The 144,179-nt window shown below is 42.9% G+C and overlaps 1 protein-coding gene across 34 annotated transcripts; it reads right to left on the reverse strand.

Moving 5' to 3' along the window:
- Window positions 1-226: 226 nt before the first annotated feature.
- On the reverse strand, window positions 227-74,183 carry LOC129019705 (paternally-expressed gene 3 protein). Of its 34 annotated transcripts, XM_054462811.2 has the most exons (15): window positions 73,957-74,138; window positions 69,398-69,484; window positions 68,716-68,954; window positions 68,200-68,319; window positions 67,798-67,839; window positions 67,021-67,141; window positions 66,668-66,798; window positions 59,783-59,858; window positions 57,672-57,837; window positions 57,003-57,089; window positions 56,166-56,249; window positions 55,055-55,158; window positions 51,932-52,034; window positions 51,078-51,170; window positions 43,467-50,910 (listed from the first exon to the last, which is right to left on the reverse strand). In XM_054462811.2, exons 9-15 carry the CDS (start codon window positions 57,685-57,687, stop codon window positions 47,003-47,005), a joined length of 4,395 nt encoding a protein of 1,464 aa, XP_054318786.2. In that variant the 5' UTR covers window positions 57,688-57,837; window positions 59,783-59,858; window positions 66,668-66,798; window positions 67,021-67,141; window positions 67,798-67,839; window positions 68,200-68,319; window positions 68,716-68,954; window positions 69,398-69,484; window positions 73,957-74,138; the 3' UTR covers window positions 43,467-47,002. The 34 variants fall into 34 exon arrangements, 33 of the variants coding, with proteins under 33 accessions (XP_054318812.1, XP_054318813.1, XP_054318810.1 ...); XR_008495710.2 differs by lacking the exons at window positions 43,467-50,910; window positions 51,078-51,170; window positions 59,783-59,858; window positions 69,398-69,484; window positions 73,957-74,138 and adding exons at window positions 232-655; window positions 1,814-2,841; window positions 6,727-6,822; ... (1 more) ...; window positions 23,271-23,350; window positions 67,329-67,363 and having other exon boundaries at window positions 67,798-69,387; XM_054462820.2 differs by lacking the exons at window positions 68,200-68,319; window positions 68,716-68,954 and adding an exon at window positions 67,329-67,363 and having other exon boundaries at window positions 73,952-74,080.
- Window positions 74,184-144,179: the final 69,996 nt, after the last annotated feature.

The following is a 144,179-nucleotide window of genomic DNA, read 5'->3' on the forward strand; positions in this document are numbered from 1 at the left end:
GGGTGCCTGTAGTCTCAGATACTCGGGAGGCTGAGGCAGGAGAATGGTGTGAACCCGGGAGGTGGAGCTTGCAGTGAGCCAAGATTGCGCTACTGCACTCCAGCCTGGGTGACGTAGTGAGACTCCATCTGAAAAAAAAAAAAAAAAAAGAAAAAGAAAAAAGAGAAATTATAAGCAACCCCAGTTTCCAACCATGAAAGGCCAGATGAAATAAATTAGGACACATCCATGCAACCAAGTACTAAAAGGAAACTTAGGCATGTATTTCTGTATATGGAAAGATGTTCATAATATATGATAATGAAAATGATAGCCCTCAAAACAATGTTTATGGTAGTATATTTCATTTCATAAAAATATAACTTTTTTTTTTGAGATGGAGTCTCATTCTGTTGTCCAGGCTGGAGTGCAATGGTGCAATCTCAGCTCAGTGTAACCTCTGCCTCCTAGGTTCCAGCGATTCTTGTGCTTCAGCCTCCCAAGTAGCTGGGACTATAGGTGAGCGCCACCATGCCCGGCTATTTTTTCATATTTTTAGTAGAGACAGGATTTCATCATTTTGGCCAGGCTGGTCTCAAACTCCTGACCTCAGGTGATCTGCCTGCCTCGGACTCCCAAAGTGCCAGGATTACAGGCATGAGCCACCATACCCAGCCTAAAAATATAATTTTTAAAAGCTATACAGATTTATGCATAAGAAAAAATGGGCACAAACTTTTAGCAGCAAGTATATTTGGGAGGGGGAAATACAAATATTCAAAGAAAAAACAAACATATTTTCTAGTTTTCTTCAGGGAATGTATATTACTTGCATCACCACTAAAAAACTTAAAACATGAGTGTTTCTAAATTTATAGGCGCGAGCCACCATGCTCGGCCTACAATGTGAATATACTTAACATTACTGAACTGTATGCTTAAAAACGGTTAGGACACTAAGCTTTATGTGGCTTTTACCACAATGAAATATAAGAATTTTTAAATGAGTTCTAAATTTAAAAATGTAAACATGAAGAGGAGTGTCTAAACTGTTAGACATATCACGAACTGGGTAGGAACAGGAGGGAAGTTCTATATTAACCTCAGGGTTGCACAGGCCTTAAAAACGTGAGAGGGGATTGCTTTAGATTAAGAGACTTAAGAGATCAAACAACCAAATGCAATCTGTGGATCACATTTAGATCCAGATTGAAACAAGCCAACTGTCAAAGGACATCTTGGAGATAATCAGGGAAGTCTGGTTATGGTGTGAGTAAAACCCTTTGTCTGAGGTGATTTAAAAATTTCCTTTTTAAGTAGAGGTACTGAAGTTTAAAAAACATAAATGAGTCCATTAAAAATATGTTAAGTAAGTAACAACAGTTCAAGCAGAATACAGATTTAGCAAAAACTGCAACGGGAGAAGTGAAATAAAAGACTGATCAGGCTATGAGCCTTCTTACCATGAGGAAAGAAGCAGATTTCATGAGAGAGTGAATGAGGTAGAAACTACCTTAAAGACATGACAGGGTTTTCCTGGAGGTGAAGGGAGAAAAATTATGGAAGATGTAGAAAGGAAGTGGTTCCTGAAAAGGATGGGAGCTTGTTGAAAAGGCACAGGAGCTGACTGAAAGAGCTCCCAATGGCCAAAGCTGTAGCCATTTGAACAACAAAATAAATGACAGTACTGAATTACAGCCCATAGAATACATACCCACGAATCCAATCTGATATAAAGGAGGGCAATCCTCCCTCACGATGAGTATCACTGAAAAAGGCAAAATCTATTAGCTACTTTCCTATGCAACAAAAATATTCTTTGTAAGCTTTTCACCTGTGTGACACGTGAGGAATCCCCTTTTCGAAAAATTGCACCTTTTTTTTTTTTTTACCACACTTTGATGAATTTTCAAGTTGTTAACAAGGTGTGGGGGCTAGTGAAAGGCCTTCTCACATTCAGAACACTCTTTCTAGGATGAAGCCAAAAATGTTGAGAACAGTGTGTGCTGTGACTGAAGGTTTCTCAACAGTGATTGCACTCAACAGTTTTCTCTTGAGAATGGAGCTGATAATGTTGAGTGAGGTATGAGGGTCGGCCGAAACATTTCCCACATAGCTGACACTGGTAAGGCCTCTCTTGAGTGTGAGTTCTATAATGCTGAATGAGATATGAATTCCGACTGAAGACTTTGCCACAGTCACAACACTGGCAGGCTCTCTCTCCAATGTAGTCATGTTTCCGCTGATAACGAATTAAGTATGTCTTGCTGTGGGACAACCCAGGAGGAAGGACTCTTGCTGCCTCATGGGCTTTGAGATGTTGAAGAAGATGCACATTCTGGAGAAAAGCTCTGCCGCACTGAAAACATTCACAGTAGTCCTGACTATGAATTCTTACACGTTCACAGAGATTCGCACACTGGATGGAAGGCTTTCTACCTTCATTGCAGCCAGAAGGCTTCCTACCAGAATGGGTCTTCTGATGTCTGTTGAGGTGTGGCATGAGATAGAAGGCTTCACCACACTGTTTACATTCATAGGGTTTCTTCCCAGTATGGATCCGTTGGTGTCTCCCAAGGGCTACTTGAGTACTAAAGGTTCGTTTGCAAAATTCACATCTGTTGTGTTTGTTCTCTTGGGATGCTGACTGGGGACTCGTACATATTCCAGGAGCAGTGCCTTCCTGGGGATCCTTTCCTAGAGGATCCTCTGATTGTTCACTAAGATTAGAGCTTCTTTCAAATTCATCACTGCCATAGCTTCTTTCTGGAGTGAGGGTCTTGGGGTCATTCATTGTTATAGGACTCAAAAGTTTCTCTTGGTTGCCCTGGTGTGGTTCCAATGGATCATCATGAGACTCTCCTGCAGAGACATGCCAGAAGTTACCTACTGCCAAATTATCCAATCCTGCCCCCCAATAATGATATTTCTATAGGCAGGCTTTGCCCTGGAGTTAGTGCTTTGGTTTCAGGTCTCTTTTCCTAATCTAAAAAAAAAAAAGTAAAAATTCCTCTATTCTTTTTACTCAGAGAGACATACAATATAATAGAAATAAAGAGACCAAGGATAACAAACAGATCTTACGGAGGTTGAGAGAGTTTTCTGAAAACCTAAAGAGAAAATGGAAAAACGATAGAAAGGACAGTAAGTGGCCGGGCACAGTGGCTCACACCTGTAATCCCAGCACCTTGGGAGGCCAAGGCGGGCGGATAACAAGGTCAAGAGATTGAGATCATCCTGGCCAACATGGTGAAACCCTGTCTCTACTAAAAATACAAAAAATTAGCTGGGCATGGTGGCGTGTGCCTGTAGTCCCAGCTACTCAGGAGGCTGAGGCAGGAGAATTGCTTGAACCTGGGAGGTGGAGGTTGCAGTCAGTAAGCAGAGATCGCACCACTGCACAGCAGCCTGGATGACAGAGTAAGACTCTGTCTCAAAGAAAAAAAGAAAGAAAAAGAAAAGACAGTAAGCAAAGAAGAGTGAGGAAGAAGCAGAAAAAATATCATCCAGGAGGATGGCGTGTCAAAAAGATGCCACAAATGTACAGAGTAGAATGAGCAGAAATCAGAGAAAGAGCTGCGGTTGGGGTTTGTCAGCATTTTCCAAACCATGTTTGGCAGATTGCTAATATTCTGAAAAACAAATAGCTGTTACCATGAAGGGGGTTCCATTGTCAAGTTAATTTGGGAAATGTTGTATGACACAAATCAAGCAGGTTTCATTCCTGTAGGATTCAGAACTTTTAATATGCACCTTGAACCCTGAAGAGGGAAGGCACAGAATGTGGCATTTCTTAAAGTGATCTTGCCATGAAACATTTTTTTTTAGAACATCTATTACTGTGGTTCTTCAGGACTACTGAGGAAACACTGGAGTAAACAGGTCAACAACCTCTTGTTCAGAATTAAACAAAGATTCTCCTTTCTTAGGTCTGAATCTCTTGTTTTACCCCAATCTACACTGCCAACCAATCCCCTTTAATTCAATATTTATTAAATGCCTGTTTTGTGCAAGGCATTATCTAACCAGATGAGTCAGAGGTCTGTAAAAGGGACTCTAATCAGACTGTAAGTGATGACAGGAGCAGAGATGGGGGAACTGACTCCACTTAGGAAGAGGAAATGATTAGTGGAGGGGACAGCATTTGGCGTCAGTAAACGGGGAAGGGGGGCGAGTTTATATGAAATAGCCTGAGTTAAGCTATAGAACTGTGGAAGTATACAGTCCTGGGGAGCTAGAAACACAGGATCTTAGTTGCAAGATCTGTAGAAGATGAGGCTGGGATGTAAATTTCAGGCCAGACTGGGAGGAACTTCAGTGTTTTGTTAAAAGTTTGAATTTTATCTTGACGGAGGTAAGAAGCTGATAAAAAGTCCGTGCTTTATAAAGGCAACTCTCTGGTAGGAAAAATACTGAAGTCAAGGAAGTCAAGTATAAGACTGTGGTTTGGAAGAGAGGTGATGAACACAGTGGTTGCATCCTGGCAGACACTCGAAGTATGTCAACAGAGTACAGGTAAAACAGCAGAGCCAGAACATGGCTTAGGAAGTCATCAGGAAAAGAGGGATAGCTGGGCCCATCACAATGGATTGACTCTTTTAGGAAGTGGTCTTTGAAGAGAACACTCAAGAATGGAAGAGTAAGAGAACACCTAGTCCTCACTGGCTCTTCCGTTTTCCTCACCCTGCTGTACATCCAATATTTCAGCATGTTCTGCCAGTTCTCCTTTCAGGGAATACCTCCAACCTGACCCCTCTACAACCACAGCCTCAGCCTCCATCATCTTTAGCCTGGTGGACTTCAATGGCCTCTTGACCTGGTTTCTCTGGCTTTTCCTCTTAAAGCCCACTCTCCATAGGACAGCCAGATGGATCTTTCTAGAATAGCACTGCCCAGTAGAACTCCCAGTGATGATGGAAATGGTCTACATTTTTGCCGTCCAGCACAGTAGCCATTAGCCACATTTTGCTATCAAATACTTGCAATGTGGCTTGTGTGACTGAGGAACTAAATTTTAAATTTTATGTAATTCTTACTCGTGTAAATGTAAGTAGCCACATGTGCCTACTGTCTAGCATATTGGACAGCAAAGTCCTAAAATATCAATAACACTACTTCATGCCCCTGCTCAAAACTTCCCACCATCTTTGCATCTCACTTATAATAAAATTCTTTAACATATTCCTAAGCGGGCTGGCCCTTGACTATCTCTGTGATCTCATCTTCTATCTTCCACTTAACTCAGACCATATTGCCCTTCTTCCTGTTTTTGGAACACCCAAGCTCATTCCAATCTCAGGGCCCTTGCACTTGCTGTTCGCTCTGCCTGTAACACTCTTCCTCAAGATTTCTACATGGGTCAGCCCCTCATCTCATTCAAGTCTTCCACAGTGAGTCCTTCTCTGACTATTCCATCTTAAGCAACCTCCCATATCTCATTCTCTATCTGCTTTACACTCAGTTATTATTTGTCTATTTTTTAAAACTACTGCCCCCATTAGAATGCAAGCTCTATGAAGGAAGAGATTTGTCTGTCTTATTCATTACTGTATGCTCAGATACTAGCACAGTACCTGGCCCATCACAGAAGCCTGATAAATATCTATGGGATGACTGAATGAATGAAGAAACCAGAGTAGGGAAAGAAAAGAAGACAATGATAGAAACAGAGAGGAGTCTTCCTGGTAACTTCTTGAATTTTGTTTGGACATCCACTTTTCCACTCACACAGACAAACGTGGAGGAAGGCTGTGTCAATCAGCACTGTACTGGACACAGCTGCTAGTTCAGGAAAGGGATATAACCCGATATGGAACAATGAAAAATCAGGAGAGCTGGAAAAGATGCTTCCTCTCTCTTGAGAATGCTTCTTGGACACACCAGCTCTTTCTTGCTCCTTCTTTGTACAGGAACAAAAAAATGCATCTAGGATTTATTGTCAGAGTTGAAGGCAGAGTAGAAGGAGAAAATGAAACTAGGTCTTCGATGACTTCACTGGGTCCCTGAATACAGCCCAGGTGATCAGTATTATAGGCTAATAATCCCTCTATGACTTTAGCCAGTTTGGGTGTGGGTTTTGTTAACTACAACTGAAGGACAACAGTGATCCCAGCTGATGCACATGGTGACCCAATTCAAAGAAGGGGATTTCATGAAGATGGTTGGCGTTGTTAGACTGTAGCCATGAGTTTGGAGGAGGTGAAGTCTATGTTTCCAGAACCATAAGGATGCTAGTGGAAACCTTTTGTGGAAGTTTCAGAAAAGAGCGTATACGTGCGTCTGAGTTGGCAGAAGTAGGGGGATGGAAACCAGAGGGTGGGGGTTAAGAAGAAAAGGGAAGGGAGCGTCTGGGTGTCAACAAGTCTGAGGAGCTGATGTGAGGGAAAGTGGGAGGGCAGTGAGAAAGACAAGTGGTGGATCATCAGGCCAGGGTTTTTTGTTCGTCTCAGTTAAAGAGGAGAGATCTATGATTTCTAGCTGCAAGGAGAAAGGCATGAGTGAATGGAAGGGCTGGAACACAAGGGTAAGAGGACACTGGCCTCCCTGGAGCTAAGCAGGAGAGGAACTCGTGTTGCATGAAGAGATGGGCTTCAGAAAGGAGATGAAGGGGAGTACTGAGGAGAAAGAGCCCCTGAGGCGAGAGCACCTACCAGACTTCTCCTGGCCCAGGGGGCTTTGAGGAAAGCTCCCTGACTAGCATTTACTGGTCCCCCCTCTTACACCCCAGGCTTCCCCCTCACTACTCACTTTGACAAATCACTGTATGTCTGCTGTCTGTCTCCATTGCACGTGATTCCTCCTCTTCCAGGCGTGAGATAATGTCAGGTTTAGAGAACTGGTACCCTGTTGGAGAGGAAGACTCAGAACTCAGGGTTTCAGTAACTCCCAACCTTGGGTCCCAAAGACTCTGGAATAATAAGGAAGGAACAAACTCTCGCAGGAGTAAAATGAAGCTGTTTCCAGCCTATAGAGATTTTACCCCCTAAGGGACATCTAAAATGTATGGAGATATCTTTGGTTGTCATAACTGTGGGAGCAGAGGGAGGGGTTCCTAGTGTCTAGTATGGCTGGAGGCACGGACACTGCTCAACATTCTGCAAGACAGCCCCACAACCCTGGACGATCTGGCTCCATGTCAAAGAGTGCCAAGGTTGAACAACCCTGTTATGAAGACTAAAAAGGGGGCATGAGGGCAGTGTGCTGAGCTCTACACTTCAGCACCAAGAATCTGACATAGCTGCTCAAAGTCAACATTATGGTTCTTTTCCCTCCTGTGATAACGTCCACTGCCCCTTTGTCTTGAAGTGCTGCTCCTCCCCCTCCCTTAGTTCCTTGTTTCCCAAACTTCTATCATTTGCATACCAAATTGTTATCTATTTCTTTACTGTCTGACTCTCTCCACTCAAATGTAACATCCATGAGAAGGGGAAATGTCATCTATTTTGTAACCCCAATGCCTATACCAGGCCTTGTACATCTGAATTCACTGACAAGTTAATGAATGACCCTTGCTTTTTGGCATTTCTATGTGCCATTTATAGTCGTATTCAGTATTTATTTTATGTTTTTCTTTAGATCACATTTCTTTTTAACTTAGATATGCTTATTTTCTTTTTTCTTTTTTTTTGAGACAGAGTCTCACTCTGTCACACAGGCTAGAGTGCAGTGGCACGATCTCGGCTTACTGCAGCCTCTGCCTCCCAGATTCAAGTGATTCTTCTGCCTCAGCCTCCTGAGTAGCTGGGACTACAGGCACCCGCCATCATACCCAGCTAATTTTTCGTATTTTTAGTAGAGACGGGGTTTCACCATGTTGGCCAGGCTGGTCTTAAACTCCTGACCTCAAATGAACCACCTGCCTCAGCCTCCCAAAGTGCTGGGATTACAGGCGTGAGCCACTGCGCCTGGCCAATATGCTTATTTTCAATGGAAGCTTTACATCAACCCTATAAATGGAAACCAATGTCACTCACACACACACACAAAAATGGAAGGTAACATGATAAATATAACAGAAACTAAGGTTATTGAGTGCTAGCTAGCTTCTGTTGCCTATCTAACACTCAGGGTTTGAAGTCTGCTCTCTCTTTGGTAAAATGGAAGAATAACAAGATAGACATGCTAACACCAAACTGATATTCTCTACTTGATACAATCAGAAGGCTTAAAGGAAAATTGAAGAACTTCTTTCTCACCAACAGACTGAAGGATTATGTCATGCTGTCCATGTACTGCCTAAAATAATCTTCTATTTAGCCCACTGTACTCATTCCACACTTAGGAAGACAATGTCCCAGGTGATATATAAGAGCTCTATTAACACAAAACCTTCAGTGTTAAAGAAGCCAAGGGCTCAAAAGATAGAAATGCCTCCAGGTCACTGCATAAGAGCTGGAAAGATAAAATTAATTTATTTCCTCTATTTTGATACTATTCCTTCTATTTTAAGTCATAAAATGTGGTAAGCTAGAGTAGAGTGTAAAATATGCTGAAAAATGTACTTCCTTGTAACCGATAAGAACCAGAGTTAAACATATGCATCCCTGTGCTAGGTTTGGGGTAGGATGTGTTTGTTTTCCCCCTAGGTCTCTGACATCACCAGGTAATTACCAGTGGAACAGTGTTTGTTTTGGATTCTGTTTTTCAGGAGACCTCAAGCCCCCAAAAAAGCCACTGAAAAAGGAGCTTGGCACTGGCAACATAAACTTTTCACTTTTCACTTTCAACTTTACCTGTGAGAACAGGTAAAACAATTTTGCCTCCGCATGTAAAGAGAGATTGGCAATCTCTGATTCTTAAAACTCAAGCCAGTAGAAGTCTTTGGAGCTCCTGGAATTTTTAGCAATTCCTTCGCTCATTCAATAAACATCATTTTGAGCCTTCTATTGTGCTGAGAACTGGTGGAGCAAACCCCTGTCAGGTAGCACATCAGAGTTTAAAAGAGAAGATTCTGGAGTCTGCTTGGGGTTAAATCCCAGCTTTTGACAAGTAATTTAACCTTTCAATGACTCAGTTTCCTCAACGTTAAAAATGTCAATAATAACAACAATAAGTATACCTCCCCCTCATAGGCCTAGTGTGAGGATGAAAAGGAGTTGAAATATGTTAAACACTTACACAAGTGCCTGACACATATGTTGTGCTCAAGAAATGTTAGCTATATTATAATTAACAGTGAATCTGATGTTCAAATATTAAAATATTGCCTCTGACCTGGGTTGAGACTCACTGACATGGTGAACCGCCATTACTGATGAGAGGACACAAAGGAGTTGAGAGCCACTGCCCTAGTAGGAAGAAACCAAGTCCTGTGGAGAAGGCATACTTACCCAGGGAGACCAGGTTCCGGTAATTCTCCAGCATCACCTCCCTGTAGAGGTTTCTCTGAGCAGCACTAAGGGAGCTCAGTTCCTCTGGGCTGAAGTCCACAAACACATCCTCGAAGGTCACCAGCTCCTCAAACACCAGAAATGTTCCTAAGTGTTTGAAGTCCAGGAACTATCCCAGAGAGAGGAGAAAGAACGTGATTAGAGAGGACTGAACATGATGCAGGCATTCAGACCAGCAGAGAGCTTCCACGTGCTCTAATCCAGAGCCACAGACACCTGGCATTGCATCTTTCTTTGTCTTAGAGTCTGAGAGAAGTGGGAACATTACTGAAACAGTTCCTGTTGCTAATTACTACAGATTTGGGTTGAGGGGGAAATATCCTTTTAAGCCACTTTATAAAGACAGAATGCAAGCATGCAAATACTTAAAAGCTCAGCAGTAATACCTCAGCCTCAGGAATCAGAGTCCTGGCTCTGGTTCTTTGTGAGTTTGGGTAGGTTAAGCCTCAGGGTCCCACCTGTAAAACAAAGTGCTCATAACATGAAGAAACATTCAATCTTGTTAATAAACAAGGAGATGAAAATCAAAATGACAAAATACCATTTTATACCCATTCAATTAAGTATTGGGTAAAAATTAAGTAACTGAGTAAAAATTAAGAAGTGGGACAATACCAAGTATCATATAAAACATGGATCCACTGGAGATGCTAAGGGAAATGTAAATTAGAAAACACTTTTGATCCAGAAATTCTTTTTCTAATTTTTAAAAATTTTTGTGGGTACATAGTACTTGTATATACTTACGGGGTACATGAGATGCTTTGATACAGGCAAGCAATGTGGAATAAGCACATCATGGGGAATGGGGTATCCATCCCCTTAGGCATTTATCCTTTGAGTTACAAACAATCCAATTACACTCTTTATTTTAAAATGTACAATTAAGTTATTATTGACTATAGACTCTCTATTGTGCTATCAATAGTAGGCCTTATTCATTCTTTCTACTTTTTTTTGTACTCGTTAACCATCTCCACCTCCCTCCAGCCCCTCAACTACCCTTCCCAGCCTCTGAGAACCACCCTTCTAATCTCTATTTGACCCCAAAATTCTATTCCTAGGTATATTTGCTCATGTGTACTTAAAGACATGGATGGGCATGTTTATAATAGCATGTTTGGAACATCCAAAATCTGGAAATAACCCAAACATTCATTAACAGTAGAAGAGATAAATATAGTACAGCCATACAATGAAATAGTATTCTAGCAATAGAAATCAATTAACTACAGTTATATACAACAATCTTGGTAGCCTAAGGTTGAATTTAAAAGGCAGATACCAAATACCCAAAGAAAAATAAGCCGTCCTACCAAAAAGACACATACACTTATATGTTCATCACAGCACTGTTCACAGAAGCAAAGACATGGAATCAACCCAAGTGCCCATCTACAGTGGACTGGATAAAGAAAATGAGGTGTGTATACACCATTGAATACTATGCAGCCAAAAAAAGAACAAAATTGTGTCCTCTGCAGCAACACAGATGCAACCAGAAACCATTATCCTAAGCGAACTAACACAGAAACAGAAAACCAAATACCACGTGTTCTCACTTATTAGTGGGAGCTAAACACTGGGTATACACGGTCATTAAAATGGGACAACAGAGGGAGGAGGAGCCAAGATGGCCCTATAGGAACAGCTCCGGTCTACAGCTCCCAGCGCGAGCGACGCAGAAGACGGGTGATTTCTGCATTTCCATCTGAGGTACCGTGTTCATCTCACTAGGGAGTGCCAGACAGTGGGCGCAGGTCAGTGGGTGAGTGCACCGTGCGCCAGCCGAAGCAGGGGCGAGGCATTGCCCCACTCGGGAAGCGCAAGGGGTCAGGGAGTTCCCTTTCCAGGGGTGACAGACGGCACCTGGAAAATCGGGCCACTCCCACCCGAATACTGTGCTTTTCCGACGGGCTTAGGAAACGGTGCCCCAGGAGAGTATAGCCCGAACCTGGCTCAGAGGGTCCTACGCCCACGGAGTCTTCGCTGATTGCTAGCACAGCAGTCTGAGATCAAACAGCAAGTCGGCAGCGAGGCTGGGGGAGGGGCGCCCGCCATTGCCCAGGCTCGCTTAGGTAAACAAAGCAGCCGGGAAGCTTGAACTGGGTGGAGCCCACCACAGCTCAAGGAGGCCTGCCTGCCTCTGTAGGCTCCACCTCTGGGGGCAGGGCACAGACAAACAAAAAGACAGCAGTAACCTCTGCAGACTTAAATGTCCCTGTCTGACAGCTTTGAGGAGAGCAGTGGTTCTCCCAGCAAGCAACTGGAGATCTGAGAACGGGCTGACTGCCTCCTCAAGTGGGTCCCTGACCCCTGACCCCCGAGCAGCCTAACGGGGAGGCACCCCCCAGCAGGGGCAGACTGACACCTCACACGGCCGGCCAGGTACTCCAACAGACCTGCAGCTGAGGGTCCTGTCTGTTAGAAGGAAAACTAACAGAAAGGACATCCACACCAAAAACCCATCTGTACATCACCATCATCAAAGACCAAAAGTAGGTAAAACCACAAAGATGGGGAAAAAACAGAGCAGAAAAACTGGAAACTCTAAAAAGCAGAGTACCTCTCCTCCTCCAAAGGAACGCAGTTCCTCACCAGCAACGGAACAAAGCTGGATGGAGAATGACTTTGACGAGCTGAGAGAAGGCTTCAGACAATCAAATTACTCTGAGCTACGGGAGGATATTCAAACCAAAGGCAAAGAAGTTGAAACCTTTGAAAAAAATTTAGAAGAATGTATAACTAGAATAACCAATACAGAGAAGTGCTTAAAGGAGCTGATGGAGCTGAAAACCAAGGCTCGAGAACTACGTGAAGAATGCAGAAGCCTCAGGAGCCGATGCGATCAAATGGAAGAAAGGGTATCAGCCCTGGAAGATGAAATGAATGAAATGAAGCGAGAAGGGAAGTTTAGAGAAAAAAGAATAAAAAGAAACGAGCAAAGCCTCCAAGAAATGTGGGACTATGTGAAAAGACCAAATCTACGTCTGATTGGTGTACCTGAAAGTGACGGGGAGAATGGAAACAAGTTGGAAAACACTCTGCAGGATATTATCCAGGAGAACTTCCCCAATCTAGCAAGGCAGGCCAACATTCAGATTCAGGAAATACAGAGAACACCACAAAGATACTCCTCGAGAAGAGCAACTCCAAGACACATAATTGTCAGATTCACCAAAGTTGAAATGAAGGAAAAAATGTTAAGGGCAGCCAGAGAGAAAGGTCGGGTTACCATCAAAGGGAAGCCCATCAGACTAACAGCGGATCTCTCTGCAGAAACCCTATAAGCCAGAAGAGAGTGGGGGCCAATATTCAACATTCTTAAAGAAAAGAATTTTCAACCCAGAATTTCATAACCTGCCAAACTAAGCTTCATAAGTGAAGGAGAAATAAAATACTTTGCAGACAAGCAAATGCTGAGAGATTTTGTCACCACCAGGCCTGCCCTAAAAGAGCTCCTGAAGGAAGCGCTAAACATGGAAAGGCACAACCGGTACCAGCCACTGCAAAATCATACCGAAATGTAAAGACCATCGAGACTAGGAAGAGACTGCATCAACTAACGAGCAAAATAACCAGCTAACATCATAATGACAGGATCAGATTCACACATAACAATATTAACTTTAAATGTAAATGGACTAAATGCTCCAATTAAAAGACACAGACTGGCAAATTGGATAAAGACTCAAGATCCATCAGTGTGCTGTATTCAGGAAACCCATCTCACGTGCAGAGACACACATAGGCTCAAAATAAAAGGATGGAGGAAGATCTACCAAGCAAATGGAAAACAAAAAAAGGCAGGGGTTGCAATCCTAGTCTCTGATAAAACAGATTTTAAACCAACAAAGATCAAAAGAGACAAAGAAGGCCATTACATAATGGTAAAGGGATTAATTCAACAAGAAGAGCTAACTATCCTAAATATATATGCACCCAATACAGGAGCACCCAGATTCATAAAGCAAGTCCTGAGTGACCTACAAAGAGACTTAGACTCCCACACATTAATAATGGGAGACTTTAACACCCCACTGTCAACATTAGACAGATCAACGAAACAGAAAATCAACAAGGATACCCAGGAATTGAACTCAGCTCTGCACCAAGCAGACCTAATAGACATCTACAGAACTCTCCACCGCAAATCAACAGAATATACATTTTTTTCAGCACCACACCACACCTATTCCAAAATTGACCATATACTTGGAAGTAAAGCTCTCCTCAATAAATGTAAAAGAACAGAAATTATAACAAACTATCTCTCAGATCACAGTGCAATCAAGCTAGAACTCAGGATTAAGAATCTCACTCAAAACCGCTCAACTACATGGAAACTGAACAACCTGCTCCTGAATGACTACTGGGTACATAACGAAATGAAGGCAGAAATAAAGATGTTCTTTGAAACCAACGAGAACCAAGACACAACATACCAGAATCTCTGGGATGCATTCAAAGCAGTGTGTAGAGGGAAATTTATAGCACTAAATGCCCACAAGAGAAAGCAGGAAAGATCCAAAATTGACACCCTAACATCACAATTAAAAGAACTAGAAAAGCAAGAGCAAACACATTCAAAAGCTAGCAGAAGGCAAGAAATAACTAAAATCAGAGCAGAACTGAAGGAAATAGAGACACAAAAAACCCTTCAAAAAATTAATGAATCCAGGAGCTGGTTTTTTGAAAGGATCAACAAAATTGATAGACCGCTAGCAAGATTAATAAAGAAAAAAAGAGAGAAGAATCAAATAGATGCAATAAAAAATGATAAAGGGGATATCACCACCGATCCCACAGAAATACAAACTACCATCACAGAATATTACAAACACCTCTACACAAATAAACTAGAAAATCTAGAAGAAATGGATAAATTCCTCAACACATACACCCTCCCAAGACTAAACCAGGAAGAAGTTGAATCTCTGAATAGACCAATAACAGGAGCTGAAATTGTGGCAATAATCAATAGCTTACCAACCAAAAAAAGTACAGGACCAGATGGGTTCACAGCCGAATTCTACCAGAGGTACAAGGAGGAGCTGGTACCATTCCTTCTGAAACTATTCCAATCAATAGAAAAGAGGGAATCCTCCCTAACTCATTTTATGAGGCCAGCATCATCCTGATACCAAAGCCTGGCAGAGACACAACAAAAAAAGAGAATTTTAGACCAATATCCTTGATGAACATTGATGCAAAAATCCTCAATAAAATACTGGCAAACAGAATCCAGCAGCACATCAAAAAGCTTATCCACCATGATCAAGTGGGCTTCATCCCTGGGATGCAAGGCTGGTTCAATATACGCAAATCAATAAATGTAATCCAGCATATAAACAGAACCAAAGTCAAAAACCACATGATTATCTCAATAGATGCAGAAAAGGCCTTTGACAAAATTCAACAACCCTTCATGCTAAAAACTCTCAATAAATTAGGTATTGATGGGTCGTATCTCAAAATAATAAGAGCTATTTATGACAAACCTACAGCCAATATCATACTGAATGGGCAAAAACTGGAAGCATTCCCTTTGAAAATTGGCACAAGACAGGGATGCCCTCTCTCACCACTTCTATTCAACATAGTGTTGGAAGTTCTGGCCAGGGCAATTAGGCAAGAGAAGGAAATCAAGGGTATTCAATTAGGAAAAGAGGAAGTCAAATTGTCCTTGTTTGCAGATGACATGATAGTATATCTAGAAAACCCCATTGTCTCAGCCCAAAATGTCCTTAAGCTGATAAGCAACTTCAGCAAAGTCTCAGGATACAAAATCAATGTACAAAAATCACAAGCATTCTTATACATCAATAACAGTCAAACAGAGAGCCAAATCATGAGTGAACTCCCATTCACAATTGCTTCAAAGAGAATAAAATACCTAGGAATCCAACTTACAAGGGATGTGAAGGACCTCTTCAAGGAGAACTACAAACCACTGCTCAAGGAAATAAAAGAGGATACAAACAAATGGAAGAACATTCCATGCTCATGGGTAGGAAGAATAAATATCATGAAAATGGCCATCCTTCCCAAGGTAATTTACAGATTCAATGCCATCCCCATCAAGTTACCAATGACTTTCTTCATAGAATTGGAAAAAACTACTTTAAAGTTCATACGGCACCAAAAAAGAGCCCGCATCACCAAGTCAATCCTAAGCCAAAAGAACAAAGCTGGAGGCATCACGCTACCTGACTTCAAACTATACTACAAGGCTACAGTAACCAAAACAGCATGGTACTGGTACCAAAACAGAGATATAGATCAATGGAACAGAACAGAGCCGTCAGAAATAATGCCACATATCTACAACCATCTGATCTTTGACAAACCTGACAAAAACAAGAAATGGGGAAAGGATTCCCTATTTAATAAATGGTGCTGGGAAAACTGGCTAGCCGTATGTAGAAAGCTGAAACTGGATCCCTTCCTTACACCTTATACAAAAATCAGTTCAAGATGGATTAAAGACTTAAATGTTAGACCTAAAACCATAAAAACCCTAGAAGAAAACCTAGGCAATACCATTCAGGACATAGGCATGGGCAAGGACTTCATGTCTAAAACACCAAAAGCAATGGCAACAAAAGCCAAAATTGACAAATGGGATCTAATTAAACTAAAGAGCTTCTGCACAGCAAAGGAAACTACCATCAGAGTGAACAGGCAACCTACAAAATGGGAGAAAATTTTCGCAACCTACTCATCTGACAAAGGGCTAACATCCAGAATCTACAATGAACTCCAACAAATTTACAAGAAAAAAACAAACAACCCCATCAAAAAGTGGGCGAAGGACATGAACAGACACTTCTCAAAAGAAGACATTTATGCAGCCAAAAAACACATGAAAAAATGCTCACCATCACTGGCCATCAGAGAAATGCAAATCAAAACCACAGTGAATACCATCTCACACCAGTTAGAATGGCAATCATTAAAAAGTCAGGAAACAACAGGTGCTGGAGAGGATGTGGAGAAATAGGAACACTTTTACACTGTTGGTGGGACTGTAAACTAGTTCAACCCTTGTGGAAGTCAGTGTGGCGATTCCTCAGGGATCTAGAACTAGAAATTCCATTTGACCCAGCCATCCCATTACTGGGTATATACCCAAAGGACTATAAATCATGCTGCTACAAAGACACATGCACACGTATGTTTATTGCGGCATTATTCACAATAGTAAAGACTTGGAACCAACCCAAATGTCCAACAATGATAGACTGGATTAAGAAAATGTGGCACATATACACCATGGAATACTATGCAGCCATAAAAAATGACGAGTTCACATCCTTTGTAGGGACATGGATGAAATTGGAAATCATCACTCTCAGTAAACTACTGCAAGAACAAAAAACCAAACACCGCATATTCTCACTCACAGGTGGTAATTGAACAATGAGAACACATGGACACAGGAAGGGGAACATCACACTTCGGGGACTGTTGTGGGGTGGCGGGAGGGGGGAGGGATAGCATTGGGAGATATACCTAATGCTAGATGACGAGTTGGTGGGTGCAGCGCACCAGCATGGCACATGTATACATATGTAACTAACCTGCACGTTGCGCCCATGTACCATAGAGTCTAAAGTATAATAAGAAGAAGAAGAAGAAAAAGAAAAAAATAATAAAATAAATTATTTTGATTAAAAAAAAAAATGGGACAAGAGACACTAGGGAATACAAGAGGAGGCAGGGAGGGAGGGGAGTAAGGGTTGGAAAAAGCCATTTATTGGGTACTATGCTTACTACCTGAGGTGACATATTCATTCATGCTCCAAATCTCAGCATTGTGCAATACACCTTTGTAACAAACCTGCACATGTGTGCCCTGATTCTAAAATAAAAGTGAAGAAAAAAAAAAAGATAGACTGATCTCTTCAAATCTAACATTATCCTGAGGCAATAGGATACTTACCTTCCTTAGCAAATCTGAATATCTACCAACTAGAAAATTGTAACATGTATGAGAAAATGCGTAGGATCTCCCCACTCAAATATGCTAATCCAATACGTCTTTATAAACAGTTAACAACAAAAACTGAAAATTAAAACTTACTAGCCATTTTGCTCAAAATGTTATAGCAGTTAATGATTTTTCTGCTTGTTTCCAGTCATACTTTGGCAATGAAAAAAATGATTCAAAACCAAAGGTACATTGTTAGGCTGAGGTCTTAACCTGGCAATCATGGATTCTTAAGGCTGAGCTTTGTAGTGCATGTGCACCTTTCTGGAAGATAAAAATTCCAAGTTTCTCAAAGGAGTCTGTGACTCAAAATATTTAGCATAGAGAGCAATCTCAGTTTTTCATAACCATTTTTTCTTGTGCTTTATTTTACTTAATACAGTTAATATGCTACAATACCTTGAATATAATGGATAATCAATATTATTATATTAAAAAAAGATTGTTAAAAGAGAAATGTTACCTGATTCAGTATAAGAAAATTGAATTTAGTTGTAGAAAAGATATCTATTTCAAGTAAGAATCACTGTATGGTAGGTCATGATTCTCAGTCACAGTGTCATATTTAAACGATGGTGGTCATGTGGTAGTCAGAGCATTTTTAAGACTGCTCTCTTACTGTTCCCAAATGTTTTCCTACTATAAACTGTCCATTGACCCTCCTTTGTTTTTTCCATCTCATCCTCTGTAACTATTAGAGAAAATCATGGGAACAAACCTATACCGGAATAAAGAATTTTGAGTTCTGCTATTAGCTAGTTGTGAGGTATGGGTTAATTAATCTTTGATTCTCATTGTCTCATCTTTAAAATAAAGAGATCCATTACATTATCTCTAAAGTCATTTACACTCTAAAATTTTATAATAAAACACATAAAATCCCTTGATACTATAAAAATAAAAAGGCAGATATCAGAAGATTACATAAAACTATGATACCCATCTTATTAATATACATCTTTTGTGTTTTAAGTGAAACTTTCTAAAACTTTTTATGCAAATCAACAAACATTGGGTTAAATTACGGATCATATACTGGCTGCCCAGCTCCTTTAGATGGGTTTATTTGGCTCGCGTAGTCCTTCTATTCGTTTTTAAAAATTTGTATTAGCTGCCAACACCAAAAAAAATTAGGAAATGTCATTAACTGGTTTTGTGGCTTCTGATTAAAAGCATTAGAAAATCTGGGTACCTGGGTCCACATTCTAACATGGCACCATCAGCAAAAGCTGAGTCACAGCTGCCCCTATATATGGGACAGGCACTCCCTTGTTTGTCATAATCCACCCAGACCAATTCCTTATTTATATTCCTTTGGTAGTCCCTCGGGGGCGTCTTCGCTTGGAATCCCTGGCACAGACAACGTAAGTACAGAGGGCTACTCTCAGGAGCAGATATTCTAGAACAGTGTTTCTCAACCTTTTTTCCTTATCTCGCTCCCCCCACCCCAGTAATCTTTATAGATCATTTTTTCTAATCACAACTCCCATGAATTTTTTTCTGGTTCTAAAGAAAGTAGAGTATATTAATTTCATTATTGTCTTTTAGGTTTCTAAAACGCGACTTAACAAGAACACTGGAGAACATTTTTGAAACAGAAAATCAGAAAACCTCATAACAGTATCATGTCCCTATAAGAGCTGCCATTTGTTAAAGGCCTACAGTAAGCCACACCCTTTGTGTGGGTAGAAGGGGTTGTCTTCATTTACACTATGTTCATTTTTGCAAAGTACATTCCAGCCCTTGACATGGATATACTTTTTCAAACAATTATAAGTTAGCATTGATTCCCATACACAGCTATTGGATGCTTCCAATTTTAATGTGCACACAAATCACCTGGGGATCCTGTTAAACACAGATTCTAATTCAGTTGGTAGAAGTGGGGCCATAGGTGCTGTATGTCTGTTTTTTTAAATAACAGCTTTATTGAGATTTAATTTACGTATTATAAAAGGCACCTATTTAAAGTATACAATTTAATGGGTTTTTAAGCATATTCACAGAGTTGTGCAACCATCACCCCAATAAATTTCAGAACATTTCATCACCCCAAAAGAAACCCTGCACCTTCTAGCAGTCACTCTCCATTTCCCTCCAACATCTTCCCACACCCCACCCCAAGCCCCAGGCAACCACTAACATACTTTATGTCTCCATGGATTTGCTGATTCTGGATATTTCATAAAAATGGAATCACACGGTACCCCATACATTTTAATATTGCAAATATACTGTGTATCTGTGTATGTACTGTATGTATGTCTGTGCTGTACGCATAAGAATAGTAAGTGTTCACCCCCAAGAACCAATTTTCTTCCCCTTGAAGGCAATATCATCCTCCTTAAGAATGCGTGTTCTAGGACATGATTTTCAAGGAAAAGGCCCTTTTCATGGCTCTGTGACTTTTTGGCACCCGCATATGGTTCTAAGAACACTCTTTTTTCCCTCAAACAGAGCCTGACACCGGTAGACATTGGTGAATAAACAAACAGATGACACTACCAGAATCATTTGTAAAATCTTGTACAACGTGAAAAAAGTTTTATGTTTGATGATTTCATTAAACTATTATTCGTTATTTTGGAGGAAATACATGGTAGGACATAACTACCTTTCCTTTTTTTAAAATTCTGGACTATTCTAGCCTATCCATGCTTCCCAGTGGACCCCATTGTCTCAAATTCCCAAATCCAAAAATTTAGTTGAAATAGGATGGCCAGATAAAATTCAGCATGCCCAGTTAAATTTGAATTTCAGTAAGTTTTAAAGGGCTGAGTTTTTTGAAATCTTTGACAATTTCATGGATAGTGTGTTGGGTGGGAAGAGCACTGGGCTGGCAGTTCAGAGACCTGCTGGGTTCCAGTACTGTACTGTTTTTTTGTTTTTGTTTTTGTTTTTCTTGTTTGTTTTTTGAGATAGAGTCTCACTCTGTCACCCAGGCTGGAGAGCAGTGGTGCAATCTCAGCTCGCTGCAACCTCCACCTCCTGGGTTCAAGCAATTCTTGTGCCTCAGCCTCCCAAGTAGCTCGGATTACAGGTGTGTGTCACCACGCCCAGCTAATTTTTGTATTTTTAGTAGAGATGGGGTTTCGCCATGTTGGCCAGGCTGGTCTTCAACTCCTGACCGAAGGTGATCCGCCTGCCTTGACCTCCCAAAGTGCTGGGGTTACAGGTATGAGCCACTGGACCCGGTCTGTACTGTTATTTAATTTCACTGGACAAGACAGGTAACATCTCTGATCTGGACCTTGATCTAAATGGTCATTGTACTTTTTGTATCATAGGGTTTTGTGAAGAACAAATTTTGTTACGTGTCTATTAAAAATCTTTTTTGTTTTTGTTTTTGTTTTTTGAGACGGAGTCTCACTCTCACTCATGCTGGAGTGCAGTGACGTGATCTTGGCTCACTGCAACCTCTGCCTCCCAGGTTCAAGTGAGTCTCCCACCTCAGCCTCCTGAGTAGCTGGGATTACAGGCATGTGCCACCACGCCCAGCTAATTTTTGTAATTTTAGTAGAGATGGGGTTTCACCATGTTGGCCAGGCTGGTCTCGAACTCCTGACCTCAGGTGATCCTCCCACCTCGGGAGGGATATTGGCCTGAAATTTTCTTTTTTTGTTGTCTCTGCCAGGTTTTGCTATCAGGATGATACTGGCCTCATAAAATGAGCCTCTTTTTTTATTGTTTGGAATAGTTTCAAAAGGAATGGTACAAGCTCCTCTTTGTACCTCTGGTAGAATTCGGCTGTCAATCTGTCTGGTCCTGGGTTTTTTGTTTTTTTTTTTTTGGTTAGTAGGCTATTAATTACTGCCTCAATTTCAGAACTTGTTATTGGTCTATTCAGAGATTCGACTTCTTCCTGGTTTAGTCTTGGGAGGGTGTATGTGTCCAGGAATTTATCCATTTCTTCTAGATTTTCTAGTTTATTTGTGTAGAGGTGTTTATAGTATTCTCTCATGGTAGTTTGTATTTCTGTGGGATCAGTGGTGATATCCCTTTATCATTTTTTATTGTGTCTATTTGATTCTTCTCTCTTTTCTTCATTAGTCTGGTGAGCAGTCTATCTATTTTGATGATCTTTTCAAAAAACCAGCTCCTGGAGTCACTGATTTTTTTGAAGGATTTTTTTTTTTTGTCTCTATCTCCTTCAGTTCTGCTCTGATCTTAGTTATTTCTTGTCTTCTGTTAGCTTTTGAATTTGTTCGCTCTTGCTTCTCTAGTTATTTTAATTGTGATGTTAGGGTGTCAATTTTAGATCTTTCCTGCTTTCTCCTGTGGGCATTTAGTGCTATAAATTTCCCTCTAAACACTGCTTTAGCTGTGTCCCAGAGATTCTGGTACGTTGTGTCTTTGTTCTCATTGGTTTCAAAGAACTTATTTATTTCTGCCTTAATTTCGTTATTTACTGAGTCATTCAGGAGCAGGTTGTTCAGTTTCCATGTAATCGTGCGGTTTTGAGTGAGTTTCTTAATCCTGAGTTCTAAATTCTTTTCCTTAAGAATGTTGAATATTGACCTCCACTCTCTTCTGGCTTGTAGGGTTTCTGCAGAGACATCTGCTGTTAGTCTGATGGGCTTCCCTTTGTGGGTAACCTGACCTTTCTCTCTGGCTGCACTTAACATTTTTTCCTTCATTTTAACCTTGGTGAATCTGATAATTATATGTGTCTTGGAGTTGCTCTTCTCGAGGAGTATCTTTGTGGTGTTCTCTGTATTTCCTGAATTTGCATGTTGGCCTGTCTTGCTAGGTTGGGGAAGTTCTCCTGGATAATATCTTGAAGAGTGTTTTCCAACTTGGTTTATTCTCCCTGTCACTTTCAGGTACGCCAATCAAACGTAGGTTTTGGTCTTTTCACATAGTCCTATATTTCTTGGAGGCTTTGTTCATTTCTTTTCATTCTTTTCTCTCTAATCTTGTTTTCATGCTTTATTTCATTAAATTGATCTCTAGTCTCTGATATCGTTTCTTCTGCTTGATCGATTTGCTATTGATACTTATGTATGCTTCATGAAGTTCTCATGCTGTGTTTTTCAGCTCCATCAGGTCATTTATGTTCGTCTCTAAACTGGTTATTCTAGTTAGCAATTCCTCTAACCTTTTTTCAAGGTTCTTAGCTTCCTTGCATTGGGTTAGAAGATGCTCCTTTGGCTTGGAGGAGTTTGGATAAACAACAGTTTTTTACATAAGTATGTCTTAAATATTAAACATTGCATACTTATGCAAAAAATTGTCTATCTGAAATTCAAACTTCATACTTATGCTAAAAATTTATTTATACTTATGCTAAAAATTTATTTGTAGTTTATCTAAAATTCAAATTTAATTTGGATGTTGTGTATATTCACTTGCTAAATCTGGCCAGCCTAAGTTGGAGTAACTGCACTACCTTAGGCAGCAATAACTAAGTGGTTATGAATGTGGACTCTAAAGCCAGACTGGCTGGGTTCATATCTCAATCGTATTATTTAACAGCTGTGTTACCTTCAGCATATTATTTAGTCTTTCTGCCTCCACTCCCTATCAAAAGGGGTACAATAATAATGCAAACCACATAAGGGTTTTTCTGAATAAAATAGAATACTAAAAAAATAAGTAAACAATTAATTCAAAAGACAGGAAAAGAGGAAAAATATTAAATATATAGTATGTGGGATGGTGATAAGTACAACAGAGAAAAGTAAAGCACGGAAGGAGGATAAAAGTCAGAAAGATTTTTCTTGGAGAAATAAGAAAAAAAACAATCATAAGCAAATGTTAGATTAGTCAGAAAAATGGCTCAGTAAAGTGATATTTATATAAAAACTTAATGGAAATGAGGATGTGGTTTAATTAAATAAGGAAGTCCACAAATTAGGAAGATAAGATCCCCATATTTGATAACCATGTCAGAGGAAAGTCTGACTCACCTGGGATGCAGCAGATGGCAGATTGTCTAACATCTCTGTGTTCCTCTTTTCTGCAGGGACAGAGTCCTGAGCAAGGAAACCTAGAAGGGAGAGAGGAATAACCATGGAATTGAGTCCTGTCTGGCAGCACTGACAGACACAGTGGCCAGCCACCCTCATGCCACCCTGTCCTGCCATGGGAAGGAACAGCAGCTCTACAGTTCCGATGGTGAGAAAGTCAGATATCATTTCTCAACTCAAAATAACAAGTTCCAAAAGAGAGCTCTGGTTATTTCCCAGGTCTAAATGCTTCAATGGCTCCCACTGCCTTCCAAATAAAGTGAAAGTTCCCTCTGTATCAGTCATTTCAGGCCTCACCATCCTATCAAGATCACCACAGAACCTCTGTTTCTCAACTGTAAAGCAGAAATAATGACAATACCTATACAGTAGTCCCTACTTATCTGAGGTTTTGTTTTCTGCAGTTTCAGTTACCCATGGTCAACTGGGGGTCAAAAATATTTACTGGAAAATTCCAGAAATAAATAATTCGTATGTTATAAATTGTGTGCCATTCTGGTGATGAAATCTCACACTTTCCTGCTCTGTCCCACTTGGGACATGAATCATCCCTTTGTCCAGTGTATCCACTCTGTATACACTACCCCTTAGTCACTTATTAGCTGTCTTGGTCATCAGATCAACTGTCATGGTATCACAGTGCTTATGTTCATGTAGCCCTTATTTTACTTAATAATGCCCCCAAAGCACACGAGTAGTGATGCTAACCTACTGTTATAATTGTTCCATTTTATAACTAGTTGTTGTTAATAACGTACTGTGCCTAATTAATAAACTTCATCACAGGTATGTATGTAGAGGAAAAGACATAGTATATATAGGGTTTGATACTATCCACACTTTCAAGTGTGTTAGAATGTATGCCCCTCAGATAAGGGGAGTATACTATACCTCTAAGGGCTCTTGTGAGAATTAAACATTACATATGTAAGGCACACAGTAGGTATTTTTTTGGTAAATAGCAGCTGTTATGATTAAGGCTTTCCTACATATTTTTCACTCATTGATCTAAAAGACAACCACCCCTTTCCCTCCAGGAGCCTTAACCTTGATGGCCTTCCTTGCCTATATATTCTCTTTTCTGGGTAAACCCTTCATTAATCTGTTGTTTCTTTCTGGTACCCTAGGGAACTCTCTTTCCTTCTCACTGAACTCTAGCTTCATCAATAACTCAGTGCCTCTGGGACAACATCCACTATATCCATATGAGGCACTCATGTAACACCATGATTAAGAGTACAGATGCTGCAGCAGCAGCCTAAGTCTGAATCCTGACTGCCAATTATTAATATAAGTTGTGGAACCATGGTCAAGTTACTCAACCTCTTTATGCCTCTGTCTCCTGGTCTATGAAATGAAGGTAATACCTATTTCACAGAGCTATTAATAGAAGAAAATGAATTAACATGAAAGAACACCTATGATAATACATTAAAACATTCTAAGTGCTCAAGAGTTCACTATTAGCATTTTAAAAATTCTTTTAAGTAATGTGGGAGCACAGAATGGGATTAATCATAATCCTTAGTTCATGATATGCTATCTTTATTGAGCCATGCATGGCCCTCATGGTTATTTTAAATCCATTTGTTTATATTTTTAAGTATAATTAAGGCCTGTGAATGTACTATCCAACCCAAAACTAGAACATTCCCAATAACTTACATCTGCCTGTGTGCTTCTTTCATGTCCATACTCCAGCCTTCCCTCTAGAGATAAGTATGCCCTGAGGTCTGGTGTTGGTATTCATTGTTCCCTTGCTATATATATGCCCCAAACAATACTTTGCTTTTAGTTAGTATTATTTGTTTCAAAGTACTATAAGGACCCAGTGGCTTTCTTCTCTCATTCTTGAAATGCCTCCTTAGCTCTAATCTACTAACTTGAGTTTCTAAGATACCAGTCAAATTTTGGCAGAAGTTGAACTTCCAGTCTTTGTATCTCCCACATTTTATGCCCCCTTGCATCTAAAATTTAGCTACTCATTCTTGTTCTTGAATAGAAAGACTAAATAATGTAAAGACCAATTTTCCCAAATTTACACTTAATATATTAATGCCACAAGCAATCCCAGGAGATTTTTTTTTTTGTAGTGTGTGTATCTTGTTTTGTGTTGAAACTAAGGTTTACACTGGATAAGAAATGTGAGGCAAGGTGAACAAAGCTGGTACACTCAGAGAAACAGTAAATGTTAAAAGCAAAAGCCAAACCCACATAGGCATAAAAAGGAATGAAATCATGTCCTCTGCAGCAACCTGGGTGAAGCTGAAGCCATTATCCTAAGGAAATTAACACAGAATCTGCAGTGGCTCTTGCCTATAATTCCAGCATTTTGGGAGGCCGAGGTGGGTGGATCACAAGGTCAGGAGTTCGAGACCAGCCCTACCAACATGGTAAAACCCTGTCTTTACTAAAAATACAAAAATTAGCTAGGCGTGGTGGCGGGCCCCTGTAATTCTAGCTACTCGGGAGGCTGAGGCAGAAGAATTGCTTGAACCCGGGAGGTGGAGGTTGCAGTGAGCCGAGATCATGCCACTGCACTCTACCCTGGGCGACAGAGCAAGACTCCGTCTCAAAAAAAAAAAAAAAGAAAATCAGATACTACATGTTTCCACTTTTAAGTGGGAGCTAAACATTGGGTATACATGGACACTAAGATGGGAACAATAAACACGGAGAATTCCAAAAGGGGGTAATGAGGAAGGAGGGCACAGGTTGAAAAACTGCCTTTCCAGTACTATGTTCACTACTTGGGTGACAGAATCATTAGAAGCCCAGACTTCAGCAGCATCCAATATAACCATGTAATAAACTTGCAAATGCACCCCTGAACTTAAAATAAAAATTTTAAAATAACCCAAACCCCAAATTTCTTTCCTCTCACATGAGATTAGGCAGATCAGACTGAATGTATAAAATGCATTCTTTCATTCATTCACTCAACAAAATTTCTATTCAGCTCCTACTATGTGCCAGGCATACAGCAGATATTCAATAAACAGAAGCAGCCAGTTACTTCCTCCTTCTCACCTTCCTTCTCACATGCCTGAATAAAGTTTGCCACCATGGTTCCTGCCTCTTTGCTATTCTTGGGCTGTTTTGACCTCACCCACGTCTGAATCTCCTCTGGCAGGGTGCTCAGAAACTGTGTCAGCACTAGTTGCTCTATCATCTGCTCCTTGGTGAGGATCTCCAGCTGTAGCCATTGCGAACAGAGCTCCTGGATTTGGCTCACAGCTTGATGAGGCCCATTCACTGACAGGTACTGAAAATCCCCAAAATTTTGATGAGAAAATTTCAGTGTCTCTGTTTCTAGTTTCTTCTCTTGACTACGCACACAAAAGATGTAGGGATTCCTCAAGATATCTGAAACCCCTGTCACATCCGGCATCTCTACACCTTGGCCCTTTACAGGACAGAGCTACTCTTAAAGGCAGGCTGCTCCAGTACACAATGCTGTGGAAGATGGTAGGCAGGGCTGTATCAGCTGAAAGGATACAGAAACCTCAGGACCTGCAGAAATTACGTACAGACTTAACAACTAGCCTGCATAGCTATGATTGGACAGTGGGGTGGAGGTGATCTGTACAAGTATTACACAAAAGATGACAGCTATAAATAGCCAATCAACATAAAACAAGGCTAAACTTCATTAGTTATCAGAGATATAGGAATTAAAACCCCAATAGGATAACACTATGCACTCTCCAAAATGAAAAAGTCAAACAATACCAAGTGTTGGCAAGGAGACAGAGCCACAGTAGGATGATATATTTGTATATTGGAATGCTAAACAGAAAATATGAATGTAAGTTGCTGCTGAATGAAAGAAACCAGGCTCAAAAAAAAGGTCCATATTATATGATTCAATTTATATAAAGGTCAAAAACAGGCAAAATAAACCTAAAGTGTTAGAAGTCAGAATAGTGGCTGCTGTTGGGGGTAAGGGTGGTAATGACTGGAACCAGGCATGAGGGCTTCTGGAAAGCTAGGAATGATGTGGACACAGTGTATTCACTTTCTGAAAACTGAGCTACACATTTGTGGTTTGTGCCCTTTTCCATATGTATATTTTGCTAAACATTTTTTAGCTGTATTATAGTTGTAGGAAAACATCTAGGTCATAATATCAAGTGGAAAAAGGAAACCTGTACATAACAATATATGCTTACACATATAAAGCACAGAAAAGGTGGTAAACCAAAATACTGTGCCTGTGGGTTAAGTACGAACGGTAATATTATAAGTGATTTTTATAGGTGATTTTGTACTTTCTCTCTCAAAACTATTTTCTAGCTTCAAGATGTTCTACAACAAACCTTCATTTCTTCTGTAATCACAGAAATAAAACATACCTTCCATAAAGGCTACACTCACTCTAAGAAACCATGAACAAAGATGCCACTTGGGGGAAACATTTTTTTCTTTTCTTATCCCTACTAAAACTTACGCCTTTTATTTCTATAATTTAACAGTTTTTCCATTTGAAAGCATTTATTTTTGTTTTCCATTATTAGAAATCATAATGTAATGAACATCACTGAAACTATTTGTTCCCAAATTACATAGACAAAAGGATCAACTGTTTTTAAAAGTTCTTGACACAATCTGCCAAATTTTCCTTTCAACGGCTTCTACCAACTTCTTGCAAACTCAATGTATAAGATTACATGTCTCACTCAGTCCACCTTACAACCCAATAGTGCCATCTTCATGGGGTTGTAATCAGGGCAGTCACAAGGGCCCTATTCTCATAAAGCCCACAGGCCTAGTTTAACGCTTTACTGTCACTCTCGAAATTCTTCACAATTTTTTGGACAAGGAGCCCCACATTTTCATTTTGCCCTAGGCCCTGCAAATTATGTAACTGGTTCTGCCAATCAAGAGCATTATCATCCCTCAAAATCTGTTAATTAGACAGATTTAAAAATATATCATTTTATTCTTTAATTTTACATTTCTTTTGATTAATAATACGGCTTTCTCTTTGTTTCAGATTTACAAGCCAATTATAAATTGTTCACGCCCTTTGTGCTTCTTTCCTTTGGGGTGTTTCTTTTTTTTTCTTTTTCTTTTTTTTTTTTTTTTTTTGAGGCAGAGTCTCGCTCAGTCGCCCAGGCTGGAGTGCAGTGGCGCAATCTTGGCTCACTGCAAACCCTGCCTCCTGAGCTCAAGTGATTCTCCAGCCTCAGCCTCCGGCCTTGGGGTGGGCTCCAGGCCCACCAACGCAGAGCCGTCCTGGGTCCCTCCCTGCAGGGGCACCGATTTTAGGGCAGTCAGACGCAGCCCTCGCCTGAGGGGTGGGCTTTTCTATCCCAGTAGGGCCCGCCGCGGAGTCTTCCTCACGAAGCCGCGCGCTGCCCCGCGCTGGATGCCTCGTGCGCCCTCAAGTCCACTGCGGCCCCAGCCCCGCCCAGGCCCCTCGCTGGGCTACCCGCGCGCCGGCCGCTATCCTACCCCGGGCCCAGCGAACTCACCTCGCATGCCTCACGCCCTGGCCTGACCGAACGTCTCCACGCCCTGACCAAAACCAGCAGCGCATGCGCCGTGGCTGGCTAGCGCGTGCGCTCTGCGATGGACGGGCTGAGGAACCGCAGCGGCTCCTGGCCAAGTACACTGTGAAACACGAGGATAGGGTTGGGACGGCGAGGAGAAGGGCGGCGACGTAGGAGGGCGCTCCTGTGACCTTCCTCCTTAAAACTAACGCCTTCTGTTGATGGTGGCCACCTGTAACCCCAGCTACTCGAGAGGCTGAGGCAGGAGAATTGCTTGAACCTGTGAAACGAGATCGCGCCACTGCACTCCAGCCTGGGCGACAGAGCGAGACTCCATCTCAAAAAAACAAAAACAAAACAAAACAACAAAAAAACTAACGCCTTATGTAAGTTTTGGAGAGTTAATATATTACTTAGAACTTGAGGATAAGTGGTAAAAATAAAAAATAACAAACTAGATAATTTCAAAAATTTGAAAATAAGCGGTAGTCAGTGAAAACCCTTCCTCACACCACGTGTGCACCATTCACCAAAATTTTACCCCCAAAACATAGGTAACCACTGTAACTGATCTGAAGTGTCCCACCAATGTTTCTTTATACTTGTAGAAGGAATGTATATGTATATGTGTGTAAGGCTTCCCTCAGTATTTCTGGGGGATTTGTTTTAGGACCCCCAGGGTATCAAATTTTGTGGACGCTGAAGCCTCATGTAAAATGGCATAGTATTTGCATATAATCTATGCACATGCTTAGGCATACTTTACATCATCTCTAGATTACTTACATTACCTAGTACAGTACCTACACATCATTCTTGTGGATTTGACAGTACGCAGCACACATGGCAAATTTAAGTTGTGGTTTTCGGAACTTGGTGGAATTTTCTTCCAAATTTTTCTTTTTCTTTTTTTTAACTTTTTTAGAGATGATGTCTCGCTCTGTCACCCAGGCTAGAGTGACAGAACAGTGGCATCCCCAAAGCTGGATGCCACTTCTGCAGGTTGGCTCCACTCATGCCCGAACCTCAAAGCTGGAGGCTGATCCCCACTGGACAGCGGGTCTGTCCTCTAGGCCCAGGAATGACCAAGCAAAGCTTACCCTCTGGCTGCTCACCCATGGACAAGTGGGGTGAGCTTGCTCAGTGAGTCCACTAAAGGTCCCCCAGGCAGTGGGGGACGGGGAAGCATATGCCCAGGATGAGTGGGACAAAGAGCAGGCAAATGAAAGTGTTGCCAGAAAAGGGTCTTGATCCAAACCCCAAAAGACGGTTCTTGGATCTCGCACAGGAAGGAATTCAAGGCAAGTCACAGAGCACGGTGAAAAAGGCAAGTTTATTAGAAGCTATTCCATTACAGAGTAGGGCATCGTCAGAAAGCAAGCAGATGAACACACCATCTTTGTTTTAAGTTTTTAGGGGTCTTGTCTACGTAAAGACTAAACTAAGCTGTGACTACGTGAGGGTGAGCTGAAAGCATGACAAAATTTATTATTCTATTGATTTAAAGAGGCCAGGCATGGTGGCTCACACCTGTAATCCCAGCACTTTGGGAGGCTGAGGCAGGCAGATGACCTGAGGTCAAGAGTTTGAGACCAGCCTAATCAACATGGTGAAACCCCCTCTCTACTAAAAATATTAAAAAAAAAAACTAGCTGGGTGTGGTGGTGCACACTTGTAGTGCTAGCTACTCAGGAGGCTGAGGCATGAGAATGGCTTGAACTCGTGAAGTGCAGTGAGTTGCCCACCGCACTCCAGCCTGGGCAACAGAGTGAGACTATGTCTCAAATAAATAAATAAATAAATAAATAAATAAATAAATAAATATGCTGTGACTATGTGAGGGTGAGCTGAAAGCATGACAAAATTTATTATTATATTGATTTAAAGAAAACTGTCCTTAGAAAGGTGAGAGAGGAATTGAAGGGTTGACAGTGTAGACTACAGAACCAGGAAATGACCTACCAGCAAGTCTTTTATGTGTGTGTGTGTTCTTTTCTATTTCTTTCTGTTTATTCCTGTTAGTATTTGTTCTCTTTTGCCTGTGAAAACCTCCTAAATGCCAATTTCCATGCACTGGAGGAACTTGGATTTCTCCCCTTCTTAAAAGTACCTCTTTCTTCTTCTCCTCCTTCTTCCCCTCCTCCTCCTCCTCTTCCTCCTCCCTGAGGCCCTAAAGACAAGGTGGCCTTGGCTGCTCTACCGAAAGGAGGATGATTCAGAGACTGTGAGTTTAAGGGACCATTTTGGGGGGATTGGAAGAAATCTCCATTATGAGGATAAGGTACGTATGGGAGACTACCTGAGATAGGGTGCCAGTGATGCCCACTAGCCTCAATAAGACACCAGTGATGCCCGAGTGCAATGGTCAATATTGGTTTTGTGCACAGTAAGGAAAATTTAGAGCTTAAATGTTTTATCTGCTGCTACAGAGTTAAGTAGAGTCCTCTAAAGCTCCATATCTTCCTTTCTTTTCTTCTCTGCCAGCTTTGAATCTGCTGTTATTAAGTTGCTGGTGCCGAAATAACACTTATTATTTATGGTCTAACTGAAATGGAAACACTGGAAACTTGTTTGAAACTGAAGAAAAAAATGAAAAAGAAGTTTTTACAATCAAAACTGCCATGAAGACTGCTTTACCCAAAATTTTGGTCCACAGCTTTCATTGAATTACTTATCAGGGCAAACAAAGTTTAGCCATGTGAACAGGTTCCAATTTTGTTAGAAATAATTTGGATCCAGCTATCTTTATACAATGGTGAGTTTGTATTGCACCTCATGGCTAAAATTCTGAGGTAAAGGCTTTTGGATCTTTGTGTCTGTGTGTGTGTGCATGTGACAAAAACAAGCAATGGGGAATCCGGAGTCCCTATTTAATAAATGGTGTTGGGAGAACTGGCTAGCCATATGCAGAAAGTTGAAACTGTAGCCCCTCCTTATACCATATACAAAAATCAACTCAAGATGAATTAAAGACTTAAATGTAAAAACCCAAACTATAAAAACCCTAGAATAAAATCTAGGTAATAACATTCAGGACATGGGCACAGGCAAATATTTTATGACAAAGATGACAAAAGCAGTAGCAACAAAAGCAAAAATTGACAAATGGAATCTAATTAAACTAAAGAGCTTCTGTACAGCAAAGAAACTATCATCAGAGTGAACAGACAACCTACAGCATGGGAGAAAATTTTTGCAATATATCCATCTGACAAAGGTCTAATATCCAGCATCTACAAGGAACTTAAACAAATTTACAAGAAAAAAAAACAATGCCATTAAAAAATGGGCAAAGGACATGGACAAACACTTCTCAAAAGAAGACATTTATGTGGGCAATGAACATTTTTTAAAAAAAGCTCAACACCACTGATCATTAGAGAAATGCACATGAAAACCACAATGAGATACCATCTCACACCAGTCAGAATGGCTATTACTTAAAGGTCAAAAAACAACAGATGATAGCAAGGTTGTGAAGAAAAATGAACGCTTTTATACTGTTGGTTGGAGTATAAATTAGTTCTACCCTTGTCGAAGACAGTGTGGTGATTCCTCAAAGACCTAGGGGAAGAAATATCATTTGACCTAGCAATCTCATTACTGGGTATATACCCAGAGGAATATAAATCATTCTATTATAAAGATACATGTGCATGTTCATTGCAAAATAGCAAAAACATGGAATCAACCTAAATGCCCATCAATGACAGACTTGATAAAGGAAATATGGTATGTATACACCAAGGAATACCACGCAGCCATAAAAAGGAACAAGATCATGTCTTTTGCAGGGACCTGGATGGAACCAGAAGCCATTATCCTCAGCAAATTAATGCAGAAACAGAAAAGCAAATACCACATGTTCTCACTTATAAGTGGAAGCTGAATGATAAGAACACATGGACACATGGTGGGGAACAATACACACTGGGGCCTGTTGCAGGGTGCAGAGTGGGAGGGAGAGCATCGGGAAGAATAGCTAATGCATGCTGGGTTTAATACCTAGGGGATGGAATGATCTGTGCAGCAAACCACTATGGCACACATTTACCTATGTAACAAACCTACACATCCTGCACATGTACCCCTGACCTTAAAATAAAAGTTGGAAATAAAAAAAACCCCGAAACATATACCTACTACCTGATCCAGTGATTTCATTTTTAGGTATTTACCCAAGAGAAACAAAAACATATGGTCACACATGCAAAAAAAATACTTGTACATGAATGTTCTTAGCAGCTATATTCATAATAGCCAAAAATCTGGAAATAGCCCAAGTATCAATCAATAGTAGAATAAATAACCAAAGTATGCTAGGTTCATGCAATGGAATACTACTTAGCAAAAAAGGAACAAACTGCCTATACATGCAGTAAAATGGATGAATATAGAAAAACATGCTGAGTGAAAGAAGAGTTACACAAAGAATGCATGCTGTGTCATTCCATTCATGCTAATTCTACAACAAGCAAAACTAATGTGTGGTGAAAATAAATTGGTGGTTGCCTCTAGAAGGAGACAGAGTTGGAGACTGATTGATGAGGAGCAAGAGGGAATTTTGGGATTGACAATATTGTTTTGTATATTAATAGAGATTTGAGTTACACAGGTGTACATATTTTCCAAAACTCATTGAATAATATCCTTAAGATTTGTATGTTTTGATGTATGTAAATTTGACCTCACAATAGAAAAAAAAATCCTTAAAAAAATGAAAGAACTAAGTACATATAAATTGGAAAAATGCTTGTAGACAAACTTTTCATGTAATTTAAAATCTTATAATTATCTTGAGTAATAAATACTCATTAGATGTTGGGTTTTTTCCAATTAAAAATGGGTTATAATATGAAAAAAACATGTTTCTAAAAATTATAGAATGGTTTCAGCTATAAAATGCTAACATCTGATAAACAGTTCAAGATTTATTGCTTCCTGAGTTTTCACTAAAATTTAAGGTTACTAAAAGTAAGAATTGCAATAATATATAACTCTGTAAGTTGTATTCTTATTGAGAAAACAATAATTTTATGTAGTTTAGAGGTTATTTAAAAGTATTTAAAAAGGTAGAAAGGAACCAGTAAGTAAGAGAGAGAAAGAGAGAGAGAGATAAAAGATTTGTAGACATAAAGATGTATTTTCGGTAAGAAAAGAAAATAATTTTATATAAGAAAAGGATTTCATGTGGTAAAGTTTTGTCCTAAAATAAAATGACCGATTATTTTAAAAGAGGTATTATAGAACAAATCAAAAGGTCCAGGCATGTCATAGATGGTCTGTGTAAGTTCATGATCAAGTCTGTGGAAGAAAATTTATAAAAGGAATTTTGTATATGATTAAGTTGGCTATAATTAATAAGAAATTATTCTTAATAGTCTTTCTGAGATTGGTCCCCTATGTTAAAACAAGGTTTCTTGATGGTATTACTTTTTTTTTTTTTTTTGAGACAGAGTCTTGCTCAGTCACCCAGGCTGGAGCGCAGTGGCGCGATCTCGGCTCACTGCAACCTCCGCCTCCCGGGTTCAAGCAATTCTCTGCCTCAGCCTCCCGAGTAGCTGGGATTACAGGCACCCACCACCATGCCCGGCTAATTTTTTTGTGTTTTTAGTAGAGACAGGGCATTCATCATGTTGGCCAGGCTGGTCTTGAACTCCTGACCTTGTGATCCACCTGCCTCGCCCTCCCAAAGTGCTGGGATTACAGGTGTGAGCCACCTCTCCCGGCCTCTTTATGGTATTAATTTACTATTAATGAGATTGTAAGAAGTTTTTATTTTTAATTCTATAATCTTCGACCTATAGCTCCCTTATCCCTGCAGAGTGGCCTCTGCAGGCGACACACTCCCTCCTTACCAATCACCTTCAGACTCCGCTCAGGGACTCAGCCCAGCCACTACCTGGAGCAGGACATTTACCAGCCTTACTCTATGATGCCCCTTCCAGCAGGTCCCTAGTGGGGAAAGAGAGATGTTTGCTGTACATTTTCCCTTCACAACTTCAGAGCTTTATAATGGAAAGTCTCATTCTAAAGGACTAAGGGAAGATCCTGAGGGGTTTCAAAACCTCATTCAGAATAGTTTCAGACCCATGACCTCAACTGGGCAGATGTCCAGTCCCTTTCAATATTCTCCTCAGTGAAACAGAAAAATACCTCTGCTCTCAAAAGGGCAAGAGAGGAAGTGGACCAATCCCATAGAGAAGAGACAAACAATCCTATTTTAGCTCTTAGAGCACAGCAGACATTAGACATAAACTCCAAAAAGTAAAATTAGAGCTCGATGCTCTCATCTCAAGACTAGTAGACCTGGCCAATAAGGTGTCCAACAACCGGGATAGGGATGAAGAACATAAAGAAGACAGAGAGGACAAATGGCAAGCCCACCTACTGGCTGTTACCCTCAAGTGCCAGCTGGATAACTCACAGGATACCTATCCATAAAGTACCACAGCTGAAGTGAGTGATCCCTGGTCCCCTAACTAACAGAAAGGATCCTAAAGACCTCAGGGACTAGGACCAAACCAACATGCCCTCTATAAGGGGGAGGATCACTGGAAAAGGGACTGTCTCCTTCATGTCTGAAGGGAGGGGGAAGAGGGTAGGTCCCACCAGGTGCCTCACAGAGGCAGATGGTCCAAGTAGAAAAAATGACAGGTCCTGGGGACTCCTCAATAGGCCCTCTGGGTGTCCATCCCCCAGGAGCCCAGGCTGACACTGGGCATGAGGAACAAGCCTGTTGACTTCTTGGTCAACACAGGGGGCCACCTACTTGGTTTTGAATACCCCCAAGGATAAAGTTACCCACCAAAATTGACTATGGAAATGTGAGGGAAGGCAAAAGATAGTCCCTTTATTGAGCTCCTAAAATATAAACTAGATCAAACGAGATGCACTAAAAGGGATGGCCCCAATGATTAAAAAGCTTAGAAAACAGGGACTTCTGAGGGCCTGTCAATCCCCTTGCAGTACTCCTATTCTCCGTGTTAACAAATCAAATGGAAAATACCAATTAGTGTTAAGACTTAAGGACAGTTAATGAGGTCACAGAAAACATAAACCCAGTGTATCTAATCCTTATATTCTATGGTCCACTCTGCTTCCAAGTTGGACATGGTACTCAGTCCTGGATCTAAAATATGACTTTTTCTGCATTCCGCTGGCCACAGACTCTCAGCCTCTTTCACTTTCAAATGGCAGGATCCTCAGACAGGCAGGAAACAGCAACTAACATTTACTGTGTTGACCCAGGTGTTCAAAAACTTCCCCAGAATATCTGGAGAGGCCCTAGCCATGAAGCTGGAGGATCTGACCATTTCGAATGGATGGGAGAATGTGACTAAGCATTCCAAAAGCTGAAAACCCAGCTCACAAGGGACCCAGAATTAGCCCTACCTGATTTAAGCAAACCTTTCCATGTTTATGTTCATGAGAGGGGAAGAATTGCCCTAGGAATTATACATACTCAAAGGTTGGACCCACTGACCTGGGTAATGATCTACTTTTCCAAGCAGCTGGACTCAGTTGCTAAAGGATGGCCACCTTGCCTTTGGTTGGGGATGGCCATGGCCACCCTTTCAAAAGAGACAAAAAAGTTAACTGTCTGGACTCCCCACCATACCCAGACCCTCATAAAAGAAAGGGGGCAGAAGGGCTGTCCCCAGGCAAAGCTCTCCAGTTACAGGTAATGGTTATTGATGACCCCCACATCATCTTCTTTGAAAGTGTGTAACAGCTTGAACCCTGCCACCCTCCTTCCATCTGAAGATGGTTACCTATCTCACAACTGCTTAGAGGTGATGGTGAAGTGTACTCCAGTAGCCCAGACCTTAAAAGTGAACCTACTGAAAATGTGGAAGTCAAATGGTTCACCGGTAGGAGCAGCTATCTGCAAGAGGAACAGAGGAGGGCATATGTGCTATGTTCTCTCCCACTGAAGTTATACAAGCCAGCACTCTCTTGCCAGGATGCTCTTCACAGAAAGCAGAGCTTGTTGCTGTAACCCAGGCATTAGAGTTGGGGGAAGGGAAGGTCCTCACCGTATACACTGATTCCAGGCATGTGTATTCCATCTTACACCCACGTGGGGCTATTTGGAAGGAAAGGGGCAGGTTAAACTCTTATAATAAACAGGTAGTGCCATAATTTCAAGATTATTGGAAGCTGGAAGAAAATCAGCCCACATGGCAATAGTCCATTGCTGCAGCCACCAGAAGTGGGACATTGAGGTAATTAAAGAAAATAATAAAGCCAACCTAGGGTCAAAACAGGCAGCTTTAGGGAAGGTCACATTCCAAATGCCACTTTTGCCTTTCCTCCTGGGTCTTGCTCTTTTAACCCCAATCTTCTCTCAAAAGGAATGGAAAAAGGCCACCAAATGGGGTTATACCAAAAATCCTGACCATCCAGGATGGCTAATAAACCCTCGTGGACAATTTCTTTTCTTAAAAACAGTTGCACTGCAGGCCATTAAAAAGGCTCATTCTAACACCCACTTTGGTGAAGAAATCCTTTATGACTGGTTTTGTGAAAGCATGACTGTCCCAAACTTCAGGAAGTCAATCAAAAAGGTGGTTGGGACTCTTCCCACCTGCTATGTTAATAACCCCTGACACCCACCCCACATGGGGATAGCAGGGGGTGAGAGGAACTCAGAGAGAGCTCCTCAGCTGGCCCAGTTCCAAGGTAGATGTCCAGGGGAAGATGAGAAAGTTGATTTCATAGTTATGCCCAGAGGCTTGGGAAACTTTAAATACCTCCTGATCTTCACTGACACCTTTTCAGGGTGGGTAGAAGCCTTTGCCACCTGCACTGACACTGCACATCAGGTGGCAAAGGTGCTATTAAAAAAAGTTGTCCCAAGAATTTGGGCTGCCTCAGTCAATCCAACTGAGGGACCAGCATTCATATCTTCCATTACTGAAGCTACTTCTCAAAGCCTAGAAACAAGATAGCACCCACATGCTACCTGGAGACCACAGTCTTCAGGTAAGCAATGAGTAGGTGTAGCGATTTCTGTCAAGACTATTATTCCTACCTAATTGTTGAGTATTTCCTCTTCTACATGCTTGACGTACTATGATCTCATGTAACCCTCACAAGGTAGCCTCTGTTGTTATTTCTCCATTTTACAGAAGAGGAAACTGAGACAGGAAAGCTTCAGTAACTTGTCCCACTCAGTATGATTAGAATGGGACAGGCAGAGGGTTAGGATTAGAAGTGTGCATCTAACCTTCTTCAAGGGTGGAAATTTCCAATCAGTTGTTACAAACGTTTATAAAATAGGCATGTTCCAAGAATGGTACAAGTAACGCACTCACTTAAACCTCATAGTAACCCCATAACGGGGGTACTAACACCAACCCCATTTTACAGATGAGGAAACTGAGGCACAGAATAGTTGAGGAAACTGAGGCACAGAACAGTTAAGGAAATAACCCGATTGACAGCTGTTAGTGGCAGAGGCAATATTTGTGACCAGGCAGTTAGACCCCAGAGTCTGGGCTTTCAGCTTCACCAGCCTGGCATTTTCAGCTGTGAGGCATCAGAGTGGACAGGAGGGTTGGGTCTCTGCTCTGTCTTTGGGTCTCTCCCTTCCTTTGCAGAACCATCCTTCCTCTGCTCCAGGGTTTTTCAGCCTTGGCTCTACTGACATTTTGGGTCGGTTCATTCTGTGTCCTGGGGGTTGGGACACTGTTGTGTGCATTATAGGGTATTGAGCAGCTTCCACCCATGAGATGCTGGTAGCATCACCCCTTCAGTTGTGACAACCAGAAACGTTTCCAGACATTGCCACATGTTCCCTGGAGGGCAAATCGTTCAATCCCATTTGAGAACCACAGACTTACTCCACAATTTCATTGTTTCATTTTAGGGAGAGTCTGGGACCTTCCACTGGGAAGGGCCAGGCATGCAACTCAGGCTGGGCCAATAAGAGTCCTACATCTCCCAGTTGTGGATTGGTTCTGCAGTAGACATGTGACCCATCATGGACCAATCGAAATATTCCACAATCCCTCCTTATTTGCTTTATCTAAGTGTTTCCCACTGATTGTTTATTAGTTGCAAGGAGGGAAACCAGAAAGTATTCAGTGGGTAGATCAGGCAACCACCTTGACTGGGTGGATCAAAACTAGCATCACCAGTGATGGCATATGAATCTCTTGTAGGTTAAAACATGAGGTCCTGAGAGGACACAGAATCACTTATGTGGTATTCCAGGAACGACTGCATAAACTGAATCTAATTCATAGGAAAATGGCACCCCAAACCCCAAAGTGTGTCAGAGTGTGACTTAGAAGCCAAAGAAAGACTAAGGAGGTTTTCCAGATTAAAGGAGGCTACTTTACAACTGCTAAACACAGGCCTGGTCCTAGCCCTAGAAAGGATACTGTACTGGAGAAAAAAAGAATGTTTAAATGGAGGGTATTTAGCAAGTTGATAAAATTGGAATATTGACAGATTTGATAAAAGCGTCAATATTAAATGTGCAAAGGTTATAATAGTACCTCAGTTATGTAAGAGAAAATTCTTATTCTTAGGTGACACAGACTGAAGTATTTAGAGGTGAGCTTTGTGATGTGTGAAATCTATGCCCAGTGGTTATAAAAATAATGTATTAGGCATATATATAATAGAGTGTGCAAATGACAAAACAAATAGGAGAAATGTTACCAATTAGTGAAGATGGGTGATCTTTGTACTATTCTTGCAACTTTCCCATGAGCTTTAAGTTATTTCCCAATATTTGTTTGTTTCATTCCTGTAATGAAGAGCCCCCAATTAATAGATGCTTAAATATGACAGATGTTTATTTCTCATGTAAAAGCCTGGATAGGTAGTCAAGAATCATCAGACATAAGCTCTTATCTCATTACTCTGACATCTTCAATACATGGCTTCCCTTTTTTGATCCAAGATGGTTGCTCCAGTTCCTGCCATCACTTCCACATTCCAGCCTGTGGGGAAGGGGGAGGAGAGAGTAGAAGGCTGGTTGTGACCTGGAAATCACACATACCTTTACTGTGCTCATCTCATGGACCAGACATTAGTCACATGCCTACTTCTAGCTGCAAGGGAAGCTGAGAAAATATTTACTTCTTCTAAATAGCCACATAACCAATCAACATTTGGTAAGAACAAGAGAATGTATATTGGGAGATATATCGTTACTGCCTTCCTCCCCGTACATACTGCTGTGGTCTGAATGTTTGTGTACCCACAAAACTCATATGTTGATGTTCAAACCCCAATCCAACAGTATTAAGAGGTGGGGCCTTTAGGAGGTGATTAGGTCATGAGGGCTAAGCCCTCATGAATGGGATTAGTACCCTCATAAAAGATGTGCAAGGGAGCTACCTAGCCTCTTTTGCCATGTGAGGATGCAGCAAGAAGTCATCATCTTTGAAGCAGAAAGCAAGCCCTCATCAGACTCCATATTTGCTGGCACCTTGATCTTGGACTTCCCAGCCTCCAGAACTGTGAGCAATAAGTTTCTGTTGTTTATAAATTCCCCAGTCTAAGATATTTTGTTATGGCAGCCCAAATATACACATACTCTTGGTTCCATGAGGGCAGGGACCATGTCTGATTTGTCCCCCACAGAATGCCAAATGCCTCAAACAGTACCTGACACTTACAAATGGCCCATCAATTATTAAATGAATTAAGGTGGCTTGGGAGTTCAGAGTCAGAGAAATTTTAAGAAGACCCTGCATGGAGATGAGACCTCATGGTTCTTGAATAAAAGGCAAAATGTGGTTATAAACCAAAATGAAAGTTGACTTCTCTCCCAGTGATCCCTGAAGACTAATTCAAGATGACAGGCAAATGACCAACATATCCCTTTATGTGCTTCCTCATGATGGGATGAGGGAAAAAACAGAATAAAGAACTTAAATCAGAATTTTTTGAGAAAGTGAGTTCCCATTTGTATCATGTTATGATTATACAGACAGAAACTTTCCATATGTTCAGCTGTGATAGGATAGATTCCCTTGAAAATAAATCATCTTGAGTTTGGAATGGTCATCAATATCTCTGATAGGGCAACAACAACAAAAAAACATGTCTAGGCCAGGCACAGTGGCTCACGCCTGTAATCCCAGGATTTTGGGAGGCCAAGGCAAGAGGGTCACTTGAGCCCTGGGCACCATATTGAGATCCTGTCTCTACAAAAAATTTAAAAATTGGTTGGGTGTGGTGGCACCTGCCTGTGATCCCAGCTACACAAGAAGGTGAGGCCAGAGGATCACTCGAGCCCAGGAGGTTGAGGCTGCAGTGAGCTGTGTTTGTGCCACTGCACTTCAGGCTGGGCAACAGAGTGGGACACTGTCTCAAAAAAAAAAAAAAAAAAAAAGAAAATTAAAAAGAAAACACATTTGTGGTAGAATTCTCTGCTTGCAAGTAACATAAATTCATTCAGGTTAATTTAAGGGGGAAACTGGATCTTATTGGAATAATATTGTATAGCTTAAAAAAGTGAGTAAAGAGTTAACAATCAGTCCTTCTAGTAGGACAGCAATCAGAGAAGACTTGTTAATCTCATTAGGGGGAAATAATAGACTGTCTTTTCTCAGTGTGGCCATAAGAATGACTGGGCTTTGAACACCTTCAATCCATGTATTGCTCCGCTGAAAATTCAAATTCTTGGGTGAGGAAGTCTGACTGGTCTACCCCAAACCACATAATTATTCCTTTGCTGGCATGAGGGAGGGGCAGAGATGGTGATCAGAAGGAATGGGGTCAGGATAGTCCACCAAATCCATGCAGTGTGCTGTTATTTAACGGATGCTGGGCATACAGAAGAGCTATCCTAGACAATTCACCCTTTGGCTTTGTGGAAGAAACCATGCAATTATCCTGGGGAACCTTCTTGAACTACTTTGGTTTCAGAGTAGTCTCCCCAGATTTTTTCTGTACTCCTTGCTGCTGCATATGGTATATAAGTGGTACGAGGCATGTAGTAAGTCAGCAGACATTCCTGAGAGGCTGGTGGGCAGGAAAAGAAAAGTCTAAGCCCAGAATCAATCTCTATTCCATGAGGCTACAAAACTGCCCTCTCTGTGGTTAAAAGGGCTTGGTATGATCAATCAATCTGCTGTCTGGCTGGTGGGGAGACATAGTACCAGTCCTGGCTTCTTTATCACTCCTGCCTTTCTAGGGGAGGAGTGACTTAAACTCGAGAGCTGGCTAGCCTGCAGACAGCATATGTTCATTGCTCTTCACCCTGCAATGTTCTGATCCCCAACAATTAGTGTTTAGATTCAACATCCACTAATCCTTGAGAGGTTTGTCAAAAAATGGATTAACCATATAAAAGAAACCCAAGGGCAGGCAGTTCAGCCAGACTCCACAAGGCACTGGGGTGGGTGAGGCACCAGGAACCAGGATTCCCTCTGGCTTTATGGCCTATTTCCTTCTAGGTCTGTTTGTTCACAAGTATACCCAGCCCCAACCCATATGACCACTTAGGTAGCCCTCACTCTCTTGAGTCTGACTGGACACGGGGAACCTATGGGCATCAATCAACTGACACCAGGGAGAGGTCAAGTCTAACAGAATAAGCATAGCAGTAGGGAAGTTAGTTACCCCTTCAACTGGGTTGTGGGGTGGAGGACGGAATTGCCCAAGAGTATAAGGATTGGTCAAACAACCCCTAATGACACCCACTTCATTCCCTTCCTTTACAGCCTTTTGTAACACATTATTTAGGAAATCCATCCTTAGAAAGTCCCGACCCTCCCACCCTGACCTATTCTGATGCCCCTTGTCACAGAATGACCGTGGAAGCTGTGACCAAAATAGTCAGATGCCACAAGATATAAAGTTCTAAGAACATGAAAGAATGCAGGACTCTGTCAAAGCCTAGTTAGAATTAGTGGCAAGTACACTTTTATATCTTAAGAACAAAATCCAATCATGTGACATGAAGGATATTAGAAGGGCATGAAGTACACAATCATCTCCTCCTCCGACTTATGGAATCAGGGACACAGCAGCCGCAAATTGGGTATGGTGCTACCCATTGTGGTCGCCAACAGGGTTCCAGTTAGCAAGCTGGTTGAAAAGCTCTGATCATTATGGAATCACAGGCATGTTTAAAAATTACTCTCAGGGATGACAACCTACTGAATTGCATGGGATGTTTCTGGTGGGAAAGTCAGGTTAAAGTATGGTTAATGAACTTGGGGGAAAAACAGTACAGAGATGACCCACTCAGGATAATTACCTTTTAACCTCAGGCAAGAGTCAGGAATAAACACCTGAGATTCTATAACATAGTATTAACACTTTTATGTTAAGGGTTTATTATTGTCTGTGATTATGTTTGAGAGAATCTCACATTTCCAATTAAAAATGCCCACTCAAGTAACTAAGATGTACTTGTGGTCATTATCAACTTTAAAAAAATTGTTGGAACATATGTTTTAGTTTCATAAGGGCAGTTACAAATGTGAAATCAAACAGTATTTAAAAATCCCTTAGAAGTAATTGTTGAAATAGATAATACTTAAAAATTGAGTAAGATTTGCAAACCAAACTTTTTAGGCTTAAGGAGGGACTAAGCTTCTGGATTTATAACTCTAACAAAATAACATATTTAACAGCCCCAAAAACAAAACAGACAAAAGAGACTGAGAAATATTTATTTTTAACTTTATTTTTATTGTTGACACTATTACAGATAGATAGAATGACCACAACCATATTAACAAACCAAAAACCTGTGCACAGAAACAAGATGAAGGAAATGTATCAAGATGTTAACCACACTCTTTGGATGGTGAAAACATGGGTGAGTTTCTCTTCTACATTTCTGTAACTTCAAAGTTTCTATAATGAACACATTTCATATATAATGGAAATATATGTAGTAAAGGTGGACTACCAAAACACTAGAATGATGACCTTTCAAGGAAACCGAAACAAAATAACCATAATCCCACAACAACCACACAACTATTTCTTGTTTTCCATCTTTCTTCCCATCTTTGACATTTATGCATACTTATCATTAACACCCTAATAATCACAGACTAGTGCACAGATCAAGATGTTAACAGTTAATTGTTGTTGGGTGTTGGGAATATGAGTGAATTTTCTTTACTGAATTTCCAAAGTTTTCTATGAGTATGTATTATATTTGTAATGGAAAATACATACATAAAATTTATTACCAAAACACCAAAGATTATATAAGGAATTTGAGACAAAATAGTTAACCAAATTCCCACAACGACAACACTGTTTTAGTTATTTTCCACATCTTTTCATTTTAGACTTTATGCACACATATTTAACACTGTTATCACAAGCTTGTGCACTGAAACAAGATGGAGGAAATAGATCAAGATGTTAGCAGTAGTTGTTGGGTGTTGGGAATATAGGTAATTTTTTAAAATAATTTACTTTATTTTCTAATTTTTCCTCTGGGTATGTATTATGCACACAATGGAGACATACATAATACACTGTTATCAGGACATTATTATAGGGAACATTTGAAAAAATTAAGGTGAAAGTATTTAACCATAATTCCACAAAGGTAACGTAACAGCTATTTTGAATATACATTTTGACACATTTATAATCATAAACCTGTGCACAGAAACAAGAATAAACAAGATAGAGGAGAGTATATGTCTTTGGATGGTGGGGATATGATTTTTTTTCCTCCACTTTTCTGTATTTTCCAAGTGTGTGATAATGAGTTCAAATTATGTTCACAATGAAAATGTGATCATAAACTTTTTAGTAACACTACCATAAAGAACATTCAAGAAATACAAGAAAATAATGCTCAACTATAAGCCTACAACAACACCACAACAGCTTTTGACTATAAGCATATATATTTTTTAAACAGTTATAACTGTAGTATAAATATACTTTTGTGTCCTGCTTTCTCCACTTAATGTTCTGTAAATATATTTCCACGTTGCTACATAACTCGTGATTATCATTTTTAAACAGCTGCATTAAGTGTCCACAGATAGGTTTAAACAATCATTCTCTTGTTTACCATTTGTTACTACCTTTTCACTAACTGAAGGTTGGAACGGATACCCTGACTCACGGCAAGTTGCTTTCTGAAAAGGGGCTACCACTGCCAACAATGGTAACACCAAGTAATGAACCCACAAAGTTCACCCCGACATCAACACTGATTCTCATTTCAAGAGTCCTCTTCCCATGTAGTACACCTCACTGCCCCTCAGCTTTCCTGATGTCCGTTCCAACCTCAGGTCTTCCTATGCAGCCAGCCCTCACCTACACCATATCATCAAAAGCTCCTTTTCCAAACTGCTCAGGACACCCCACTCAATTCATTCTCAGAAACCTGGCCTTCTACAGTTCTTGCCTCTGGTGTTTTCTTCTGTCTGTCTCCTCTCCCCTCCTAGATCTGGTGATATATTAGGACTCCCTTCTTTGACTCACTCATTTCTGCTTCTTGCTCTCGGCTCTACAATCTTCCTAAACTTTGACACTCCCTGCATCTTTGACATACTTCCAAGCCCTAATCCTGCAGATCCAGAAGAGTAAGATTCAGACACATTTCCCCCAGTGGGTACTTTAATTTTGCTTGTTCAAATGATCTACACTTACATTTTGCAAATCTTTTTTTTTTTTAATTTTTTGAATTTTATATTTTTTTTCCAGCCAACTCAAGGCCAAAAAAAATTTCTTAATGTAGTTATTATGCGAGGGGGTGGGGGGAAGCAAAGGAGCACAGGTAGTCCACAGAATAGGACACAAGAAACCTCAAGCTGTGAGGTCAATTTGTAATTAAAAGGAATACTAAGATTAGATGAACACAACACTCAGAAATACTCTAGGAGAGCTGAAAAAGAAGGAACAGATGTTAACGAAACAAATTAAGGCTGCTGGGGAACCTGAGTCCATGTTAAGCTTGGGTTGACTGTAAATAATTTTTTTTTAATGCAAGTTAGACATGGAGTTAGAGGGTCAGATAAATAACGAAGAGAATTAAGTTAGCGATAGAAAGATCTAAGGATACTAGCTCCTGGGCATCTAGGGTGCAAACTGACTTGTGGCAGCATAGGCTGATGCTGCACAGGGGACCCAAGCCATGTTGCTACTTGTCACTTAAGGCAGGAAGCGCACAAAGGAAATGATGAAAGGTCATTAGCCTGCAACATTATTTACAGCATGAGAGCCTCTCCTACGGTTCTCAACCTTCATTAGGCACTACTGTGATCTAGTGATGGTTGTAACCCATTCTTTAAAGGCAAAGATGTAAGATTTACAGGGAAAAGCTTCAGGTTTTATCAATTCACTATCGTCAAACACATATTGAGTTGGTTTAAAAAAAAAAAAAACCCAGAACACAAACGTGTAATATTTTTGCATGAGAACCACTTCAACAAACATAACATGTGGCAACCAATCAATTTGGGTCACAAAAAGCCAATCCGTATATTGTAAAGCCTTACACAGTATTAGGTTCCAAAGTGTTGGTGCAGATGAAATGGCTGCAGAAAGAAGCTAAAGTACTTCTCTTTTCAAACAGTAAAGAGTAAAAGACATGTTATCTATCATGCCTACAGCTTCACAAGACTATTTAAGGGTAAGAAACAAAACGATTACTCAAAAAGATACTGACAGGGTTCAAGTAATACACAATAAATCTTTCTCAGGATCTAAGACACTTAAAAATATAATCAAATTTGTTGCTCTCTTCCTCCTCCAAAAAAAAAAAAAATTCAAAGAGTACCACGTAAGGTACCTCTGCAGAGTAAACCGTAACTGTATATCATGTTAAATCCAAATATATGTGATCACTGTTCTGCCATAATTTGCTATTTTATATACACCTCAGGAAACACTATATATACGTTACACAAGTTTCATTTACAGTTGATTTGGGCAACCTTTGTAGTCTGGAATACTCATAGGGTTTTCTCAATCTGATTACTTGGAAAGGTAAGATGTGTGCTATGGCTTTCTCACATGCAGACACTGACATCTGAAGGGGAAAGCTTAAGACTGTGGAATCTCCACATTCCGTCTCTTTTCAATCTGAGTTTAGAGATGTTAAGTCAGGTATGTAACACACTAAGGTTAAGTCTCCTACTGACATTATCATTTGAATTCTCTGTGGTTTGGTAAGGGTCAAGTCCTAGGTGAAGGTTTTCTAACCTTTACCCCATGCCCTCAGCCAGTGTGGGTATTCTGGTGTCTGGCGAGGGACAGGCGGTCATTGAAGAGCTGCCCACAGACGTCACATTTGAAGTACTTCTCATCAGCTTGATTGGCACCACCTGTGCTGGTGCTGGCACGTTCGATGTAGCCTGAGCACTCCCCAAAGGCATTTGCAGGCTCAAATATGATCATGCTGGCATGAGTTTTCAGGTGCTCACCGAATGCTGTGCTAGAAGTGAAGGTTTCTGTGCATTCATGGCAGTCATAGTATGGTTCTTCTACCTGAATCTCTTGATCTTCACCTTCTTCTGGGTCTTCAATTCCCACACCGTCAGGCTCGTCGGCATCTCCCTCTGGCTCTTCAGCTTTTCCCTCTGGCTCTTCAGCTCTTTCTTCTGGGTCTTCAATCCCTGCACCATCTGGCTCATCGGCATCCCCATTTGGCTGCTCGGCCTCTCCATTTGGCTGTTCAGCCTCTCCAATGGGCTCTGCAGCCTCTCCATCTGGCCCTTCAGCCTCTCCGTTTGGCTCAGCAGCCTCCACCTCTGGCTCAGCAGCCTCCACTTCTGGTTCGGCAGCCTCCACTTCTGGCTCGGCAGCCTCTACGTTTGAGCCCTGAATCCTCAGAACTACTTGTGGAACATGGACATTGGCTTCAACTTCCTGGGCTGCTGCTGCTGCAGCTGCTGCTGCTGCGGCTGCTGCTGCTTCATCTTCTTCTTCTTCTTCCAGATGAAGCTCCTTATGTTTAGTGAGGACTGTGCTATGAATAAAGGACTTACCACAATCCTTGCATTCATAGAATGGTATAGCTCCTTTGAGGGGCTCAGTAAGAAATGAGGTGTGAGTATAGGAGGACCCGTACTCATAGGGCTCATTCTTATGAATAGTTACGTGATCTGCAAGTTCTGCTGGGTTGACGAAAGATTCTCCACAGACCACACATTCAAAGAGTCTCTCTTCGGTTTGACTTCTCTGAAACTCAGTGAGGGCTAAGCCTGGAATGACAGCTTCCTCAGCCATCTGGCTCTGCTCCAGTAAATCATCTTCCCTATGAAGTCTCATATGCTCATTAAGGGCAGAGCTATGAATGAAGCCTTGTCCACACAAAAGGCATCGAATGGCCGACCCAGCAAGAGCAGGATTCCTCTCTGCGGCACGATTCCTCCGTGGCTTCATGGGCAAGAGGGCAATAAAACCATCATCACACCCCTTCATGGAATACAACTGGTCTTGTTCATGGATTCTCTGATGCTCGAAAAGGAATGAGCTATGAATAAAAGATTCCCCACACTTTGGACATTCATACAGCTGCTCTCCAGTGTAATCTCTCTGATACTCGCTGATGGAATGGGTGTGAATTACAGAATGTGTGTACTCCCGACTGTCAACCAGGCACTTCCTGCTGTGGACTTTCTGATGGTCTGTGAGGTCTGTGAGATCTACAAAGCCCAGGCCACAGTCCTCACATTCATAGATTTTGTTATCAGGGTCATTCTTCTGAGGGTCTTCCATGTCTGAGCCTTGAATGACAGGGTCTTCAATTGTCTCCTGACCATGGGTCTCCTCGCCATGGGTCTCCTCGCTATGGGTCTCCTCCCCATGGGTCTTCTCGCCTTGAGACTCCTCTTGGTCATAGATTTTCTGGTTTGTGTTGAGGTCTTTCCTGGTAGCAAAAAATTGTCTGAACTCCTTACATTTGTTCCGTGCTTGCTCTTTAGCATACTGCTCTTGGGCGTAACTTGTTTGAGGGTCAGTAGGGGCCAAGCTGCGAATGACAGACCATTCGTAGTTTCTGCTTCCAGAGGGCTTCTCTCTATCATGAATCTTCTGGTGCTCAGTGAGGTCAGAGCTATGAGTAAAGCACTCCCCACACTCCTGACATTCATAGAGCATCCCTCGAGGGCGAAATGTTTGTTCACCAAAAGGCAGAGAGTGAATTACAGAGGTCTCGTTGCTCCTGTGCTCAATGTATTTCTTTTTAGCACGAGCCTTCTGGTATTCACGGACATTTGAGCTGGGAACAGAGAATTCGCCATCCTTCTTAAATTCACCAGATCCCTCTCCGGGAACACTTTCCTGAGGTTTGGCACGGGATACACTCTGTATGACAGAGTCTTCATAGTTGTGATTCTTACTGCCCCCTTCACAAGGGTTCTCTCTGGCAGGAAGCTTCTGTCGCTTATCATTAAGGTCTGAGATATAAATGGAGGATTCTCCCTTCTCATTAGATTCCACCAATTCATTTCCACTGTGACTTCTTGGAGGTTTGGAAGCCACTAAGCTATGGATAACAGACCTACTGTATTCCCTTCCTCCAGAGGTGCTCCCTCCAGCACGAACTCTCTGATGGTTGATAGCATCGAAGCTCTGAATGGTAGACTCTGCCATTACTTTTGGTTTACTGGGCCCTGCTACACTGTGACTTTTCTGAGCTTCCACGGAGGCTAAGCTATGAATAACAGACCTCTCATATGATTTTGCCTCATAGACATTTTCCTTAGTGGGAATCTTCTGGTTTTCATAGGGGTTAGAGCTAATGGTGAATGCCTTCTCGTCCTCATCACTTTCAAGAGGTCTTGTTATAGTGTGACTCTTCTGAGATTCAGTGAATGGCCCACTATGAATGACAGATTTCTCATACCCTCTGCCTTCAAAGAGGTTCTTTCGAGAATGAATTTTCTGATGCTCACTGAGCTCTGAGCTTTGCATGAAGGCATCCCGGCCATCTGTAAAGTCATAGAGCTTCTCTTTATTGTAAGTTTTCTGACGCCTTTTAAGGGACTGACCAGGAATAAAGGTTTCCTCACACACTTTACCCTTATTTTCAAATGGGTTCCCTCTAGTATGGATCTTCTGATGTTCTTTCAGGGATGAGCTATGAAGGAAAGTCTCCCCACACACCTTACATTCGTACATTTTCTCTTTACCATACATTTTCTGAAACTCATTAAGGGTTGGGCTGGGCCTAAAGGTTTCCCCGCGCTCACGTTCACGTTCACGCTCATTATCTTTGTCATCCCCAAAGTGGATTTTCTGGTGCTCAATCAGGGCAGAACTATGAAGGAAGGTTTCCTTACACACCCTGCACTCATAGAATTTGTCTTTGCCATATATTTTCTGAAGCTCACTAAAGGTGGGGCTAGGCATGAAGGCCTCCTCGCACTCCTGATTCTTACATTCCACAAGATACCCTCTAGCATGAATCTTCCGATGTTCAGCCAAGGCGGCACTCTTATTGAAGGTCTCTCCACAGTCCTTACATTCAAAACGTTTCCCTCCAACCTGACTTTTCTGAACTTCGCTGACAGCCACACTGTGAATAAAGGACTCACCATACTCATAGAGGTTCTCTCTAGTATGCATGATCTGGTGCTCAACAAATTCTGAGATGACACTGAACGACCTCCCACACTCATCACATACATATGGCATTGCCCCAAAATCAACTGGCTGTGACTCGGTAAAGGAAGGGGAGCTGAGGCTGCTCAGGCTGCTCATGCTCATGGCTTTTCTCATCTCACTACCACATTCAAAGGGCTTCTTCCTGGGACAGCCTTTTTGATCGTGAATCGAGCCCTTCCCATCTGTGTCAAAATGATAGCGCCTCTTTCTTTCAAGAACTCTCTTTCTGGAAACAAGGGTTGAATTAAACCTAAAGCCTCCCCTAAATGCATTCCCTTCATAAACCCGCTGCTGGATCACTGACTCCCTCTTGTTCAATGAAATGTCCTTCCAGTTATCATCTGACATTCTGGGGAATCTCTGTGACCGGTCGCTTGACTCCCTTGCTCTTCCCGATTTGGAACTGCGTGACACATCCTTGATGAATTTTTCCATTATCACTCCATGGGAAGATTCATCTTCACAAATCCCCCGCCGGTGGGTTGATTTTTTGGCTTCAGGCATAGTTTTTAGACCTGGAAAGAAACCCCAAATGTAAATACTCCCTAGTCCCCATAAGAAGGACAGTGGGACTTGGAGGGGTGCACCCTTCTCTGATGTTTAGGAATGCAAAGTGTAGAAGGTTCCTTGATAGCATCTCACTGGTTGTGTGGCTCCTCTGTGGGATGTGCCTCCTGCTTACCTCGACTGGTGCTTGGGTAGGCACTTCTCTTGGATCTTGATGAGTGGCCCTGCGTCATGTGGGAGTGGCCATCGTCTTCAGCAAGCTGCACTCCTGGTCACAAGGACAATATGATGCCTCAAATTCAAGTTGAGGACCAAGACTCATCACCATAAATTGATCTTCATCTTTCACTGAGCCACTAAATATGAGGTGGCCCACATCTGATTCCTTGGATGTCAGAAGACATTTGCTGTCTCATTTCCCTACTATCTATTCCCTAATCCATTCTAATCTACATGTAATTCTTCTGACTCCACTCAGAAATGTGTACAAAGACCCCACATATCCCTGAAATCAGTGCATTGTCTTTTAGTCTTCACCTTCTTGTAACCATTTTTTAAGTCCTCTTTTTCACTGGCCTTCTTCCTCTTACCTCGCGACTGCTCTTCCTCCACCCACTCCCTTGAGGCCCCATGGCCTTATAGACCTGCAGCACAGCCAACTGCCCACTACCAACTTGGGCTAGATGTCTTCCAGGAAAGTCCACATGGGAACTCAGGATCCCATCCTGAATGTCTACTTAAAAACCTCCAGTGCTATCACTCTGGAAAAAAGTATCAACTCTTGTGGCAAGAAGCATCTCCCTGCTTGTCCCCACCCTGTACAATGTATCTTTACCCAAAGCCAGAGGCATTTCTTAAAAACAGAAATTTTATCATTTACTCCCTCGTTTGAAATCTTTCAAAGATTTCTTATTACCCTTGACGTCCAAATATATTAATGTGGACTCTAACATCCAGCTTAAAAAGGAGCAAGATGACAAAATGCTCCAATGACTGGACTGGGAGTGACTGAGAGAAGCAGCTGCTTACCGAGGGAGAGCAGCTTCCTGTAGTTTTCCATGTTGTCCTGGATTGTGTTGTGAGGTTTCCTGTCCTCAGCGAGGTCCACCACATTTTGGTAAGATTCAGCATCCTAAAACAGTAAACACAGACCTCTCAATGGAGTCTGTCCCCACTGATGTTCAAAGACAGAATAATGTTGGCGACATGGGAGTTACATATATGAAGTTATATAGGAAGTGCTCACGGTATTGGGGTTCTGAGTGATCCAAGTCAAGTGTTACTAGGGGCCTACGTCGTACCTACCTTGGTGCTACACTCTGAGGCAGATCCCAAAGACGCATGACACATATTCCTTGCCCTCATGCAGCTTATAATTTGGTTGGAGAGAAAAGACTCATGAAACAATTAGAGAACAATAAACAATAAATTGGGGTACAGATAATAAGTGCTAAATGGGTTTTGTAGAGGGACAGTTCAGGGTGGGCCTGAACAGTGTGCAAAGGTTTGTGGAGGGCAGGTGGGGCCTTAAGTGGTGGATGAGATTATGATACATATAGAAAGGGATTGGTGGGAAAACTTAAAACAGACTAAATATCAAACAGGCATGGAGTACTCAGGGAACAGAAAGAAGACACACACATTCAGGCAGACATCTGGTCAAGATGTGACTTAAACCTCCCTCCCGGTTTCTCCATGGCATAGCATGGCTACATTGAGGGAGTCTCCAGTTTGCACAATTTCCAAATAACCCAGGAATAACTGTAAGCCCTGAGGACATTTTTATAATTGCCTTTTCTGTTTTAAAGGATATTTACCTAAAAAGGAATTTCAAAATTCCTCACATTACTGAGGAGAACCTTCTACCAGGATTCTAAAGGACCTTTGCTTATTGCCAGAGGGCTGACTAGAACTGGTTTCAGGGAGTCATGGTCCCAGGAAGAATGGCACTGAGGCTGGAGAGAGACCGGAGGAGGGAGCTGGTGCTGTGGGAAGCCCACAGGCTTTGGAGCTGGACAGAGATCAGGGTCAAAGGAGGATTGCACCAATTATGAGCTGTACAACCTTGGGAACGGAAATCTTTTTGAACCTTTCTTTCATGTTCTTCACCTGTAAAATGGGGAGAAGAGCATCTATCTGCTTTGCAATATTGTGGGTGAGGATTTTCTGCAGTGTGATGTCTTGCTTAAATATTAAGAAAAATTATGTAAAGGAAATACAAATGTTTTGATATTAAATCTGCCATAGTTCTATTGCTGGGAAGAGGCATGGAGCAACATGAAAAATGTAGCAAAAAAAAGAGGGCTTGCTGAATAAGCAAAGACAAAGAGGTACGGGTATCTGGGTTTAAGAGGGAAGCCTTATCCATGCACTGCCTGTGTCCTGTCACAAAAAAGCAGAAACAACAACAAAAACTAAGTAGGGCAAGGAAACACAGCAGAGCTTCACAGATAAAATTCTTTTTTCACATGAAAGAAAAAGCACACTTTGATTTAAAATTAAAATCTAGGCCAATGGGCAGCCCTAAATTGGTTGTTCGCTTTGTGTTTGTAATCAACAATGACATCTTAATGCATAAAAACTGCAATCAAGTTCAATGGAAGAGATGCTGTTCTGAAAACAATGCTACTATGGCACAATGTAGTTTTCACAACATGATCTATACATGTGAACAATTAAGAGATTTACACATGAAGCTAAAAGATGAGAGAATTTTCTGTTGTGTACACCTTCAAAATGTAATTTATGTCATTTGCTGCTGGTGTTACCACCATACTGCGTCAGTAGGAATCAATAGCTTCCAGACTTTTAATTATGCAGACATGGGGCTCGGATGCCAATTCTTCACACATTGTCAAGGAAGGGCATTTAAAAAGCAAAACAAAACAAAGCCTAACTACCAGGATACCAGTGGCCAGGCCCACACATGCCTCCAGCCTTCTTCCTATATCCCAGCCACCTGGCCCTTGGTTTAGTTCCTATCCCACAACTTTAGCTGAGCTCTCCCTAATGCCTGGGGTCCCCTCCCCCAACACCTGACCCAGCGTGCTCCTGGCTCTAAATGGCAACTGTTAATGCCTCCAAGACATTTCCCTTCAATCCAAATTAAGGCCCTTGTTACAATTTCTTGTTAACTCTCTATTTTTCTTTGAGGGCACTGAGAATGATGAGCAGTTATATACAACATTTGTGTCACTACTTATTTCTGCAACTGTCAAAAGCTTCTCAGGGCAGGGCCCCTCTCTGTGTTGCTCACTGCTGTGCCCCCCCAGGGCCTAGGCCTGCTATCTGACACGGGGTGGGTACTGATATGTGAAGGAAAAGAAGGCTCAGCCCAGTGACTCCTCCCTTCTTTGAGTCCAGTCAGTGCTGGGGTCCTCCTCCACTCCACCATGTATAAGTGACCCCTCTCCTCCTTCCTAAAAAACAAGCTCAAGTCCCACATTTTTTTCCCTTCATGAATCTCCCCGGCACATGCTGCCTCTTAAACCACAACTGCCATAATTGTTAACATTTAACGGTGTGCCTACCATGTGCCACGTGCTTTATGTATGTGTGTGAGTGACTTTTCACAGCAGCCTTGGGGTGTGCCTACCATGTGCCACGTACTTTATGTATGTGTGTGAGTGACTTTTCACGGCAGCCTTGAGAGCAATCACCATATTCATTTTACAGATGAGGAAACTTAAATTCAGCTTAGTTGAGTAAATGGCCCAAGGCCACACAGCTAGCAAGTGGCAGAGCCAGGCTTTAAACCCAGCTCCTGTCAGCTCCAGAGCCTTTGTTATCCCTGGCCAGTCTACTCTGCAGACCCACAGCTTTCCTGGCTCCCTCCTGAGGACCAGAAACATCTCCAGAGTCACTCTGCTTCCCTGGCCCTGTAGGGAACAGCCAACGTGACCAACCTACCAAGTGACACACATGCTGAGGGGGCAGGAGCTCCTCTGACCACATGAACGACACAGAAACAGCCAGCAGCAACCTGGGCTACTTGTCACCTAAGGGATGGGCCTGGGCTCCTCCTGGAGTGCTGGGGCTCTCACCCCAGGTGGGACTCTAGGGGGCAGATAAACACACCATCTGGGGAAAGAAAGGCGTCTCTGCCATGAAATGAAGATGGCCTTTCTAGAAAGAGAGGAAACCTGAGCATACCTGAGATCGGGACTCATAAGCCCTGGAGTCCCTGTCGTCATCTCTGTCCATTTCAAAGCTTGTTTTCGCCATCACAGGAAGGGAAAGATCCCGCTGAGGCATCCCTGGGAAGAGAAAAGGCATCAACAAGAAGCAGGGCCCAGTCCATCCTGCAGGTCCCAGGTCTGTCCCACTCAACTGTGAAGCCAGCTGGGGTGTGAGTGTATGAGAGCAAGTGCCTTTCTCTTCTCTGCATTCTGTGACAGCCTCTGAGGAGTCCCATAAAACCAGTGGCCCTACAACAACCCAGACCCAGGGCAGGGCCAGGGGCCCTGCCTCATCCTTCTGCTCCCAGTCTCGGAGGTGGTTCAGATTGTGCCCAAGCTGTGTGGGTCCAGGTGCAGTGCCCACTAGCCTCATCCTTCAGGCACAACCTCTGGGTCTCCCCAGCTGCAATGTGTGACAGGCAGATGGCATCAGAGACCGTCCCACAGGGTCATGGCTCTGAACAATGCCTAATGTGTTATGAACCGTCACTAAATGTCCCTCACTCCTGATATCCTTTTCTTGATCAATTTTAGGGTGCCCTGCTGCCCACAGCAGTGTTCTCCAAGTCCAGGAAGAAGAGGAAATGATTTCCAGCAGTATGGACACCAACAATACACTGGTGTGATGATTGATTCCCTTCCAAATCTCAGGCCTGGTGCTCAGATGTGGCACTTCCCTAACCCTGCAGGAACTCATGGCAGACATTCCTAGTTAACAATATTGTTACAATGTGTTTTTCATTCTCACCTTCTGCCTATGGCACTTCATACTGGTTTTCAATTTCTGCAGTGGCATAGTCTTTCATATAGAAACTTCCAGTTTTTTGTTTTTTTTTTAATGCACCAGCTTAAGAACACTGAGCAAATAGTTTATTTAGGTGGCCAACAGGTCTATGTGGTGAAACCTGTGCTGGTGGTACCAAGCGGAACTTCAAAAATACGAGCCTTGGACTAAACTTTTGGGGAAGCGGAATATACTCCAAATGGAGCAGCAGAAACTTCGAGGCCCTGACACTTTCCCCTTGAACCTGTGCACAGCACATGCTCTATATCTCCTACTGGGAAAGAAAGTGGTTAAGACTCACTGCTTCTTGGGTTCCTGGTGTGGGACCAGCGGTCTCGTGGCTCCATGTCTCTGCTTCTGCCCCTCCGGTCCCAGTCCCGGTCACCTGAGCAGGTGAGACATTCCAGTGGTTAACAAAGCACTTCGACACACCTGTTTTCCCTGCATGTGCACAAACACCCCTCTGGAAAGAGATGCTACCCTCTTCCCACAAGGAGATGGATCCAAAACAGAGAGCTCCAGATTCCCAGGCTCATCTGGTCCCTTCTTTATCATATACCCACAACATGGTTTCTTCAGGCTTTGCCCAAGTGGGGCTTGCTTCCAAGCAAGTTCCAAAGCTCAGTCCCGTAGCTAATCCCCACTTCAGACTCTTTGCTGGCTTCCCAGTTCCTAAGGGGCTGAGTCCACATTCAGGAGAATGGACTGCAGACCCTCTATTGTCTGGCAGTCGATCTTAAAGTACATGTTATTCTACTACAAAAAAAACAAAACCCAAGAAAACAACACACACGCCCTCCCTGAAAGCAGTGCTCCCTATAAAAGCTCACTGAGGCATCTTTAATGAACCTTCCTGGGGAGGCTGGGGGTACAGCTGGAAGCAGCCTGTTGCAAATTCCAAATAGCTTTATATACTTTATCGTTGAATAAAACGATATTAAGCATTTAAGATGTCTGTTTAGATATAAAAATGTCTCATTATGACATCAATTAATTTACCCTCTCCTCAGATCTCTGAGTGAAGCTGACCACTCGGGGATGGCGGGTCATCTTCATGGAGGCCCCAACCCACCGTGTCTCCATCTGGAAGCATCTGGCAGCGCCTGCCCATGGGTGACCAGTGGGGATGGGTACTCACCACTGAAAGAATGGACTGAGTGAGGTGGTGAGGACTCTCTTCTGTTCCGGGTCATGTCGTCGTCGCTGGTCACGTCACTGTTGTCGTCTAAGAGGACACCGGTCGCCAAGTTACTATCTCTGGCCCACATTCCCACAATAGTTCCCCCCAATCCCTGAGCCGCATCTCCCTGTCACACACACACATGGTTGGAGTGACCTGATCCTGACATTTCTGACCTCAAAACCCTTCAGTGGCTTCCAACCACTCCTGACATACTAAAAACTGGGTGGGGGAAGCATGGTGGCTGTGACCACCCCGACCTCACCCCCAGACACAAACAGCCAGAAGGCAACCTCCTAGCACACCACATCAAAAAGGCAGGAGCCATAGGAGGTTTTCTCCCTTCCACATAAGTGTCTCCTTTCCCTCTCCTGACTCAGGATGGTGGTTCTGCACTAGGGCGGTTTTGGCAACCAGGGGATACCTGGGCATGTGTGGAGACACTTTTGGTGGTCACATCCAGAAAATCATGATGCGGCTCAATATCCCACAGTACACAGGATACCCCCACCGCTGCCCAGGACAGAGAGTGATCCAGTCCAGACCATGTCGGAAGCGTGGAGGCTGAGAGCCCCAGGGCACACCTGAGGCCTGCACTGACCACCATCACCCCGTGGAGACTCTCACCTTCCGGGTGGTACATCTCCTTGTAATTCTCCAGCAGAGTGACGAGCTTCTCACAGTTCTCCGGCTTTTTTGCTCGCACCCAAGGCTTGAGCTTTTCAGGGATGATGGTCAGGTACTGCTCAAGGACCAAGAGCTCGATGATCTCCTCCTTGGTGCGACTCTCCGGCTGCAACCAATTGAGGCAGAGGTTTCGGAGTTTGATCAGGGTCTTCCGAGGCCCAACAAATTCCACATAGATTAGGTTCCGAAACCTCTGATGAAAAAACTCAGAGTCAGTTGGACCTTCTCCTATGATGACATCCGGCTCCTTAGTCAAGTCACTGTCTAGCTCATACAGATTTGGGGCCCAGGACTTCTTAGGTTTGGTGGCAGACAAGTGCTTTGGAGGCAGCATTTCTCTAAGTAAAATTTTCACTGGAGAAACCAAACATGAGTCAACAGGAAAGATGCGGCAGCCTGTGACCGTCAGTACTCAGGGACCTGTAGATCGTAAGGAGATATACTCATGTCCCAGAAGTTGAGGACCAGGCAGCAGTGGAGGCCACCTTACCAGAGGCATTGAGAATGCTTTTGGGATACAGGAGTCCCCAGTAAATAGGCAAACCACCGCACAAAGTTGGCCTCAGCACAGCAGTTACAAGCATGACCCCTGGGCTTCACAGAGACCTACTCGAGGAGTTAGCTCGGCTACTAACTTGTTATGTGACTGTGGGCAACTTGTCTAATGCCCTAGAAGTCTCTCTGTAATCTGAGAAATGAGAATAACAGCACCTCCATCCCTTTCAGAATTGTGAAGCTTAAATAAACTAAGATACCTAAAAAGACTTAACTGCCCAATGCAAGGCACAACAGAAATGTTCAAGGCCCTAGCCAGTACTAAAATCAGACGTCAGCATGTTTATTAGCAAAAATGAAAAGGGGAAGTAGGGGTTGGGGCAAATCCTCCCCTAACACTTCTTCCCTTAACACAATTATTAAAACATAGTATACAACATGTAAAAAATGGAAGACCACTCAAAAATATTAAAAGTACTCAACTCTAGGTAATATGACATTATTCCCTCAGACAGTGAGAAGTGACCATTGAGCCTCTTGATGCTACTGCACGTTCTTTTGCCTTCATCAATCTTGACAAAGATCTGTCTAAAAGAACTAGCTTTCTGTTTTGACATTCCTTTCTTACTGTTTCTTTACCTAGTTCATTTATTTCCTTGTCTTTATTTTATTATCTGCCCCCTTCCATTTTTTAAACTTTTGAGTTGGACATAAACGTAAAGATTTTCAATCTCTCCTCTTTTTTATGTAACCAAGTAAAGCTATACATTTCCTTAAAGCATTTTTGCTATCATTTACGTTTTATTGCATATTTTTATGACTGGTCAGCACATCTGGTGCAACTAAGTAAGGCAATATGGGAAAGAAATCTAGGTCTGGGAGCATAAACTACCTACTGGCTTTACTTCCAGAGAAGAAAAAAAAACCATATGCAACAAAAATTTTCTCCCTTTGTTTTAAAAGGAAAGCAAGTTTAAATTTTTTAATTTGGAAAAAGTCTAAAGGAAAACTGAAGGTGTTTCCATTATTCAGAGTCTCTCATTAGACATTATCACTTGGAAATCAATGTGGTAATCACGGTAAACTCATGTTTACTCATCTCAGTGATGGGCTCCCACTTCCCTCCCTATGCAAACTGCCCTCCCACACTCTCTCCTGCATGTTATCATCCCATGGAGTTTGGGCACCATCCAATGCAAATGCCTCGATCCTGAAGACCTTAGCGACTGGACTATTTCCTTGCTGCCTTCCTTCATAGGACTGAGAAACCACAGAGAGCACAACATAGATAACGCTCTGCTGGGCAGAAGAATCCCAAAGCAAGGGAAGGCAACAGACCAGAGAGTCCAGGCTCCAGATGATTGGTGTGACATTTCAGACATGGTCACTCTAACCCAGGACAGGGCAAGAGCAGAGGTCTGTGCCTGTGAGGGAGACAGGCAAGGGCAGACGGCCCAACTCTGCTATGTGGCAGAGACTCAGGAGAACACTTTGGTACCTGAGATGATACTAGCCCTCATCTTCAGGCAACAAGATACCCTCAGATATGTAATCACCTGTCTGGGAACAGGATCCTTTCTGGAACTTCAGACCAAGCAGCTATCCACAGGAACAGAGTCAAAACACAGGTACCTGCAGACGTTTTAAAGGAAGAAATACATACACTAAGAATATGAAAGACATGTAGAAGAAGTGTCAGAGAATTAACTCCCCAAACAACTGGGGACTCAAGTAGCACTGGGGTGATGCCTTCTATACCTTCAGGGAAAGGCCATTCCCATGCTATATAAACCATGCCAGACAGGAGAAATAAAAAGCTTTCAAACTGTCTTTATGAAACCTGAACAAGTCAAAAACGCAAGATAAAGATATCACTAAGAAACCACGAACCAAAACTCATGAAAGCAGAAATAAAAGTCTTAATGCTGCTATTATTGAACATTATTCTATGCAGTTCTACCCAATTACAATAAGACAAGAAAAACACATCTTAGGCACAAAGAGATAAAACTAACATTCCCTTATGTAAGATCTATATACATATATATGCTTCTATTCTGTGAATTTCTCTCCCTAACAGACATGAATTGAAGCATAAAGTACCCTAGCTATATATCAGGATGGTAGGCTTATAGAGTTCAATAGGAACCCAATAATTTTTTTTAAAGAAAATACTAATAGCCCAACCTGACTCAAGAAGCAGAGAAAAATATGACCACTAGGGAAGAAATCTAAAAAGCTGAAATAATGTAAAGAGCAACTTCCCAAATAAACTTTCTGTGAATAAAATATTTGCCGTGTTATAAAAACCATTCCAGAGCACAGAAAAGAGATGAAGGACTTCCTACAATTAATTATGTGACCACTTGAATGCCCATATATATCTTGTCACAAGGTGGATGCCAACTTCTGTGCCAAAAAAAATAAAACACATTGCTTTTCCTCAAGAAATTCAGGATTAGAGTAAACATACACAATCTTCCTTTAACATGCTCAAGATTTTCTGACCAGGCCAATAGAACTTGGCCCTTGGTCAATAGAAGCCATTGAAAAAGGGAAGTTATTTTTTTTAACAGAAAAACCTTAAAAAAAAAAAAAAAATCAGACCTGAGCTACTTCCCACCATGGCAGAGGAAACTCATTTGGGAGTAAAGAAAGGGCTATGGAAACAAAACAATCAATCATAAAGCCGGGCAACATATGTTTGTATGCACGGGAAGAAACAAGCACACTCATATACTGCCTGTGGCAATGCAAATTTTATCAAAATTAAAAGTGCCCATATCCTCCTCCCCTACAAATTCTACTTCTGTGAATTTACCTCAGAGATCTGTAATGACCTATGTGCAAGAATATATTCATTGAAGTGTTGTTACTAGACAAGATACGTTATGTTCGTATAATGAATTACTACGAAACCCTTTAAAATAAGGCAACTCTACATAAACGACTATGAGATGATCTCCAAGATAGTTAAGTGCAAAACCGGACACAGCACTATATATAGCATTCTAAGAAACTAAAAACAGATGTGCTTACACAGACGATTTCTAGAAGGATATATAAGAGACTATTAATGATGACTAACAGCAATTGCCTCTGGGGAAGGGGACTAGGGACCAGGAAAGGGAGGGCAACTTACTTTTTCATTGTATATTCTCCTTTTGTTTTTTGTTTTTATTTTTATTTTACCATAAGCATGTATTACCTAGTCAAAAAAATAAATTAAAAGTTAAAACAAACAAAACTACTAGTAGCGGCCTTTAAAGGTTGTGCTACCCACGGAGCGGGTGCAGGCAGCCGTAACATCTTTACACTGATGCCAAGCCCAGGCTCTCCCCACTCCCCTCCCTATCACCATCCACAGCTTGAATCCGTGGTCATACCCTAACCTGGCCATTTGCAGGTACATGAAAGTCAATTTAGAAAACCCTAAAGAATCAACTTTGAAACCTGTTAGACCCAATAAATACTTATGATATTGCAGTTGCAATCTGCATATACCCCTCAATTACACCCAACAACTGTCAGTACATAAATACAATGCCATCCCCTATCTTGGCAATTCCACTTCTGAAATCTAACTCACAGACCCATCTGCCCATGTGCACAAAGATATATAGTTCAAAAGTGTTGCTGTTCCCAACAGCAGAGAACAGGGACAGTCAGGCAAATGCTTGAGCGTGATTCCAATGGCAGAGACCACTGAAAAGGCCACCACGTGGAAGACAGGAAAATAAAGATGGGCCCAACTTTTCCACACTATAAAAACCAACCAAAATAAAAACAAAGCAAAAGGGGAGGGGGAAAAGTATTTTATAACACAGATGACAGTTAATATTTGAAATGTAAAAGGCTTTTGGCATTAGGAAAAATAGCCCAATATGAAAATAAACAACACTAATACACAGAGTTCATAAAATTAGTGATAATAAAGGCTGGTTACTTAACATCAAAAATCAAAGAAATGTAAAATATTACAATAAACATTTTTTTTGACCTGTCGAATGGGCAAATGTTTAAAAGATGAAAATTGATGCTAGTGAGGGTGTAGAGAAGCTGGCTGGTGCAGGCATGACCCACATTTCTGGATCCCATTTTGGCCACTGTTTAAAGATACTAAAAAAAACACCTACTTCTTTTGAACCAGCAATTCTCCATTTAAGAACAAATATAGCCAAGTAGATAAAATGATAATAAGAAAAAAAAGCTAAAAAGTCAGCTGCAGCTGGGCGCAGTGGCTCACGCCTGTAATCCCAGCACTTTGGGAGGCTGAGGCAGGTGGATTACCTGAAGTCAGGAGTTCGAGAGCAGCCTGGCCAACATGGTGAAACTCCATCTCTACTAAAAATACAAAAATTAGCTGGGCGTGGTGGCAGTAATCCCAGCTACTTGGGAGGCTGAGGCAGAATCACTTGGACCCAGGAGGCAGAGGTTGCAGTGAGCCAAAATTGCACCACTGCACTCCAGCCTGGGCAACAGAGCAAGACTCCATCTCAAAAAAAAAAAAAAAAAAAAAAGTCAGCTGCACACTACGGTTTAACCTTTGTATGTACAGCTAATTTCTGGTTTGTAAAAGGTAAAACCTTGAGCACAAAATAATGGCAGGTAACACATTTTACACACGGAATGATGGGAAGGGACGAGCACCACTGACAGGGAAACGTGTTCTGTTCTGTTATTGCTATGTAACCACAGTCCTAACACAAGTCACATTAGAGCAACCCAGAGCCAAAGGCAGGAAGAGAAAGTGCTGATCAACCTTCTCCTGCAGGGCTACCTGACACAAGGTGGGCCATATGCAATGAGGTTAGCTGCCTTCCTGGCCGAGTGACCCAACCCTTAGCCTCGGATTCACCCCATCCTCTACTTGCTGCCCAAAGGGCAACTAGCAGTGGGGCCAGATGCTGAATTTGCACCTGCCAGGGCCACATACTTACCTCACCCTGACTGGGGAAGACCAGATCCCAGGTGACCTTCTGTGACAGCGAGTCTGGCCAATCAAAAGCATAACTGCTCTACCCACTTGGCCCCCACTTCCCCAGGCCAGCTTTTCCATGGCAACAGCCACGCCTACCACTGAAGAAAACAGAAGATAGGTGTTTGCAGGTGCTGAGAGGAAGAAAGGTCTAAAGACTTGCCTGATACCATCAAATGAAATATTAAAGCTGAGGAGTTAGTCTGCCTGAAGATGGCCTAAACGGGCCATCAATAAAAACGCAGCCTATTAATCAGAGCTGTGCTTGAAGATGTATGAATCCAACAGAACAACAGAGCACCTGTATTTATACCTTACTGCAAGGCCCCATGGGCAAAGACTCTGTTACCTTTTTCATCTCTGTATTTTTATAGATGTTCAATAAACATTATTTGCACATAGATGCAAAAACATTTAATAAACCCAATCTAACAAAGTCCAAATAATAGCCCATGATCTTGAAAGGCTATTCCAGGAATACAAGGAGGATGTCTCATCAGGGTAAACTGTTACATAAAGGATGAAAGGGGAAGGGGAGCCCATGAGCAGTATTTCAAGTTAAAAAACATTTGCAAACTTCAACAGCCTTTCCTCATAAATTCTTAGCAGAGTAAAAGCAGGAGACCATCTAAGCATAATAAAGATTTATCTCAAATAAATGCAAACAAGCATATTATTAAACACTAAAGGTGTTCCTCTGGAAGTGGGGACAAGGAAGGCACAGCTATACCACAACTACAATTTAACATGACCCTGGAAGTCCTAGCTAGTGCAACTGAAGAAAAAGAAAAGTATAAATATGGGGAAAGCATTATTTTGAACTACAAAACCTTATGAGTAAATACAGCAAGAGAAATAATTCCCATTAATAGCAAAACAAATAAATAAATCTCCATAAATAAATTTAACAAAGTTACCTGCAACTTCAAACAAAATTTCAAAAATTTACAGAAGGAACACAAAAATTACCCGGGTGTGGTGGCATGCGCTTGTAATCCAAACTACTCAAGAGGCTGATGCAGGGGGGCCCTGGGAGGTGGAGGGTACAGTGGGCTAAGATCATGCCCCTGCATTCCAGCCTGGGTGACAGAACTAGACTGAATCACCAAAAAAATAAAAAATAAAATAAAATAAAAAAATTACAGAAGGGCAGTAAGTCTGAAATAAATATATAAAGACATGTGTATCACATTTAAAAAGCTCCTTTTTATTTTGAGGTGGGGAGTTTTGACAAACTGATAATCCAGTTCTTCTGGAAGAATAAATGTACAAGAATATCAAGACAACCCTGCATAAGGTCTATTTGGAGTGGGAGGTGGTTTGTCTGTAAAATGACTCCAACACACAAAAATAAAGTGTTTTTTCCAATGTAAGGATATAAGCACTAGGACAAATATACCACTGGGACATAACAGAGTCCAGAATTCAACTGTGTAAAAGTTTATAGACACATGGGGACTTAATTTATAATAAAGGACTGGAAAAGGATTCCTTATTTAAATACAAACTAGGAACTTTCTTACAGCTAAATGGCAAAGGATAACTTTAACAAAAAGGCCATGACAGGACTGCTAATACCTCAGTGTTTGGTTACTCAAGCATGCATTTCTAGAATTAGGGTTGGCCTTTGACGTTAGGAAAGGCCAATATAACCACTGCTGGCATGGAGCCTCCCCTAAGAAATTAGGTATTTCAACTACACATCTCTGGAAGGCTAAGGCCACTAGGGCCAATGACAAACATACTTTGTTCTAAGTAAGTTACTGCATCCAAAAATCAGCATCCCTCCTGAGTTTTCATTAAACAAGGAATGAAAACAAAGTATTCGGCAAAATGTTACACAACCATTAAGTCGTGTTGTCAAGAAATGTTACAGCTTTATTTTCTGATTATAAAAATAAAACACAGCACTACACGCAGGTATTGCAAAACATTCACCATAGAAACTGCAAGCCACACCCACTGGTTAAGTTTGTTGCTATTAATAAATCTTAAAATCTACACATATGTTGTTCTTACTACAAATATTCCCATTTACGTGTACATAGAGAATGAGAATGTCCACACAATGGAATATAATGCAGTTTTCAGAAAGCAAAGCTATAGATGGAGACCTTGAGTGCGAACTGTTTAATAAATGGCATGATCTCATGTATGTAAAAAATAATTAAACATATGGCAGTACATACAAACTAAACTGGAAGAAAACTCACATAAACTTGTATTAAGACTATTCATAAAATAGGGGAAATCTATCAGAATAAATGATTAATAATAACAAGTCTCTGTTTCTTTTTCCATCTCTATTTAAAATGTTATTTTAACTTCGTAATCAGGAAAAAAAACTGAATATAAAATGTAAGTAAATGCAATTACTGTTTCCTAGGGTGTTTGTTTTCCTTCCTGCCCAGCTTGTTACAGCACATCAGGCCCTGCCCTTTCTCTGCTGGGGTCCCCATAATACAATCTCCCTCTGACCCTTAAGCACGCCCACCGATGGTACCCTGTGGTCACCATCTGTACCTCCCCACTCCACTGACTGTACCACAGAGGGGGCTAACACACATCAAGCTCCACACCCAAATCCTCACTTCATTGACAGCTGTCTAGCCGTCATATGGCTCAAGACTGAACTCTGGCCCACAGGGCAAACCCATATCCTTCCTGGCTTGAAGGTGGGCTCCCACACACTCCTCATTACTAAAGCTTCCACATCTCCCTCTGCTCTCTCTTCAGAGCAGGACTCAGTGTTAAGTAGTGACCAACAGCCCCTTGTTAAGGGGCACACAAGGGCTAGCTGACTCTGGGCCAGGGGACAAAGAAAGGTCACCAACTTCAAGGGGAGGGAGGAGAGGCGCCAAGTGATGGGGCCACTAATAAAGGATCCCTTTACACAGCCAGGCAGGAAGGGTGCTTCTGGGAGTCTGGCGTTCTTTGATCTCCAAAGGATGTTTTCTTTACACTAAATGTCTAAACATGAAACCTCTCTGTATACAGAACAAGCCTGGCGCTGCCTGCTGCATGACAGCATTGCCATTGAAGTCTGGATGGTGGTACTGATGCCATTCTTTGGATATTTTATGACACTTTACCTCTATTCCATTAAAATGAGTAGAAAATAAAAGCATGGATCTCACAATTAATATAATACATAATAAAGATGAAACTCATCAGGCATCCTTGCCATAAGTCAGGGAAGATCCATGGCTTTAATCAGAGACATGATGGGTCAGTGTTCAACTGAGCAGGGAAGAACTTAATTAAAGAAGACATCATGCACTAGAAAGCGTCTGGGACCACGTGTGAGAAGAAATCCTGTGACTCCGGTTTGGCCTCAGGCTCCCACATCCCATCTGATGCAGGAGAAAATCCACCGAGTCTCCTTCAGTCCCATTTCTATTTACTTACTTTGGTCCCTCACCATGGTGCACCTAGATTCAGCCCCCTAACTTGTTCTACCTACCTCATTAAAAGGGGGCTGGAATTGAGAACTTTAAAGTCAGGAACCGAGGAGGTTACTCTCTTCGTCTCTCAGGGACAGCGTGGTGTGTGGTCTCGTCTCTCTTCTTGTTTGCTCCATTCTCCTGCCTCTCTCTGCAGACCGACATTCTCTACTTCAGCACGCACATGGAGTAAGATGCTGTCCCAGCCCAGGCCTACGTCACCTCCCAGTTTAAATGCCCGACACTCAGTGTCCCTGCATCCAAATTCTCAGTATGAAAGTGCATGCTACAGCCTGATTCCTTCTAGGGCAGTGGTTCTCAAACTCAGACGTGCAGAAGAGTTGCCTAGGATGCTTATGAAATACGAAGCTACCTTTCCAGATGGGATGACTCAGGAGGTCTGTGGTTCCCCAGGAAAGAAGCATTCCTACAACCACTCCAGGAGCTGTTCTTTGAGAACCACTGCTCTAACGTATCCAGTCTGGTCCAATCACCTATGAATAAGGTACATATGGGACACAGGGACTTTAGAGGGAACAATTTTATATAGCAGCAAGGAGTAAATGACCACCAACTCCATCTCACAGGCCACAACCTCCACCCTCTGGTCTGTTGGCTGGCTTCTCTCAGATAATCTCAACATCCTGGGCTTATTTCTACCACATTAAGCTTAGCACTTACCACACTGCAGCAAAATCTCCTTGTTGTTGTCCATCCTTGAGAGATTTCCCCAAAAGTTTAGAAAGAGAGGAAATAATATCTAAGAGTTCAGTCTTAGGACCAGCACAAAATGATTCAAGACAAATAAAGCTACTTTAAAGAGACAAAATGTCTTCCAGAACAGTATGAGTTATTTGACTATATTCTAGTAACAATAATTGGCTCACCTGATTTTTTTAAGGGGAGGGAGTACTAAAAAGTAGGCCACAAAGCATGGTCCATCCAACCATCTACAGGATAGTGAACAACTCTCATCAGACATAACTTGAATGGAGTTTGGGGAGGACAAGGGTGTTAGATAAGGGGCTTCCGGTATCTTGGTAACCCTAAGCAAGGGTTTCACTGTGACTACATGGCTGTACCAGGCTATGTTACAAACCAGCGCTATTAAAGCTCACCCACATCCTCTTGGTTCTGATTCCATACTCACCAAGCAACTTTCTCATTATGGTTGTTTCCCATGTAGGTCTGCCTACAGGGAGAGAATTTGCTGATCATACACACTGCCGAGTACTTGGGTCCCTGCTATTGATCTCTACCATGAATTAATAAACCAGAATTGTGAGAACAGGAACATCCTATTTCAAGTCAGATGTCAGTACAGTTTTAAGTCTCCTGAGCTTAGTTAAATGTGGATCTACCAACATAAGCCCTTGGGCAAAGGAAGTTTCCAAGTCTCCACAGGGTTAAGCACCATAATGCATATTTTGAGCATTCACTGAGGCCAGGAATACGCCAACCCATCCCAAGGGCCCACCTGGTCATGTTAGCTTCTCCCTAAGCAGTATTCCACCACCACCATAGCCACCTATCTTGGTAAACACATTCTTACTCTTCTTGTGATGGGAGTTTCCATCCAGTAGACACTGAGGCCAGGGATTATGTCATTCACTTCTGGAGACTCCAAGCCTGGCATGATCCTGTCCTGGATCAGGCCCAGTATCAATGCTTGCTAACAAATGAACAAACAGACAACCTCTAGCTATGTGCTTGCTTCCCCACATCATGTGACTCACTGTGCCTCCTCTGAATCAGTTCGCAGGCCATGAAGAGAGAAAGTGAGGAGTCTCCCTCCTCAACACCTCTCAAATAATCTATCCACTTCACTCCTCCCTGTGATATGACCACAAACCAAGCCACCATCTCTCACCCAGGCCCAAGGTGGTCTCCCCACACCCACTGCGTCCACCCTCCCCTTCTGCACCCTGAAACCAGATGATCTGTTTAAAACCACAGATCTGATTATCATGATACTCCCATGGTTAAAAGCGCTTCCCGCTGCACTTCAGGTCAAGCCCAGTTACTTACCACAGATTACAAGTCTTTTCACAATGAAACCGCAACTTACCTTCTTCCTACCTCAATCAGATGCCACTCAACGATTCCCTTGCTCTAGGAATCCTGGATTTTCAGCTCCTCTCTCTGCATCTCTCAAGAACTACCCCGTCCCCTCTGCTGAGACTACTCTCCCCATGACACACACCATTCACACTCCTTCAGGGCTCAGCTTTAATGTTCTTGACCTTCTCAGGGAGGCCCCTGTGTGGCCTCTCCAAGATTAAGTCGGCTGTTGCTAGCAGATGTTCTCTTGCAAAAGTATAAATCAAACAATTATGTTTTCCACAGCTTTAATTCCCAAATAGACTAAAAACTCTTTGAAAACACTTCCTTTCCCCCATTGGGGCTATGTCCCAGTACCTGGCACAAAGTACACACTTGATAAATATTCACAAATGAGTGGATGAATCTCTCATGCTTCTTTAATCACCAGGTAAGAGAAAAAGAGTAGCCCTGAAGGAGTAGCTGAGTATGAGAAAAAGAGGGAGGATACTGAAATGGATGGTGTGAGGCCAAGGAGAATTTCTAGAGAATACACAATCCACCAGCAGAGTCTGGGTGTTCTCAGAAGGCACAAATGGTGCTGGGGTGGCTATGTGGAACACGCGTGCAGTAAGAAAGTGTCAGAGTAAGGAAGTGCGGTGGTCACTCCAAAGATGAATGTGGCACTGTGAAGAGGAAATTCAACTCACCTGGACCCAGCCACCTAGCGTTTGGACCTAGTCCCTCTTCCTCTCGCCAGTCGTCTCCAAGAAGGACAAAAGATCAAGAAGGCAAAGCTGTAGAGGAAAAGAAAGTGTGAGACACCAAGTTTATTTTGCAGTTACTGGGTTCCTCAGGGGGGAACAATACCACAACAGTTCCACATTTATCTTCTATGATGGCACAGGTCAAATGAGACCATGAAGAGCATCCCATCCAGGATGAATGGCCATGGGTATAGCTCCCTTAGGCCATGTCACACCCTGGGATGTACTCATAAACTTTCTCCAACAAGGTTACATCAAAGGCATTCAAGTCCATTTCTGGGGTGTCTTACAACCTTCTCTGGGGCTCTAGATTAAGGAATCAATTCAAGAACCCCATTTATGGCGCTGGCCATCCCTATGTTAGGATCGCTATCCTATCATTATTATTAGGTAATGGTACCCTTTATCACGTGAAATATTTTAGGTTTATGAACATGCTCTCAGTGGACTAATAGGACATAGTCCAAGTCCCACTGCACCTCAGAGTATGTGTTCAATCAATTAGAGGTCCCTGGGGGAAGGACCTTCATGATTATGAGACTGGTTTATATTCCAAGAGTCAGGTGGGTATATTTTGGTGAGGTTAAAGAGCTTATTAAAAACTATTCAAAGGATGGGCGCAGTGACTCACGCCTGTAATCCCAGCACTTTGGGAGGACAAGGCGGGCAGATCACCTGAGGTCAGGAGTTCGAGACCACCCTGGCCAAAATGGCGAAACCCCTGCTCTACTAAAAATATAAAATTAGATGGGCGTGGTGGCGCGCGCCTGTATTCCCAGCTACTCTGAAGAGGCTGAGGTGGGAGAATCACTTGAACCCGGAAGGCAGAGGCTGCAGTGAGCCGAGATCACGCCACCTCACTCCAGCCTGAGTGAGAGGGCGAGACTCTGTCTCAAAAAAAAAAAAAAAAAATTATGACAGGCTAGGAAGGAAGCGTCATATGTGTCACTTTCCCCTACCTCAAACAAAACAAAAGGGCTGACTTAAGATCTCCTTGGGTGGAGCCAGGGCTAGGTAAGTGAGCTCTAGGACTCCGTAGGAGAGCTAGGGCTGGGAGGGCCACACCCAAACAAACTAAGCGTTGGAAGCTGGGCAGCCCTCTAGCGGCTCTGCTCATGAACAGTTTCTCCAGAGGCCCCATCCTACCTATGGGGCAGCCCCTTTAAACACACCCCCACCTGCCCAGGGCAGCCTCCTAGTTCCCATGCACTGCCCCTCTCAGGACCACCCGCAGCCCTGAATTTTTCCACCCCCAGCTGTAGGATTTTGAGTGAAAATCCTTCACCAACAGAGTCTCCAAATCACCTAGACCCCAAATCTTACACCCACAGCCTACTTCCTCCATTTTCTCACTTAAAATCCTACTCTTCCCCAAATCTCTTAAAACGTCTGAGTTTGGCCTTGGATTCCACTTTTCTGCTCACTGACCCAAGGCTGCACAGCTGAACCCGCCCGCTTCCCGAGGCCAGGCTTTGGCGCCCCCTGGAGGAAGTAAGGCGCCACCGGCCATGAAGCCCCGCTGCCCAAGATGGCGGGGGTAGGGCTCAGCTGGCATGCCAGTGCAGCCCGCGGTCACTCAGGAAGGCTCCAATGCAGGCCCCACCCATGAGCCGGCAAAGATGGCACAGAATGAATGAACACGGCTCTACGGCCCCGCCTACCTTGAAATCCCCTCAGCCCCCTCCAACAGCCCTGCTGTCACTCAAGATGGCGCCTGCGCAGTACACCTCCGCTGTCCTGCCACCGGCCAACACACGTGGTACTAGGATGGGCGGGGCTCACGCCCACTCCTACATCGCAGCTGTCATTCAGTAATGGTGCCTCCGCAATGCACCCGCCACATTGAATGCCGGCTGCTCTATCAGAAAAGACACACACGCTATGGCCCCCCTCAGTCACTCAAGACAAGGCAGCCCCTCCCTCAGAACCGCACCTGCAGCCAGCCCAGCTGTCATTCAGGATGGCACCTGCACAGTACACCTTGGCTGCCACCTAATGGCCAGCAAAGATGATGCCACAGGGTGGGCGGGGCCATGCAGCCCCCGTCAGTCACAGTCCTCTACACCCGGCCCTACAGCCAACCCAGCAGTCATTCAAACCAGTGCCTGTGTAACTGCCCGCATGTGCCCCATTACAGCCAAAGATTGCGCCAGAGTGAACCAGGCTCGGCGCCCCTAGTCACTGAGACAGCCCTGCCTCATGCCCGCCCCTGGGGCCGACTCAGGTGTCACTCAAGATGGCGCCTGCGCAATCAACCTCGGGCGCCCCCCTGTGGCTAGCACAGACAGTACCGTGGAGGCGGCGGGGGGCAGTGGAGATGAGGGTGCTCTCAGCCCTATCAGTCCCGAGGAACGGTCCCGGGACCCCGCCAGCAGGGCGCCTGCACAACCCACCTCGCAGCTCCCCCGCCAAGCCGCCCCCAGACACAAGATGGAACCACACACATCCTGTGGAGAACAAATTCTTGGTCAGGCAACAACAGGGGAAGGGGTGAGCCTCTGCCACCGTTAGCCAAAAACACAGCGAGTGCGCTGATAACACGTCGCCCTGTCCTTGAGGACAAATGGCTCCGCGGCCGTTACGGCAAACTCTTTAGGCACGTCTCCCGGCTCCCCCAGATGCGGGGACTGAGCCAGTCCTACTGGCAAAACAGCCTGGCGACCAGCACACATAGCCCAAGGAGAGCGGCACTCCACAGCTTTCCATCACCGCAAGGCAGGCAGGCACAGCAGCCATGGCCCCGCCCCTCCCTGTGGACAACCCCACACCTATGCGGCAAACCGCAGCCGCCCCGATCAAAGATGGCACCCAGGTGGGCGGGGCTTGAACAGACCGTCCCGCCCATGCCACCCGCAGCCACTTCAGCCTTGCCACGCCACATCTGCCGCCAACCAATCCGGGCAACGCCTGCGCAGCAAACCTCAGCTGCCCCCATCAAAGATGGCGCCCAGGCGGGCGGGCCCTGTCTCGCCCAACCAACTAGGACAGCGCCTGCGCAGCAAATCTCAGGCACTTTCATTAAAGATGGTGCCCAGGTGGGTGGGGCTTGAACAAACCACTAGGTCCAATGCCACCCTGTCACTTCAGCCTTGCCCCGCCCCATCTGCCACCAACCAACCAGGACAGCGCCTGCGCAGCAAACTTCAGCAGATGCCATATCTGGGTGGGCGGGGCCTGAGCAGATGGTCACATCCAATGATACCCAGTCACTTCAGCCTTGCCCCGCCCCATCTGCTACCAACCAACCAGGGCAGCACCTGCACAGCAAACCTCAGCAGCCCCCATCAAACATGGCGTCCAAGCAGGCAGGGCCTGAACAGATCGTCACATCCAATGCTACCCAGTCACTTCAGCCTTGCCCCGCCCCATGTGCCACCAACCAACCAGGGCAGCACCTGCGCGGCAAACCTCAGCAGCCCCCATCAAACATGGCGTCAAAGTGGGTGGGGCATGACTGGATCATCATATCTAATGCTACCCAATCTCTTCAGCCTTGCCCCGCCCCACTTGCCGCCAATCAACTAGAACAGCGCCTACTCGGCAAACAGCCACCCTCATAAAAGATGGCACCCAATGGGTGGGGCTGGAACAGACCATTACATCCAATGCAACCCAGTCATTTCAGCTTTGCCTCGCCCCATCAGCCACCAATCAACCAGAACAGCGCCTGCGCGGCAAACCTCAGCCACCCTCATAAAAGATGGCACCCAGTGGGTGGGGCTTGAGCAGACGATTACATCCAATGCCACCCAGTCACTTGAGCCTTGCCCCGCCCCATCTGCCGCCAACCAACCAAGGCAGCGCCTGCGCAGCAACACTCAGCCGCCCTCATTTAAGATAGCGCCCGAGAGGGCGGGGAAAGAAAACCCCTTACAGGCAGGACAGCCCTCAGCCCCGCCACCTTGGTGGCCTTCGCCCCTCCCACCACCACTGCGGCAAACAAGCCCCGCCCCCAGAGGGTAGCCGGGCACGCCGGCGCCGCGAGGCCGATGGCAGCCCGCAGGAAGGGGCATTCTCGCAGCCCCCAGACCCAGCCCAGGAAGCCCAGGGCTCCCGAGAGCCGCATTCCACCGCGGCAACAGGGAGAGCACTGGTGTCGACCTTGCTGGACTTGCCGTGGCAGAACCCCCGGCTGTCTGCCCTAATGCCCCCGGGTTGCTGCGGTGGCCCCCGGCCAGTCAGGAAGGCGCGGAGACCCCGCAGCAGCCCCTCAGACCCCGGCCCGCAAGATGGCGGCACCAACGCAGCAGCCCAGGCTGCACCCACCCCTGCCCCAAAAAGGCACCAACCATCCACAGCCTGGCCGCCACTGTGCCCACTCTCGGACTGGGCAGCGGGCGGCCAAGTACCATGTCCGCCAGCCCGCCCTGCCACAAGGGTCGCTGGCTTGCCGCGGGGTCTTGGGCTTGCGGCAAGACGGCCACTCTGGCCCAGCGCCGTCGCGACACCAAGGTCCCGCGGGCAGGAGGCGCGCGGGGCGGCCGAAGGCGCACTCACCTCACCTCAGTGCAGCGCAGCCTCGGGCACGAACAGCCGCCTAGCGCACCCACATGGCGCCCGGCGCCCGACGGCGCCACCAGCCCAGGGTGGACATCTCCCGCGCCTCCCAAACCTCTCCTCCCGCCGCTGCCCAGACTTCTGCACCGAGGTGCAGCTCGACGCCTCCTTGTCAGGGCTTCTCCGCAGAGGCGGGGCTTCTGTGCTAGCCAATCAGCAGCCTCGCCGCCCTCTCCGGGCCCCCTCACCACAGCCCTGTGACGTGCCAATCAGGCTGCGGTTGCCACAGCAACAGTTTGGCGCGAAGGCTTGGGGCTGACGTCAGGGAGTGGCCGTGAGGGACCCCAAAGCCAGGTCTGGAAAAGGGGGGTGGGTTGGGTGGTGGGGGTGCAGCCACCAAAGAAATGGGGGTCGAAATGGAGGAAACCCCACTGAGATGCTCAAATGTAAAACCGCTGAAGAATAAAGGGACAAATGTACACATCTGTCTAAATGAAAAAAATGAAAATCCTGGCCACAAAAACACATACATTAACGTCTAAAGACCTGCAGGGAAGACAAGACTTTTCTGCTTGGGACACATGAAAGACATCGAGCTAATTTCCTTAATAAATGAAGAGCTCTTGGAAACCAACGAGATAAAGACCAAACCAAGCCAGAAAAATGGGCAAAGGGGATAAAACTAGCAATTCGCAAGAAAATCCAAACGGCTGGCCGACCTGCGAAGGAAACATCACGACCTATTTGCATAAAGAAATGCAAACCTGAAACACCGGGCACGTGCGGTTTAGGGGAGCGGGCAGTCTCACTCACTACTGAGTTGTTTCCCATCAGCCGTCAATACAGACCTTCCACTGCGTGAGCCCACTGCGTTGCCATTTAATAAAACAGCAAGAAAATGAGAGAGAAAAATAATGAGGTAGAGTTGTATGGGATTATTAAGGATTGAATTTTCAATAGATTTAGTGAAATATACAAGTTACTGAAGTTTGTAGAAACGAACTGGTAAGTGTTTTCTCATTTATTTGTTTTTTAAGGATAAACCCAAATACAGGTAAAACTGTTGGAAAGGTAGGCAAGAAATTGTTAATGAGTTACTTCTAGGGACAAGGAATGTGGGGTGGAAGAGGGATTTTTCCCTTCTGCCATCCATACTGTGAATTTCCTTGGCAGAAATACCTATTTCTTCTCTGGCAGTAAAATCAATGAATTACTAAAAGTTCACTAATGTACTCTTTGGTCCAACTATTCCACTCTCAAGGAACTAAAAAAGCAAAGGAAGTACAGAGATATACAGAAGATTCTATACAAGGATATTCACGGAGCATCATTTTTATCACCAAAAATGTGCTCCATAGAAAAGAATTAAACTGTATTCTGGTAAATTTACACAGCACGATTTTAAGTGGCTAATAAAAATGCTGTATGATTTTAACTTTAAAGGAAAAAATCTGTAAGATGTGGTTAATTACCAAAAGGTGTTTACCTAATGAGCACACAGACTTTAATACCCCAAATTAAACTTTATATTATACTCAAGGAGTTATCAGTGGTTGCTTGCTACACTGAGAAGCTGCTTTATGTGTTTCAGACTCCCTAGACCATCAACAGTCTCTTTTCGCCCAGCAGTGCCACATAAACATAATATACGAATGAAAACACTGTGCTTATGAAAATACACGTTCAAAACAAGTTCCCCAGCAGGAAGACTGAAGGTGAATGTGGTAGTACCCTGACTTAGGTTACAGATTTTCAAATCTGGCTACTCATTAGGCTCACCTGGAGAGCTGTTAAACAATGCAGATTCCCAGTGTCCCACAGAGATCTTTGTTTTTCAGGTTCCCAAGGGATCCTAATGTCTGGTTAACGTTTTGTAGGTGATTTTAACATATTTTAAAGACTCCATCATCCCCCTCTCTCCTCAAAGGCCTCTATCTGCAATACCAGTTTCTCTCTGGATCCTCAATCATTAATTTCCACCAGACACCACATGCTCTCAGAGCTCCTGCAGTTACCACCCCCTTGCTCAGCACCTCTTGGCCCTGAAAATGCCTCTTGATAGAGCAGTCTACTGTCACTGACTCAATGGTCTTACCATACATTCTCTCCTGCTAACATATATGCCCCACAGGTTTCAATCCCTTCCAAACCCACTGAAACTGCTTGACAATTTCAGCAATTCCTTATGTGGCCAAGAAACTTGCTCTTAATCTCACTTTATCTCTCAGTAATATTCAACATCCTCATTAAAACAAGCAAACAAAAACAAAATCCCATGCTGTCTTCTCTTATTTTTGGTGACAATTACATGGTCCTGGTTTCCGCTCCCCCCTCCCCCAATCAGTGGTCTCTTCTCAGTCATAAATGGCTTCTGCTCTGCTCGCCATCTACACGCTGGAGGGTCTTGCCTCAGAACTTAGTCACTGGTCTTCTCCATCAATGTCCACTCCCTAGGTAACAACCCTTCCCTCCTCACCTAGTCACATAATTTAAATGCCACCTACATGCCAATGGCTCCCAAATTCCAATCCTCTGCCACAGGACTGTCCACAAAAGTGCAGTCTTTTGCTTAGAAACTGACTGCTCCCCTTGGATGTCTATCAGGCAACTCAAAGCATTTTAAACAAATATTAATTTCCCCTTTCTCCATTTCTATAAACAGTACCAGTTGCTGAAGCCAAAAAACAAAAACAAAAACAAACAACAACAACAAAAAAAACCTCACGATTGTTCTCATTCCTTTTTTCCTTACCACCAACATCCAATTTATCAGCAAGTCTTGCTGACCCTATCTAAAGCAAATCCCAAATTTGTCCCATGATTTCCCTTTCCATGGTAGTCCTAAGGAACATTATCTTCCTGCAAAAACCCTTTTCAATTCCAAACCCTTCCTCCAGTATTCTCCACACAGTATTAAGGGTGATCTTGCAAAGCAAAAAAGATGTCAATGTTCCAGCTTGAATGACCTCCTGCCCCCCATCCCAATTGCACTTAAAGTCCAAAAGCCCAAAATTAGAAAAGCCAACATTATCTTTTGTCTTAGAGGACAATCAAATATAAGTGCTGTAAAATTTCACAATCTTTTCCTTCAATGCCTAATTTAAGAAATTCTTCCCCACACTGATGTCATAAAGATATTCAAATAGCTGTGCATTTTAGTTTTCTTTATGGTTATTTTTGCCTATGTTCTGTGTTAGGGATCTAATTTCCCCCTGACATTGTATCATATTTCTGTATATGAGCAGGTCTGTGCTTGAACTCTCTTGTTGGTCCCCTGATTCATTTCTCTATCTCTGTGCATTAAGGCACCATATTATTACAGCTTTACAGCATCTTCGTATCTGAAAGGGCGACTGCCCTACCTTGTTTTTCAAAAGTGTCTGGCGCTACCTTGTCTTTCAAAATTATCTGACTCTTAGCCCACCATCTTTCAAATAATTTTTAGAAGCAGCTTTTAAAGTTTGATGAACTATCCTATTTAGATTCTGACATTTTATTAAATCCACACAGCAATTTAGAGAAAGTGAAAACATTATATCAAGATCTCTCATCTTTGACCATCGTCCATATCTCTTACGGCCGTCAATGATACACTGTAATTTTTTTTTTCCCTATAAAGGCCTTATTTGACTTTAGGAGGTCCTTTTTTCCCCCATTAATTGTATAATTGGTTATTTAATAGTTTCAGATTACAAAAAAGTTGCAAAGATAGTACAAAACTTCCCCACCCCGTTTTCCCTGACGTTAATACCTTACGTAACCTTGCTACTTTGTCAAAAAGAAGAGATAATATTAACACTAAACAAACTACAGACTTTGTTTTGATTTCACCCATTTTTCTATTACTATCTTCCTTCTGTTCCAGGATCTCATCCCAAACACAGCATTACATTTAGTGATTACATTTCCTTAGGCTCCCCAAGGCTATGACAGCTTCTCAGTATTTTGTAGAATACTCAGTTTGTTTGATATTTTCTCACAACTTGTTTTGGGTTATGAATTTTTGAGAAGAGTATCTGCTATTGCTTTTTTTTTTTTTCTTTTTTTTTTTTTTTTTGAGACAGAGTCCGGCTGTGTCGCCCAGGCTGGAGATGCAATGGCTCAATCTCAGCTCACTGCAACCTCCACCTCCTGGTTTCAAGCAATTCTCCTCCCTCAGCCTCCTGAGTAGCTGGGATTACAGTCATGTGCCATCATGCCCGGCTAATTTTTGTATTTTTAGTAGCGATGGAGTTTCACCATGTTGGCCAGGCTGGTCTCAAACTCCTGACCTTGTGATCAGCATACACTGACCTCCCAAAGTGCTAGGATTACATGCGTAAGCCACCGCACCCGGCCTGCTATTGCTTTTTATACGCTGACTTTGGATCCAGTGAACTTGTTGACTTTTTTTCCTACAGAAAAAAATGTTCCTGTATTTTTAAAATATTAACATGCTAATTAATGACTTCATTTTTACTTTCATTGACAATCATGCCTCACTTCATTAACATAATGCATTGGCTAGGACTTCTGGGGTGATATTGAACAAGTCTTGTCCTGTATTTGAAAGGGGATACTCTTATCTTTACTATGAAGTAAAAACATTCACTGCAGGCTTGTTTTGTACAGCCTCTTTATTGGGGGTTAAGGAAATTCCCTTAAGTTCTAGTTTTTTAGAAAAATTTATCATAAGTTTAATTTTATATAATGACTTCTCTGCATTCATTGGGAAGATCAGATTATTTAACATCATCTGATGATATGGTGAATAAAGCAGGTTTTATGTTGAAAACTGTATTCCTAAACCCTGCTTGATCATGATTATGAGTATCTGATTCATATACACATGCAGCTGGGTACTACTGAGTTATACTTTTTTATTACACTATCGTTGTCTGGTTTTGCTACCAAGGTTATAACAGCCTTATGGAATGATTTGGATTGTTATCTCACTTCTTATATTCTCTACCATAGTTTATAAACTCCTCTCCAATGGAAATTATGTCCCTTTTTCTATTACTAATATTATTAATCTATCCATGGTTTCTCCATCAGTTTTGCTAAAGATTTGACAATTTTGTCTTTTTAAAATGACTTGATTTTGTTGACCATATTCTTCCTTCTTTTCCATGTAATTAATTTCTGTTCTTTTTGTAGTTCTTTCTTGTTCAGTTCTGTATTTCATTGTTTCCATTAGATTTCCTCTTTGCAACATGAAGAAACGTCTTTAGGGGTCAAAGATCTTGGGGGAAAAAAACTATCTTTTGAATACAGATTTCCAAATTAATTGCATTATACTCATATAGCATGGCCCATATGCTACTATTTCACATTTGTCAAAGCATCCTTGGTGATCTTAAGATATGGTTAATTTTAATTGTTCAATATATTAGAAAAGAATGAGTATTCTCTAATTGTTAGGTATCAATTTCTATTTATGTTCATAGGATCAACTTGTTAACTGTGTTCAGATTTTTAGTATTCTTGGTAATTTTTTGTCTGCCTGATCTATCTGTTCTAGATATAATAAAATCTCCCAATATTCCTATGGTTTTATCTACCACTCCTTATAATTAATAGTTTTTGCTTTATATATATATTTCAAGGCTATGTTTTTAGGTGCAAACAAGGCCATGACTCTCTGTTGAGAAACACAAGGAAGTTAATCTGTTTACATTTTTAATTATTGATGTATTTGTTTAATATGCTTTTTGTCATTTATTTTCTCCTTTCCTGCATTCTACTGAATTGATCAAGTTTTCTTTAGTCCCCTTTTTTCCTTCTGCTTATTTGGGAGGTTTCAATTATATTTATTACTTCACTATCTAAGTTCCTAATTTCTACACAAGCATATATTTTTTAACAGACTATAAAGTACTAAAGCAAACATGTTGGCACACGTTAGCAATTCACTGGATTTCCCATTCCCACCTTCATTAATATTGTCTAGAATTTTAATTATACCTTTTTTAAACAAACGAAAACCATTTTTACAGTCAATGATGAATTATATTTACTGGTATTTCAATAATTTATTCACTCATTCTTGTTTCTTGAATCTCACTCCTTGTCCCTCGAGGTTTACTTTTTCTCATTGCAATAAATCCTTAAATGTGTCTTTCAATGTGTATAAGGTAGTCTATTTGTATTTCTAAAAATGTCTTTATAAGACATTTTTGAATGACATTTTAGCCAGGTATGGAATTCTTAGGTAACCTTTATCTTCTCTCCTTATTTTGAAGATATTATTCCATTGTCTTCTAAGAAACCTGATGAGGTCTGCATCAGCGTAACGTTCCTTTCTAATAACGACTAGTTTTTCCCATGGTAGCTTTCAGAATAGATGTTATGTATAGATTTTTGTTTATCCTGCTCAGGATTTATGTGACCAGTGAAGGTCTTTCTTCCATTCTGGAGAATTCTTGGGCTAGTGTGCCTTTAAATATAATTTTTCTGCCATTCCATTTCTACTCTTTTCAACCTATAAAGTATAATGACCCGTCTTAATCCATCCTCCATTTGTCTCAATCTTTCTATTTTTCATATTGTTTTCTGTGCTTTCTGAGTAACTTTTTAACTGCATCAGGTAATAGCATTTCCCTAGATGTTTTAAATACAGTAACTATGTTTTCTGTTCTATGATTTCCAATTGGTACTTTTTTTTGTATCTACCTTTCTCAAATGGATGAACATTTTATCGACACTATTCTTTATTGCTTCAAAAATCGTAAAGTCACACTAACACTATTTGAATTGCATTTTGAAAGGACTGAATTCATGTCCTGATTGCTGGTTTTGCTGTCTTGTTCATTTTAAGATTTGATTTCCTAACTTTAACCCAGTGCTTTGCAAGTTTAGTTTCTAAGTGTTTTTCCTATGGGTTATCTTTTCCCCTCCTCTCTGACCTTTTCTTCCCTCCATGTTTTTTTGGCTGTCTCTACCTCACCCATGAGAAGCACAGTCCAGAAACAATCTTGTATTGTCAACTGGAGATTTTGTGCCATGTGAAAAAGGGGCGTATTAGTCACTGAGCAAGATTAAAGCTTAGGCTGGGTCCTCTCTGCATGGCTCTGTTTTTTCACCCCCTGCCACCACTTGTAAGTAAAAAACCTGGGTAACCATCACTGTTTGTTGTTGTTGTTGTTTTTCCATGCTCCTTTTATGTCAGGAGAGTCCAAATCCAGTACCTGTTTGCCACAATGAGCCTGGGACCTCAATATGCATGGAGTGCTTCCGGACCTCATTACCCAAGAGCAGTCAGAGTCTTAATTTCCTCTGCCTTTTTCAAGATCATTAGTTCAGAAGGTTTATGTTTTCAATTCCACATATCCTTGCATTTTTCTTTCAAGTTTTGACCCATATGGATATCTTAAATATTCCTATTATTGCAAGTTTATATTAAAAGGAGGTTAAATTGTGAACTGACAAACTCATAGCATCATAGCACCATCTGAATCAAAAGTATTATCTTCTGTGAACTACAACAGTTTTCACTTCTTTCCCAAGTGTGGAGTGGCGTTTGCCTGAGGCTGTATGACCTGTAATATCATGTCAAATTGAAGGCCAAAAGCAGATGCGAATCCAGCTGTTTTCTATTAAGTCAAATGCTAAGGAGATTTACAAAGATGTAAAACAATGCGCCTCTTCTCAATAATCTTTGGTTTTGAAAATTGTTATTTTTCATAAAAAATGTTGCTTCCATTAACCTGTAATAGGTTTACTACCATTATTTTAAATAAAATACACATTTTAAATGACTTAATATTTTCTTAAGATATAATTGATAAGGAAAAATTGTATATATAATGTACAACATGGTGTTTCAATATACATATACATTGTAAAAGGATATCAAGCTAATTAACATATCACCTCACTATTTTTGTGTGTGAAGAACACTTAAGATCTACTCTGTTAGCAATTTTCAAGTATAAACTATAGTCACTATACTGTACAACAGATCACCAGGACTTTTTAATCCCATCTAACTGAAATTTTGCACCCTTTGGCCAACATCAGCTCATCTCCTCTGACCCTTGACAACCACCATTCTACTCTCTACTTTTATGAGTTCAACTTTTTTAGATTCCACATATAAATGAGATCATGCAGTGTTTGTCTTACCATAATGTCCTCCAGTTTTATCCATGTTGTCATAAGTGACAGCATTTCCTTCTTTTTAAAGGCTGAAAAAGTATGCCATTGTACATATATTCATTTTATTTATCCATTCATCAATCCATGGACAATTAGATTGATTCCACATCTTGGCTAATGTGAATAATGCTGCAATGAACATGGAAGTGTATACTGATTTTATTTAGATATGTAGCCAGAAGTGAGATTGCTGGGTCATATGGTAGTTTTACTTTTTATAAATGAATTTCCATACTGTTTTCCATAATGGCTATATTAATTTACGTTCCTGCCAACAATGTACACAGGTTCCCTTTCTCCATATCTTTGCCAACACTTGAAGCTTTTTAGTTTGATTCAATCCCTTTTGTCTATTTTTGCTTTTTCTGCCTGTGCTTTTAAAGTCTTATCCAAAAATCAGTGGTCAGACCAATGACAAGAAGTTTCTTCCGTTATGTTTTCTCCCAGTAGTTTTACAGTTTCAGGTCTTATGTTTAAGCCTTTAATCCATTTTGAGTTGATTTTGTAATATGGTGTGTCTAATTTCATTCCTTTATATATGGATCTCTAGTTTTCCCCAACCACTTATTAAAAAAAAAAAAAAAGTCCTTTCCCTGTTGTGTGTTCTTGACACTTTTGTCAAAGACTGACTGACTATAAATTATGGATCTATTTCTGGGCTATTTTGTTCTATTGGTCTCTATGTCTGGTTTTATGCCAGTATCATGCTGTTTTTATTACTGTAGCTTTATACTCAATTTTGAAATCAGGTAGTGTGATGCCTTTCCAGCTTTGTTCTTTTTGCTGAAAGTTTCTTTGGTTATTTGGGGTATTCTGTGGTTTCATATGAGTTTTAGGAGTATTTTTCTATTTCTGTGAAAAATGACATTGGATTTTTTTTATGGAAATTGCGCTGAATCTACACATCACTTTGGGTAGTATGGAGATTTTAACAATAGTTTCTAATCCATGAACACCAGATATTTTTCTATTTGTGTCTTCAACTTCTTTCATCAAAGTCTTATAGTTTTCAGTGAACAGGTCTTTTATCTTTCTGGTTAAATTTATTCCTAAATAATTTGATGGTATTGTAAAATGGAATTGTTTTCTTGATTTCTTTTTCAGATAGTTTATTGGTAGTAGTACCTGCAAACAATATTGGTTTTTACTGCAACTTTACTGAATTTGTTTATTAGTTAAACAAGTTTTTGGCGGCATCTTTAAGGTCTTCTATATATAAGACCACATCATTAGCAGAGACAATTTCACTTCTTCTGTTCGAATTTGTATGCCTTTTGTTTTTCCTTATCTTGCTCCTGGTCTTAAAGGAAAACCTTTCTGTCTTCTACCATTGATAGTGATGTTAGCTGTGGGCCTGTCATATATGACCTTTAATATTTTGAGGTATGTTCCTTCTATAGATAATTTGTTGAGTTTTTATCATGAAAGGAAGTTAAATTTTGTCAGATGCTTTTTCTGCATCAATTGAAATGATCACATTTTCTATGCTTCATTTTGTTAATGTGGTGTATCACATTTACTTATTTGTGTATGTTGAACCATCCTTACATCCCAGTGATTAATCTCACTTAATCATAGTGTATGATCCTTTCAATGAGCTGTTGAATTTAGTTTGCTAGTTATTTTGTTAAGGATTTTTGCGTGTATGTTCATCAGAGATATTGGCCTGTAATTTTCTATTTTTGTAGTGTCTTTGCCTGGCTGTGGTATCAGGGTAATGTTGACCTCATAAAATGAGTTTAAAAGTTTTCCCTCCTCTTTAATTTCTGGAAGAGTTTGAGATGGCTGGGTGTTAATTCTTCCTTAAATATTTGGTAGAATTCACCAGTGAAGCAATCAGGTGCCAGGCTTTTCTTTGTTGGGAGGTTTTTGATTATAGATTCAATCTCCTTACTCTTTATTGATCTGCTCAGAACTTCTATTTCTTCATGATTCAGTTTTGGTAGGTTGTATGTTTCTAATAATTTGTTCACTTCTAGGTTATCCAATTTGTTGGTGCATACTTGTTCACAGTAGTATCTTATGATCCTTTGCATTTCTGTGGTATCTCTCCTCTTCCATTTATAATTTTATAATTTTGAGTTTTATAATTTTATAATTTATAATTTATTTTATAATTTATAATTTTATAATTTTGAGTTTTTTCTTAGCCTAGCTAAAGGTTTGTCAATTTTATCTTTTCAAAAAACCAGATTTCACTATTATGATCGTAGTTTCGTTGATTTTTTCTATTGTTTTTCTATTCTCTATTTATTTCTGCTCTGATCTTTATCTTTCCTTCGTTCTCTAGATTTTGGGCTTAATTTGTTCATCTTTTTCTAGTTTCTTGAGGTGTAAAGTTAGGTTCTTTGAGATCTTTGTTTTTCTTAATATAGAATTTAACACTATAAACTTCTCTTTTAGCATTGCTTTCTCTGCATCCCACGTTCTGGCATGTTGTGTTTCCATTTTCATTTGTCTCAAGATATTTTTTATTTCCCTTATGATTTTTTTCTTTGACCTACTGGTTGTTCAGGAGTGAGTATGTTAATTTCCACATGTTGTTTTCCAATTTTCCTCATTATTGATTTCTGGTTTCATACCATTATAGTCAGAAAAGATACTTCGTATAGATATCAATCTTCTTAAATTTATTAAGGCTTGTTTTGTGGCCTAACATGATTTGTCCTGGAGAATGTTCCTTGTGTGCTTGAAAAGAATGTATATTCTTCTGCAGTTAGATGGAATGTTCTGTATATGTGTGAGGTCTATTTGGCCTACAGTATTGTTCAAATCTTATTGTTTTCTGCTTACTCTATACATTACTAAAAGTGAGGTATTGATGTGGTTTCACTCTGTGTCCCCATCCAAATCTCATCTTGTGGCTCCCACAATTCCCAAGTGCTGTGGGAGGGACCCAGTGGGAGATAGCTGAATCATGGGGGCAGGTCTTTCCTGTGCTGTTCTCATGATGGTAAATAAGTCTCACAAGATCTGATGGTTTTGAAAATGGTAGTTTCTCTACACAAGTTCTCTTTGCCTGCCACCATCCACCTAAGACTTGACTTGTTCCTCCTTGCCTTCTGACATGATTGTGAGGCCTCCCCAGCCATGTGGAACTGTAAGTCCATTAAACCTCTTTTTCTTCCCAGTCTTGGGTATGTCTTTATCAGCAGCTTGAAAACAGACTAATACAATAAATTGTACCAGTAGAGTGGGGCACTGAAGAGATACCCAAAGATGTGAAAGCAACTTTGGAACTAGGTTAACAGGCAGAGGTTGGAATAGTTTGGAGGGATCAGAAGACAGGAAAATGTGGGAAAGTTTGGAACTTCCTAGAGATTTGTTGAATGGCTTTGACAAAAATGCTGGTAAGTGATATGAACAATAAGGTCCAGGCTGAGGTGGTCTCAGATGGAGATGAGGAACGTGTTGGCAACTGGAGCAAAGGTGACTCTTCTTACATTTTAGCAAAGAGACTGGCAGAATTTTGCCCCTGCCCCAGAGACCTGTAGAACTTTGAACTTGAAAGATGATTTAGGGTATCTGGCAGAAGAAATTTCTAAGCAGCAAAGCATTCAAGAGGTGACTTAGGTGCTGTTAAAGGCATTCAGTTTTATAAGGGAAGCAGAGCATAGGGAATGCTTCCAGTTTTTGCCCATTCAGTATGTTATTGGCTGTGGGTTTGTCATAGATAGCTCTTACTATTTTGAGATACGTCCCATCAATACCTAATTTATTGAGAGTTTTTAGCATGAAGGTTGTTGAATTTTGTCAAAGGCCTTTTCTGCATCTATTGAGATAATCATATGGTTTTTGTCGTTGGTTCTGTTTATATGCTGGATTACGTTTATTGATTTGTGTATGTTGAACCAGCCTTGCATCCCAGGGATGAAGCCCACTTGATCATGGTGGATAAGCTTCTTGATGTGCTGCTGGATTTGGTTTCCCCGTATTTTATTGAGGATTTTTGCATCGATGTTCATCAGGGATATTGGTCTAAAATTCTCTTTTTTTGTTGTGTCTCTGCCAGGCTTTGGTATCAGGATGATGCTGGCCTCATAAAATGAGTTAGGGAGGATTCCCTCTTTTTGTATTGATTGGAATAGTTTCAGAAGGAATGGTACCAGCTCCTCCTTGTACCTCTGGTAGAATTCAGCTGTGAATCTGTCTGGTCCTGGACTTTTTTTGGTTGGTAAGCTATTAATTATTGCCTCAATTTCAGAGCCTGTTATTGGTCTATTCAGAGATTCAACTTCTTCCTGGTTTAATCTTGGGAGGGTGTATGTGTTGAGGAATTTATCCATTTCTTCTAGATTTTCTAGTTTATTTGCATAGAGATGTTTATAGTATTCTCTGATGGTAGTTCGTATTTCTGTGGGATCGGTGGTGATATCCCCTTTATCATTTTTTATTGCGTCTATTTGATTCTTCTCTCTTTTCTTCTTTATTAGTCTTGCTAGCAGTCTATCAATTTTGTTGATCTTTTCAAAAAATCAGCTCCTGGATAAAAGTTCGAAAATTTTGCAGCCTGACAATGCAATAGAAAAGAAAATCCCATTTTCTGAGGAGAAATTCAAGCCTGCTGCAGAAATGTACATAAGTAAGGAGGAGCCAAATTTTAATCCCCAAGACAATGGGGAAAATGTCTCCAGGGCATATCAGAGGTCTTCATGGCAGCCCCTCCCATCACAGGCCTGGAGGCGTAGGAAGAAAAAATGGTTTTGGGGGCTGGGCCCAGGGTCCCCGTGCTGTGTGCAGCCTAGGGACTTGGTGTCCTGCATCCCAGCTGCTCTAGCCATGACTAAAAAGGGCCAAGGTACAGCTTGGCCCATGACTTCAGAGAATACAAGTCCCAAGCCTTGGCAGCTTCCATGTAGTGTTGAGCCTGCGGGTGCACAGAAGTCAAGAATTGAGGTTTGGGAACCTCCACCTAGATTTCAGAGGATGTATGGAAACACCTGAAAGTCCAGGCAGAAGTTTGCTGCAGGGGTGGGGCTCTCATGGAGAACCTCTGCTAGGGCAGTGCAGATGGGAAATGTGGGGTCAGAGCCCCCAAACAGAGTCCCTACTGGGGCACTGCCTAGTGGAGCTGTGAGAAGAGGGCCACCATCCTCCAGACCCTAGAATGGTAGATCCACCTACAGCTTGCACTGTGCACCTGGCAAAGCTGCAGACACTCAATGCCAACCCATGAAAGCAGCCTGGAGGGAGGCTGTACCCTGGCAAAGCCACAGGGGCAGAGCTGCCCAAGACCATGGGAACCTACCTCTTACATCAGCATGATCTGGATGTGAGACATGGAGCCAAAGAAGATCATTTTGGAGCTTTAAGATTTGACTGCCCAGCTGGATTTTGGACTTGCATGGGCCCTGTAGCCCCTTTGTTTTGGCCAATTTCTCCCATTTGGAACAGCTGTATTTACCCAATACCTGTACCCCCATTGTATCTAGGAAGTAACTAACTTGCTTTTGATTTTACAGGCTCATAGGCAGAAGGGACTTGCCTTGTCTCAGATGAGATTTTGGACTGTGGACTTCTGAGTTAATCCTGATATGAGTTAAGACTTTGGGGGACTGTTGGGATGGCATGATTGGTTTTAAAATGTGAAAACATGAGATTTGGGAGGGGCCAGGGGAGGAATGATGTGGTTTGGCTCTGTGTCCCCATCCAAATTTCATCTTGTGGCTCCCATAATTCCCATGTGTTGTGGGAGAGACTCAGTGGGAGATAGCTGAATCGTGGGGGTGGGTCTTTCCTGTGCTGTTCTGATGAGATCTGATGGTTTTGAAAACGGTAGTTTCCCTGCACAAGCTCTTTGCTTGGCGCCATCCATGTAAGACTTGACTTGCTCCTCCTTGCCTTCTGACATGACTGTGAGGACCCCCAGCCATGTGGAACAGTAAGTCCGTTAAAACTCTTTTTCTTCCCAGTCTTGGGTATGTCTTTATCAGCAGTGTGAAATTGGACTAATACAGGTACTGAAATCCTCTGACTTTATTTCTAGGTGTTTGTTTGTTTGTTTTTGAGACAGAGTCTCGCTCTGTAGCACAGGCTGGAGTGCAGTACCATGATCTCGGCTCACTGCAACCTCTGCCTCCCGGATCCCAGTTATCCCAGTTAAGCAATTCTCCTGCCTCAGCCTCCCGAGTAGCTGGGATTACAGGCGCGTGCCACCATGCCCAGCTAATTTTTGTATTTTTAATAGAGATGGGGTTCCACCATGTTGGCCAGGCTGGTCTTGAACTCCTGACCTAGTGATCCACCCACCCCAGCCTCCCAAAGTGCTGGGATTACAGGCATGAGCCACCATGCCCGGCCATATTTCTAGTTTTTAAAATACCTAAAACTATACATATTGATAGGTATAAGCCACATAAGCAAAAGTTCTTTAGGGTCCTCATTTTCATGAGTGTAAATGGGTTTTGAGACCAAAAAGCTTGAGAATCTCTGGTCTACAATAAATCTGTAATAGTCTGGGTTATTTGAGCAGATTGGATGGAAATCTGTCTTTTTCACTATTATGCTCTCAAGGCCTAGCACAAAGCTTAATACACAGAAGTCTCTCGATAAGTGCTTATTCAGCTATTGTTTCAGCAAATATTTGAGTACCTACTATCTTATTAGGTTGGTGCAAAAGTAATAGTGGTTTTCGCAATTACTTTTAATATAAGACCCAATGCTAGGTCAACTTCATGGTTCATTGTAAATCAAATTGAAATGGTCCCTGCCATAACTTATTTATTTAATATGTCTTCAGAGTTTCAATCCAGCTGGGAAGAGACATTCAATAAACCTTTAAAGATTATGGTAAATGCTTTAAACAAAACAAAACAAAACAAAAAAAAACAAAAACAGGATGCTGAAATGAGGATGGTTGTGTTTGTATGGTAAATACAGAATAGTCAGGGATCTCTGAGGAACAGAAACTAAGACTAAATTTTGAAAAAGCCAGCCTGGGGAAGAAGAAGGGAAGAACATTTCAAAAAGACAAAACAGGCAGGGCGTGGTGACTCATGCCTGTATCCCAGCACTTTCGGAGGCTGAGGCGGAGGATCACCCGAGGTCAGGAGCTTGAGACCAGCCTGGCCAACATGGTGAAACCCCGTCTCTACTAAAAATACATATATTAGCCAGGCATGTAATCCCAGCTACTACTCGGGAGGCTGAGGTGGGACAATCACTTGAACCCAGGAGGCAGAGGTTGCAGTAAGCCGAGATCACGCCACTTAACTCCAGCCTGAGCAACAGAGCGAGACTCCATCTCAAAGAAAAAAAAGAAAAAGAACAAAACAGCAATATACAAAGATAATAAAGGAAAAAAACAGAAAAGACATAAAGTGGCTACAGGATAATGAGGGGTGTAAAATGAGGTTGTACAGGTATTCAAAAGCCAGCTCTTTTGGAACTGTAGATTAAGAGGAAGATCTTGAACTTAATCCTAAATGTAATGGAGGCCATTAAAGATTTTTAAATAAGGCCTGACACAGTGCATTTTAAGATGATTCATGTTGCTCTGTGGAAAACTAGGGGATTAGAGATACTTAACAGAGGAAGCAGGAAGACCAGTTAAGGAGCAGCAAAGGATGGCAGGGCTCCAAACTAGTATGGTGGCAGTAGAGATAGGGAGAAGTGAACAAATACAAGATGTACTTTGGAAACAATATAGAGAAATCTTGCTGATGATTTGTGTATGTGTGGCAAAGAAAAAAGAATCAGAAATGAGTTCCACATTTCTGGTTTGGACAACTGGGTGCACAGAAGTGTTATTTGGTGAGTATCTGAGACACAAGTTTCAGGGTAAGAGCATAACATCAAGAGCTATGTGGGACATGTAATATTTAAAATGCTTATACTAAAGCAAGTGGAGACACTGAGCAGGGATTCTGGAGAGGTCTCTGCTAGAGCTCTGAAGTCCTCCACACATAGCTGATTTGTTGCATGCTCAGATTAAAATAAACACTACTTTACAAGATAAATAAAGAAACCAGTTCTTAAGTATTTAGAATTCATGTGTATATATTCAGTGCTGCTGGATAAATATCTTCAGATACAAATTTGTATACCGTTCCTCAGTAGTGCAAATCTAACAAATTTTCCTTAAGGAAAACTTTTATTTTTTAACTCTCTCAAGTAGGAGTTTCAGGACAATATAAAGCCAAACATTCATATTAAAGTAACCAACCCTTTCACAAAAAGTACCACTAAGTCCAAATATTAAAAGAACAGTTCCCAAAAGCAATTAATTACATACAGGATTAAAGACAGGCAAAAGACCACCTCCATCATGAATCAGATATTATAAAATGAAAATATGTCAAGTCTGGCAGACAGTGTTAAGGTTCAGAACTAAAGTTCAGCTTATATGTCCCTGTCCAAAAGGGCACTGGACACCATTTCTCATGAGAAGCTAAAACATTCAGTAGTCAAGCTATAACACGGTAACCAAAATAGTATATGTAGAAAATGCAAGGTTACTCATCCACTTTTTGCTCAAGTTGGCTAGCCAGAAAGCTCTAACCCTGAACTGGCAAAATGGTAGATGTTCATTTATCTAACCATCTAATAAACAGGTAATGAGTATCAACTACATTCAGACACTAGAGACACAGTGATAAACAATGGAGACACAGTCTCTGCCTTCATGGGGTTTATAGCTGCTCACTGATGAAGCCAAACAATCAAATAATCATATAAATAACATAAGTAACAAGCAATAAATGTGATGAAAGAAACATTGTACTATAACACATATATCAGAGAGCCTGACCCAGTCTAGGTAGTAAGGAAAGACATTCTATGCCTAGTTAACAGTGTGCACAAGGCTTATGAGGCTGGAGGAATACAGAAACCTGTGTAGCTAGAATACAGAATGGCATAAGATAAAGGCTACAGAAGCACAGAAGAGTCAGACCTTGCAAGCCCCTGTAGGCCATTTAACGACTGGAGATCCCATACAACCCACAACTGTAGCACACTACAAGAATTTCTCCCAGGTGAGATCGGCACTCACATCTCAACCAGGTCCCCTGAAAAAAGCATGATTTCCACACATACTCACATGTCAATGCCTAAGAACATGACCAGAATGATAAGGAGAGCTACTCTGGCTTCCACAATGCAGATCATCGTGCAGGTAGAGAAAATGCATTTTTATCTGGTTGGTTTTAAAGGCCCAGCATGAGATAAACCTAAGAAGAATGGAGAAAAAGGCAATAATTGATATAAAAGTAAAACATGAATCAGAAAGCAGAAAAACATCTGGAGGCAAGAGATACAGATTTAACAAAGTCTAACAATAAGTGAAATGTTCACAAAGAGGAGACTGGATGAATAAATTATGGCACATACATTAATAGGAAAATCTGCAATGATAAAAAAAGCATGCAAAAACTCTTATGGAACAATCGCCAAGATACATTGTTAAATGAAAAGCTAAGGTGTTGAACAGTAAACACAGTATACTTCATTTATTAATTAAAAAGAGAAATACACTGTATACATATTTGCTTCTATATGCATGAAATAACACTGGAAAGATATTCACAAAACTATTGACATTGGTTTTCTTTTTTTTTTTCTTTTTCTGACTCAAACACATCTCCTGAGACACTGGTTATCCATAGAGAGGGAAAGATGGGAGGAGGAATTTTCTCCTTTTTGAATTTCAAACCACACAAATATATTACCTATTAAAAGTTTAAAAAATGTTAATATTCAATATGATTTTAGATGAGTACATATGAAAATTTTAATGAAAAGGAACATTTTCAAGGAAATAAAAATTAGCAAACTGACTGCCAAATGGGGGGGAAAAAGGTAAGAAAAGCCTTCTTACAAAGAATCCTGTATGTTAAAACTTTCTGGTACATTTTAATAATCTAGCCCCCACAGGCTCCATGAGATAAAACTAATATTTATTGAATATTTCCCGTGTGCTATATACTGCATCAAGCATTACATGCATTTGCAGCTCATCCTCACAGTTCCTGAGATAGGTGTCCTCATCACCTCTATTTTACATATAAGGAAACTGAAGCATACCCAGTAAGTAACTCCAGAGGTCAGACTCTGCAACCACTATCCTACATTAATTCTGTATTAATAAACTGGAAAACCTTAAAGAAATGCATCATTTTCTAGGGAAACAGAAATTACTTGAAATCTGTTTGACTGGAAGTGTTCTTCCAATGCCTAAGGAACAAATTATTCTTAGTCTGCACAGATAGTTCCCAGGACATTAAGAAGAAAAAGACGAGGGCTTGCCAATTCATTGAACTAAATTAGAAGAGTGGCTTTCAAGAACATATTTCCTACAATGAAAATGTGTTACAAGAATAGCTATCTTGTATGGGACACTCACCCTGTGCCAGACACTGGAGTAAGTGCTTTATAAAAGATCGGGGTGCCACTTGGAAAACAATCTGGCAGTTCTTCAAAACGTTAAACATAGAGTTACCACATGACTTAGTAATTCTACTGGTAGGTAAAATTAAAACATGTTCACACAAAAACTTGCACATCAATGTTCTTAACAGCATTATTCATAACATAGCCAAAAAGGGGAAAAAACCCAAATGGCTATTAGCTGATGAATGGATAAATAATGTATAGCCAAACAAGAGAATATTATTTGGCAATAGAAAAGAACAACGTTCTAATACATGCTACAGCATAGATGAACTTTGAAAACAGTATGCTAAGTAAAAAAAGGCAGTCACAAAAGCTCACACCTTGTATGATTCCATTTACATGAAATGTCCAGAATAGGCAAATCTATAGACAGAAAATAGGTGAATGGTTCCCTACAGTTGGAGGAAGAGGGGAATGAGGAGTGAAGGGCTTTTTTTAGGGTAATGAAAATGTTCTCAGATTGAGGGCAGTGATGGCCATACAACTCTGAATATTACTAAACACCACTGAACTGTACACACTGTAAATAGGTGAATTGTATGGCAGATGAATTATATCTTGGTAAGGCTGTTATTAAAAATACATATCTAGGTGTATTTTCCTAACAACCTTAATGAAACTGAAACTAATACACTTATTTTGTAGATGAGAAATCTGCAGCTCAGAGGGGATGCTATCTACTCATGGTCATAATCTAAATAGTTGAGAAAGCCAGAATTCAAATATGAGTTTTTCTATCTATATTGCTTACTATCTCCCAACACAATCCTATGCAAATGCACTGAAAATCTTCAAGAAACGGCCCCCTTTTTCCTTAGAAAACAAACTTATGGGTTGGGCGTGGTGGCTCACGATTGTAATCCCAGCACTTTGGGAGGCCGAGGTGGGCAGATCACCTGAGGTCAGGAGTTCGAGACCAGCCTGACCAACATGGAGAAACCCCGTCTCTACTAAAAATACAAAAAAAAAAATTAGCCAGGCATGATGGTGTATGCCTGTAATCCCAGCTACTCGGGAGGCTGAGGCGGAAGAATTGCTTGAACCTGGGAGGCGGAGGTTGCGGTGAGCTGAGATTGCACCATTGCACTCCAGCCTGGGCAACAAGAGCAAAAGTCCGTCTCAAAAAAAAAAAAGAAACAAACTTATGACTAACAGGTTCATGAAGGCAGCCTCCTAATACAGTTGAAAATCCCAAATCGAAAAAAATCAGAAATCCAAAACACTTCTGGTGTCAAGCATTTCAGATAAGGAATACTCAACCTATAATGCTATTAAGCATTTCAAACCTACAGTAAGAGGGAAGCTGTCCATTTAAGAAGCTAGCAGATGGCTTCCAAGTGCATCTTAATTCAAGAGTGCCCTGGAGAATAATAAAAATAATAGCTATAATTTATTAAACTTTTACAATGGGTAAGGCCTGGCACCAAGTACCTTATGTGAATTATTATGTTTAATTATCATAACAACTTAATAAGGTAGATGCCATTATTACCCAGGTTTTACAGATGAGAGGCAAGCCTTAAGAGGTATCTTTTCCCAGGTTACAAGCTAAAGGGTGGCAGAGCTAGAAATCAAACTCAAATCTGTTAGATTCCTGAGCCTCAGCCCTCAACCACCACTGGGTACATTTCTAGGCTATTAAATTTGAAAGCCATAATGAAATGGAACGTTCTTGAAAGGAAGGGAGATAATAAAAACTTGGCAGATGTCAGGGGAGTACTTTCCTCAAAAATTTCTCCAAGCCTTTGCCATTTATAGGCAACTTTCTTCACATTTCCAAAGAACAAACAATTCTTATGCTTTACAAATTGTGTAATTTCAGCAAAAAGAGACAAAAGTGTTTCATTTGAAGAAAGCACATGGATTTTCAACCCCAAATATACCTTATTTTGACATAATAAGAATGTGTATGTACCAGGAATGTGTCTGAGCACTTTATAATTGTTAGCTTCTTAAATCTTCAAGACAACTATCTAAGTTAGGTACTATTAATAATCCCTATTTTACAGATGAGGAAGGGGAGGCACAGAGAGGGTAGATGACTGGCACAAAGTCACATGGCTAGAAAGTGGCTAGGATTAAAAACCAAGTCATCTAGCTCTACCCTCCAGCACTTAGTCTACTCAACCAACTCTCAAAAAAGAATATGCTATAGCTAATATATGATTAACTGGACTCCTAGCACTGTGGATTATCACACTGACTCCCTTCACATGTATTACCCAACTGACAACCAAGAAGGTAGGTAAGTTTACTGCCTATTGCAAGATGAAGACTATGAGGCTGAGTGATGTGCTAATTTGCCCAAATACACCCAACTAACACATATCAGAACCAAAATTTTATTAAACCCACGTCTTTCTGACTCTATATCACACCACTAGTCAATGTGTCATGAAATACTATGGTAAGGGTCAGCAAACTACAGCAAGCAGGCCAAGTCCAGTCTGCTGTGTTTTTATATAGTTCACACAGCCAAAATACAAAAATTCTGTTGAATCAAAAATAGATGGGCCGGGCACAGTGGCTCACACCTGTAATCCCAGCATTTTGGGAGGCCGAGGTGGGTGGATCATGAGGTCAGGAGATTGAGACCATCCTGGCTAACACAGTGAAACTCCGTCTCTACTAAAAATACAAAAAATGAGCCAGGCGTGGTGGCACGCACCTGTAGTCCCAGCTACTCAGGAGGGTGAGGCAGGAGAATCGCATGAACCTGGGAGGTGGAGGTTGCAGTGAGCCAAGATCGCGCCACTGCACTCCAGCCTGGGCGACAGAGCAAGACTCTGTCTCAAAAAAAAAAAAAAAAAAAGTTGATGGTTGAAAAAAAACAAAATATTCATGAGAAAATTAAATGAAATCTAAATTTCAATGTTCACAAATAACACTGGCTGTGTTTTACTGGACCCAGACACACCCATTTATTTACAGCTGCTTTCACACTACAAGGACAGAACTGAGTAATTTTGACAAGACATCGGTATATCGAACAAAGCCTGAAATATTCGCTGTTTGGCCCTTTACAGAAAAGATTTGCTGACCCTCTTTGTTATTATATTTAAAACTCTTATTAAAATGGACGAGTAGTACACAAAAAGTACCCCCCAACCCCCGAAAAAAGGAAAAAAAAGCATGGCCTCGAAAGGTGACTGGAGTAGGAATGGAAACTAACCTCCAACTTTCAAGGAACAAATAATGTCTCTGTTCCATAAAGTGTTCCAAGGCCTAGAAAACAGTGGAGGGCTTCCCAGTTCATTTTAATTAACTGGTTCACAGAGGTTTACAATCCCTAAGCTGTTTTAATTGGAAAGAACTCTGCAGAATGGAAATAACAACAGCTGGCAGTTATGGAACTTTCCCTATGCTGCCAGGTGCCGTGGTTAAATAGAAGATTTCTATTTAATCTTCCTGACAACCAGGAAGGTTGGGTGCCATTGTTATCCAATTCCACGGATGAAACTGGGTCCTGGGGATGTTAAACAAATTGCTCTATGTTCCACATAGAGCTCAGCACTCTAACCCTCATTTCTGCCCTCCAAAGATTAGTCTTAACACCACACCATTTACTTTTATCTAATAAATCTGCAAATATAAGGAAATACATAATTTCCTGAAAAAATACAAAGTACCAAAAGTAGCTATCAAAATAATCTTGGTAAGCTGTATAAATTTCCTACCAACTCCCAGGAAGCAAATAAGTATGTGCCACAAATTGATCTGGGTCATAAGAAAACAGACAAGTTTTAATACCCTAGCTCACTGGGTTGCAATAGCACTCATCTCTAACTCATCACCACTTAAAAAAAAAAAAAAAAGGCACAATTAAAAAAAAAACTATGCAAGATAATGATAGCTAACATTTTTAGCTGAACTATGTGCCAGACACTAAACACTTCTCATGCAATAACTCATTTAAACTAGGAATAAGTATCCCCTGCAGACTAAGACATGAGGTTAAATGGTTGTTCAAAATTACACAAGCGAGAGGGCCTGGATCCAAATCCAAGCCAGCAAGTGAACAAACCCGGCATCCTTAACAGACTTTCAGCTAATAAGTCTGAAAATCCTAATTATACATGCTCAATCCAGGGAAAAAAGAAATTGACAAAACTGAGCCAAACTTAAGGGGATAAAGGGGTGCGTGGTATACCTACAGCTTTTAAGTAATGTCAACAGTCTCTACAATTCACTCAGCAAAGCTGTTCTGAACCAAAACTATTTTCCTCTAAAAGAGGAAAGACCAAACTCCACGTAAACGTTACAATATGGATGAACTTCAAAAGTGTTATGCTAAAGGTAAGAAGCCAGCCGCAAAACATCATAAATTGTACAATTCAGTTTTCATGGAACGTCCAGAAAAGGGAAATCTCAAGAGCCATAAAGTGGATTAGTGCTTGCCTGGGGCTGATCCTCAAATGGGCTCGAGGGAACTGGGGATGGTGAGATTGGTTGACGTAAACATTCTAAAAATGGGTTGCGGTGATGGCTGTACAACTCATAAATGTACTAAAAAATATTCATTTGTACACTGGGTACATTTTGACGTAATCTGCATCTCCACAAAACTGTCTAAAAGAGGCTGAGTACCCCAGCAACCGCTTCTTGTCGAAAGCCATTTCCTATATTCTGTGCTAGGCGTCTCACAGGTTTTTTTCCCCGGTCAAATCAATGCTAATAATCGGAAATACAAAGTTCTGAGAAACGCTAGCGTAGAATGGGTGCACTAGGGGTAAGGGGATGGGCCCCAGACTTCAGCAGCCGTTCTGGGAAGTTGCTCGCCTTTTTCGAAGACTCTAGCTGCAAAGCTGGAAGCCGTCGGTGGGGCACGGCAGAGAAGAGACCAAGTCTGGCGGATGAATCCTGTGATTATCAAGTCACCTGGGTAACGCCCAACCACGACGGGCTGGGTCTCAGCGGGAGGCCTGCAGCCTGGAGCGGACTGGAATCCGCGGCACTGCCGTCTGGAGGACATCGGCGGTATCTCCCCAAGAGACTGGAAGTCCGTGTGTCGAAGAGGCGCGGGACGCAAGCCCACAAACCTGGCTGACCCCAGGGAGAGGCCGAGCGTCCAGCCCGCGGGGGCCCAAGATGGTGCCAGAGTTCGAGGCCCTCTGCGCATGCACGCCGCCCGCCTTCGAATCTAGCCCTTTCGCCGTTGTGGTTTGTTCTCCCGGTTCCTCTGAAGGAGTTGGTCAGCAGAACCATGGCCTCCATTGACTACGTCCTCAGAGTCGCAGCTCTCTTCAGTCGAGCTCCAGTCACAGAGGACGGTTGTGGTGAGACCCAGGCAGAACTATTTCCGGTCAACTAGCTCGCGGGTAGTGCGCATGCGCTTCGTGCAGGGCCCTGAGCAAGGGCGCCTGGGAAGCCGTGCGTGAAGTGACACACGCCCTGTCCTCAGGGAGCTCACGGCCGACTGGGAAACAGGAGAACGGGTCAAACTTGGGACGCCTGTCAGCTATACCCCAAGGTCTGTGATAGAGCTTGGAGAAATGTGCATTTGGACACATTATTTTTACATTGTGATCTAGACAGTGAGGTAATCTTTTAAAAAATAAGTTTTAAAATTCTATTAAATTTCAGTTTTAGAATTAGATTTAATTATATTTTGAATATTTTGAAATATCTTGAAATTTAATACGGTTTTTTGTTTTTTCGGTTTTTTTGAGACAGGGTCTCGCTCTATCACCCAGGCTGGAGTGCAGTGATGTGATGACAGCTCACTTCGCCTCAACTTCCCAGGTTCAAGTGATCCTTCCTCCTCAGCCCCCTGAGTAGCTGGGACTACAGGCACGCGCCATTGTACACAGCTAATTTTTTTTTGTATTTTTGTAGAAATGGGGTTTCACCACGTTGCCCAGACTGATCTCGAACTTCCGGGCTCAAGAGATCCGCCTGCCTCGGCCTCCCAAGATTTCGTTATGTTGTGGGGAAAAGACGTGTGATTCTATGATCAGAATGAAAGCTCTGAGAGGGCCACTCATGAGTGTAGGTGCAGTATCCTCTGCGCCTTGCATGGTAATTGGCATGGAATGGATGCTTCTCGAGTATTTCTCAAATGACTGACTGGAGTCTTTGAAAAAGGCACCCTGAGTTACTGTTAACGGATAGATTCGCTAATAATTAGCTACTGTTAATCGAATAGATTAGCTAATAACACCAACTTTTGATTTGTCTCAGAGTGACCTAGTGTGAAAAGTAGGGTTGCAGATTTAGTAAATAAAAAATGCAGGATAACCCTGTCAAATGTGATTTTCAGATAAACTAAACAAATAATTTGTTAGCATAAGTATGTCCCGTTTGGATACACTGGGTGTCCTATATTTTGTCTAGCAACTTAGAAGACATGTTAAGGTGGGGAGGAAAAATGACTGTGTTCCTCTTAGAAAAAGAACTGGAGGAGAAAAGAAAACGGTACCCAGAATTTGTAAATAAGTACTTCCAAACAATTCTAAAGCAGGTCAGAAAGCTACACTTGAGAAACTGTGATTTATAAAGTTTGTGGTAAGTGTTGTATTTATATCATCTTAGTTGAAACCTCTTACACAGTAGAATGATTATTTTTATTTTATAAGTGCAGAAAGAAGCTCAGAGATAGGAGGTTACTTGTCGAAGTTCTAATATTTTCACTGTCACCCCAAAAAATATGTATTGAGGCCTCTCGGTGGCTCACGCCTGTAATCCTAGCACTTTGGGAGGCTGAGGCAGGCAGATTGCCTGAGCTCAGGAGTTTGAGACCAGCCTGGCCAACATGGTGAAACCCTGCCAGTACTAAAAGTACAAAACATTAGCCAGGTGTGGTGGCGCTACCCTGTAGTCCCAGCTACTTGGGAGGCTGAGGCAGGAGGATCGCTTGAACCTGGGAGGGGGTAGTTGCAGGGAGCGGAGATCACAACCACTTCACTCCAGCCCGGGCGACAGAGTGAGATTCCATGTCAAAAATAAATAAATAAATAAATAAAATAATTATTATTATTTATTGAGAGCTGACTGTGCACTGCTGGTCTCGGATTTCTATTCCACATAATCTGCCTCCAGAGCTGGAAAATTCCAGTGTCTGACCATTCCTCAGCCTCCCTCCCCTTCCCCACTCCAGCTGCAGTTTCTATGGTAACAAACTGAACCTGCCTCTGTAGCTAACAAGAGCTAAGAGTTTTTGAAAGGGAATAAGCCAGAACAATTGACGTCAGCATACCCTGGCTGGGGGATGGGAAGGACTGCTTGAAGCCCTAAAGCCTTCTATTCCTCCATCAATGGTTTATGCAAGAATTTTGTATGTGTCAACATCTGTCCTTGGATGGAGTCTCTGCAAAAGAACAAAAGTTGTCTATGTAAACCTCTGCAGACCCCATGAATTCATAAGTTTTCACTTCAGGAATTGCTTCAAACACTGGTGACATAAACTTTATGCATCCTTACCATTTATTAAAATGTATTTAGTCATTATTCAACTAATAATGATGGGGGGCACTTCTACATATCAAACAGTGCTAGATCCCAAGGATATAATTACTATCAAAACAGACAGTCTCTATTTTCCTGTTTCTTAGAGTTCAGTGGAAGAGACATTTGTTTATTCTTCAGTGTATTCTGAGGACCCGTATGTGTGAGACATGTATTAGGGACTGGGAGATACACAGATGAGTTCAAAACAAATCGTTGAGCTGCATGGAAATGATCCTGGTGGGATTGGGGTCAGACATTAAATAGATAATCACAAGACAGCAAATATTTACTGAGCAGCTACTGTGGTGCCAGGCACTGTTTTAGGCAAGGGGAGGACAGCAGGGAACAAAATAGACTTGCTATCTGTTCTCATGGAACTTACATTCTGATGGAGAGGGAAAATATATAAATGAATTCATTTGCTTTTAGTTAGAAGAAAAAGGATATTAAACTCAAATTGACTTAAATAAAAAGGAGAATTTATTGGCCCGAGTAACTGAAAATGCCAGAGATACAATTGATCTCATCAGTATTCATGAACATAATTTATGTTGTTGCAGATCTCTGTAGTTTTTCTGCCCAACACTCCTTCCCCAGGCTTCCTGCCATAGAAGACTTCTTTCCTATGGAGAACTGATTGGCATCTGACCTAGGCCTGGTCACTTCATGCTGTTGCTATGCCCACAGTGATTGGTTCAGGAATGGGCGCATGACTCCAATGGGCCAGTCAGAGACTTACTTACCTGGGACTTTTCCTTGGGAATTATGAGAAATATCGTTCCCTTTGCTGGGATGCTAAACTGGTCTGAAGTGTGCCTGACCTATAGCCATCTTTTTTGCCTATCTGAATAAATCAAGAAAGAGCATCCCACTGTGTGTTTTTAAGCTTCTACTAGATAATGCATGTAATATGCTTAGCACATAGTAAATTCTCAATAAATGTTAGCCAGTGTTGTTAGTGATTTACAAAGGAATGAGTGAGAAGATTGTTTGCAGGAACTGAAAGATTGTGGGTTTGTTAACTGCTTCAAAATGAAGGTAAATCAGGAGGGTTTTTGGAGTGCCTGGAATGAAAACATGGAGGTCCACAGTATAGAGGAATGTTTCCTCTGAGCCACGATGCGGTTTTATGAGCTGTCCAGGTTCACTGAAGAATGTACTTGCCTGGATTCAAAATGCTTGGACCAACCCATTCAGACATTCACTGACCCCTTCCCTGGGTAAGATTCTGTAAAAGAGAAGATGCACAAGGCATGATCGTAGCCATTAAGGACCTTATACTCAACTGGAGTAGCAGGGAAGTGAACAACCAGTAACAGTAAGGCCAGAGGAGTACGGGGCAAGCTTCAGCTCCACATTCATTTACATAAGAAATACACTGGAACATATCTAACATGTCAGCCATGGTGCGAGGTGTAAGACGTATTGTATTGAACCAAATTGATGCCTTTTTTATTGGAACTTATAATCAAGTGCAGTGGTTAGCAAAACTTCAGGAACAGACCAGACAATAACTATTTTAGGCTTGTGGGCTGTACAGTCTCTGTTGTAACTACGCAACTCTACCATTTTGTGTAAAATCTGTCATGGACAATATGTACGTGAATGAACATGGCTATGTTCCACATTATTTTGGGACACTGAAATTTGAATTTCTGATGATTTTGTCACATCAAAAATATTCATCTTTGGATTTGTTTTCAACCATTTAAAAATACTGAAACCATTCTTAGCTCATGAGCCATACAAAAACAAGCAGTGGGGCCGGTTGTAGTTGCTCATGCCTATAATCCCAGCACTTTAGGGAGGCCAAAGCAGGAGGATCACTTGAGCCCAGGAGTTCCAGACTAGCCTGAGCAACATAGAGAGACCCTGTCGCTACTAAAAATAGAAAAATTAGCTAGGCATGGTGGCACATGTCTGTAATCCTAGCACTTTGGGAGGCCAAGGAGGTAGGATCACTTTAGCCCAGGAGTTCAAGATCAGCTTGTGCAACGTATCAAAACTTCATCTCTACATAAATACTAAGGCTTAAACAGCAGAAATTTGTTGTCTCACAGTTCTGAAGGCCAGAAACCCAGCAGGGCTGGTTCCTTCTGACAACAGGGAGGAAGGATCTGTTCCAGGCCTCTCCCCTAGCTGCTGGGGGTTTGCTGGCAGTCATTGGCCATCGTTGGCCTCCATTGGCCATTGCCCTGATCTCTTTCCTCATCTGCACCTTGTATTCTCCTGTGTACACATCCGTGTCCAAATTCCTCCTTTTTATAAGGACCCCAGTCGTACTGGATTAGGGCCTGTTGTACTCCAGTGTGACCTCGTCTTAACGTCTTACATCTGCAACAACCCTATTTCTACATAAGGTCACATCCTTATGTAGTCTGGGGGCTCAGACTTTAACATATGAATTTCTGGGGTGGAGTTGGGGATCCCACAGCAGCAAGTGTGCCAGCCTCTTTGCTGGTCTCCCTGCTTCCACTTTTTCCCACTTCCTTTCATTTCTCCAACCTAGGCAAGGGTGACCTTTCTAAAATGCAGACAGGACCAGGAGCCTGCTGTGAGTCATGGGGCTCATTGAGGCCTGTTTTTTTGGTTTTTTGCTTTTTGGGATTTTTGTTTGTTTGTTTGCTTGTTTTTGAGACAGAGTTTCGCTCTTACTGCCCAGGCTGGAGTGCAGTGACGAGATCTCAGCTCAGGAATCAAGGGAGCATTCCTAGGTGTCGTGGGCCAGCGTCCCCTCTGCACATTCAGCCCATGTGGATGTTTTGAAGCTTCCTCTCCTCGGGGAGCACAGGCTTCAGCCAGAAAATTCATCCCATTTGTCTCAAAATTTCTGTAACTCTCCAAAGAAATTTGATCATCTCCCACTATCAGCACTGTCAGTTGGGGTCTGTCCCCAGGACTCCATCCATGTTGCCACCATCTCTCCCTGGGCATCTGCTGTGACCTCCTAAACGTTCTTCCTTTTCTATCTATTCACCTTCCACCCATTCCACACACACACAGTGGCCAAAAAGAAAGCCTCACTGTGTAATCTCCTCCCCCTGCTCTGGGTACCCCAGGGCTGCCTGCCCATCAGGGTAAAGTCCAAGTGACCAACGTGATGCCTCGGGCCCTCCAAATCCAGCCTTGCCAGCTGGCCCAGCTTCACCTCTCTCTGCTCCCATCCTGGGTCTCCATGCTGTGGCAGTAATGACAATCTTCCAGTTCCCTGAGGAGGCCACGTCCCCTCTGAGGAGCTGGCTGTACTCACTGTCCCCACAGACTCATTTCTCCCCTCCTGTTTTCTCCTCAGTTCGCTCCAACCAGGATTAGCTGCCACTCTACAAAATCTTCTCAAGATCAACGATAACCTCTGCCTGACCAACATGGTGAAACCCTGTCTCTACTAAATATAAAAAATTAGCTGGGCGTGGTGGCTCTTGCCTGTAATTCCAGCTACTTGGGAGGCTGCGGCAGGAGAATCGCTTGAACCTGGGAGGCAGAGTTTGCAGTGAGCCGAGATTGCGCCACTGCGCTCCAGCCTGGACGACAGAGCGAGACTCTGTCTCAGAAAACACACACACACACACACACACACACACACACACGATAACAAAAAACAAACAAAAACTACATCAGACACTTTCTAGAGATTAGGAATGTATTGGTTAAAAATCAGGTGAGGCAATTGTCTCTGGCGATGATGTCTTGAAATTAAAATATGAATGGAAACCCAATGTGGTCTACCCTTACAATGGAATATTGTTCAGCCTTAAAAAGAAGGAAACTCGGACACTTGTTACAACATCGATGAACATTATGACATTATGTTAGATGAAAGAAGCCGGTCACAAAAGGACAAATACTGTATGATTCCACATGAGGTACTTAAGAGTAGTCAAATTCATAGAGAAAGAAAGTAGAATGGTAAGTGCCCGGGGCTGAGCTGCAGGAAATGGGGAGCTGTTGTTTAATGGGTACAAAGTTTCAGTTTTTCAGGTTGAAAAGAGTTCTGGGGCTGGATGTTGGTGATGGTTGCACAAAGATGTGAATGTATTTAATGTCACTGAACTTGAGGATTAAGCTCTGATTTTTTTTATCTTGCCCAAAGTCCTATGTAAGGGGTCTGGGAAGTCATGCCCTACAAACCATAAATTCTCATCAGATAGATTTTGTTTAACCCTATATATCGTAACTTACTTTCTCATCTGACTCTGGCATAACATTACGTGATGAAGAAGAAAGTCAAAATATTTTACCCCAAACATGTTTCTTTGCCATATTTTGAAATGGCCATTGAAAGCTGTCCTTTGTGGGGGAAGTTCGCATCTGTAAAGAATCTCTATAAACATAGCTAGATCTTTTTATTCCAGGTCCTCCCAATCCTGAGGAGATTAAGAGTCTAGCACCTTTTTTTTTTTTTTTTGAGTCTAGCACCTTTTAAAGGTCTGAATATGAAACATTTGTCATCTATTGTCTCTAAGGGCAGCCACTGTAAGACTTCAAAAGAACCTTAGGGCCAGGCGCAGTGGCTCACACCTGTAATCCCAACACTTTGGGAGGCCAAGGCAGGCGGATCACCTGAGGTCGGGAGTTCGAGACCAGCCTGACCAACATGGAAAAACCCCGTCTCTACTAAAAATACAAAAATTAGCTGAGCGTGGTGGCATGTGCCTGTAATCCTAGCTACTTGAGGGGCTGAGGCAGGAGAATCGCTTGAATCTGGGAGGCAGAGGTTGCGGTGAGCCAAGATCATGCCATTGCATTCCAGCCTGGGCAACAAGAGCCAAACTCCATCTCAAAAACAAACAAACAAACAAACAAAAAACCTTGTCCACAATCTTTTATTTTAACCTGAACATTTTCTTTCTGTAGATTCCAGCTATTTAGACAAACTCAACCAATTGTCAACCGGAAAATATTTAAATTTACCTATAGCCTGGAAGCACCCTCCCGTCTCATGCCTCCCTAAAATGTATAAAACCAAACTGTACCCCGACTACCTGGGGCACATGTTCTCAGGACCTCCTGAGGGCTGTGTCACGGGCTATGGTCACTCATATTTGGCTCAGAATAAATCTCTTCAAATATTTTACAGCATTTGACTCTTTTCGTTGACAAACTGTACACTTAAAAATGGTTAAGACAGGGCCAGGCATGGTGGCTTATGCCTGGAATCCCACCACTTTGAGAGAGGCTGCAGCAGGAGGATCACTTGAGCCCAGGAGTTCAAGACCAGCCTGGGCAGCATAGTGAGACCCCATCTCTACAGAAAATTGAAACCTGAGCCAGGCATGATGGTGTGTGCCTCCCTAGTCCCAGCTACACTCAGAGGCAGCGAGAAGATTGCTTGAGCACAGGAGTTTGAGGCTACAGTGAGCTATGATCACACCACTGAACTCCAGCCTGAGTAACGAGCGAGATCCTGTCTCCAACACTTTTTAAAAGCAAGGGTTAAGATGGTAGATTTTATGTTATATATATATATATATTTTTTTTTGAGACAGAGTCTTGCTCTGTTGCCCAGGCTGGAGTGCAGTGGTGCAATCTCAGCTCACTGCAACCTCCACCTCCCGGGTTCAAGCAATTCTCCTGTCTCAGCCTCCCAAGTAGCTGGAATTACAGGCACATGCCACCACACCCAGCTAATTTTTGTATTTTTAGCAGAGATGGGGTTTCACCATGTTGGCCAGGCTGGTCTTGAACTCCTGACCTCAGGTGATCTGCCCACCTCAGCCTCCCAAAATGCTGGGATTATAGGCATGAGCCACTGTACCCAGCCTGTGTTATATATCTTTTGCCACAATTAAAAATAATTTTTTAAAATTAACACATAAATAGGCCGGGCACGATGGCTCATGCCTGTAATCCCAGCACTTTGGGAGGTCGAGGCAGGTGGATCACCTGAAGTCAGGAGTTCGAGACCTGCCCGTCCAACATGGTGAAACCTCATCTCTACTAAAAATACAAAAAATTAGACAGGTGTGGTGGCGGGTGCCTGTAGTCTCAGCTACTCGGGAGGCTGAGACAGGAGAATCGCTTGAACCTGGGAGGCAGAGGTTGCAGTGAGCTGAGATCGTGCCATTGCACTCCAGCTTGGGCAACAAGAGGAAAACTGTGTCTCAAAACAAAAAACAAAAAAACAGAAAAAAAACACATAAATAAATGACACCTACCTTGTAAGCTCATCCTCCATGCTGGGAACACATTTTTGCCTCTTGGCTTGGTTTCCCAAGGAGTATATTACCCCAGAGTTTCAGAGATACACACGTTCTAGTCCTCACCTAAGCTAATTCCATTCCAGTCCAACTCTTCCAGTTTTAAATGGCCCCTTTTGTAGGAACATCCACATCACTCATCTGGGAATATCATGATTTGGCAATTTAATGATCTCTAGGCAAAGACACAGTAGAGATTTTACCCACTGGTGTGGCTTGGAATGCTGCCTGTGGTGGCTCAGTGCTGTGCTCAACTTGGCAGAACCAGAGTGATGTTTCACAGAGTCCACTTTCTGTTATGGTTCTCGGCTGGGCTTGGCCACCAGAGGTGTTTGCCTGGGATCGAGAATGCATGGGTGGAGCGGCAGCTGTGTGTGCTGTGTGTGTGTGTGTGTGTGTTTAGAGGTTACAGTTGGGCCAGGTGCTATGCAGCTTATGCATGTCCCTGCCAGCTGCCGACTCACTGTGTGTGTGTGTGTGTGTGTGTGTGTGTGTGTGGTTAGAGGTTACAGTTGGACCAGGTGTTGTGTGTGTGTGTGTGTGTGTGTGTGTTTAGAAGTTACAGTTGGACCAGGTGCTGTGTGTGTGTGTGTTTAGAGGTTACAGTTGGACCAGGTGCTGTGTGTGTGTGTGTGTGTGTGTGTGTGTGTGTGTGTGTGTTTACAGGTTACAGTTGGGCCAGATGCTACACAGCTCATGCACATCCCTGACAGCTGCCAGGTCACCTTGTGTGTGTGTGTATGTATGTGTGTTTAGAGGTTACAGTTGGACCAGGTGCTGTGTGTGTGTGTGTGTGTGTGTGTTTAGAGATTACAGTTGGACCAGGTGCTATGCAGCTCATGCATGTCCCTGCCAGCTGCCAGCTCACTGTGTGTGTGTGTGCGCACATGTGTGTGTGTGTTTAGAGGTTACAGTTGGACCAGGTGCTGTGTGTGTGTGTGTGTTTAGAGGTTGCAGTTGGACCAGGTGCCGTGTATGTGTGTGTGTGTGTGTGTGTGTGTTTACAGGTTACAGTTGGACCAGGTGCTATGCAGCTCATGCATGTCCCTGCCAGCTGCCAGCTCACCTTGTGGACCATGGGGGCATTCCCAGCTCCCACTGAAACCACCTTTGCAAAAATTATATCAGTGAGAAAATGTTGGCAGTGGAGGAGATCTGATCTAGCCAACCCTCCTCTTGCCTTTAGCTTTCAAGTTACCTTAATTATCACTGGGCTTAGGCTGAGCTAACTTTGAGAGACATTTAGGTTATAGTTTAAGTAATAACAGCCCTTCCCCAAAACTCAACCACCTTTGTAAAGCTAATGAGAGACCACCAGAGTAGGGGAGGGGAGAAGACTGAATTCTGCTAAGGTGTAGACTTAAAGATTGCCAGCTGTTATTCTGGAGGTCCTGCAGGTAACATTGCTATTGTGGACTGGCCTTTTGAGATATCTTTTCAGGTTTTTTGCATGTCTGACACCCATGGCTCCACCTAGACCCATCCACAGTGGCTCCTGTGGCCCTACCCAGAACCAACTCAATGTAAGAGGATGGTTTCAACTCCCTATGATTTCACCTCTGACCCAACCAATCAGCAGCAACCACCCATTGCATAACCACCTTCGCCCCTTATCCCAAACTACTTTTGAAAAATCCCCAACCTACAAGCCTTTGATGAGATTGATTTGAGTAATAACTCCATCTTTTGTATGGCGCGGCTGGCCTCACAGCAATTAAATTGTTTCTTTACTGCAATACCATGGTCTTTATTTGTGCAGCAGACAGGAAGAAACTTTTGGGTGGTTACACCACTAGTTTCTCCTGGGCTGTTTGCATGTTTTTAGCTCACACTGAGGGGCTCCAGGGGCTCCTGCAAAATGCCCCATCCTCACAGGCCATGAGAGACTGACGGAGGTTCCAGTTCATCTCCGTGGGTGCTGGCAAGACCTCCCAGATCCATTTGCACTTGTTCTTCTTCACTTTCCTTTCTCAACGGCAGCAACGGCAGCACCAGCACCAAACACAAGTTCCAGGGCTAAGCTCGACTTTTGAGCCACCGCCCACAGTTGCAGAAGGTCAAGTCCCTATTTTAAAACAAAAGCAGAAGAAATCCTCGTGTCACATCACTCCTAGTGATTCCAACACCTTGGATTGGACCCTGTGCCAGATCTGCCATCTTTTTCTCAACGTCTCCTGTATGTCCGGTCTGGGTCTCTGGTCACGCATGAATTCTGCTTTCACTGGACATTTCCACTTGGGTCTGGTTCCAGTTCTTCTCAGTCCCTTGACTCCAAACTCTCAATTGTTTCTTTTCCAGTGTTAATCAGATGTGCTCAAGATGCCAGCACCTACCCACTCACCAGGTCAGAAGGCTGGGACGTCTTGGGTCCTTCTGCTCCCCTCAAATCCATCACTTGCATCTCCTACAGAAACCTTGGTTTGTCCACACCTGTCTCCCACTGCCTCCATCCCCACGCCACCCTCCTTAGCTGCCAAGCTTCTGTTATCTCTTCCCTGTTCAAGAATGACCATTTCCTTGTGGTATCTGCTTCCTCACTGCCCCTTTCCCATACATTCGTCACATACAGCCAAGGTCACCTTTCCAAAAAACATACTGGCCATGAGTACATTGGGCTGCCTGGGAAGAGCCAGACCCCAGCAGGAAGCTGCAGAAACTGTCAAGGCAGGGAAGACAGAGACCTCCTCTGTCCCCACTCTGAGTAGGAGCAAGGAGGGAGGCCACAGAAGGTGAGTCAGGGTGTTGCCAGGGGAGGCTGCATCTGCTTGTCCCCCTCTCTCTCTCTGTCTGCCTCTCTAAAGACCTCACCCTTCTCAGGGAGTAGGTGCAGCAAGGGAAGAAGGCCCCAGAGATGCTCGTGACCCTGACCTGCTGGGTCAGCCTTTTTTCCTTCTCTGGAATTGCCTTTTTTCTTCTCAGAGGGTGGAGGCCCTTGGCTTTGCCTGAAATTCTTTGCTTAGTCACTGAACACATAAACCTGTTACCTGTCAGTCACCCCAGGCAGAGACAAAGCTATGGTTCTTAATTGCTCCTGTCCGCCCCAAGTTCGGCCAATCAGTTTCTTATCGCTGCCAATTTTACCTCGTTTTTCTTTTTTCTTTATTTTATTATTATTATTTTTTGCGATGGAGTCTCACTCTGTCACCCAGGCTGGAGTGCAATGGCCCAGTCTCAGCTCACTGCAACCTCCGCCTCCCCAGTTCAAATGATTCTCTGGCCTCAGCCTCCTGAGTAGCTGGGACTACAGGCACCCACCACCATGCCCAGCTAATTTTTGTATTTTTAGTAGAGATGGGGCTTCACTATGTTGGCCAGGCTGGTCTCGAACTCCTGACTTTGTGATCTGCCTGCCTCAGCATCCCAAAGTGCTGAGATTACAGGCATGAGCCACCGTGCCCCACTGTTTTTCTTTTTTGTGATGAGAAGCTCTATTTATAATAACCCCAAACTGACAACAACCCAAATGTTCATCAGGTGATTAAAGAAGTTGTTTTGTATTTTTACAATCAATATTCCTCAACAATAAAGAGTAAACTATTGGCAGATGCATCATCATGCTTAAATCCCCAAAAGCTGGGTGTGGTGGCTCACATCTATCATCCCAGCACTTTGGGAGGCTGAAGCGGGAGGATCACTTGAGCCCAGGAGTTTGAGACCAGCCTGGGCAACATAGGGAGACCCCATCTCTACAAAAATACTTAAAAATTAGCTGGGTGTGGTGGAGCATGCCTGTAGTCCCAGCCACCTGGGAGGCTGAGGTAGAGGATGGCGTGAGCCCAGGAGATTAAGGCTGCAGTGAGCCATGATTGCTCCACCGCACTCCAGCCTGGGCGACAGAGCAAGACTCCATCTCAAAAGAAAACAAACAAACAAACAAAAAAACGTTAAAATGAGGTCATTATGGTGGGTGCTGATTGAATAGGACTGCTATTCTTATTAGAAGAAGAAGTTAGGGCATGAAAAGATCACATTCTTTCACCACTTTCTTCTAAACAGGCTTCTTCCTCCCTCCCACCCATGACACAGCTGTGCTCAAAATCTACTATGTTGTCAGATCCAACAGTCACTCCTCCGTCCTCAGGTTACGTGGCTTCATTGTGGCAATCAACACACTTGACCTCTTCCTCCTTCTCAAAAATGCTTTCTTCTTGTCCCTTCATAGACCCTCTATCCTGATTGTCCTGGCCCCACCTTCTTCCAGCTCTCCTTCTTCTGCTTGTAGGTACTAAAGCTGAAAGCGTGCACAGCCTCTGACCCCGCCATTCTTATTCAGGGACCCCAGATGACCACTCCCCAAATGTGCATTGAGCGCCGAATAATAATAATTGCCAACATGCATCGAGTGCCCACATTAGGCCAGTCATGCGCCCCGTCCGGGAATGCATTTAGACGAACAATTTATATCTCCTTCACATTTCACAGAGCTGACAGTCTCGTGGGGCCCCAATTGTCAAAAAAGTTGAGAATAAGCAAGTTCTCACAAGCTTGGGAAAAGATGGATTAGTCAGCAGCCAGGGAAACAGGGAGCTATCAGAATCAGTTTTAAAGTCGTACAACTGACCCATGGCAGCCTGCCTCAGTGAACGCGCCTTTGCATGCCAAACAATCGTTTGGTTAGGAGGGACTCACTCTGATACACACGTCTCTGAGTGCCAACCAATCCACAAGGGTCCCACTCGAGAAATCACGGTCCTGCAGATGATGTCAGCCCCTTGACGTCTATGAAAGCCCCACAACCTCTGAACTCCACATTGCCCCGAAACCCTCCATAAAACCAGACCGTTCTGCACAGAGAGACTGTCTGGTTAGCAGAGCTCTCTCTCCTTTCTTATGGTAAGAAATCAATTCAGCGTTGTTCTTTTATTTCAGATATTGAATTGTGTTAGCTTGGGCTGCTATGACAAAGTACCACAGACCGAGTAGCTTAAACAACAGTGTATTTTCTGACAGTTCTGGAGGCAAAAAGTCTAAGATCCAGGTGTTGCTGGGGTTGGCTCCTTCTGAGGCTTCTCTTTGGCTGATATCTGGCTGCTTTTCCCCTATGTCCTTACAGGGTTGTCCCTCTGTGTGTGTCTGTGTCCTGGCCTTCTCTTCTTAAAAGGATAGCAGCATATGGATTAGGACTCACCCTAATGATCACATTTTATTTACCTCTTTAAAGATCCTATCTCTGGCCAGGCACAGTGGCTCACGCCTGTAATCCGAGCACTTTGGGAGGCTGAGGCGAGCGGATCACAATGTCAGGAGTTTGAGACCAGCCTGGCCAATATGTTTGAAATCCCGTCTCTACTAAAAATACAAAGATTAGCCAGGCGTGGTGGCGGGTGCCTGTAATCCCAGCTACCCGGGAGGCTGAGGCAGGAGAACTGCTCGAACCCAGGAGGCGGAGGTTGCAGTGAGCCAAGATCATGCCACTGCACTCCAGCCTGGTGACAGAGCGAGACTCCATCTCAAAAAAAAAAACAAAAAAAACCCACAAATACCACTGGGTGACAGTTGTCTACAGTATTCAGAACAATAGCATCCTATCCAGGTGTGTGGTCTGGGAGCAAGTGGCTGTCCTAAAGAGGCTGGGTGTGCAGTAGACTCTACCAACTAGGTGAGTGTAAGTGCAATCTAGGATGTTCACACAATGATGAAATTGTCTAACAGCGCACTTCTAAGCACGTTTAGGGATGCATGCCTGTATAGAGTTCTTGGCAGGTGTCAAGTAAGTGGAATTCTTCCAAGGAAATTTTTCCTTTTCTTCTTTTTCTGAGACAGGGTCTCACTCTGTCGCCCAGGCTGGAGTGCAGTGGCACAATCACAGCTCACTGCAGCCTCCGCCTCCTGGGCTTACGTGATCCTCCTGCCTCAGCCTCCCAAGTAACTGGGACCATGGGAGTGCGCCACCATGCCTGGTTACATTTTTTTTTTTTTTTTTTTCTGAGATGGAGTCTTGTTCTGTCTCATCCAGGCAGGAGTGTAATGGCAGGATCTCGGGTCGCTGCAACCTCTGCCTCCTGTGTTCAAGTGATTCTCTTGCCTCAGCCTCCCGAGTAGCTTAGATTACAGGTGCCTGCCACCACACCCGGCTGATTTTTGTATTTTCAGTAGAGACGGGGTTTCCCCATGTGGGCCAGGCTGGTCTCGAACTCCTGATTTCAAGTGATCCGCCTGCCTCGGCCTCCCAAAGGGCTGGGATTACAGGCATGAGCCAACACCCAGTGGCTATTTTTATTTTATTTAACATATTCTCTATATTATCCAGGCTGGTCTCAAACTCCTGGGCTCAAGCAATCCACCCACCTCGGCCTTCCAAAGTACTGGGATTACAGGCATGAACCACCATGGCTGTCCCCCAGGACCTTATTCTAAACACAGTTCAGTATTTCCCAAGCATTCTTGAATGCCAGGAACTATGCTGGGACAACAGTAATGTGCAGAACAGACTAGACATCTATTCAGCAATCCTGCTTCTGGGTATACACACAAAAGAATACAAAGCAGGGTCTCGAAGAGATGTTTGTACACCCATATTCATAGCACCATTATTCATAATAGCCAAGTGGTGGAAGCAACCCAATGTTCACTGATGGATACGTGGATGAGCAAAATGTGCTCTATATGTAAAATGTGCTCTATACGTACAGTCCTGAAGAGAAAAGGAAATTCTGACACTTGCTACAACATGAATGAAACTTTTTTTTTTTGAGGCGGAGTCTTGCTGTGTTGCCCAGGCTTGGAGTGCAGTGGTGCCATCTCGGCTCACTCCAACCTCTGCTTCCCGGGTTCAAGCGACTCTCTCACCTCTGCCTCCCAAGTAGCTGGGACCTCAGGCATGCACCATCATGCCCAGCTAATTTTTGTATTATTAGTAGAGATGGGGTTTACCATGTTGGCCAGGCTGGTCTCGAACTCCCGACCTCAAGTGATCCGCCTGCCTTGGCCTCCCAAAGTGCTGGGATTATAGGTGTGAGCCACCGCGCCCGGTCATGAATGAAACTTTTGACGATATTATGCTAAGTGAAATAAGCCAGTCACAAAAAGACAAATACTGTATGTTTCTACTTATATACTGTACTTAGAGTAGTCCAACTCATAAAGACAGAAAGTAAAGTGGTGATTGCCAGGGACTGAGGGAAGTGGTGAGTGGGGAATTAATGAGGGCAGTTTCAGTTTTGCAAGATGAAAAGAGCTCTGGAGGCAGATGGTGGTGATGGTTGCACAACAAGGTGAATATATTGAACACTGCTATCTGTACGGTAAAAATGGTTAAGATTGACTGGGTGTGGTGGCTCACGCCTGTAATCCCAGCACTTTGGGAGGCCGAGGCAGGTGGATCACCTGAGGTCAGGAGTTTGAGAGTTTGAGACCAGCCTGACCAACAGGGTGAAACCCCATCTCTACCTCATCTACTAAAAATATAAACTACTAAACGTCATCTACTAAAAATACAAACAATTAGCTGGGCCTGGTGGCAAGTGCCTGTAATCTCAGATACTCAGGAGGCTGAGACAGGAGGATCGCTTGAGCCCAGGAGGCGGAGGTTACAGTGAGCTGAGATCAAGCCACTGCACTCCATCCAGCCTGTGCAACAAAAGCGAGACTCTGTCTCAATAACAACAAAAAAGTTTAAGGTGGTAAATTTTATGTTACCTGTATTGTTCCACAATTAAAAAACAAAACGGGCTGTGTCTCTGCTGTCATGCTCTTGTTTTCCTGCACTTCTTGGAGGCCGCACTGTTAGTAGCCAGACCTGGAGCTGTGGACCTCTTGGCTTGAAACATTTTCCTTTGCCATTCCTTCCTGTTCTGCCTGCACTTTTCAGGACACTTCCTCCAAGGAGGCCTTCTCTGATGCCTTCCTCCCATCCCCTTCAGAACAGGAGTAGCCCCAGTGGTGGCTTCCCCAGCCTCATGAGATCCAGTTTTGTTCATCTCTTCCCAACTCCACATTCGATGATATCACATTGTTAGCTTCAGGTCAGCCACAGTGGCAATATTTACACCATGGAAATTGGCAGACTCTACAAAGCATGGTTTTGTTCCCTTGAGAGCTAGTTGTTAAACATTTACCAGCCCACCATGGAATGGTCACCCCTTCCGCGCTGCTCAAACATCCTGTCCTCTCTGATGTGATGTCTGTCTTCCCTGTTAGACGATAAGCTTCACCAAGGCAGGGGCCAGGCCTGTAGCTGGTGAGTGGTGGAACCAGGGTTTGAAGGCTCAGGGGATACAGGTTGAATATCCCTTATCCAAAATGCTTGGGACCAGAGGTGTTTCAGATTTCAGATTTTTTCAGATTTTGGAACATTTGTATTTATGTAATGAGATATATATTGGGGATATAACCCAAATCTATACATGAAATTTATTTGTTTCTTTTTTTTTTTTTTTTTTTAGACGGAGTCATCTTGCTCTGTCTCCCAGGCTGGAGTACAGTGGCATGATCTCAGCTCACTGCAACCTCCACCTCCCAGGTTCAAGTGATTCTCATGCCTCAGCCTCCTGAGTGGCTGGGATTACAGGCACCCACCACCATGCCCGGCTAATTTTTTTGTATTTTTAGTAGAGATGGGTCTCGCCAGACTGGTTTTGAACTCCTGACCTCAGGTGATCTGCCCGCGTCAGACTCCCAAAGTGCTGGCATTACAGGCATGAGTCACCATGCCCGGCCTTATTTATGTTTCATAGACATCTTATACACATAGCCTGGAGATAATTTTATGCAGTAATTTTAATAATTTTGTGCATGAAAACAAAGTTTTGACTGTGTTTTGACTGCAACCCTTTGCAATTTTCCACGTGTGGCATCATGCTGGCACTCAAACATATCAGATTTTGGAGTATTTCTGATTTCAGATTTTCCCATTAGATATGCTCAACCTGTAATGGCCACCCTAATTTCAGTCTGTCTCCCTGGAAATCAACAAGACAATAATAATGATAGAAATAATAGTCAGCCAGGCATGGTGGCTCACGCCTGTAATTTCAGCACTTTGGGAGGCCAAGGTGGGCAGATCACAAGAGCAGGAGTTCAAGATCAGCTTGGCCAACACGGTGAAACCCTGTCTCTTCTAAAAATACAAAAGTTAGCTGGGCGTGGTGGCATGTGCCTGTAGTCCCAGCTACTCCGGAGGCTGAGGCGGGAGAATCACTTGAACCTGGGAGGCGGATGTTGCAGTGAGCTGAGATCATGCCACTGCACTCCAGCCTGGGCGACAGAGTGAGACCCTGTCTCAAAAACAAAAACAAAAAAAAAAAAAAAGAAAAGAAATAATAGTCATAGCTGTTATTATGAATTGCAGCATTCCTGTATTCCTGCAGACCTTTTACCTCTACAAAAACCTTACCCTAGCTCAGAGTCGTCTCCTCCCACCTCTCTGCTGTCTTCTTCAGCCACACTGGGTTTCTTTCTCCCTCTCCCAACATATTTCTCTCCATTGTCTTCTCACTTCTCTATATGTTCTTCCCTCAGATCTTTGCTTGACTGATCATTTAGGCTTCCTTCAACTTATATGTCACTTCCTTGAAGGGGCCTTTTCTGAGAACCTGAGCTAAAATAGCCTCAGTCACCCTCCAGTAATATATGTCGTGCTGTAAGTGGCCTCATCCTCATAATTAACCCCCAGTCTTTCATGTGGACAACTTGTGTCTCCTCAAAGTTATTTATAAAGCAATATACAAACCAGCTTCAAGTTCCCTTCTCTTTACCCTCTGAAGTCCCTCCTATGTAGAAACTCCTGAGGAACCAGCAAGTTCCCCAGTTTTATGATCTTCATTAATTATTTTATTGTGGTAAAAACCATATAACATAAAATTTACCATCTTAATTATTTTAAGTGTACAATTTAGTAATGTTAAGTATTTTCACATTATTATGAATCAGGTCTCCAGAACTCTTTCATCTTGCAAATCGGGAACTCTATAACCATGAAAAAACAACTCCCCATTGCTTCCTACCCCATTCCCTGGTAACCACCATTTCACTTTTTGTTTTTACGAATTTGACTCCGTAACTTCGTATAAGTGAGATAATAACATTTGTCTTTTTGTGACTGCCTTATTTCGCTTAGCATAATATCCTCAAGGTTCAGTCATGTTATATCACAACATTTCCTTTTTTATGCTGAATAATAATGTTCCATTGTATGCATATACCAGATTCCCATTGTCCATTTATCTGTTGATGGGCATTTAGTTTGCTTCAACCTCCTGGCTATTGTGAATAGTGCTGTTAGGAACATGGCTGTACACATATCTCTTTGAGTCCATGTTTTCTTTTGGGTAAATACCTAGAATTGGAATTGCTGGATTATAAGGTAATTCTACTTTTAATTATTTGAGGAACTGCCATACCATTTTCCAAAGTGGCTGTACCATTTTATATTCCCATCAACGGTGCCCAAGGGTTCCAATTTCTCCACACTGCCTTTTTTTTTTTTTTTTTTTTTGAGACAGAGTCTTGCTATATCGCCCAGGCTGGAGTGCAGTTGGCACGATCTCGGCTCACTGCAACCTCGGCCTCCTGGGTTCAAGTGATTCTCCTGCCTCAGCCTCCCGAGTAGCTGGGATTACAGGTGCACACCACCATGCCTGGCTAATTTTTTGTACTTTCAGTGGAGATGGGGTTTCACCATGCTGGCCAGGCTAGTCTCGAACTCCTGATCTCATGATCTGCCCACCTCGGCCTCCCAGAGTGCTGGGATTACAGGCGTGAGCCCGGCCCACATTGCCTTTTATACTTTCCTTTTTTTTTTTTTTTTTTTGATAGTAGCCATCCCGATAGGTATGAGTTGGTATCTCATTGCGGTTTTGAATTGCTTTTCTTTAATGATTAATAATGAACATTTTCTCATGTGCTTGTTCGTCATTTGTATATCTTCTTTGGAGACGTGCCTATTCAAGCTCTTTGCCCAGTTTTGAATTGTGTTATTTGATTTTTTTGTTGTTAAGTTGTTGTAGTTCTATATCAGATGTATCATTTGCAAATATTTTCTCTTATTCCATAGGTTGTCTTCGCATTCTGTCAATTGTTGTGTTATTTAAGGCACAAACATTTTACATCTGATATAGTCCCATTTGCCTATTTTCACTTTTGTTGCCTGTGCTTGGTGTCAGATCCTAAAGCATGTCATTGCCTAACTCCATTTATTTTAAAATTTTTCTTGTCAGGCACTGTGGCTCACGCCTGCCATCCTAGCACTTTGGGAGGCTGGGTTGGGTGGATCACCTGAGGTCAACAGTTCAAGACCAGCCTGGCCAAAATGGCGAAACCCCGTCTCTACTAAAAATTAAAAAATTAGCTGATCATGGTAGTGGGTGCCTGTAATCCCAGCTACTCAGGAGGCTGAGGCAGGAGAATCCCTTGAACCCAGGAGGTGGAGGTTCTAGTGAGCCGAGATCCCACCATTGCACTCCAGCCTGGGCGACAGAGCAAGACTCTGTTTCAAAAAAAAAAAAAAAAAATTATCTTGATTCTGTTTGTCAGTTCCCACACCCCATTCCATCCGCTCCAGGAGAAAACAGACATGTCTCCGGCTCCCCCGGACTTCCTAGAATTTAACACAGTGCCCAGGGCACAAACATGAAACATACTTGTTGAATGAGTGGATGCTCTGTTGCTGATGTCTGACAGAATATTATTTATAGCTTACACCTGACTGTCCCTAGGCAAGGTCTCTGAATTCTTCTGGTCGGCACCAGAAGGGAGGGACAAAGCTTTTAGAGGAGACCTGCCTGCCACTGTCCTGTGATGGGGAACCTAAGGGACAGGCAGACCTTGGCTTTTGATCCCCCAGAGAGCTGGCTCTGTACTGGGGCTGGGAATCTCCCTGATCTTTGATTTGCAGGGTGAATGGGGTGGAACCTTCTGCCCCTCCCTCCATTCCCCCTCCTCTGGTGTGCAGGAAGCTGAGGCTTTCTAGGAGACTGGGGATACTGAGGCTGAGGGAGGAGTTAGGAGGTTTTTGATTCTCACTTGAATCCTTCCCACTGTAGCTGGAAACAGGGTTTTTGGGTCACCTGCCCCAGCAGGGGATGGGAGTGTAGGCGGGGTCTGCATCTGCAACCCCCTCCTGAATGTGGAAATCTGAACGGGGCCAGCACTTCCCCCGTTGCTGGATATGGAAGCAATGATACTTTCTCCCCTTTCCAGCTCTGCACTCCCTACACCCCGCTGGGATAGAAATCCTGTCTCTTGGTGTCAGGCAGGGGTCTCAGGCTACCCCTCCTCTGCTGGGGTGGAAGATGGAGAGGTCAAAGGAGCCAGCCTCCTTTCTGGCCCTTGCAAGGGCCTCCAGCCCGGCAGCCAGAGGGATTAAGGACAAGAGGCCCCTGGCGTCCCTGAGTCTGGCGTGGCTGCCCAGGAGCCTCCCAGGGGAGCCAGAGTGGGCCAGAGGGCTGGAGGCTCCCAGATCAATCAGAGGTCTGAAGGTCACTGGAGCTGTGATCTTCGAATTAGGATACTTGTAACCCAGAGGCTGGCACACCCCCACGGGGGATGGGGCGCATAGTTGAAGAGAATCCATCTCCCAGAGAGGTGCCCTAGGGCCCCCCTTTCACCATGACCCTGCTAACACTTTACAGATGAATAGCATACCTCTCTCTCACCCCCTAATCTTATCGCAGTGAATTGCCCTGGGGTGAAAGAAAAGCCTCTGGATCCAAAACCTAGAATCACTTTGAAATACTGCTGTCCCCAATGACTCCCCTTATAGAGGCCCTGGGCTGCCTTTGAGGTGCATATTTTGCAAGGTTGAGAGCAGGAGGGAGTGAAAAAATGCCTGCATTTGCCTCTGAGGTGCTAAAGAAAAAAAATGGCTCGATGACGACGGGCAGACTTTATTTGGGATCACCGCAGTGGATACAGGGACCACTGCCATAGGGGTTTGCGGTTGGTGAGAGGTTCGGTTAATTCCCGAATACAGCAGGGAGAGTGGGAATTCCTAGCCAAGGAGCAGGGTCGGGAGCAGTGGCTAGAAAATTGCTAAGAGGAAACTTCAGAGATAAGGGCGATTCTGGTTAAACTGACCTTGCTAGATTCCTGCTGAAGGCAGCCCCGGGTGACAGGAGGAATCCAATCAGATATCAAAGGGGATCAGATGTCGACAGTGGAGGGTTCTTTCTAAACTCACTTAGCAGGGTTCTTCTCTGAAACTGAGTTTTAGATGGGCCTAGCACAAGATTCAGAAGCCTGTCTAAAGTGTGGCCAAGCCTGGGCGCAGTGGCTCACGCATGTAATCCCAGCACTATGGGAGGCTGAGGTGGGCAGATTGCCTGAGGCCAGGAGTTCGAGACCAGCCTGGCCAACATGGTGAATCCCCGTCTCTACTAAAAATACAAAAATTAGCCAGGCGTGGTACATGCCTGTAATCCCAGCTACTCAGGAGGCTGAGGCAGGAGAATGGCTTCAACCTGGAAGGTGGAGGTTGCAGTGATCTGAGATCATGCCATTGCACTCTAGTCTGGGTGACAGAGTGAGACTCTGTCTCAAAAACAAAACAAACAAAACAAACAAACTAATGTGTGGCCAAGCAAAGAGTCTTTGTCAATGAATCAGTGTCCATATGTCAAGTCAAAGGAATATATTGCAGACAATATAGTATCTTCTGTTTTCCTGAATGTTGATCTGGATGTGTAGGAGAAACGCTTTCACCAGCTTTGGCTGAAGGGTGGTTTTGTATTGCAACTCTGTCTTCGACATTCAATAAATACTGAATTCACTGTCAATCAGTCAATGACTTCTTGGCTAGTCTCTTGCTAGTTTATCCCTACCAAGCCTTACTTCCCTCAGGTGAACGGCAATGGGGACTGTGTTGTTGATTCTCTAGTAAGGGATGGACATCTACAATAAATTTATTATAGATTGTCTGTTTATTTACTTGTCATATATAAGATTATTATATAATTATTGTATTACATATTTAATTATATGTTATGGATAAGATTATTGTAATATAATAGTAATAACCTATAATGAATGAGAAATGTATCCCTTTTGCAAGCCCTGCACTTACTTGTCTGATAAACTTTCTTCTTGAATTTCATGGAATACTGTCTCATTCCAGCAATAAGTAACATTCACAGAAGACACAGGCATGACCTAAATGTTCTCACCAAACATTTTCAGAGTGTTCTCACAATAACCCTTTGATTGGGTACTTTCAGAGATCCTTTTTATTTTCCACATAGGAAGAGATAATTTGTCTAACAGCTACTGAATAAACAGATCCAAGATTTGAACCCTCATAGTTTGGATGGGAATCTGAGCTGAGTTCTTTTGTTTCTTTTTTGTTTGTTTGTTTAGACAAGCTCTTGCTGTGTTGCCCAAGATGGAGTACAGTGGCACAACCACGACTCACTGACACCTTGACCTCCTGGGCTCAAACAATCCTCCCGTCTCAGCCTCCCAAGTCTCAGCACACCTGGGACTACAGGTGTGCCTCACCACGCCCAGCTAATTTTAAATTTTTTGTTAGAGACAGGTACTTCCTATGTTGCTCAGGCTGGCCTTGAACTCCTGGGCTGAAATGATCCTCCCACCTCAGCCTCCCAAAGTGCTGGGATTACAGGCATGAGCCACCATGCTTGGCCAACTCACATCTCATTCAGCTCCTTCACCATTTCTCTTCTCCCCCTTAGAACTAATTCTATAGCCTCATCTTTACTTTTGCATTTCTCTATCTCTCTTAACCTCATTCCAATCAAACTTTCATCTATACCATTTTACTAAAAGGCCACCAATAATCTCCACATTGACAAATCCAGTAGTTGAGTTCCAGCTGTCATAAGGACTTAACAATTTGTCACCTGTCCTTCTTCTTCTTTTTTTTTTTTTTTTTTTTTTGAGACAGAGTCTCACTCTGTCACCCAGGCTGGAGTATAATGGCACGGTCTTGGCTCACTGCAACCTCCACCTCCCGGGTTCAAGTGATTCTCCTGCCTCAGCCTCCCAAGTAGCTGGTATTATAGGCACACGCTGCCACGCCTAGCTAATTTTTGTATTTTTACTAGAGACGGGGGTTCACCATGTTGACCAGGCTGATCTCGAACTCCCAATCTCAGGTGATCCGCCCACCTCGACCTCCCAAAGTACTGAGATTACAGGCGTCAGCCACCACACCTGGCCCACCCCGTCCTTCTTAGAAGACTCAAGTCCACACTGAATTGGGTTCACCAGACCTCCCTGACAATTCTCTCTTTTGGCTTTCTTCCTACCTGCCCCATTGCTGGATATGGAAGCAATGATACTTTCTCCCTTTCCAGCTCTACACTCCCTATACCCCGCTGGGATAGAAATCCTGTCTCTTGGTGTCAGGCAGGGGTCTCAGGCTACCCCTCCTCTGCTGGGGTGGAAGATGGAGACGTCAAAAGAGCCAGCCTCCTTCCTGGCCCTTGCAAGGGCCTCCAGCCTGACAGCCAGAGGGATTAAGGACAAGAGGCTCCTGGAGTCCCTGAGTCTGACCATATTGTAGTAGCCAGCCTCCAAAGTGGCCCCCAATAATTCTTACTTCCTAGTAGTGCTCACAGTCTTGTGGTCTCTTCTGACACCAACCCAGAGCTGGTTCCAGCTGAGGCAGAGGGAAGTGGGAAGGGAGGATCTAGGAAGTTTCTGATTCTCATTTGAACCTTTCCCATTGCAGCTGGAAACAGCAGAACATGGAGGAAGTGGTAGTGTGTGTGACTTCTAATGCTAAGTCATAACGGACATCATAGTTTCCACTTGGATCACTTGCTTGGGAGTAGGGATAGGAATTCAGCTACTATGTTGTGGAATACTCAAGTAGCCCCTGGAGAGGTCCAGGTGCAGAGGAATCAGCTTGCCAGCACCAACTTGGCAGCCTTGCGAGTGAGCCACATGGATTCTCCAGCCCCAGTCAAACCTGACAATCTCATGAGAGACCCCAGACCAGAACTGCCCATCAGAGCTGTTTCCAAATCCCCAACTTTCAGAAACCATAAAAGATAATAAATGATTATTGTTTTAAGTTAATACATTTTTGCATTATTTGTTATGCAGCAAATTGCTAAGCAATACATATTCTTTCTCAAATTCCTTTCCGTGTTCTTCTACTATCATGTCTCAATTCTAGAGTGCTCCAGAGTTCAGTGCTCAGATCTTGTCTACCATCTGGATTTGATACCTAAATGATCCCACACATTCCTAAACTTTGCAATAGCATCATATATTGTTAAATCTCAGATTTATAGCTCTAGCTTAACATCTCCCATGAATTCCATCAACCCACTGTTTATAGGAAATTTCCATTTAGATGTCTTATAGGACTTTCCATCTTAACATAGCTACGAATGAACACCTCATCTCACCTCATCCCTGACACAGCTACGTACCCTCAGTCTGCCCATCTCAGTAAATGGCAACTCCATCCTCCCAGCTGCTCAGACCTAAGGCCATTTTTGATTCACAGCTCTGCATAGCCAATCCATCAGCAAATCCTGGTTGACCCTCAATATGATGGTGGCTTGGACAATAATACTGATTGGATTCGGGAAGAATGTTCCAGGTAAATGCTCAGAGGTAGAACCAAGCTTATATTCTCCAGAAACTTCAAGGAGGCTGTGGTGGGCTAAATGTTGCCCTCCCGTAAAAAGATACATCCATGTCCTAATCCTAATATTCAGAGCCTGTGAATATTGCCTTGTTTGAAAAAAAGGTGGGGAGGTGTTGTGGGAGATATGATTATGATTAAGTTAAGGTTCTTTTTTTTTTTTTTTTTTTTTTTGAGAGACAGGGTCTCACTATGTCACCCAGGCTGAGTGCAGTGGGACAATCACAGTTCACTGCAGACTTGACCTTCCAGGCTCAAGCGATCCTCCTGCCTCAGCCTCCCAAGTAGCTGGGACTACAAGCACACACCACCATGCTGGGCTAATTTTTTTTTTTTTTTTTTTTTTTGAGACTAAGTTTTGCTCTGTCACCCAGGCCAGAGTTTAGTGGCTCAATCTCAGCTCACTGCAAGCTCCATCTCCCAGGTTCACGCCATTCTCCTGCCCCAGCTTCCCGAGTAGCTGGGACTACAGGCGCCCACCACCATGCCCGGCTAATTTTTTGTATTTTTTTAGTAGAGACGGGGTTTCACCGTGTTAGCCAGGATAGTCTCAATCTCCTGACCTTGTGATCTGCCTGCCTCGGCCTCCAAAAGTGCTGGGATTACAGGCGTGAGCCACCACTCCCAGCCCTGGCTAATTTTTGCTTTTTTGTAGAGACAGGTCTCACTGTGTGGCCCAGGCTGGTCTCAAACCTGAGGATCTCAAAGCGATCCTCATGCCTCAGCTTCCCAAAGTGCTGGGATTACAAGTGTGATAACCGCACCTGACCTTTTACCATTTTTTAATTGTGGTAAAATAGACATTACATAAAAATTTCCATCTTAACCATTTATTTACAGACACAGTTCAATGGTATTAAATACATTCATAATGTTATACAACCGTCACTGCCACCCATCTCCAGAACTCTTTTCATCTGTCTCTCAACTGAAACTCTGTCCCCACAAAACACTATTTCCCCATTTCCTCTTGTTCCCAGCCCCTGGCCACCACCATTTTACTTTCTGCTCTATGAATTTCACTACTTCAGGTACCTCATGTAATTGGAATCCTACAGTATTTGTCTTTTTGTAACTGGCTCATTTCTCCTACAATGATGTCCTTAGAGTTCATGCATGTTATAGCACATATCAGAATTATTTTCCTCTTTAGGGATCGATAATATTCCATTGTATGGATGGACCACATTTTTCTTACCCATTTATCTAGCAGTGGACACCTAGGTTGCTTTCACATTAAACTATTGTGAATAATGCCATTGTGAATATGGGTGTGCAAATATCACTTTGAGAACCTGCTTTCAATTCTTTGAGGTATATACCCAGAAGTGGAATTGCTGGATCATATGGTCACTATATTTTCAGATTTTTTTTTTTTGAGACAAAGTCTCACTCTGTTGCCCAGGCTGAACCAAAGTGACATGATCACATCTCACTGTAGCCTCCACTTTCCAAGCTCAAACAATCCAACCACCTCAGCCTCCAAGTAACTGGGACTGCAGGTGCATGCAGCTAATTTTTAAATTTTTTCTGTAGAGATAGGGTTTCTCTATGTGGCCCAGGCTGGTCTTGAATTCCTGAGCTCAAGTGACCTGCCTACCTTGGCTTCCCATAGTGCTGGGATTACAGACGTGATCCACAACTCCCAGTCATTTTTTTTTTTTTTGGCCAGTTTAATAGGTGACAAATAGTATCCTATTTTCTTAGCTTGCATTTTGAAAAATGAGCAAAGTTAATTCACCTTTAAAAATTTTGTGAGGCCAGGCACAGGGGCTCACGCTTGTAATCTCAGCACTTTGGGAGGCTGAGGCAGGGCGGATCATCAGAGGTCGGGAGTTCGAGACCAGCCTGGCCAACATGGTGAAACCTCGTCTCTACTAAAAATACAAAAAATTAGCCAGATGTGATGGCACATGCCTATAATCCCAGCTACTCAGGAGGCTGAAGGAGGAGAAGAGCTTGAACCTGAGAGGCAGAGGTTGCAGTGAGCCGAGATCATGCCACTGCACTCCAGCCTGGGCAACACAGTGAGACTCTGTCTAAAAAAAAGAAAAAGAAAAAAAGAAAATGTTTGTTTCCTGGCAGAAACAAGGGCAGAATCTCTCTGGAGGGCTATAACCTAACCCAGGGCATACAGGATTCCCACTGCTAATCCTAGTAAAGACAAGCTCACAATCCAAAACTACAAACAATGAAAAGTCCACCCTGAATGAGGGTTAGCAGAACAATCAAACAGCAGGACTAGATCCCCAGGAATTGCAGCTAACAGAACATCTGCCAGTCATGCATTCACTTATTTAACAAATATTTATTGAGCATGTGCTAGGTTCCAGGCACTATTTTAGATGCTTTGGGTACACAAGCATACAAACAGTTTACAAGTCCTGCTCTCAGGGAGCATAATTCCAACACTGGATAGAGACTATAAAAGAAAGTTATTGGAAGATCATTATACATGGTATGCTTGTATCACATGCACCCCATAAACGTGTAGAACTATTAGGTATCCATGAAACTTTAAAATAAAAAAAAGTATTCAAAATCATCCAAGACCACTCAACAACAGCAAAACAACTTGATTTAAAAATGGGTAGAAAACTTGAATAGCATTTCTTCAAAGAAGTTATACAAATGGCCAAAAGCACATGAGAAGATGCTCAGCATCACTAATCATGAAGGAAATGTAAATCACAATGGCAGTGAGAAGCCAGGCATGGTGGCTCCTGCCTGTAATCTTAGCACATTGGGAGGCTGAGGCAGGGGGATCACTTGAGGCCAATTGTCTGAGACCAGCCTGGGCAATAAAGTCCTGTCTCTACAAAAAAAATTTTTTTTAATTAAAAAATTATCTAGGCATGGTGGTGCTTGCCTGTAGTCCTAGCTACTTGGGAGGTGAGGTGGGAGGATCTCCTGAACCTGGGAAGTGGAGGCTGCAGTGAGCCATGATCGTGCCACTGCACTCCAGCCTGGGTGATGGAGCAAGACCCTGTCTCAAAAATTTATATATATATATCACAATGAGCCATTAAGATGTGGCTATATAGATTTTTAAAAGGCAGAAAGCTACACATATTTATGAGAATGTAGGGAAATTGCAATCTTGTGCACTGTTGGTGGGAATGTAAAATTGTGCCCCTGCTATGGAAAACAGTATGATTAAAAAAAAAAAAGTAAAAATAGAATTACCTTATGATTTAGCCTTTCCACTCTTGGGTTTATACCAAAAAATAAAAATAAAAACAAAAATTGAAAATGGACTCAGGAAACGGATATTTGTACACCCATAGCAGCATTACACCCAATAACCAAAACACAGACGCGATCCAATGTCCATTGACAGGTGCATGGATAAATAAAAATGGAGTCTGTCTATATAAGCGAATATTATTTGGCCTTAAAAAGAAGGAGATTCTTATACGTGCTACTATATGGTAAACCTTGAAGACGCTATTCTAAGTGAAACAAACCAGTTACAAAACGACAAATACTGTAAGATTCCACTTATTTAGGTATGTGAAGTAGTTAAATTCATAGAAACAGGCCAGGCACCATGGCTTATGCCTGTAATGCCAGCACTTTGGGAGGCTGAGGCGGGTGGATCATCTGACGTCAGGAGTTTGAGACTAGCCTGAGTAACGTGGTGAAACCCTATCTCTACTAAAAAATACAAAAATTAGTCAGGCGTGGTGATGGTCACCTATATTCCCAGCTACTCGGGAGGCTGAGACAGGAGAATTGCTTGAACCCAGGAGGCAGAAGTTGCAGTGACCCAAGATCGTGCCACTGCACTCCAGCCTAGGCAACAGAGTGAGACTCTGTCTCAAAAGAAAAAAAAATTCATAGAAACAGAAAGTAAAATAATGGTTGCCAGGGGCTATGGGTAGAGGAAAATGGGGAGTTATTGTTTAATAGTTCTAGAGTGTCAGTTTTGCAAGATGAGAAAGGTCTGGAGATTGGTCACACAACAATGGAGATACACTTAATAACTTGGTTAAGATGGTACATTTTATATTACATGAATTTTACCACAGTTAAATTATTGAAGACATAAAAAAATCCAAATATTTGAAAACAAGACATAGTCAATAAAATATCGGGGATATTGAAAAAAAAAATCTTTGTTTTCTAAAAATAAGAATTTAGTCAGTGAATGTGTTAACCAGGAGATTAGAGTCATCTAATAAGATAAGTAGTGAACTGGAAAATAGATATAAGGAAACCATGTAGAAGGTGGCCAGGGAAAATAAAGAAATTTTAAATATGAAAGAAGTTAAGAGCTTTAGAAGATAGAATGAGAATTCTAACATACGTGTATGTAATACATTTCAATTTTTTTGGTTGCAGTTGAGAGAAACCAGTTAAAATGGGCTCCAGACAAAATGATGAAGGGAGATAGCTTTTGCTGACCCCAGTTACAGTCAGATCCAGGTGTTGAAAGCTCCTTTGCCAAATTCTGCTGCTTTCCTGTTCTCTACTTTGCTTTAATCTCTCTTGGCCTTATCCTCAATCAGGATCTTCCCAACCGGTGGCAAGTTTGCTACTAGCAGTCACAGGTTTCCCTCCTTTCCAGCTTCTCAACCCAATTAGGAAAAGTAACATTTTTTGTTGTTGTTTGTTTGAATTTGTTTTTCTTTTTTTGAGACAGAGTCTCGCTCTGTCGCCCAAGCTGGAGTGCAATGGCATGATCTCGGCTCACTGCAACCTCCTGCTCCCCGGTTCAAGCGATTCTCCTGTCTCAGCCTCCCAAGTAGCTAGGATTACAGGCTCTTGCCACCATGCCCGGCTAATATTTTTTGTATTTTTAGTAGAGATGGGGTTTCACCATGTTGGCCGGGCTGGTCTCGAACTCCTAAGACTTCAGGAGATCCACACGCCTCTGCCTCCCAAAATGCTGGGATTACAGGTGTGAGCCACCGCACCTGGCCTAAAACTAGCTTTTTCTCAATAATTTCAGCAAAAGTCACAGTTGGGGCTAGCATAGCCTTACTTAGATCCTGTGGCCATCCCTGAACAAATCACTGAGACCAAGAGGACGTGCTGCTCTTCTGGGCCAGACCTGGGTCCTTTTCCCTTTGCTGGAGTCAGCAGGGTGGGCTCAGCCCTGCCTGAACCATATGAAAAGAGAGCCGAGGAAGGAGCCGTCTCAGAAGAAGCCCAGTGAAGACTTGGCAGGCAAAAATGGCACACGGGGCTGGGAACATGGTAGCTATGGTAAGAAAAGCAAGGGACGCGCATGTGTTCCGATAGTGAAATACGCGTATCAGCTGAATTCACATCCACGTTTGTGTTTTCCCTCTTCTCTCACATATGTCTAGTGCAGTAGCAAATATTTTTGCCTGCTTCTTTCTATTCAACATTCAGCAAATGAGGCTATTCTTATCTCAATCTTATTTGGGGCTTTCAAAACATGAGACACAATTTTGTGTATTTTGCATACATTTTCTTACTTTACCCTGACCACAATCCTGTAAGGCCATATGTTTTTATTTTTAAGTTTTATTTTATTTTTAGGTTTTAGAGATGGGGGTCTGGCTCTGTTGCTGTGGAGTGCAGTGGTGTGATCATGGCTTACTGCAGCCTTAAATTCCTGGGCTCAAGTGATCCTCCAACTACAGGTGTGTGCTAACATACCTGGCTAATTAAAAAAAAATTTTGTAGAGACAGGGTCTTGCCCAGCCTGGTCTTGAACTCCTGGCCTCGAACTTCTGGCCTCAAGCAATCCTCCCATCTCAGCCTCCCAAAGTGCTGGGATTACAGGAGTGAGTCACCTGACACGAGTCACCCAGCAGGTCATACATTTCAATCATAATTTTCACTTCACTGATGAAGAAACTGAGGTGCAGAGATTAAATAACTTGTTCACAGGCACACAGAAGTTAATTATGGAGCTGTACTTGGAACTGAGGCAGTATGATTCCAGATTCCATCCCTTAACTGCCATAGTCTGTGCTGTGTCTCTGGAATTCAATTCATTTTGAAGATAACTCTCATCCAGCAGTGCATGACAATGTGGAAATGTCCCCTCAGAAGTAGTTCCCTTTGGCCGGGAGCGATGGCTCTCGCCTGTAATCCCCGCACTTTGGGAGGCTGAGGCGGGCAGATCACGAGGTCAAGAGATCGAGAGCAGCCTGGCGAACAGGGTGAAACCCGTCTCTACTAAAAATAAAAAAATTAGCTGGGCCTGGTGGTGCGTGCCTGTAATCCCAGCTACTCGGGAGGCTGAGGCAGGAGAATCGCTTAAACCAGGGAGTTGGAGGTTGCAGTGAGCAGAGATCGTGCCCCTGCACTCCAGCCTGGGCAACAGAGTGAGACTCCATCTCAAAAAAAAAAAAAAAAAAAGAAGTAGTTCCCTTAAATGGTACCAATTTGCACATTAGAATCAATTTGTTCAGTGTGCCCGTGACTTCAATGGTAATTCCCTCTGGGTGGTCCTAGAAGACTATCCTGTTTGCAAAAGAAAGAAGCCCCATTTACTTCACCTCATACCCCATGACCACCCCACACCCATAAGGGTTTTCAGTCAGCAGACACGGCCACTCCATGGAGCAGCTGGGGCACCAATGGTCTCAGAGGGTTGAGGATGACAGAAACAACTCAAACTGGTTTCGGCAAAGAGGGGGAATTTCTTGGCTTAGGTAACCAAATCTGAGGGAAGGAAGGGGTGTAGTTGTCCTCAGGGTGATGGAATGCAGCCAGCAGCTGTCTCTCTACCACTTGAGTCTGCATGTTGGCAGCGAGCTGTCATGCAAGGCTTCCCCATGAGGTCAGAATGGTGCTATTCTCAGGTTATCCATCTGCAAGGAGAAGACCTGCCTCCCTTGTCCTTAGGAGGCTCTTCACCAGCCTGCCTTGGGTCACATGCCCACTCCCATGGCCAAGGCACCCAGCATACTACAATAGGTGACCTTTGTGGGGATACGGGTGAGGAGAAGCAGTCCCTAAAATAAGGGCCAGGGTGAGTTTTCCCGAAGCAGCAGGGAGGAGTGCCACACAGATGAACCCATTCATACCCACCTTGTGCCATATCCTGTGTTGTGGGGTCTTAGGAACTCCTTCCTGGAAGAAATAGCCTGTGTGACAGGGCCTTGAAACTAAGCAGGAGCTTGCTGAAAAGAGGAATGAGAGGGGCCAGGTGCGGTGGCTCACACCTGTAATCCCAGCACTTTGGGAGGCCAAGGTGGGCGGATCATGAGGTCAGGAGTTCAAGACCAGCCTAGCCAAAATGGTGAAAGTCCGTCTCTACTAAAAATACAAAAGAATTAACTGGGCATGGTGGCGCATGCCTGTAATCCCAGCTACTCAGGAGGCTGAGTCAGGAGAATTGCTCGTACCGGCACCCAGGAGGCAGAGGTTGCAGTGAGCAGAGATCACACTGCTGCATTCCGGCCTGGGCTACAGAGCGAGACTCTGTCTCAAAAAAAAGACGAATGAGAGAGGAACAAGCATTTGGCAGACAAGCAGAAGTCTACAGATGAGTAGTTTATTCTGACTGGCCCGTGGAGGCGGTGGTGGTGGAGGTGGGTAAGGTGAAGCATGGCTGCAGGGGAGGCCACAGAGAACTCCACAAGGCCTGAACCTGACCTCAGAGGTGCAGGTGTACCTTGGATGGGTACAGTGGATATAAAGTTTTGCTCACCCCGTGTTCACTCTTTTATGAACAAAATACCCTTTTCCTTTTGGAGAGCACCCTCTCCCACCCTCTCAGTCCATGGAGCCCATGAGGCCTCTCTCTCCAGCTCCTGTGACCTCTACCTGGTCAATAGAAGTCACTGTAATTGGCTCAGGGACAGCCCAATCTGTGACCCAATCTGGGCCAATGAGGGACAGCCCTAGGAGTTTTGCTAGAAGGGTTGCAGACTTTTCCTGCTAGGAAAATAAGAGGGATAGAGCTCTAATGATTTTTTTCTTTTTGAGACAGAGTCTCGCTCTGTTGCTCAGTCTGGAGTACAGTGGTGCAATCTTGGCTCACTGCAACCTCCTCCTCTTGGGTTCAAATTATGCTCGTGCCTCAGCCTCCCGAGTAGCTGGGATTACAATAATGCACCACCATGCCTAGCTAATTTTTTTTATATTTTTGATAGAGACAAGGTTTTGCCATGTTGGCCAGGCTGGTCTCAAACTCCTGGCCTCAAGTGATCCGCCCTCTTCGGCCTCTCAAAGTGCTGGGATTACAGGTGTGAGCCACTGTGCCTGACCTCTGATAAAAATTTTTGGGGGGTTGAGTCCAGGTTTGCATGAAGCCAACTACCCCTGGACTTTTCAACTACATGATTCAGTAAACAACTTTTATTTTTGTTTGTTTGATTTTGCTTTAGCAGTCAGCATTTCTGTCGCTTGTCATGGAAGAGATGTCTGTAAACAGGAGACTGATGGAGTTAGACTGGTGTTCTGGAAGGATGTCCTTCTTGGGATCGGAGAATAGTATGGAAACAGCAAGCAAGAGTGGAGACAGCCAAGCAGTGAAGAATCAAGGGCGGGGTGGACTAGAGCCATGTCACCTGGGGGATGTATCAGTGTGAGAGATGAGAAATGGATGCACAAAAATGGAAAACAAGAGAGTGGGGGGACTCGTTTATGGGAAGATGTTGATCTCCACAAGACATGGTGACTATCTGGATATGGAGAATACAGAAGAGGGATGAGTCAGGGATGACTTGACAAGGGCCCAGGAGAGGGGTTTTATCTGTCATGCCTATTTCAGATGTAAGTGACAGAAAAATAAACTCAAATTGGTTTAAACAAAATAAATAGGAATGTAATAGGCTCAACATCTGTCAAGTTCAAGGAGCTTCAGTACAGTTGGATCCAAAACTTCTAATGATTTTATCAAGATGTGACCTTTATGTCTGTGTTTCCTTTTTTTTTTTTTTTTCTTTTTTCTTGAGACGGAGTTTCGCTCTTGTTGCCCAGGCTGGAGTGCAATGGCGCCATCTCAGCTCACTGCAACCTCTGCCTCCCGGGTTCAAGGGATTCTCCTGCCTCAGCCTCCTGAGTAGCTGGGATTACAGGCACCCACCACCATGCCCAGCTGATTTTTTGTATTTTTAGTAGAGACGAGGTTTCACCATTTTGGTTAGGCTGGTCTCGAGCTCGTGACCTCAGGTGATCCACCTGCCTCGGCCTCCCAAAGTGCTGGGATTATAGGCGTGAGCCACCGCGACCGGCCATGTCTGTGTTTCTCAGACCTGCTTTCCTCTGATATGGTTTCATCCTGCCACAGGATCTCCCCTCAGAAAGGTAAAGATAGCTGCCAACATCTCAGCACCTGGGTGCTACCAGCTAAGAGACCCAGAGGAAACAGAGCACTTCTATCTTAATAGTTCCACCAAAGTTCCAGGCCCACCCATGAGTCAATTCCTGAGATGCTGATTGGCCAGACCTGGGACATGTGTCCGTTCCCACATCAGGAGGTGATGTGATCTCCACTTACACTGCACAGGCTTAGAGTGGGGTTGGTCTGGATCCCCAAGGAAAATAGACAGTGCTAGAATCAGAATAAAGGGGGAATAGTTGTGGGGTGGGAAAACCAACAGAGGCTCACTTCAGTGTGCATGGGATACATTTCTGAGTAATACGGGAGGGTGGTTTTTGTCTAGGGATCTACAGAATGTGTGTTTGTGTGTGTGGTGGGGACGAAGGGATGTCTTTAAGGAGCCCAGCAGCATTGAGGACTGGTCTGGGACGGAGACCCAGGGTTTGGAGGCCTGGATTTGGCTGCTATTTTATATTTTATTTTATTTTATTTTATTTTATTTTATTTTTTGAGATGGAGTTTCGCTCTTTCACCCAGGCTGGAGTGAAGTGGCGTAATCTTGGCTCACTGCAACCTCTGCCTCCTGGGTTCAAGCAGTTCTCTTGCCTCAGCCTCCTGAGTAGCTGGGACTACAGGCACATACCACCGTGCCTGGCTAATTTTCATATTTTTAGTAGAGATGGGGTTTCGCCATGTTGGCCAGACTGGTCTGGAACTCCTGAGGTGATCCACCTGCCTTGGCCTCCCAAAGTGCTGGGATTACAGGCGTGAGTCACTGCTCCTGGCCTTGGCTACTATTTTAGATAGGGCAGTTGGGAAGAGCTTCTTTGAGGAGATGACATTTAACCTGAGCCCCGCAGGGTGAAAAGAGCTTGTCTTCATCTTCGTGAGGGTAAGGGGGACGATTTAGAGGTAGGAATTATCTTGGGATGATCAAAGAACAAAATGATGACTGGCGAGACGAGAACATGGTGCACAGTGGGGAGCCGGGAGGCAGGATCTTGTGGGCTTAGTAAATTCCTCGTTGAACACTAGTATGGAAAGCCATGACAAAGTCTTAAGCAGAATCAGTAGAGCACAGTGTCACTCAAGCTTTGAGGATTACCAGAAGGAGGACAGGCCAATCGTAAGCCTGCTCAAGAGAAGGGAAGGAGGAAGGAGAAGGGGGAACTTTCTCTGTCACCTTCCTGCCCTGTTGAGGCAGTTTTCATACGTTGGATGTTTAACACAACCCAACCAAGACTGGGGCCCGGTGCAGTGGCTCACACCTAGAATCTCAGCACTTTGAGAGGCCGAGGTGAAAGGCTTGAGCGCAGGAGTTCAACACTAGCCTGGGCAATATAAGTGAGACCCTGTCTTTATAAAAAAATAGAAAAATTAGTCAGGCATAGTGGTGCATGCCTATAGTCTCAGCAACGCAGGAAGCTGAGGTGGGATGATGGCTCGAGCCCAGGTGGTCAAGGCTGCAGTGAACCGTGATCTCACCACTGCACCCCAGCTTGGTGACAGAGCAAGACCCTGTTTCACACACACAACACACACACAAAGATTGGTATGGGCACTCTTACTTTACTGACAACAAACCTGCACGCAGAGGAGCTAAACCACCATCCCAAGGCCATAAAACTACTGGGAGTCTAAGCCAGGATATGTCTGAATATGAAGACTCCTCTGAATGCTGGGTCCCAGAAGCACTAAGCTTGGTTATGAACCTCATGCGCTCTACATAGCTTCTCACCAAGTTGGGTCCTGTTGAGCCTATTTTGCAAAGAAGGAGACCAAACACCCTGGAGGTTTGCTCGCCTGGCCTGAGTTACCTGGCTGTGGAAGGCCCCTGGGCTCAAGTTCCCTGAGAGGCAGGGGTTAAACCATGTGTCCTAGAACCTCAGCTTGCATCCCACCCTGGAATTTTCCTCTGAGTTGCAAAATCAGGCAAGCTGCCAAGCCATATATACATTGCCGGGTAGCCAGGCAACACTGTGCTTTTTCTGGGAAGAAGCACAATGTGGTCACTGTGCTGCCGACGCCAGGTTCCAGATGGAAGAAAGACTTTAATCCCCAGCTTCACGGCTGTTTGGCACACTTCGCTCCTGAAAGCCTGCTTGGGCCAGTTTTCACTCTGACTCTCCAGTGAGGCCATTTTGTCTCATTCCATTTCTGATGTTTAAATGTTAATCCTTTACAAGTTGGTTTTAGTGGAGTAGGAAATGGCGGAGAAGCCTGGAGGTGGATTCAGATGCAACACGGATGGCACTTACACCTTTCGATGAAAAAGACATGTGATTCCGCGATTTTGCAGTTGTGAATTATGCTGCTATACACATGTGTGTGAAAGTATCTTTTTCACATAATGACTTCTTTTCCTCTGGGTAGACACCCAGCAGTGGGATTGCTGGGTCAAATGGTTGTTCTACTTTTAGTTCGTTAAGGAATCTCCACACTGTTTTCCATGGTGGCTGTACTAGTTTACATTCCCACCGGCAGTGTTGAAGTGTTCCCTGATCACAACATCCATGCTGACATCTACTGTTTTTTGATTTTTTGATTATGGCCATTCTTGTAGGAGTAAGGGGGTATTGCATTGTGGTTTTGATTTGCATTTCCCTGATCATTAGTGATGTTGAGCATTTTTTCATATGTTTGTTGGCCATTTGTATATCTTCTTTTGAGAATTGTCTATTCATGTCCTTAGCCCACTTTTTGAAGGGATTGTTTGTTTTTTTTGTCACTGATTTGTTTGAGTTCATTGTAGATTCTGGATATTAGTCCTTTGTCAGATGCATAGATTGTGAAGATTTTCTCCCACTCTGTGGGTTGTCTGTTTACTGTGCTGATTGTTCCTTTTGCCATGCAAAACTCTTCAGTTTAATTAGGTCCCAGCTATTTATCTTTGTTTTTATTGCATTTGCTTTTGGGTTTTTGGTCATGAAATTCTTGCCTAAGCCAGTGTCTAGAAAAGTTTTTCCAATGTTATCTTTTAGAATTTTTATAGTTTCAGGTCTTAGATCAATCAACGAGTGGATAAACAAACTGTGGTATACATATACAATGGAATACTTCTCAGCCATAAAAAGGAATGAATTAACAGCATTTGCAATGACCTGGATGAGATTGGAGACTATTATTCTAAGTGAAGCAGTTCAGGAATGGAAAACCAAACATTGTATGTTCTCACTGATATGTGGGAGCTAAGCTATGAGGGTGCAAAGGCATAAGAATGATACAATGGATTTTGGGGACTTGGGGAGAAGAGTGGGAAGGGGGCGAGGGATAAAAGGCAACAAATGTGGTGCAGTGTATACTGCTCAGGTGATGGGTGCAGCAAAATCTCACAAATCACCACCAAAGAACTTACTCATGTAACCTAATACCACCTGTACCCCAATAACTTATGGAAAAATAAAATAATAAAAAATAAAAAAAAAATAAAATAAAATAAAAAAAAAATAAAATAAAAAAAAATAAAATAAAATAAAATAAAAATAAATAAAATAAAATAAAATAAAATACCCCAATAACTTATGGAAAAAAAAAAAAAAAAAAAAAAAATTCCTGATAATGGCCAGCGTTGGTGAGGGTGGGCAGAGTAAGTGTGTGCTGTCATACATGGTAATGGGAGACATTTAGGGTATGACCTCTCAAAGGTGATTTTATGGGACTTGCCAACATTTTGACTATGTATGACCCCCCCCAACACAGCAAATGTGTTTCCACTAATTAATCTTGCAAAAATACTCAGAGAAGTGCACATTTTAGTTGAGAATTGCCAAATATTGGAGATTCTCTATCAATATAGAAATGGTAAAATAAATGGTGTTGCATCCATACCATTGAATCTTTTGCAGAAAAGGTTGATGCAGAGATGTGTGTTGGGCATAGGAGGTTGCATTGCCTGGGTCATACTGTTGGGTCAAATAGGGAAAAAAATTAAGTTGGTGAATGATATATAGAGCCTGAATTCAATTCTGTTGACATAGTATATATGTATATATTTGTTTGTATTTACTTATATTTTTAAGAGTATGTATGTATATATTTGTTTGTGTTTACTTGTATTTTTAAATACACCAAGAACATTTCTGGACTTCGTATTTTTTATTTTTTTTGAGACCGGGTCTTGTTCTGTCACACAGGCTGGAGTGCAGTGGCGCAATCTCCCCCTCTGGTCTCAAGTGATCCTCCTACCTCAGCCCCTTCACCTGGAGTAGCTGGGACTACAGGCGTGCACCACCACGCCTGTTGTTTTGTTTTTTTTTTTGTAATGATGGAGTCTCACTGTGTTGCCCAGGCTGCTGTCAAACTCCTGGGAGCAAGCAATCCTCCTGCCTTGGCCTCTCACAGTGCTGGGATTATAGGTGTAAGCCACCATGCTCATCCAGAAAAATAAAATATTAATACTGGCCATCACTTTAGGATTAAAAAGTTGTCAAAAATGCACTGTTGGTTCAAAAAACAACAAAGGGCTAATTGCCGTGCTGTATGTAGTATATTATTTTATGTCTATAAAAAAGAACACTGTGTGTGAGCGTGCGTGTGTACACACAAACACAGATACTATATATATACCCTTTGTACAAAAATTCAGAGAAGGTAAAAGCAAGAAAACCTTGCTAGCGATTGGCCCTGTGGGATTGGGAGAATATTTTTGCTTTTTTGCTTTCTATATTTCTATATAGTTGAAGTTTCTCAAAGGTTGCATTTTTTTTAATTTAAAAAAATTATTTAAAATACCTTTAAGAAACTACCACAGTCCTACTACCCTAACAGGAGTAATTTTAGCAATTTTCTGTATGAATCTCTCCCTCTCTATATATATCTTTCTTTCTCTATACCCTCATCTATATACACACATACACACCTACCCAGTAGGTGATTTTTTATTCCTTAAACCCCTTCCCATGGGAGAGTCCCCCCTTTTCTGAGTCATCAGTGTCCATTACACCACTCTGTGTGCCTTTAGGTACCCATAGCTTAGGTCCCACTTATAAGTGAGAACATACAACATTTGGCTTTCTGTCTCAGTTACTTCATTTAGAATAATGGCCTCCAGCTCCATCCAAGTTGCTGCAAAAACATTATTTCATTGTTTTTAATGGCTGAGTAGTATTCCATAGCATACACATATACCGTATTTTCTTCATCTACCCATTGACTGATGGGCAGTTAGGTTGATTCCATTTCTTCACAATTGTGAATTGGGCTGCGATAAACAAATGAGTGCAGGTGTGACTTATATAGTGACTTTTTTTTTTTTTTTTCAGATGGAGTCTCACTCTGTCACCCAGGCTGGAGTGCAGTGGCTTGATCTCGGCTCACTGCAACCCCTGCTTCCCGGGTTTGAGTGATTCTCCTGCCTCAGCCTCCCAAGTAGCTGGGACTACAGGCGCCCATCACCACGCCTGGCTAATTTTTTTTAGTATTTTTAGTAGAGACAGTGTTTCACTATGTTGGCCAGGCTGGTCTCAAACTCCTGACCTCATGATCTGCCCACCTCAGCCTCTTTTCCTTTAGGTAGACACCTAATAGCGGGATTGCTGGAGGGAATGGTAGATCTACTTTTAGTTTTTTGGGAAATCTCCATACTGTTTTCTATAATGGTTTTACTAGTTTACTTTCCTACCAACAGTGTCTCAGCATTTCCTTTTCACCACATCCCCTCCAACATCTATTGGTTTTTGACTTTTTAAAAATGGCCATGTAACTGAGGTAAGGTGGTATCCCACTGTGGTTTTAATTTGCATTTCCCTGAACTTCTTCTTCTATTTTTTTTTTTTTTTGCTTTAAGTTCTGGGATACATGTGCAGAACGTGCAGGATTGTTACATAGGTATACGTGTGCTATGGTGGTTTGCTACACTGTCAACCCGTCATCTAGGTTTTCAGCCCTGCACGCATTAGGTATTTGTCCTAATGCTCTCCTTCCTCTTGCTCCCCACCCCCCAACAGGCCCTGGTGTGTAACGTTCCCCTCCCTGTGTCCATGTGTTCTCATTAAAACTTCTTCTTTTTAAAAACAGTTTTTTTGAGGTAAAATGTCATCAGATAGACTCTGCATAAAGTGTACAATTTGGTAAGTTTTGACATCTGTCTGTACCCATGAAATCTTCACCACAACCAAGGTAGTGAACATATCCATCATCCTCAAAAATTTCTTTTCGGCCAGGCGCGGTGGCTCATGCCTGTAATCCCAGCACTTTGGGAAGCCAAGGCAAGTGCATCGCTTGAGGTCAGGCGTTCGAGACCAGCCTGGCCAACATGGTGAAACTCCGTCTCTACTAAAAAATACAAAAATTAGCCGGGCGTGGTGATGGGTGCCTGTAACCCCAGCTACTTGGGAGGCTGAAGCAGGAGAATCGCTTGAACCCAGAAGGCAGAGGTTGCAGTGATTGGAGATCCCGCCACTGCACTCCAGCCCCGGTGACAGAGCGAAACTCCATCTCAAAGTCAGCAGCAAGAGGTCAGGAGTTTTTACTGCCTCTTCAATGTTTTATTCCCAATATTTAGATCAGTGCCTGGCATATAGTAGATAGTCAAATTGTAATTTGAATAAATCGCAGCTTCCTTTTGCTACACCAAGGCCCACAGCTCCTGCTGGTAGCTTTACACTAAGAACGACTTCGGTCTGCCAAGATCATGTGCGCACGTGCCTCCGGGCAGCTGCGTCCAAGGACGTGATTAACTGCTAAGCCCCCCTGGATCTATGCATTCCTTGGTCAGCACATTTTCTTCCCAGTAAAGAGGCTACAGACCCAGCGATGTTATGTAATCCCCACCACATCCCATTTGAGACAAATCCTCTAATCATTTCAGATGAAAGATTTGAAGCACAGAACCAATAAGGACGGATCAAGGTTGGACATGAGATTGGCGTGGTTTTATGCAGTGGATGGTAACCAGGACCCAAAATAGGATTCAAGAGAAGTCTTTTTGGGGGTGGAGCAGTGGAGGCAGGAACCCAAATATAAGAATGTCATGCTGTGTACCATCAGTCCATGGCATTCGGGGTCTGGGAGTGAGGAGAAGGATCTGGGCTAGAGCTGGTGTACACTGATGGCTGGGCCTGTGGCTGTGGCTGAATTATCTCAGAAGAAATGAATTACCTCAGAAATGATAAAGGAGGATTAGGACCATCCACACCCTTGGTGGAATGCCTGAGCTCTGGTGGAAGCACTATCTGTTCAGACTGATCTCAGCTCAGTATGCAAGAAAAACCCACCACAATGGCTTCAATGAGTAAGGGATTTATTTTTCTTCTGTAACTGGGGGTGGACTGTCACAGCTCACTGACTTCATCAGGGATTCAGGCTCCTTTTTTCTTACTCTCTCCACTTTTCATAGCACATGGACTTTCATAACACACAGACAGCTTCCTCATGGCTGCAAAATGGCTGCGGCACTTCCAGGCATCACATCCGTGTTCCAGGCAGAAAGAAAGGGGAAAGACCAAAACCCTTCTCCTTACAAAGCTTTGCTTTTTATTTGAGAATGGATGGCAAAAGGATTTTCACCCACGTCCCACTGGCCAGAACTGTCTCACTTGCCCCATTTATACAGCTGCAAGGGTTTCTGGGAGAAAATATTTTGGTGAGCACATTGCTGCTGTGGACAGAATCAGAGGTTGTTAGCATTAAACAAGAGAGAGAGTGGAATGCATAGCAGGAAGGCAAGCAGAATGTCTGGCACAGTCAGTAACAAAGTGAGGAGAGAACTTCGAGAAGAGGGGTCTACGCAGGATCCTGGAAGTGAGGAGGGTCTCCAGAGGGAGCGCTGAAGGTATTTTCATTTCAGGAGGCAAGATCTGGAGGAGAGTTGGGAAGGGAATTGAAATAGCTCTCAAATGCCCTCACTGCCACCCACTAATGGAGACATGATCATTCCCCTTCTACAGATGGCAGAATGAAGTCTTACAGACATTAACAGGCCCTTGTCACTATGGTAACTTCTTGAAGCATTTATATATTTGAATAAGTGGTCAATACATGTGATACAAACCTTTTATTTAAAGCGCAAAAGAATATATATTAGTAAATTTTCCTTCCCATTGCTGTGTCCCAGCTCTCTTCCCCGGAGGCAACCATGGCTAACAGTTACAGTTGATCTTCATTATTTGCAGATTCTGTGTTTGCAAATATACCTACTCACTAAAATGCATTTGTAGCCCCTGAATCCATATGTGCTGCATTTTCATAGTCATTTGTGGATGTGCATAGAGCCGTGAAACATTCGAGACCCTCACTGTACAGGTTCCCAGAGAAGGTGGACCGAGGTCTCCACCTTCTTGTCTCAGCTCTCATATTGTAAACAACTGTCCTTTTGGCCATCTATTTAGTGCCACATTTTTTGCACTTTGGTTGGTGATTTGGCTGTTAAAAATGGCTCCTAAGCATCATGCTGATGTGCCGTCTGGTGTTCGTAAGCGCAGAAGCTATGATGCGTCTTATGGAAAAAAATCTGTGTTAGACGAGCTTTCTTCAGGCACAAGCTTTCTTCAGGCACGAGCTATAGTGCTATTGGCCATGAGTTCAATGCTAATGAATCAGCAATATATATTAAATAAGGTGTCTTTAACCAAAAACTCATATAAAGCAACGTTTTATGTGGATTGGTTGATGAAAATGCAGGAACCTGAGTGTGTTAACCTTTTTTTTTTTCATTTTCTGTATCTGTGATGCTTTGACATTTGAGAATGTGCTGATCCCAGAGAACCTGCCTTTTCCAGGGCCAGCTAGTTCCTAGAGATTGAAACAGTAACCTAGGAGTGCACCTCTCTCATGCAAACCAGTCAGCCTGGAAACCTTCCTTCAAACCACATCCTTCAACTACCACCTTTGTGGGGCTCCCACAAGTGACCCACATCCCCCATGCCCTAGTATTGCCTCAAGTCCAGGTACCAGACAACTAGTGGCAGCTACACCCTGGAGCCTGCTGAAATTATTCCAATTTGCCAATCTGAAGGCTGCCTACCCCCAACTGGTTCCTTCCCAAGGAGACCATAATAAAGTCCTGTGCCTTCCTTTCTCCTCACTCCTCTGTCTCCTGGCCAACCCTGGTGCTTCCGCATGTTCCCCCATGTGGCATGCCGTGCCTCTGGGTTCTAGGGATCTGTGTCTATGAATCTGTTCCTTCACAACAATTATTTCTGTGACTGTCTTTTTTTTTTTTTTTTTTTTTTTTTTTTGAGACAGGGTCTCACTCCATCATGCAGGCTGGAGTGCAGTGGCACAATTTCAGCTCACTGCAACCTCCACCTACCGGACTCAGTTGATTCTCCTGCCTCAGCCTCCTGAGTAGCTGGGATTACAGGCGCCCGCCACCACGCCCAGCTAATATTTGTATTTTTAGTAGAGACAGAGTTTCACCATGTTGACCAGGATGATCTCCATCTCTTGACCTCGTGATCTGCCTGCCTCGGCCTCCCAAAGTGCTGGGATCACAGGTGTGACAATTTTTGTATTTTTAGTAGAGACAGGGTTTCACCATGTTGGTCAGGATGGTCTGGATCTCCTGACCTCAAGTGATCTGCCCACCTCGGCCTCAATTTTTTTTAAAAATTGACAAATAACAATTGTATATTTCCGTGGGCTATAGCGATGTTTTGATACATATAATGTATGATGATCAGATCAGGGTACTTGGCATATCCATCATCTAAAACATTGATCATTTCTTTTTTTATTTTTATTTTTATTTTTTGAGACATGTCTCACTCTGTTGCCCATGCTGGAGTGCAGTGGCGCCATCTCGGCTCACTGCAACCGCCGTCTCCCGGGTTCAAGTGATTTTCCTGCCTCAGCCTCCTGAGAAGTTGGGACTACAGGTGCCTGCCACCATGCCTGATTTTTTGTATTTTTTTAGTAGAGACAGGGTTTCACCGTGTTAGCCAGGATGGTCTCAATCTCCTGACCTCGTGATCCTCCCGCCTCAGTCTCCCAAAGTGCTGGGATTACTGGCGTGAGCCACCGCACCCGGCCTATTTTTATTTTTTGAGACAGGGTCTCACTCTGCTGCCCATGCTGGAGTGCAGTGGCACAGCGACCACAGCTCACTGCAGCCTCGACCTTCGTGGCTCAGGAGATCCTCCCACTGCAGCCTCACAAGTAGCTAGGACTACAGGTACAAGCCACCATGCCTAGGGATTTTGCCATGTTGCCCAGGCTGGTCTCGAACTCCTGGGTTCAAGCAATCTGCCTGCCTTGGCCTCTCAAAGTGCTGGGATCACAGGCTTGAGCCACCACACCCAGCTGCCACATTGATCATTTCTTACTGCTGGGAAACTTCAATATCCTCCTGCTAGCACTTGGAAATGTTATGTTATTGTTCACTGTAGTCATCCGCAGTGGTATAGAACACTAGAACTCATCCATCCTGTCTGCATCCTGGTTTTTAAACCTAACCATGTGTCTTGGTGATTGCCCACTGTGTTAGCTTGGGTCTTCCAAGAAGTAGACACCAAAACAATATTAGATGTGCAAGGGATTTATTAGGGAAAAGATCTGTAAGGGAAAATGAGGAATGAGCTGGAGGAGTCTGGAAAAGTTATTGAATTTGGATGCCACCACACCCAACCCTGTTATCACTATTTTAACCCTAACTTGTACACCACCAGGAGTTCCAGTGGCAGTTTGCTTTGTGACCAGTTTCTGTCTTTCACAATCACCACAGGCTATGGATCCCTGGACATCTTTCTAGTCCTTGGCAATCTCTCTCATCCAGTACCAATCCACAGGCATTCCATCTTGCACAGGGTGAACAGGGCTATCCAATATCCAATTAATTCCCCTTCTTGCAGGACTTGGCATTATAGCCCATAGGGGAACTGGAATTGCCTCCTTAACCTATAGCCAGCTCTTGAAGGAAGTAGCCAACAACATTGTTGCCATAGCTTAAACTTTCGCAACTGTGCAAGAACAAATAGACTCTCTAGCAGCTGTAGTCCCCAGAAATCGTTGAGGACTAGATATGTTAACAGCAGCACAGGGAGGAATTTGTTTAGCCTTAGATGAAAAATGTTGCTTTTGGGTAAGTCAATCGGGAAAAGTACAAGACAACATCAGACCCGGACAGATTCGCTGCCGGTAACATACTTGGCCCATACTTTGCCCATAACAGCCTGGCCCAGGGCTGGGTGGTCAAGTGGACAGGCCTCAGGTGGCAAACTGCAGTGCTGGGAATCGGACCGGTTCACCTGATTCCCAGGGGGCTGACTTTGGTATTCTGAACACGCCGCCAGGCACAAAGTGCTGGATGTTGGGTGTCTCGTTCACCTCTCACTGCCTTTTACGGATTTCAACACATCGCATCATGATGAGAACACAGCTCTGAGAATGACAGAAAGCACCGATCTCCATATCACATGACTCCTGAGTAGAGGAAAATGGATTTGAGCTAAGGGCAGGTGAATTAAAAAGTTGGTGCAAATCAAGACAAAGCAGTTTGATTGTTAACACATGGCCCAGTTTCCAAAGGCAAACTCAGCTCATCAGCCTACTGTGGGATTTTCCCCTAGGCTGAAAAGCCAGGTTTGATTCCAATAAACATATACATTGCAGTGTAATTAGGCAAGGGAACAGGGTTCTTGGAGCCACAAAGCCCCATGGTCAGTATTTGGGTGACATCTACTTCCTGACTGTAAACAGATTTAAATACACCATCTGTTTTGCAGATATTTCTCAGAACCTGTTTTTAATCAGTTTTTCTCTCTAATTTTCGGGTACTGACAATCTTGTTTTCTTTTTCTTTATGTTTTTAAAAAAATGACATAAACCAGTACTGCTTTCATTTTTTTCATGTGCTTGGCTTGATTATTTTAAGCTAATTTATATACCTTCATTTGTTCCTTAAAAGCAAAAAGTGAAACTTCTTTTTTCTGTTTCTTTTGTCATCAAGGCACAAAGAATAAGTGCTTTCAAAATAGTCTTTGTTTTTGTCGTTTAACTGGTAGAAGGTCATCATTTTGTTTTTGCTTTTGTATTTCTATTTCTGATAGATAAATAGACATAGAAAAAATGATGTACAGAAGTTGGCTAAATTGTGATAATATACTCTTTAATTTCTGTTAACTTTGGATAATTCTAATAATGTTTCTTCTTGTTTTGAGTTTTTTTGTTTGTTTCTTTTTGAGACAAGGTCTCTACAGAGTGAAGATTTGCTCTGTCACTCACTGGAGTGTGGTGGTGCAACCACAGCTCACTGCAGCCTCAACTTCCCAGGTTCCAGTGATTCTCCCACCTCAGCCTCCCAAGTAGCTGGGA

The sequence above is a fragment of the Pongo pygmaeus genome, chromosome 20, assembly GCF_028885625.2.
Source record: "Pongo pygmaeus isolate AG05252 chromosome 20, NHGRI_mPonPyg2-v2.0_pri, whole genome shotgun sequence".
Lineage (NCBI taxonomy): Eukaryota > Metazoa > Chordata > Mammalia > Primates > Hominidae > Pongo > Pongo pygmaeus.

Bases quoted from the DNA above. Each gene is read 5' to 3' on its own strand.
- LOC129019705 (XM_054462805.2), bottom strand. From the start codon at position 58,065: ATGCTGCCTCCAAAGCACTTGTCTGCCACCAAACCTAAGAAGTCCTGG. The intron at 56,250-57,002 runs GTGAGTACCCAT...TCACCTGCTCAG, and splicing joins CTCAGTCCATTCTTTCAGTG to GTGACCGGGACTGGGACCGG. The intron at 55,159-56,165 runs GTGAGTCTTAAC...TTCTCTTCCCAG, and splicing joins CACCAGGAACCCAAGAAGCA to GGATGCCTCAGCGGGATCTT.